This window comes from Protopterus annectens, chromosome 1.part1 (genome assembly GCF_019279795.1).
Source record: "Protopterus annectens isolate FY-2018-M chromosome 1.part1, PAN1.0, whole genome shotgun sequence".
NCBI classification, from domain to species: Eukaryota; Metazoa; Chordata; order Ceratodontiformes; family Protopteridae; genus Protopterus; species Protopterus annectens.
Window position 1 is genome coordinate 784,640,363 of NC_056726.1, and position 144,179 is coordinate 784,784,541.

Here is a 144,179-nt window from a genome sequence, read left to right on the forward strand (position 1 = left end):
AGCGTATTTAATTAAAGTTAGTTTTTGTGGTTTTGTGCATAGCTCCTCCCCTTTCTAGTTGACCACACCCCTTCCACTTGACTCCACCCATTCAGCTGTCTCCTGCAGCCCCCCTGTGATTTGAAGTCACCAGCCGCCACTGCCATTAACAAATATATTTTGTCAGGTAGAAGTAATGGGAAAAGTTAGTCTGTACTTGGCAGGGTGAACAGCACAGACAGAGGTCAGCTGCCTACATCACAGACTGCAGATGTGACATGATATTTTCCTTGGTTTGTAGCACAGGGGTATGATCACATGTAGAATGCTATCAACACAGAATGAGCACTTAAAATACTTGAAGATATTCCCACCTTTCCAATCCCATCGATATAAGTGACTGGATCAATGAACTGGCCCTAATATTAACATTCCTCAAGAGAAAAATCAGCACGCCATAATGTATTCTTCCTCCTTTTCATGAGAGCAGGCCACCAAACCCATTACCCCATCTCTGCTCCACACCAAAAACACGTGTGCACCTGTTGAGTAGCCACAGCTCAGCCAAGTTTGGGCTTTGTTTAAATTTTTAAAGTACTGAATTGCCAAACTAATGTGCTGTCAATATCATATGCAATTGTGAAATATAAAACTTGAGAAAGCGAATCTCAATATTAAATTAAACATAAAAAAATGCATTTTGAAATTTTAAAGGCACAATGTAAGCTGAGACAAACAAAAGTGAATACACATCAGCCAGGCAAGCACAGCACATCATAAACCAAAAAAGCACATGTAATTAACAAAAACTAAAGCAATAACGGCATTGAAAAAGTAATACTGTAATGACACCAATATGAATTTTATTCATGTTTGCCAGAGTTTAGCCAGCACTCCAACCCACAAAAAGCAAGCAAATTCACAGCATACACAATGTAACCAACTGATCTTACTTTTACACTATAATTTCCAGCACAGCAGTATTTTGCAGCAGGCATATCAAGTGTTAGAATGAATGAAAACTCATGCTGCAAACTGATAGTCAAGGAAATGTGATATAAAAGATGAAAGCACTGCAAACAAACAGGAAAAGTTTCCTACTGCCAGCTTTATGTAGTTCTCACTAACATTATAAAAATTAGACTACTCATGTTAGCATCCTTTTACAGTGCACATGGTGTAATTCAGGGCATGCAATCATTTAACTACATTAAAATATTACTACAAAAGACTGATGTCCATTTACCCAAGAGACATGTAAGTAAGTAGCCATAGGCCAGAATGCTGCGGGACAAAGTAGGATATCAATATTAAATATATAGCATTAGTTGCCAAGCCCCACTACAGGTTAATTTCCATATCAGCACACCCCACTATCACAGCCTGTAAGACCCAAATAAATAGCTCAATATACAAAACTTACAGTACAATTACTATGCAACAACACATTGAAGATCTGCAGGAAAATATAAAAGAAGTTGCACCAGAGTAGAACAACACAAGCAAGTTGTCTTAATTATAAATGAACATCCTAGAAATATGCTTGGATTGCACAAATCATATGCAACTCACATGCATTCTGTAAAAAAAGTGCAAGCTGACTTCTACCTGCCCTGCCAAAATCAGGTCCCTCAAGTATCAGGGTGCAGTCCATTTCTGTTCATATATTTCATTCAGTTTACCTGCAGTTCTGCCCATTCCATGACCCAGTGGGGATGGTCAATCTCAAAGTGAACCCAATTGTGCTGCAAGAAGTACAACATCCCCTGGATACTGTACCAAGCCAGAACCACCATCATGGATATTGTTGCTACAGTTTCTACGGTATAACCACTGCAGCCATCTTCCTGTAGGAGCCTAAGATCCTTGCCATTGCTTGACAGCATCATTAAAGGTTGATTACTCTATCATGAACTCATGAATCTTGTTCATTTAGGAGAACTCACTCCTGAGGAAAAAGAAACAATTTGGGAGTGCTGCTAGAGTGCTAAAAGAAATTCAAAGCTCCCATGTCATTCTAAGGGCATCCAGTATCTGTCTGCTTGGGATGACATGGTCAACAGACCATGATGCTTTGCCACAGATGACCTGCACCTGTCGCCCCTGGGATTCCGGATACTGGCTAAGGCTCTTGCTGCCCCTATAGTGCCTTTTTTAGGCAAGGTTAAAATAACAAATTCACCACCGTAACAGGAACAGGCAAACAAAAACTGGTGGTAATGCTACTCAATGCTAGAAGTCTAAATCTCAAAATGCACTCCCTCGAGGCACTCCTTAAAATGGAGAACATTGATATCTGTGCAGTGACTGAGACCTGGTTCAAGGGTCCAGAGAGCACTCCTGCACTACCAGGCTATAACTCATACCACACTTTTTGGCCATGTAACCTGGACCGAAACACCAAAGGCCGAGGTGTGTCCATATTCATTAAGGATATCTACACCTCCAGACTAGTTGCTCAGCATAATGCATCCGAGGTCCAAGTGCAACTAACTCGGGGCAAAACTGCAATCCAAATTGTAGCTTGTTACAGATCCCCCACCATGCCTCAGGATTCCTATTCCACTTTTCTTGATGTACTGGAAAATATTAGGGTTCAACCAAACACCCTAATAATGGGCGACTTCAACTACCCCACCATTAACTGGGAAAACTACTCATGTACCAACTCCTTAGCTCAACGCTTTCTGGAATTCATAAACTCCAATGCCCTGGATCAACTTATCCACACCCCCACCAGGGGCAACAATATCCTAGACCTTGTCATTACCAACATGAGTAACCAGTGTTCCACATCTGAAGTCAACTCCTCCTTGGTCCGATCCAACCATAAGCTAATCACCCTTGATATCCACATTCCGCCCCCACCCTCCATTAAGGAAACCACGGTAAAATATTTCTCCAAAGCCAACTTCATGCTTTTTAAGACAGAAGTGGTGAACTTCATGAAACCCATGTAGATGGACAGTACAGTTACAACTGCTGAATCCTACACAAATGCACTCTATAAGCACTTACACGAGTGCATGGATCGCGCTATCCCAAACAGAACCAAGATGCTATCCTCCAAAAAAAGGAAGCCAATCTGGTGGTCCCCTGACATAAACAAACTGTACAACAGAAGGAAGAAACTGTTGCAAAAGAGAGTAAAATCCCATGAGTGGAGGAGCTCCCTGGTCAGCCTCAGTAAGAAGCTGAGATCCCTTATAAGATCCTCCAAAGCTAGCTATGAAAACAAAATTCCAACTAATTCTAAGGACAACCACAAAGCATTCTATAGCTATGTCAAGAATCTCGATGGCAACACCCAGATCTGCTCTGAGTTAGAGCACAAAGGCTTGAAAATTACAGAACCAACTGATATTGCCTACATCCTGTCAGATAGGTTCAGTGCTAACTTTACCCCCCCACCCCACCCCCTAAAGGGCCCATATCTATACAGGAAGAATGCAGAGTCCTTATAATCACAACTATGCAGGTAAAAGCTGCACTGTCTAAAGCCAAAAACACAGCATCCATGGGACCGGACAACATCCCAGGCTGCGTTTTACATGAACTTCAGAACGAACTGGCTCCCCACTTAAGCACCATGTTCAGTAATAGCCTCACATCAGGCTTTGTGCCCACTGAATGGTGCATAGCAACAGTTATCCCACTCCACAAAGGGGGAGCCACCACTGATCCCAGGAACTATCGACCTATTAACCTGACGAGCCTGGTCTGCAAGGCCATGGAACGTATCATCATGGAACTCATAAACAAAGACATTGGTAACCGCCAAACTCTGGATCTCACCCAGTTCGGGTTTGTGAAAGGCAGATCATGCCTCCTGAACCTGATCGACTTCTTTGAGGCAGTCCCCAACATCGTAGATGAGGGTAAGGTGGTTCACGCAGCCTATCTTGACCTTGCCAAGGCTTTCGACGCCATCCCCCATTTTGGAATTATAGCTAAACTCACTAAACTAGGTATAAATCCCTACATCACAAGATGGGTTGTCAACTGGCTCACTGACAGAACCCACACTGTAAAAGTTGCAGACTCCAAATCTGACCTCAAAGTAGTGACAAGTGGAGTACCACAGAGTTCCATCCTGGGACCACTCCTGTTTGGTATCTACTTCTCTGAAGTACAGGCTAACACAGAAGGCCTCTGGCTAATGAAGTTCACAGATGACTGCAAACTAGGAGCCATAGTCAAGTCCCCAAATGATGTGGACATCCTACAGAAGGGCCTCGCTGAGGCAGATGCCTGGTGTCAGAGCCATGGCCTCAAGCTCAATGCCAAAAAGTGCAGTGTCATCCCCTTTGGTAAAAACTCTGTACCCATGAACTACCACATAGGCAGCAATCTACTTAACACCGAATGTGTGATAAGAGACCTTGGGACCCAGGTGGACAGTAGTCTCTCCTTTGATAGTGACATCGCCACAGTAGTCAGGAAGTCCTTCTACGTGGCACACCTCATCATAAAAGGGTTCTCATCCAGGAAAAAAGAGGTCATTGTTCTCCTCTACTTGACACTCATTAGACCCATTATAGGGTATGATGCCCCTTTTAGAATGTACCTCACAAGACATCTGCAGCAGCTGGAAAGGCCGCAGAAGTACCTCACAAAAAGGAGTTCTGGCCTCAAACAAATGCCCTACACTGACCGCCTCAAAAAACTCCAGCTTTACTCCGTAGCATATCGCCTACTCTGAGGTGATCTCTGCCTAACATATAAAGCTATGTCAAACCCAGAGCTGTTGGACATGCTACACCTAAAGAAATCCCAATCCCTCAGAGCTACATGCGCTAGGGACCTAAACATTGTCACCACAATAAACAGGACATGCTGGAGGGATAGATTCCTGTCCCAGAGACTTCCCATACTCTGGAACAGGCTACCCATCTATGTCAAGCAAAGTTCTTCATTAGCACTCTTCAAGAATAATCTTGATGAGTGAATGGGAAATAGGAAATACAACCCAGGGATCACTTCTGTGTCTGTGCTCAGCAGTGGCACAGGAAAATAACTTTCTTGGGTGACGTAAGCCAGGGAACCTTGTTGGCTAGGCTTACAGAGGCCCTTGGGCCGATAGCCTAGTACCTACTTATGAACCTATGAACCATAGCAAGTTTAATGAGGGCTATACATACCTTAGTGTTCACGGGGATAGGAAGTCCATGAATTTGTCCAATAGCCCTATGAGGGTCATACATACTCACTAAGACCCTTATAATGTCTCTTTCCACTCTGGACCTGTCCAGCATCTCCTGATTATCAATGTTATAATGAGCAATTCTCCATTTATATCTCCTCCTTCTTGGTTAGTATGCTGAGTACAAGCAGTTTTGGCTTGACCAAGACAAGCACCTCAGACCTAGAAATAGCACAGCTAGCAGCAAGTGACAGCATTTTCATGGATTGCAAAGTAGATAGGATTGGTGAGACTCCCCTTTATATAATGTATCTGTGGGTGGCATGGAAAAGAGAGAAAATTCCTCTATGAATCTTAAGCAGATGGGTGAATGCTACATTAAAATATGCTGGGTTATGTCATTCCTCATTCACATTTCATTATGAGTTCAAAGGCTTATACTCATTCATAGCCAATTCATGTTACTGTAAGTGACCTTTATGAATTGCAAATGAGTTGTGTTCATTCACAGACAATGCAGATAGCCTTAACACCCACACAATGACTATGAATGCCACCTTGCTTCTTTATTCCAGTTATTATCAGGCAAAGCCTGGGAATCCAATGCATGACTACCAAGAGTATTGACCATAGCATGTGTGTGTGTCGGGGGGGGGGAGGCTACATCACTACAGTGGTTGAATAAGTAATTTTTGTAATAAAAAAGCCCATGCCATTTGCAGATGACAGTTTGCTTTATATATCTGACTGACTAGGGTTCTTAGCACCCATTAGTGTAAATAATAAGATCATGAAAATTGAGGAATTGGGTACCCTAAGTGTCAATGAAAAGGACATTTGTGAGTTGGTAGTATACTAAAATGCATAGACTTTAAGACATATTATTAAAAAGATAAACAGCAGTCTTTTTTCATGTACTGAAACTGCAGAATAGTGTACCTGCCTGTATTATTATTGATGTTATAGGTTCATAGAATGATAATAGGTTACTGGCCCAGAGGCCCTTATATGCCCAGTAAGGGCTAGGAGGTACTCTGCTTGACATGGAGAGGGAGTCTATATTCTACAGACAGGGGAGTTTTTGGGACACAAATCTATCCTGCCAACAAGTTCTATTAATGTCACAGACCAGGTTAAGGACTTTTGTGCTGGTTGCACGAGTGGAATTTGTCTTATGGATATGCAACAACTCCATCAAGGCTGGGTATGAAATGGCCTTGTATGCCAGACACAGATCACCTCTGAGCAGTCTGTATGAGACTGATTAGAGGGACAGGGCTTTTAGTCTATCTGCATAGGATAGGTGTTTCAGATCCTGGATTTTCCTGGTCAGGAACCTCTGTGGTCTCTCCAGCCACTGCATGTGCTTGACAAGGTGCATGCCGAAGGGGGCATTGTACTAGATAATGGGTCTGATAAGGGAGGAGTATAAGGATGTTATGACCTCCTTGTTCCTGGATGAAATACTCTTATTTATTAGGTGGACTACATAGAAAGCCTTCTGCACAATGGAGGCAATTTGATGGTCAAAAGTCAGGTTGCTATCAACCTGGGTGCCGAAGTCCCTCATGACTGATTGCATGCTTAGCACATTGTTATTAATGTGATAATTAGTGGGGATGACATTTTCCCCAAAGGGGATAATGTTGCATTTCTTGACATTCAGTTTGAGGCCATGCTTCTGGCATTAGTCATTAGTTTGGTTAAGGCCCTCTTGGAGGATGTTCACATCACTAGGGGAATTTAAAACAGCACCCAGTTTGCAGTCATCTGCAAACTTGGTCAGCCAAAGACCACTGGTTTTGGCTTGCACCTCAGAAAAGTATATTCCAAACAGTAGAAGCCCCAAGACCGATCCTTGTGGTACACCTCTCATTACAGGTCTACTACTAGAGGTAGCTTCCCCTACTTTGACTGAGTGGGTTCTTTCAGTGAGCCAGTTAGCTATCCATCTGGTAACATACAGGTTGATGCCTAGCTGGGAGAGTTTATCTATTATGCCTGAGTGGGGAATAGTGTCAAAGGCTTTGGCTAGGTCAAGGTAGGTGGTGTGCACCATCTTCCCCCATCCATGACTTTGGTGACTGTTTCAAAGAAGTTAACCAGGTTTAACAGGCATGATCTCCCTTTGACAAAACCAAACTGTGTGGGATCACGCATTTGGAGGTTGCCAATGTCCTTGTTTATAAGGTCCATGATAATGTATTCCATGGCCTTGCAGATCAGGCTAGTTAGGCTGATGGGCTTATAATTGCCTGGGTCAGTGGATGCTCCACCTTTGTGTAGAGGGATGACAGTGGTTGTCCTCCATTCAGCTGGGATGAAGCTAGTGCTCAGGCTTTGGTTGAATAGGGTGTCTAACAGAGCTGACAACTCATGCCTGAGTTCATGTAGGATACAGCCTGGGATGTTTTCGGGTCCCATGGAGACTGTATTTTTTGCCTTTGAGAGGGCATTAAGGACCTAATCCCTGGTGATGGGGGGGGGGGGTGCAGGTGCTGGGGATGTCCTGGTTTACTGATAGGGGGACGGGGGGGGGATGAAGATTTCACTGAAGCTGTCTGACAGGAGGTTGGTTATATCTATGGCATTTGTGTATGTGGTGTTACTGACCACCAATTCAGAGCAGATTTGGGTGTTGCCTTTGAGAGGGCTGACATATGTGAAGAAGTCCTTGTGATTGTCCTTGGTGGATGTGGCCAATTTTACTCGAAGGTAGCCTTAGAGGATTTCACCAGTGACCTTATTTGCTTGTTCAGACAAAGGAGAGATTGCTTCCAACTTGGCACCTGCTCCTTCTTGGCCATGGACAGCAATTTTTTCCTTCTATTATAGAGTTTGTTTATTGATGATGTCCGCCAGACAGGTTTACTCTTCCTTGAGGAAGATGATTTGGTCCTGTCAGGTATTGCTGAGTCCATACAGCTATGTAGGTGCTCCTATAGTTTTTTAGTGTAGGCTTGGAAATTAGTGCTCGTTCCAACTGAAGGGTTGGTGGCTGTGAAGCTGCTTCTACCTGCTCTGGGGAGATTGAAGTCAGCTTTGGAAAAGTTTTTTCATTTGACCCTGATGGGAAGCGGGTCAAGGGAGATGGTGACTTCAAAAGTGATCACTTTATGGTCGGATCTTACCAAGGAGGATGACACTGTAGGAGTGCTACAGTTGCCATTCATATTTGTTAGCACCTGGTCCAGGATATTTTCACCTCTCATAGGGGTGTTGACCAGCTGATCCAATGCATTGGCACTGACAAAGTTGAGGAATCTCTGAACATTCATGTTTGGGCTAGAACAGGTCTTCCACTCTATGGCTGGGTAGTTAAAGTCACCTAGGATCAGGGTAGATGGTTGAATCTTGATGGATTCAAGTAAGTCCAGATAGGTGGAGTTGGCATCCTGAGTCATGGTTGGGGGGGTTTGTAGCTGGCTATCATTTGAATAGGTGTTTTGTCAACAGTTAACCACACTTAGAGTGTCTCCTGTGCGTCATACCATTTGACTAGCCTGGAGGTGTGCATGTCTTTGATAATTATTGAAACTCCACCTCCTTTGGCTTTGTAGTCCTCTGTTTGGGGTCTGAAAGTATGGTTGGATGAGTAACCAGGTAAGGTTGGCGTGCTCTCCACAGCTTTGAACCAGGTTTCAATGATTGCACAAATGTCAGCATCCTCCAGGGCAAGGAATGCTTGCAATGAGTGCAGTTTCATGCTGAAACTTTAGCAGCATGACCTTTAAATTTCATTTATAAGAATTTTTCATATTGGTGATTTTGTGCTCATGACTTTGCCTAAAAATACACTATCGGGGAGGCAAGAGCCTTTGCCAGAAGCCTAGACCCTGGAGGAGACAGATGAAGGCCATCTCTGGCAAAACATCGTGGTCTGTCAATCATGTCCTCCTAGGCTGTCAGGTACTGGATTCCCTTGGAATTACACCAGAAACTAAGCCAATTGTTAAAGTCAATCATTTTCTGTTTGTATTGAGATATCATTCTGGGTGATTGTAGGATGCTGCTTAAGGCTAGGGACATACCTGCCTGGGACACATATTCAGCGAGCTCCATCATGTCTCACTTCATACAGTCCAGAGATGTACGTCTCAAGTCATTCACACCAACATGGACCATGACACAGTCATAACAGTACCTGTTGTTAAGAGATATGAGTGCGTGCATGATATGGGGAATTCTAGTACATGACAGGTAGCTTGCTATGACTTTCTCCTTATCTAGCCTGGTGAGGGGTAAATTTGTGTGTCTCACAGTAGAATCTCCTATGACTAGTATGTCGGGTTTGTGGTTGGGCCTTAGAGGCTGTGAGACACCAGACGTGTGTACTATGTGTGATGCTTGGTGCTGTGGGTTGTGATGTGCATGTGTGTTTTTGCTTCGGAGGTCTCTTTTGTTTAGGTATGTTTTTGTTGAGAACCCCCACATATGTAGGAGTGTGTTGTACATATGTGGGTGTTGTTAGAGGTGTGGTGTTCATAGTGTTTGTGCAGACAATCTTCTCAGTGCCAGATGTACTGGCTTGTGACTGAGACAGCAAGGATTCTAGGTTCTTAATGTGATTGCATCTCTCACATATTGTGTTCATAGGTGGTAGTAGTAGAGGGTTGTCTGTGTACATAAGTCAGTTGCTACACTGTCTCAGGATGCCCATATCAACCAGACTATCAGGAGAAACCATAGGAAATTGTCCACCCAAAGTTATCAGAATCCGTGGAAGAGAGGTCAGGGATAGTAGAGTGGGTACTATCTGAGGAGAGTAACTATAGGTGTGAGTAGGGCTGGATAAAATCAATAGAGTAGCTGCAGGCGAGGGCCTCACTCACACAGTTATGGGGTGGTAGCACGACCCCAGTCTGTATACTCCACTGGGTACCAAAGAAGAGTTTTTATTATTAAGAAAGCTGCATTTGCAGACTGTAAAGGATGACTTTCCTCGTTCTATGCTCTTCTCATTAAAGTGCTGTTCTTCTGAGACATGGACATCAATGAAGGCTTGGCTAAAGCACTTTTGTAGCTGTTATCAGTGCAGAACATCACTTTGATTGTGGTCTTGTGTCAACACAATGTACTTCCTATTCTCATTACTGGTAAATTTCTTAGTAACGGGGAAAGGTTATGAAACACGTCAGTCTTCTTATCTGAAATTGACCTGCTATGATATGTAAGCTTAAAGCATACTGTACATTTGAAGATCACTTGTAATGATCTTTCCCTTTGTAAGCCAATGTATTGACTGAAAATACATGCAAATTAACACAGAACTCATAGATATACCTCACAAGCAGTTGTGCAGCTAAGTATCAATATACAGTATTAGAAATATGCTTCTCATCATTCTGGGACATGTTGACATGATCATGTGTCAGTTCATTCTGTCCATCTTCCTAAGCATGACTGCACAAAGTTCATTATGGATATTATTGCCATAATAGTATAGCTCATATTTCTCTGCCTGTACTAGTGAGTGCTCCGCCAGGCGAAACAGCTGCTTAATTATCCACTACTCACATACTCCCGAACCAGTTCTTTTAAACTCCTTCCCTCTCTACTCCTTTGACATCAAATACATTTAATGAAAGTATCTATTTTGGCAGGAATCAGGGTCTAAATGATAGGTATAAGACTGTAGGAATGAGTAGAAACCTACCCTTGTTCCACAGCTTCTGTCTGCTTTTATGATTGTTTTTCGTGGCTCTCGCCCTTGCCAAGAACTTAAGCCCCCCCCTTCCAACAATATTGCCACCTCATTCAACAAACACTTCACTGAAACCATACTAGCTTTGGCCAGGCAGCACAACCCCCTCCCCACCCTCCCATCATCAACACCAAATACTCTGCCCACTGTCTTTCTGTCTTTTCATTTACTCCAGTACCTACTTTAAATGTAAACAAAACTTCTGCTAAAACTTAAGCTTACCAACCAAGCTGCTGACAATCTCCCCTGTGAATACCTAAAAATAGCAGCTGAAACCCTAGCCTACCCAGTCTCTATCTTGATTAACCAGGACTGCGTCCCTACACTATGGAAAGTATCCCACATAATACCCTTGCATAAAGGTGGCTCCTCCACTGAGCTCTCCAGCTACCATCCTATAGTCATCCTCTCCCCTCTCTCCAAGATACATGAGAGATGCATCCACTCCCAAGTCCAGGGCTACATCCTAACTAATAACCTCCTGTCAAGCACCCAACATGGCTTCAGGCCATTCCACAGCATTATTTATGCCTTGATCTCTTTCACTAGCACTATCTTTCAACACAAAAATGATGGCCTTTACTCCTTTACCATATTCCTGGATCTAACTAAGGCTTTTGACATGTTCTCTCACAAACAATTAATCTCTGTTCTCACTAACCAATCCTTTTCCCAACCAGCTACAGACTGGCTTAACAGCTATCTGACTGCCAATAATCTGTTATCTGGCTTAATGAACTACCTCCTTGACGTCCCTTCACACTCAGTGTTCTCCAGGGATCCATCCTTGGGCCACTACTATTCTCTCTCTTCAGCAATAATCTCTTCACAGCCAACAAGCAGGCCTCCCTCATTCAATATGCAGATGACTCCATCCCTTGTCTGCTCAGCTCCAACAATACCGGAACTCCATAAGATCATTCAGGAAGGCTTTTCCTCTGTGGAAACTTGGCTATCTGATGGCCAGATAACTCTCAACCCCAACAAGACCAAAATCCTCATCTTCCAACCCACAAAATCTAACCTTCCCAACCCCCACTTAGATATCCTAGCCAATGACAATACCATAATCTTCCCAACAGAATACACCAAACTACTTGGTGTTGAGATTGACAATCATTTCAGATTCAACATTCACATTTCACTAACTATAAAAAAAGTTAACAAAAAAACTAGGACCTTATTTAAAAACAAAGAAATTCCTCTCCAAAACTGCCAGAATTTCTGTGGGCAATTTCCACCTTATCTGCTCTCCACTTGATGATTCTCCTATACTTACCAACCTCAGGCAAACTGACCTACTCAAGCTTGAGGTTTGTTACTACAAAATTGCTAAATTCACCACTGGAGCATCCTATTGCAGACGCCACTGTATCTCACTTAGAGAACTTGACTGGTTCCAACTCCCTCAACTTCTACACCTGAATCAACTCGCTCTAGCCCTCAAGATAGTAAACCATCCTCTCAAAGTCCCATCCCTTCACAATCTTTTCCAGCCCTACTATACCACCAGACCTCTACGCTCCAGCAACAAAAAACAACTTCTTGTTATCAAAGCCAAGAACTCTGCTGGAGAAGCTCTTTTCTCCTGCAAAATAGCCAGGTTATGGACCCCCCCACCATAGCCACACTAACATCATGCACATTCTTCAAAACCACTCTAAAAACCCACCTCAAAGGACACTGGTTACGTCCATGCATTAATCCTGACTAATAATCCCACCTACTGTTCCTCTCCTTTAATTTCCTGTCTTCTAGTCACCCTGCCTTCTACTGTCTGAACATTGCTATCTCTTCTCTGCAGGCACTGGCTTCCCCTCCTCCCTCCCCACCACTACTCTATCTCTCATACCCTCCTCTAGCATTCCCAACTACCAAACCTCATCTCTATTTCTAATACATCTTCAACTACCTCACTCCTACCTACTTTCAGCACCACATCTTCCATCTCCCAGTCACCTCTCTACTCCTACCTTCTTTCATACTAATTTCCTTAGCTCATAGCCAGCTCATTCTACCATCTTATTTAACATCTGCTTTATAACTGTATCAGATTATAGGATTATCTGTCAGCTTGATGAATATATTACTAATCTGATTTAACAGTCTCTAGCTTCTGGCTGGAGTATACCAATCACTACTATGTGCCATTTTATTTGTATACTAAATGTTATTGCTTGTATCATTGGCTATTTATGTTATCAATAGTTCTGCATGTAACTTGTTGTCCATATTTTCCATGTTGTGATTGCTTGAACTATTACAATTATTTGTATTACATTTGTTCTTCATGTACTCTGCTACTATTTCTTGTTGTGGAGCTTTTCTCCCCGGGCTTCCACTGAAAAAGGACCTGTGTCCAAACAGAACTTTCCGGTAAACAAATGTATGTATGTAAATAACTAAATAAACAAATAAATAAATAAATAAATAAATAAATAAATAAATATTCCTCAAAATTGTAGACTTAAAAAAACACATTCTAAATTAATGCTGTCAGCAAAATAACAACAAACAAGCAAGAAACAAACAAAAAAACAAAAAAAAAAACCAAACAAAAAAACAAAGCACAATGACCCCCCCAAAAAAAAACAAAAAACAAAGCACAAAAAAAATCACCCATTGTGAGTGGATTTATCTCTCACCCCTTAATTATACCAACAATGAGGTTTTGTTTGAACAGTCTGCCTTTTCCAAGGTTGCACAGTCTTCGGGTTAGTATAATTAAGAAAGGGAGAGTATGGGGGAGTGAACTCCTTAATTTTGGGAGTTTTAATCAAAAATGTTTGAGAACAGTCATATTTCTTTCTGTTTTGATTGCAGTTTAAGATTGTACCTTTTATACTATTGATATTTTGATTGCAGTTTAAGATTGTACCTTTTATACTACTGATATGTGACCAGTACAAACCTGATCTGACCTTTGCACTTCACAGACATTCTTGTCTAAGTGGCTTATTTATTTATTATCCTTTTTTCTATTGCTTAACTACACAAATTGCTAAAACTGCTTTAAATTGCTTCATTTACTTTCTATTGCATTTTTGAGTACACTGATTAAGTTCAAACTATTTGTACCTGCTTTAGTGACCTTCCTTGTAATTAGATTATTGACTTCTTTTCTGGTAGCAGGAGAAGGTAGTCCAAATTAGTCCCAGGTATGTGCTTGCTCTTGGGTGACTTTCAGTATCTTGCTTTTGGCTGATGTGCTCCAAGGAGCCTTTTCTTGCTGCTTAACGTGTATATTTAAACATGCATTTTGCTACTGCTTTGCATGCTCCTGCACTTAGCACCATGGGATGTCACGGTGCACTACACAGATGTAGGTATTTTGCACTACATCTCTTCTCATATCTTCTCCCAGACACCTTTATTCAGTGTCAGTTGTGATACCTACAAGCACCCACAGACACCCGTAGTTGTTTGACGAGCCTCAGATTGCACCTGGATTGTTGACATGTCCTCCAGGCAACTCATAGGTATGCTGCATTACTTATAACACACAGTTTCTATCCTGTGGCTTCTCTACATTGCACATAGTTCATAGTTGCTATTTTAACCTTCAAGCTCCCATAGTTTTCACTCAGCTCAGCAGTGCAAGACATGATTATCACAAAAATTTAATGTTATTATTTCTTACCATTCAACTACATATAGTTGATTCTATGTAGTCAGTTTGCTTCTCTATATTCTTCCCATTCTATTACATAGTCGGTGTATCCCTCCAAATCTTTGTTTCTATTGCTAGTTATTAACTGCTATTATGATATCCCTCCTTAAATGATCTCATTTGGTTATATATATTTTGTCTTAGTCAATGTACCCCTTCATAAGAAAATCTACATATAGCTACATTCCTCCACAAGAAAGTCTACATAGTTACAGCCCTCCATAAATTAGCCCCATAAACTAACTCATTTAGCTAAATTTAATTATTCTGTGCATTTCTAATTAAATTTCCGAAACCACTGTACTAAAATGAAGGTCAGCCCACTTTTTCCTCTTTTATTTATTTATTTATGTATGTATGTATGTATGTATGTAAGTATGTATGTATGTATGTATGTATGCATGTATGTATGTATGTATTTATGTACTACATTTGATTAGCAGGAAAGTCAGACTGGGTAGGAACCCCTTTTAAGAGGCTCTCAGGGAGAAAAGTACCAGTGAAAAAGTTGTACAATGCAATCAACATAAAAAGTTTTATAGTTACTTTGTCTCCAATATTCATTAGGTAAGAAAGGACAATCAGGAAAATACAATATTGTAATGTTAGAGAAAAAAAGGTTTCTATAGAGATAATATACATTGTAAGAAGTAGAGATTAATGGTAAAATGATTAAGTTATCTCCTTTTTTAATTTCTCCAAGTCTTTTTGGGTTTCTAATACCATGATGGGACTGGACCCCATTCCTAAGTCAAAGTATGATTAAAGTTCATGAAATTAGTATTGTTTCAATTTTTGATGTCAGCCAGGAGTGCTCTTTGCAGCACCTGCAATGTGCCCAGTAATGAGTAATTATCTCCTTAAAGGAATTCACTTTGAGAGAGTCATTGAAGAAAAAGTACAGGAATAATCTAGAGGAAGGCTAAGTGGGAAATATGGAAGAGATTGTTGGTGCTTTTGCCAGCCTCACTGCACTTGGTATCCTCAAACAGTGTAGTAACTGCCTCATGCTGACATGAAAGATACAAACATTTGACTAAGTTTGGTGGTTCACAATCAGAAAAAACATAGACTGTGAGCAACACACACACACACACACACACACACACACACACACACACACACACACACACACACACACACACACACACACGTTTGCTAGGGGGTAATGTTCTACAAGGACATCTACTGGGTGATGCAGGTTATGCACTGGATATGTGGCTAATGATATCCATTAGAAATGCTCACCCACTCACTAAAGAAGGATACAATGATGCACACACTCAAACTAGAAACATCTTATTGCATGTGTGTGGCATGCTGAAGTCACGATTCTAGTGTTTAGATCTATCAGGGGTTGCCCTGCAGTACAACCCAGTCACCTGTGCAGAAATACTCACAGTTTTTTGCCATGCTGCACAATTTCATCTAGATGGAGCCAGCATATGTAGGCGTGCACAATATGCCCTTGCCCTGGCTAAGATGCAAAGTATAGCGCACACACTCACCACCTGAAAGGCAAAGGATATCACACACACTAACCACCTAAAGAATACACATAATAACCTAAGCATATACAAACAATAAGACTGATGCCAGCCAATGTTCACAAACTTTGTTTCCCTATTTAATGGCTATGTACTTATAACATCAGAAAGAAACGAACTCAAAGGACATGAATTATACTGGCAGTAATGTCAGGTTAAGTGTAGAATCTGTAGTATAAAAAGCAAATGTGTAAGAAGGTAAAATTAACTCATATACCTGCATACTCATAATTGTAAATATACTGAAACAAAGCCCGTGAGAGGTGTCCAGCAATTGCATTATTGGCCTATATGACTAATATGTGCAATATACAGCTCTGCATTTTATACAATATCCTGCATTAAGGCAGTCACTTACCCATTGTATATAAACCAATCGATGGACCAATTATATCAACAGTTTCACAAGTACAGCAATAAGCCAGAATGCAGTATCACTGATTTGAATGCATGACTTACTATGCTAACTGCAATAATTGTTCTGAAATGAGGATGTGCAAAAACATCTCAAATTTTCTTATGTAACACATATGCATAAAATCAACACTGTGAGAGACTCACTTAGCTATCTTCTCTGTGCATCAGACATATATGCAATCCTAAGTCAAAACAAAATGAACAAAGGGCATGGCACAATCATCATTATTTGCACAGGGTGGAGGCAGGAGGCAAAAGCTGACACCAAAGTAGGGCGCGTGTGTGAGTAATAATAATCATCATGGACCTCATAAATAAAGATATTGGGGACCTATAGACACTGGATCCTACCCAGTTTGGCTTTGTTAAGGGCAGATCCTGCCTCTTAAACCTGGTTGATTTCTTTGAAACAGTCACCAAGGCCATTGACGAGGGGAAGGTGGTCCACACAGCCTACCTGGACCTCGCAAAAGCCTTCGATACAATACCCCACTCGGGCATTATAGATAAGCTCACCAGCTTAAATATAAACCCCTATGTCACTAGATGGGTTGCAAACTGGCTCAAGGACAGAACCCACATGGTTAGAATTGCTGGAGCCATGTCAGACTCCAAACCAGTTACAAGTGGTGTCCCACAAGGCTCAGTCCTGGGACCTCTCTTGTTCGGTATGTATTTCTCGGCGGTACAGGCCAACACAGAAGGACTGTGGCTGACCAAGTTCGCAGATGACTACAAACTGGGTGCCATAATCAACTCTCCAGCCGACACAAGCATCCTCCAAAAGGGCCTCATAGAAACAGACAACTGGTGCCAGAGCCATGGCCTCAAGCTAAACACCAAAAAGTGTATAGTCATCCCCTTTGGCAAAAACAAAGTGCCCACAAATTACCACATAGGTGGTAATCCATTAAGTACAGAAGAAGTCATTAGGGACCTGGGGACCCAAGTTGATAGTAATCTGTCATTTGACAACCACGTGGCCAAAGTGGTTAGAAAAACATTTTATATAGCCCACCTAATCATGAAGGGATTCACATATAGATCAGGGGAGGTCATCGTACCTCTTTACTCATCCCTCATCAGGCCCATAATTGAGTACAATGTCCCTTTTGGGATGTACCTTACCAGACACCTGCAGCAACTGGAAAGACCCCAAAAGTACCTCACCAAGAGGATCAAAGGGCTCAAACAGATGCCATATGCTGCCCGGTTAAAGAAACTCCAGCTCTACTCAGTGGCATACCGCCTGTTCAGAGGCGATCTGTGCCTGACGTATAAAGCCATGTCCAACCCAGAATTAATGGACATGCTGCACCTCAGAAAATCCAAATCCCATCGAGCTACGCTCCGAGAGACTTGAACCTCAGCACTGAAATAAATAGGACATGCTGGAGGGACAGATTCATAACCCAGAGGCTCCCTTCACTCTGGAATAAAATCCCAGTCCAGGTTAGGCAGAGTCCCACATTGACTCTCTTCAAGAGGAATCTTGATGAGTGGATGGGAGATCGTAGGTTTACCCCGGCTATCACTTCTGTGTCACTGTTAGACAGAGGCACAGTATACTAACCTCAAAAAACGCATAGCAAAATTAATTTAAAATGGGTGGTGAAAGCCAAACACACTCTGGCTAGGCTTATAAATGCCCTAGGGCAGATAGCCTAGTATGAACCTATAAGTAAGAAACACAGACGTTCATTAAAGTAGAACATTTCTCAGGGCCAATAACAGGAGATGCATCACAATCGACATTAAGATTTACTTAGCTTGCATGTGTGTGAGTCAGTATAGGCACTTTTTTGTGAAATGAGTGTATGTGTCTGCATGAACATCAAGCTCTGTGCTAGCACTACGTCCTGGCATGTCAGACAGGTGTGAGCTATGCATGGTAGAGTTGTCATTTCAGTGCTGGTTACTTCCGGCCATGAGAACTGCCTCTGCCAGGAGTTGAACTGCCACTTGTTTCAAAGTTAGTGATGTCTGCTGGATGAACAATCTTCACTATTATGTCCAGGGCCATAACTCTGTGATCTACAATGTCAGGGTGTGCACACCTCAATCACTGATGGAGTAGTGGAAGTAGTGCCACTACAGAAGTGGGATCTGCAGGTTGGCTAATACCAGAGGATACAGTAGCTCTATGGTCACATGGATGCTGACCCTTCCCCAGCAGACATTCCATTGCAGACACTGCCTGATCCGATGTGTCACTCATATTATCCAAAGACTCACCTACATGGTTGAGGCAGTTACACACATCAGAATGAGTAATTTATTATTATTTATTGACATTTGTTAACCAGGAAAGTCCACTGGGCCAATGACCCATTTTCAGTGGAGGACCGGGGAGAAATGCTCCATACAATCACAAAAATTTTTACATAACATCAGCTTAACTTTGAAAGTCAAGAAAGTTTTTACACAATACAAATTAAAGTAGATATACAAGAAAATATATATTTAGAGGTATACAATACAAGAAAAATAAACCCAGTGTGTTAGATTTTTAGTAATTCTGTTTGTATATTCTCATAAGTAAGAATACTGTTTAATTAATTCTGTTTATTCAGCCACAGAAATAAAGAAAGCAAGAGAGATTATAGACAGATAATGTAAATTGCAACTATATTAAGTTAGTAAAAGTATTTGTAGAGTATAGTGGCCAAAACATTTAAGGTGGTTTAATTATATGACAAGAACAGACAAGGTTATTGAGATGGTGTTCTTTTAGTGCAAATTTAAATGTTTCTAAAGAGTCTAGTTGAATAAGAGACAGAGGGAGCGCATTCCAAAGTTTGGCAATAGCATGGGAATAGAGACATTGTCCAGCTCTTTTCTTGGGTTTAGTTATGGTTAAGAGTTGTTTGTTAGAGGACCTAAGATACTGAGTAGGGGTGTGTGTTTGTATTATAGTTTAAAAGGATGGGCAGTAGTTTGGATTATTTAGTAGTTTGTCGGTGAGAGTAAGTTGGGAGTAAAGTAGGTAATGAGGGAACTCAAATCAGTTATAGATTTAATGGCCAGGCAATGATGTGTGCAAGTTGGCATGTTGGAGACAAACATGGCAATTTTATAGTAGCACGACTGCAGTTTGTTCAGGAGAGATGTGTGTAGGTTAGTGAAAATGGGGCAACCATAGAGGAGGGAGGTTAGAAGTAGACTATTAGCTAGTTTCAACTTGGTAGACTTGTCCAAATAGAGTTTATGCCTATAGAGTGTGCCAAGCTTAAAATGGGTCTTTTTGATAGAGTTGAATATATGCTTCTCAAAGGATAGTTTGTCATCAATTGTGATGCCAAGTAGTTTGGCTGTTTTTACATTTCAATTTCCATATTGTTTTGAGAGAATATTTTAAAGTCTAGAGTTAGAGGTTTGGTTGTGAAGAGTAAAAGTTTTTGGGATTAAGTAGCAGGTGAGCTTCATTAAGCCAAGATTCTATGGAAGTAAATGCATTTTGTGTTAACTTTATTATTTGTGTTAACTTTAAGAGATCTGAGATGTTGTTAGAGGATGTAATTATTGTCGAATCGTCCGTGTATTGAATGAGTGTACTTTGCAGGGATGCTTTATGGAGATTATTAATAAATATGTTAAAAAGTAAGGGCCCAAGAACAGACCCTTGGGGAATGCCTGTGTTGTTGAGTAGGTAATCGGATTGCTTACTTTGCCATCTAACAGATTGTTTTCTGTTGTGTAGATAGTTATGGAACCAAGATAGCGTGTGTGGGGAGTAGTTTACCGTCTCAAGTTGTAAAAGTAGTTTTGAGTGGGACACTGTATCAAAAGCTTTTGATAGGTCCAGTAGGATCACTGATGTTAGTAGGCCTGCATCAAGAGCTTTGTATACAGTGTTGGTAAATGACAGTAAGGCTGTTGTTGTGCTGTGTGCTGGCGAAAACCATGTTGAGTCGGTGCGAGTAGGTTATTGTTTGTGAGATGTTTTAGCAATTGAGAATGAATACACTTTTCTAAAATTTTAGAGATGAAAGTATGGAGATGGTCCGGTAGTTAGACAGATCACTGGTGTTACCGCCTTTCTGAAGGGGAGTAATAATTGAGTTTTTCCATAGTTGTGGGACATATGCTTCAGAGATTGATCGGTTAATGAGAATGCTAACTGGAAGAGCTACAGAATCTGCTGCAAGTTTTAGGTACTCAGCTGGAAGGCCATCGGAAGAAGGGGAGCATGGTTTTAGTTTTGAGAGCGGTTTATGAACTAGAGAGGTGGGTACTGGCTGTAATATAAATAGAGGAGTGGATGGGTTTTTGTTGGAATTACAATTGATGTGGGGGAAGTGGTTAGTGAGTGTATTGTTGTTTATGTTGCCAATTATACTTTTGTTAGTTTGTAGAGAGAAATCATTAAAACGTTTTTGGATGGTATCAATAAAATGAGAATTGAAGGCTTGGGCAATTTCTTGAGGGTCTTTGTCAGGAGATGGGGAGGGCTTGTGTTGAGTATCAGGATTTAGGAGAGAGGAAAGAGAGTTCCAGAACAATTTGGGGTTATTTTGTTGTGTAGTGAGTTTAGTGGAGAAACAGCTTTTTTTATCACTGATGACTTCCTTTTTGGCATTGTTACGGAGTTGTTTATATCTGAGTTCAAGTTGTGGGGTTCTGTTTCGATGCCATACCTTCCAAGCTTTATCCCTGGAGGTAAGTAACTGTTTAGTTTGTTTAGTTAGCCATGGGGCAGGGTTAGGCTTTACTCTTTTGGTATGTGTCTAGAATATCTAAAAAGACAAAGAAAAACCGAAACACCTGGAACCACTGTAGGCACAAACTCCAACTTTATTGACACAAAAATGCAAACCAAAAAACTCTTAACTTGTTCCCCACATTTTTCATTAACAATGTAACTTCATCAGCAAATACTACAATAGTGAAAACCAACCCCTTATATAAGAATATAATTAACTAATTAATTAATTATCCTATGCCTATTAAAGCAACTTTACCCAACCTAACCTACAAAGGAAGCTAAAAGATGAATAGTGAATACATGAATTAAAAACTTTAAAACCATATTTAAAACATACAATTTAAAGTGCATTTGTGCTAATACATATTTAAATACATAATATATATATAAAAACACTTCCAATACATAAGCTAATGTATACATAAAATGTATGCTAACTTAAATTAATCATTGTAAAACATATTAAAGAGAGAAAGAAAAAGGAAAAGCACCATCATGTGGCTAAACTTGTAATTGCACTAAACTTTGTACAGATGTATAAAATAAACCGTTTTAAATTTATAAACGATTGATAGAGTCTTTACTTCTCAAACAAGTCAACCTATATATTAATACAATTATTAGTACTGTTTTTTCAAAGTCTTGCTGCCCTCAGCTTTAGCACAGGTACCATGGAAATATGTTTATTCAACCCTGGTATCCTGCACGCCTCCAAAATGAGCTGCCAATATAATTCCCTAACTTCTATCCTATTTTCCCAGTCGCCACCTCTAACATCATGTGGTATCACTTCTAGCACAAAAAAAAATTAGCATCCTTACTTATTGTACTATGCTTATAAAGGGCATTATTGTGATCTTGTTTACGAATATCATACAAGTGTTCGTATATTCTCCTTCTTAATGCCCTTTCTGTTTTACCAACATAAAAAGAGGTGCATTTTTTACACTCAGCAAGATACACAATACCTTTTGTGTCACAGTTGGCATAGTTATTACTTATAAGTAACCTATCTCTACCTAATAGATAATGTTTTTCCTTATTCATAATATATTTACACTGTGTACATCTCCCACACCTAAATGTGCCTTTTTTCCTATTCCCTATCTCATTTTAATATGAATTATTTTCTAACATACTTTTGATATTCCTGTCCTTTCTATAACCAACACAATGGGTTGCTTGAAAATCATATCTAGATCTTAAAATTCAGAAAACATTTTCCAATTTTGATTAACTGTTTAACTAAACCTGTGTTGAAGTTAAAATTCAACATAAATGCGCTACCATCATTTTTCTTCTTTTTCGATCACTTTATTCACTACATTTCTTCTTTCATTACTTGTTGAATTAATTCCTAAAATTGGACCAAACCTATCTCCTCTACCAGTACTAACTTCATCCATAACTTCATTGATTACATTTTCTGGATATTTCCTGACTAAAAACATTTGTTTTAAATTACTGCACTCCTTTAAAAATTCATCTTGTACAGTGGTCATTCTTGATACTCTAATGTATTGCCCCTTAACCAGATTCCACTTCTGCTTATAAGGGTGCACACTTGTGAAAAACAAATATGTGTTCGGAAAAGTCTCTTTTCTATAGATCTTAGACTCCAAACTATTCTTATCAAAATTTTTATAGATAGTAACATCCAAATAGTTTAATTTATCCTTGTCGAGATTGAATGTAAATTTAAGGAAGCTAGTTGTACTATTAATATATTGTATACATTCTGCTAAATTTTCTTCTCCTGCTGTCCAGAAGAAACAAAGATTATGTAGGTACCTCTTAAAGAAGCTCCAATAATTTTTATAAGGGGAGATAAGTAAAAACTTTTTCTCCCAAACACTCAAAACGATGTTCGCAAAACTGGGGGTACAACAGGCCCCCATGGCAACTCCTTGTATTTTCCTAAAAAACTCTCCTTCAAAAATTAGAAAGTTGTTTACTAGAACCAGATCTAATAGTTCCATAATAACTCAATTTTTTCCAATTAAATTTCTTTGTGGCCAATAAAGCTTCTAGGAACCATTCCATCCCTACTTCATGCGGGATGACCGACAAAGGTCCACAAAGTCTACAGTAAGAAAAATTATATCAATATCAAATAACTCTTGCTTCACATCTTGCCATAAGAGAACTTTTGTATGATGAATTAATTGACAAACAAACCTTTGACTTTTTATTAGTTGACAAAACCTGTCATTCCAGTTATTTTTGGTACTGTAAAAGTGCATAAGGATACTCAAAGCCCCTCTATCAGGCCAATTGTTTCAGCCAGGGGTTCAAAAATGTAACACAAGCCCTCGCACGTACGGCTGCCCGGCCAACCAACCTTGGAGAAAACACAAAAAAGCCAGCAAGATAGTTCCACCATTTAATATGAGGCAAAAAGGCGGACAAACATGTCCAAATTCAAATACTCATACTAGTTTCGGCAACAGCCTTCATCAGTGAGTGAAAATAATTCATCAATCCATTACCAACGTCAGTTTAAATACTGTGGTAAACCAATAGGAAAAAAGACATTCACATACGGCTCCTGAGTCTTGTTTAAAGCAACAGGACACAATTAATTCGAATATATATTGCAATACACATGAATTACAGGCAATAGATCATGCTTATTATAAAATGGCCTGAGACAAGTCCCTACATAATGTTTATCAACATAATGGTTAATATACTCTTATATTAGTTATGGAGATAAGTGGCTTGGATACAATATTATGAAATAATGTAATATGTCATTAATCTTCATGTGAATTATAAATGGTCATTGAGACCAGGAGGAAAAAGGGCTCCTAAATGTGTAATCCAGTATCTTTCTTTGTGGCTTAAAATGCCTTGCCATCCTGTCTGGTTTTGCCTGTTACCTGTAATTTTGTCTATGATGGTAAACATGAACTTGGCACTGGGATGTTTGACTGTATGTAAATATAATGCATTAGATGTTTTGTGATTGCGAATATCACTACGATGTTCCCAATTCTGATGCGTAGTGAACGTGAAGTCTTGCCAACATAAAACGACTTACATTGGCATGTAGCCAAATATATAACCCAGCTAGTGGAACAATTGCCAAAAACCTTGATATCATACACTTTACTAGTGTTGGAGCTCGTGAATTGTTTAAGCTGGTTGACTTGAACACAAGATATACAGTGTCCACATCTAAATGTTCCCAGTAACTCATCCCCGATTATGGTAAGTTGTTTGTATTTAGCTGCCCCACTTTCTCTATGTTTATAGTGGGAAAACAAAGTGCCCAACGTTTTGCCACGTCTAAATGAGAATGAGCACTGATTGTCTAAAATGCCCCTCAAAAAGTCATTTGCTAGTAAGATGTTCCAATTTTGATTGACCGCTTGTCTAACTGTTTGATGATTTTTACCTAGTGTGGTAATCAGTCTGATTTTAGAGCTATTAGTATTTAGGCTCTTATCCCTGTATTCCAACAATGTCTTTCTTTCCTGGTTGTCCGAATAGGTCCTGGCTAATTCAATGTCCGAAGTACAATAGCCCCTATCCAAGAATCTTGTTTTTAAATCGGCTTTGGCTGCTGTGTAATCCTGTGGACAGGAATTAATTCTCCGAATTCTCAGATATTGAGATTTAGGGATGTTCCGGATGGTGTGACGTGGGTGCATACTATTAGCATGTAGCAAGGTGTTAAACTGGGGATATTTCCGATGAATTTTGGTATTAAGTGTGTTGTCACTATTACGATATACAGTGACATCCAAAAATGTTATGATCTCTCTATGAAATGTAATGGAAAATTCAATCCCCCAAATATTGTTATTCAAATGTTCCAGAAATTCCTGAAGATAGTCAGTATCCGCACGCCACACCATCCAACAATCATCTAAATATCTCCTCCATATGTCTATTTCCACCAGGTATAAATTGTGTAAAGGATTGTAAATCAGGCATTCCTCAAGGTAGGCCATAAAAAGATCAGCATAAATGGGGGCGAAAGAAGCCCCCATCGCCGTACCTTGTAGTTGCCAGTAACAATCACCTTGGAAATAGAACACATTTTTGGTCAGAACATGTTCTGTTAGACAAATAAGCAAGGTGTTGAAACCCGGAGAATACAGTTCTGCTTTAGCAAGCCAATATTCAACAGCCTGAAGCCCAGCCCAATGCGGAATACTGGTATAGAGAGATTTTACATCCAACGTACACATTATCCAATGGGGCTCTAATTGACAATCCTCGATAATTTGCAAAAATTGTGTGGTGTCCTGGATTCTTGCTCTAACCAGGGGCAATAGTGGTTTGAGAAATTGGGTGAGAAAAGCAGACAATGGTTCTGTAAGGGAACCATGACCAGAGACTATAGGCCTGCCTGGTGGATGTGTAAGGGAATTATGTATTTTTGGTAGTAAATACAAAATTTGTCTATCTGGTTCTCTGACCTGTAAATGTTGAACAGTTTTGGGCGTGATTATACCTTCCTCCAATGCAGATTGTAAAAACAAATCAATCTCTTTTTTGAATTGCATAGTTGGATCAATCTCCATTTTCATATAGCAATGTCTGTCAGATAGTTGTCGTAAATCCTCATTTACATAAAAGTCCATGTTCAGAATCACCACTGCACCCCCCTTGTCGGCTTGTAATATTGCTATATTTTGATTACTCCTAAGTTCCGAAAGGGCCACTCTTTCTGTAGAAGTGATGTTATCCCTACTGGTAGCAACTTCAAAAAGGGGAAAATGTAGGTCCTTTAACACTGCTTGTTGGAAAATAGCTACATTTTTGTTCATAGGCGGCTGAAATGTTGATTTATGAAAGGTGAAATCAGTAGATCTTTGAGCATTGGAACTATCCTGTTCAGAAAAAAACAGTTTAAGACTGAGTCTATGACAAAAATCAATGACATCTAATGAAGTTTGGTATTCATCACAAAAAAAGCTGGGAACAAAGTTTAACCCTTTATTAAGAACTTGTTTTTGTTCTGATGTAAGTACATGGTCCGATAGATTCAAAACATTTTCAAAAACTTGTGTATTTACTTGAGTAGTGCCTGAATAAGTCCCGTCATGGAATCCGTAGATATATTTGTTTCTATGTTTCCTCCCCCCTCTGGATTTCCTACCATGTCTAAAGGGTATTGAGTGTTGGTTTTCTTCTTGAGTGGAGAGTTGACAGTGTTGGCATATTCACTGTCAGTGTTAGATGACTCCTCCCCTGAGGTGCTGGTTTGAAAATGATCCCTGTTTTTTAATATAGATCTGGGCCTTTTTCTGGTCCTGCACCTGCTCATATTAGGGACATTGTCCTGAAACCTCACAGATCGTTGTGCTTTACCCTTTAGAGCCTATAGTCTCTGGTCATGGTTCCCTTACAGAACCATTGTCTGCTTTTCTCACCCAATTTCTCAAACCACTATTGCCCCTGGTTAGAGCAAGAATCCAGGACACCACACAATTTTTGCAAATTATCGAGGATTGTCAATTAGAGCCCCATTGGATAATGTGTACATTGGATGTAAAATCTCTCTATACCAGTATTCCGCATTGGGCTGGGCTTCAGGCTGTTGAATATTGGCTTGCTAAAGCAGAACTGTATTCTCTGGGTTTCAACACCTTGCTTATTTGTCTAACAGAACATGTTCTGACCAAAAATGTGTTCTATTTCCAAGGTGATTGTTACTGGCAACTACAAGGTACGGCGATGGGGGCTTCTTTCACCCCCATTTATGCTGATCTTTTTATGGCCTACCTTGAGGAATGCCTGATTTACAATCCTTTACACAATTTATACCTGGTGGAAATAGACATATGGAGGAGATATTTAGATGATTGTTGGATGGTGTGGCGTGCGGATACTGACTATCTTCAGGAATTTCTGGAACATTTGAATAACAATATTTGGGGGATTGAATTTTCCATTACATTTCATAGAGAGATCATAACATTTTTGGATGTCACTGTATATCGTAATAGTGACAACACACTTAATACCAAAATTCATCGGAAATATCCCCAGTTTAACACCTTGCTACATGCTAATAGTATGCACCCACGTCACACCATCCGGAACATCCCTAAATCTCAATATCTGAGAATTCGGAGAATTCATTCCTGTCCACAGGATTACACAGCAGCCAAAGCCGATTTAAAACAAGATTCTTGGATAGGGGCTATTGTACTTCGGACATTGAATTAGCCAGGACCTATTCGGACAACCAGGAAAGAAAGACATTGTTGGAATACAGGGATAAGAGCCTAAATACTAATAGCTCTAAAATCAGACTGATTACCACACTAGGTAAAAATCATCAAACAGTTAGACAAGCGGTCAATCAAAATTGGAACATCTTACTAGCAAATGACTTTTTGAGGGGCATTTTAGACAATCAGTGCTCATTCTCATTTAGACGTGGCAAAACGTTGGGCACTTTGTTTTCCCACTATAAACATAGAGAAAATGGGGCAGCTAAATACAAACAACTTACCATAATGGGGGATGAGTTACTGGGAACATTTAGATGTGGACACTGTATATCTTGTGTTCAAGTCAACCAGCTTAAACAATTCACGAGCTCCAACACTAGTAAAGTGTATGATATCAAGGTTTTTGGCAATTGTTCCACTAGCTGGGTTATATATTTGGCTACATGCCAATGTAAGTCGTTTTATGTTGGCAAGACTTCACGTTCACTACGCATCAGAATTGGGGAACATCGTAGTGATATTCGCAATCACAAAACATCTAATGCATTATATTTACATACAGTCAAACATCCCAGTGCCAAGTTCATGTTTACCATCATAGACAAAATTACAGGTAACAGGCAAAACCAGACAGGATGGCAAGGCATTTTAAGCCACAAAGAAAGATACTGGATTACACATTTAGGAGCCCTTTTTCCTCCTGGTCTCAATGACCATTTATAATTCACATGAAGATTAATGACATATTACATTATTTCATAATATTGTATCCAAGCCACTTATCTCCATAACTAATATAAGAGTATATTAACCATTATGTTGATAAACATTATGTAGGGACTTGTCTCAGGCCATTTTATAATAAGCATGATCTATTGCCTGTAATTCATGTGTATTGCAATATATATTCGAATTAATTGTGTCCTGTTGCTTTAAACAAGACTCAGGAGCCATATGTGAATGTCTTTTTTCCTATTGGTTTACCACAATATTTAAACTGACGTTGGTAATGGATTGATGAATTATTTTCACTCACTGATGAAGGCTGTTGCCGAAACTAGTATGAGTATTTGAATTTGGACATGTTTGTCCGCCTTTTTGCCTCATATTAAATGGTGGAACTATCTTGCTGGCTTTTTTGTGTTTTGTTCAAAAATGTACCCTCTAGCTAAGTTTATTGATGCTAAAATCAAGAAGGCTTGTGTAGACCAGGAAGGCTTCCTTAAAGACTCTTGGGACTTGTTACGAAATGTGAAGCAAGAGTTATTTGATATTGATTGAATTTTTCTTACTGTAGACATTGTGGACCTTTTTTCGGTCATCCCGCATGAAGTAGGGATGGAATGGTTTCTAGAAGCTTTATTGGCCACAAAGAAATTTAATTGGAAATAATTGAGAGTTATTATGGTACTATTAGATCTGGCTCTAGTAAACAACTTTCTAATTTTTGAAGGAGAGTTTTTTTAGGCAAATACAAGGAGTTGCCATGGGGGCCTGTCATGCCCCCAGTTTTGCGAACATTGTTTTGAGTGTTTGGGAGAAACAGTTTTTACTTATCTCACCTTATAAAAATTATTGGAGCTTCTTTAAGAGGTACCTAGATGATCTTTGTTTCTTCTGGACAGCAGGAGAAGAAAAATTATTAGAATGTATACAATGTATTAATAGTACAACTAGCTTCCTTAAATTGACATTCAGTCTCAACAAGAATAAATTAAACTATTTGGATGTTACTATTTATAAAATTTTTGATAAGAATAGTTTGGAGTCTAAGATCTATACAAAAGAGACTTTTCCGAACACATATTTGTTTTTCACAAGTGCGCACCCTTATAAGCAGAAGAGGAATCTGGTTAAGGGGCAATACATTAGAGTATCAAGAATGACCACTGTACAAGATGAATTTTTAAAGGAGTGTAGTGATTTAAAACAAATGTTTTTAGACAGGAAATATCCAGAAAATTTAATCAATGAAGTTATGGATAAAGTTAGTACTGGTAGAGGAGATAGGTTTGGTCCAATTTTAGGAATTAATTCAAGTAATGAAGGAAGAAATGTAGTGAATAAAGTGATCGAAAAATAAGAAAAACATGATGGTAGTGCATTTATGTTGAATTTTAACTGCAACACAGGTTTAGTTAAACAGATAGTTAATTCAAATTGGAAAATGTTTTCTGAATTTTCAGATCTAGATATAATTTTCAAGCAACCCATTGTGTTGGTTATAGAAAGGACAGGAATATCAAAAGTATGTTAGAAAATAATTCATATAGAAATGAGATAGGGAATAGGAAAAAAGGCACATTTAGGTGTGGGAGATGTACACAGTGTAAATATGTTATGAATAAGGAAAAACATTATCTATTAGGTAGAGATAGGTTACTTATAAGTAATAACTATGCCAACTGTGGCACAAAAGGTATTGTGTATCTTGCTGAGTGTAAAAAATGCACCTCTTTTTATGTTGATAAAACAGAAAGGGCATTAAGAAGGAGAATATACAAACCCTTGTATGATATTCGTAAACAAGATCACAATAATCCCGTTTATAAGCATAGCAGAATATGTAAGGATGCTATTTTTTTGTTTTTTTGTGCTAGAAGTGATACCACATGATGTTAGAGGTGGCGACTGGGAAAATAGGATAGAAGTTACGGAATTATACTGGCAGCTCATTTTGGAGGCGTGCAGGATACCAGGGTTGAATGAACATATTTTCATGGTACCTGTGCTAAAGCTGAGGGCAGCAAGACTGTGAAAAAACAGTACTAATAATAGTATTAATATATAGGTTGACTTGTTTGAGAAGTAAAGACTCTCATCAGTCTATCGTTTATAAATTTAAAACAATTTATTTTATACATCTGTGCAAAGTTTAGTGCAATTACAAGTTTAGCCACATGATGGGGCTTTTCCTTTTTCTTTCTGTCTTTAATATGTTTTACAATTAGTTTAAGTTAGCATACATTTTATGTATACATTAGCTTATGTAATGGAAGTGTTTTTATATATAAATTATGTATTTAAATATGTATTAGCACAAATGCACTTTAAACTGGATGTTTTAAATATGGTTTTAAAGTTTTTAATTCATGCATTCACTATTCAGTCTTTTAGCTTCCTTTGTAGGTTAGGTTGGGTAAAGTTGCTTTAATAGGCATAGGATAATTAATTAATTAGTTAATTATATTCTTATATAAGGGGTTGGTTTTCACTATTGTAGTATTTGCTGATGAAGTTACATTGTTAATGAAAAACGCGGGGAACAATTTAAGTGTTTTTTGGTTTGCTTTTTGTGTCAATAAAGTTGGAGTTCGTGCCTACAGTGGTTCCAGGTGCTTCGGTTTTTCTTTGTATTTGGTATTTTCTGTGAGGCGCCTTTTCCTCATCTTTGGAGTATAATATCTAAAAAGACTTTATTGAAGTAGCTGACTGCTTTATCCAGTGGAAGAAATTTGGTAGAGGACCATTTGTGGGTTTTTAGTGACTCTAAGAATAGTTGTTCATTGAAATGGGTACGATACCTAGTTGTTCTTAGACAATGCAATTTGTCAATTTGAAGTTGAGTTTTATGGGTATAGGCAGGAAGATGGTCACTAAAGGTACTGGGTAGGGTCCCTGCCTTGGTGAATTTTTGATGGTGTGAGGCGAGTATCCAGTCTAGAGTTGATTCTGTTTGTTTTTTACCTTATGAGTGGGGTTAGAGATGAGTTGAGTAAACCTGTGCAAGTTAATACTATTTACTGGGGAGTCAGGGATGAGAGCTTGCCAGTTTATATTTGTGTCGCCAAGAATGATGGTTTCATTTGCTATATTGAGGGTGGTCCAGGATAGGAGATCTTCCAGAGTAGATACATTTTGACCTTGGGGAATATAGTGTACAGCAATACATAATTGTTTTCTGTTGTTGATGTGAAGGTTAACTAGTAATAATGCCATATTTCCAAATGTTGGTATAGGTTTATCATATGGTGTAACAGCTAAGGTGTCTCTGCAGACTAATGCAACACCTCCACCTTTTTTATGTAGCTGGTCATTTCTATGTATATTATATCCTGGAGGGATTATTTCAGTGTTAGCAATATGTGGTTTCAGCCAGGTCTCTGTGAGTGCTACAATATCTGGGGAGAAGTAAGAGAGCCAAGCATGGAATTTGGTGGTTTTGTTACAGATACTATGTACATCAATTGTAGTGAAGCAGAGGTTCTTGGCATTAGAAGAAAGGTTTTGGGCAGAATGATTGATTGGTCCAGGGTTGGGGTGAATGTTGCCACATAGAGAGAAGGCCTGGTAGTGACATATAATTATGGAGGGATGTTGAGTAATGAAGAGAGTCCTATGGTGGGGGTTACAAATTAATTTTAGTTTGATTATGATGACAAAGGATATAATTTTTGTAAGGTGCCAAGTATGTAAGTTGAATAAAGAGGGTGAGATGTCAGAGAAACTACTGGTACTAGTGTGGGGTGCAATGGGTGATGTGGAAAATGTTGAAGTTGGGGAGTAGAACATAGTATGTAGGGAGGTGGTGTGGGATAAGAAAAGAAGAATGGAGGTAAGGGAGATTAAGGTAGTACAAGGTTTTGATGTATAGTATATGTTAGGAAAAGGTTGTGGTACTATAGTTAAGAAGAAGAATGAGAAAGATTCAGGAAGGGAAAATATTAATAAGGAAGATAATTAGGGTGGAGTGAATGGGAAGATACTGGTGCAGGTGTCTGGGTGATTGACTGGGGGTTAGACAGGAAAGGGAAGAGCTTATGGAAGGTATAAATGTAATTGATGTGGGGGTGTATGGGAATGGGGGTAGGATAGGGTAGTGGAGTGAGCCCGAGAGGACTGAGAGAAAACGGAGTGGGCAGAAACCTTGAGGCAGCTTGCCAGACCACAATAGAAACCATTCAGTTAATGTGTGCCTCAAGACAGTGAAGCAGTTAAAAGTAGGCAGTTCTTAGAGGTAAGAAAAACACATGTAGTAGCTCTTGATATTAGCAGTTGCTAAAAAGAGAGAAGAATAGAGGGAGAAGGTTCAGGGGAAGGGATAGGGGGTCCAACACTATTTCACTGAGTTAGTGAGCATGCCACTAGTCAAATAAGCACTAAAGTGTTTCACTACAGAAACTTGCCTAATACAGCAGGAATATTAATGAGACTAATAGTTTCTCTGCAGGTGAGAAGAATGGTTGTATTTCCTGCCATGAGGAAGCTGCCAAGGGGTGGGAGATCCAGTTAAGCAGGATTAGTCGGGTGTGCTCAAATTGCAAACAGCAGCTACTACAGCAGGAAGATTAATGACACTAATAGTTTCTCTGTAGGTGAAAAGAATGCTTGCATTTCTTGCCATGAGAAGCTGCCAAGGTGTGGGAGATCCAGTTAAGCAGAGTTAGTCGGGTGTGCTCAAATTGCAAACAGCAGCTACTACAGCAGGAAAATTAATGACATTAATAATTTCTCTGCAGGTGATTGGCAGTGATTGGTGGAGTATTTGGACCCTGTAGCAAATTTATAGACTTTCTTATAGCAGGTTTCCAGTTTGTTTTTTTAGGCTAAGTTACAGATGAGTAAGTAGAGGGGCACCATACATAAGAGAGGGGAGCAGGTAGGAGGAGGCTAGAGTACGCCTGGTAGAAGTGGTTAGATAGCAATTTTGTCTATACAGCAGACCTAGTTTTTGGTGTGTTTTTTTTTTTGATATTATTTTGGATGTGGATATTGAATTTTAAATGTTCATCAGTGGTGACTCCAAGTAGTTTGGTGTGAGGTACAATGTCAATTATAGTGTTAGTGTGGCTTTTTATTTTAAAGGAGCTTTTGTTTATGATGAATTTTCTTGAAGGAGAGAATATCATGATTTTTGTTTTGTTAGCATTGAGAGTGAGATAGTTGCTTAGCTTTCAGCATTGGAGAAGGCTGTTTGGGTTTTTTGAAGGAGTTCGTGGGGAGAGTTTGCTATACAGATGATTGTGGAATCATCAGCATACTGGATCAGTGTAGCATTATCTATGGATTTTTGAAAGTTATTAATGAAAATATTGAAAAGTAAGGGGTAGAGAATAGAGCCTTGGGGACGCTGGAGGGATTGTTGAGAAAGGATGAAGTGGAAATTTTCCATTTAACAGCTTATTGCCTATTGGAGAGATAGCTTGTAACCAGGCTATGGAGGAAGGAGAGAAACTGAGGGAGGAAAGTTGAGATAAGAGTAGAGGATACGAGACAGTGTTAAAGGTTTGGAGAGATCTAAGTAAAGCGTGGATATGATTTTTCCAGAGTTGCGAGCATGATTAATGGTGTCAAGGAAGGACAGAAGAGCAGTGGTAGTGCTGGGGCCAGGCCTGAAACCATGTTGTGTTGTGGTAAGAAGATGATTGTGTATTAGGTATGGCAAGAGTTGGTGGTAAATGCATTTTTCAAGGATTAGTAGTGTCTGTGCTACTGCCGCCTTTGTGGAGAGGGGTAACAAAAGCCTTCTTCCAGAGTGAGGGGGCATAGGCTTCTTGGATGGACCCGTTGATAAGAATGGAAATGGGGAGGGCAATGCTTTCTGCAGCCATCTTAAGGAAGGATGGAGGCAGATTATCAGGAGCGTAGGAGCAAGGCTTTAGTTACGGAGGATTTTTTATGCTGCTGGTGAGGATAGGTTTAAGACCGAAAGGTGGAGTGTTAGAGGGAAAGCAGTGGATGGGGGACAATGAGAGGGAGAGAAGATGGGAAAGTTTGCGGTTAGTTTGGCTATGCAGTTAACAAAAAAGGTGTTGAAATTAGATGCGATTTCATTGTCTGGGCAGTTTGGGTTAGGGCATGGATTGTCTTTTTTACCAGGGTTTAGAAGGGAGGAAATGCAATTCCAGAACTATTTAAGGTTAGAATTATGTACTGATTTGAGTTTGGAGTAATAAGTCTTATGGTCTTTAGTTATTAGTTTCTTCACTGAGTTGAAAAGTTGTTTGAATTTGATTAGAGAGTTTGTTCATTTAGTTTTTTGGTATTGCTTCCAACATTTGTCTCTGAGGTGCATTAGTTTTCTGGTTTCTGTAGAAAGCCAGGGAATGGTTTTGGCTTTTATTCTTTTTGTTTTAAGAGGGTCTAGGCTGTTTAGTAATTCTAGGAAGGTTTTGTTGAAGTAATTAGTTGCACTGATCAGAGGCAGAGTCTTTAAGGGGGCCCAATTCATTTTTTTTAGACAGTCGGAAAAAGTCTGTGGATTGAAGTTGGTGAGGTTACAAGTTTGGTCACTAAGGGGATCAGGTATAATTCCGCTGTTTGAGATTAGATTAGGATGAATTAGCATGGCATAGATGATGGCACACATCATCACAAAAGGTTTCTCATCCAGAAAAAAGAGGTCATTGCTCCCCTCTTCTCATCACTCATTAGACCCATTATAGAGTACAATGCCCCTTTTGGTATGAACCTCACAAGACATCTACAACAATTGGAATGGCTGCAGAAACACCCCATAAAGAGGATTACTGGCCTCAAACAGATGCCCTACGCAGACCATCTCAAAAAACTCCAGCTTTACTCCGCTGCATATCGCCTACTCAGAGGTGATCTCTGCCTAACATACAAAGCTATGTCAAACCCAGAGCTGTTGGACATGCTCCACTTAAAGAAGTCCCAATCCCACCAAGCTACATGCTTTAGAGACCTAAACCCTGTCACCACAATAAACAGAACATGCCGGAGGGATAGATTTCTGTCTCAGAGACTTCCCATACTCTGGAATAAACTACCTATCTATATCAAACAAAGCTCCTCATTAGTACTCTTCAAGAAAAATCTTGATGATTGGATGGGAAAAAGGAAATTCACCCCGGGATCACTTCTGTGGCTCTGCTCGACAGTGGCACAGGAAAATAATTTCTTGGGTGGCAAAAGCCAGGGTACCTTTTTGGCTGGGCTTGTATAGGCCCTAGGGCCTTTAGCCTAGTACCTACCTATGAACCTATGAATTGCTAAGATCCAATCTAGTATAGTGCCAGAGGAGCCCTCTTTATTAGGTCTGGTAGGGTAGTTTATTAGCTGGGAGAAGTTAAAGAAATTAATTGTTTGGTTCAGAGATTGTGAGGAGATAGTGGCCCAGTTTATGTTTATATCACCAAGGATGAATGTTTCCTTTTTGATTTTGGAAGAGAAACATGAGAGAATGTCTTCAAGGATGGGGATGTTATCACCAGGGGGAATGTGTATGACAGCTATACATAAAGATTTGTGTTTGTTGATTTTTAAGAAGGCTATGGATAGTTCAGCAGGAGAGAATTTAGGAATGGGGTTAGTGTATTTATTTATTTTTATTTATTTAACATTTGTTAACCGGGAAAGTCCAACTTGGAACAAAGCCAATTTTCAGCAGAGGCCCGGGGAGAAATGCCCCAGATGCATGTCTTTGTATGGAATGACTGTTTGAGAAGAGGAGTAAATTTTGGCTACCCCTTCTCCTTTCTTATTAGTTCTGCCATTCCGTATGATTTGGTAGTCAGAGGGAAGAATTTCAGTATCTTTGATATGACGTATTTTTAATATGCTGCTATTTATTTTAGGTGAAGTTGCTAAATAATGACAGACATTTGAGTTTTAGACTAAATTTCCTTAAGAGAAATAAACATTAACACAAATCCTGCTATCCTAGCAATTTTCTAAGCTTGTGAGAGCAATATTTGTAATCTGCTACTATTTATTTTAGGCTTTGTCCAGATTTCTTGCACTAAAAGGCCGAGATGTGTGTGTGTGAAATGCCCTAGATAGGGTTAGCAGGTGGTTAGTAATTTGCTTGGGCTCAAACTCTGTACCTTAGCTACAGAAAACAAGAGCCTGAATCCTCTACCCCTACTACCAAGGTGCATTTTTTAAGGAACTGAGTTTTAGGTGCATTTTTCAAGGAACTTAGTTTCAAGTAAATGTTCAAGGAATTGTGAGCTTCAAGGGAAGATAAGTTTATTGTTGCTCATACTAAGTCTGTTTACAATCTGCAACTGTTTTGTTTAGCAAATTTTATCACATCTTAAAGTAGTGTTAGTAGCACAACAGGTAGTATACTTCTCTCTTGAGGCAGAAGGCTGTGGGTTCTACTCCCACAGCATGTAGAGGGATTGCTGATGTTATGTTGTATTTTAAGGGGTGGGTGCTGCAGTCCTGAATATGTCCTCCTTTGGATGAGATGCCTAATAACTATGAGCTTGTTTCAGTTTGCCATCCATTTCCTTATTACAATGTTACCAGCTTACCATTTTTTAATGTAACATAGACAATTTATTCTTCAAGGGCAGCAGGCACTAAATTTATAGATGAAACACTGAAACATAAAGTTATTTGCTAGCAGCAACCTTTTCATTAGTTATAGATCTCTTTAATGTGGAATTATTCAGATGACTTTTACTTCTGCAGAGATTGTGCATATTGACTGATCTTGGTGGATTGTAATGACAGAAATTTGAGTGGTCTTTTATGGTTAAAATGTTCTGAATTGTTCAGTTTTGTCATTATTGGTTCATATACTTTGTTTCTTTGCTTACTGGAAAAATGTTCAAAAGTATAAATTTAAAACATGCTCTAACAAGGGGTGCTGTATTATACAAGGGTTATATTTTAATTATTATATAGTATAATTTAATACAATCAGGAAGGCAAATCAAATAACATTTGCATGTTTCTAAAAATGTGTGCAAGGGGCCTATGATTTGAAAACAAAGGTAAACTTAATCCACCACTGGCCAGATGCATTTTCTTTCAATGTGGGTTTCAATGCTGTTTCAGTGAATATGAGTTTCAAAGGTAGAGAAGTTTTAATGCTAAGTCTGTTTCATTGTGAGACTGTATTGCTTTGTTTAGCAACTGTCTATCAGTGTTTGTGCTATAGAATTTGAAATAAAACTTTTAAATTACATCCAAATATCTGTAGTCATTGCAGAACTAAAGCAGAAAACAATATGCACACTGAGAGTTTTGAACAGTGTTTATGGCAACGGGGAGAAATGGAGAAACAGCCTAGAAATTGGACAATGGAATGACTGCAGGGGGAGTAACAAAATTACACATATTTTGCTTTCATGCACATGTTCAGAATTTTTGACTTAAAAAGTTGGCAACCATAGATAATTATGATAATTAAATAAAAATGCACTTGCATATCTATGATGGGCACAAGTTAAAATCATTTTGACGCTTCATTTAGTGCTACTATGTATTTACTACAGTATGTTGTGAACTATACATGTATAATACATCATCCTGTATTACTCAGCTCATTAAAGTCTATCCATCTGACATATATATATGCAAACAGTAATACCACCTCTTATATGGGAATGCACTTCCCAGGACTTCTTAAAGTCACACACATACAGGCCTATCTGAAATATATCTCCATTCATAATGAACGCAGTATATCTCTAATGACCATGGCTGAAAAGTAGGTTTCCTGTACCACTGAAAAATTATAACCTAGATTGAAATTTTTGCATTCTTTTTTTCCATAGGCTTGATTCCTACCTTGTACAATTACCATTTTATAGTGTGCAAGCTCCAACAAATTATGTCCCAATCCATCCTATTTACCCTTCCTAAGACCAAGGCTTATAAGCCAAGCCATTAAGCATTTAGTGTTCACAACTGGAAAAAGTGTGAATAGGTTGAGCATCACACTTGACAAGTCTCAATGCCATGTTTCATACCTTTATTGTTGTTTGATGAAATCCTTGTCTCTTCTTCTGGTAATAGATCTCTCTGCTTTCCATTGCAAAAATGCAGTTGGCATGGGTGAGTGTTTTTGTGCACTGGCTGTTAAATGCAAGATTGGAATTTGGTGCAACTTCAGACATAGACTTGTTGCTTGACTTCTGCAGATTTGGCTGGTGAGGGAGATGATGACACTAAATTTAGAGCACACAGGTAGTGTGTTGAGGAGTCCAGGATTTTTGTGGCACTCCTCTACTGTTATACTTCTATGATATGCATACATCTTAGTTTTTATCCCGTTATGACCTTTTAGGAACAGATTTTGAATACCATGGCAAAAAAGCATTTGCAAAGACATGCATGCTTGTAAGGAAGAATTATTAAAATACCCTTATTCTACTCATGTCTTGATCAGGTTTTTCCTCTCCTATACTTTCTTGATCACCATAGTCATCAAGTAATGATACAGAGCATGACAGGTTAATAATAAGGACACACCATAAAGATGTGCACCCATAACATGTCTTTGATATGTCTCTGTCCATCTCTCTGTATCTTCACCCCTGTTCTATCACCTCTTTTTACTGTTGAGTATTCACTAGGCCAATGGATGTAAAGTTCATCTTATGGCATTTTCATATCATCATTAGTTTGCTGAAGGCTAATACCTATTTCTTCCATTGGCTCAGTAGGTCATCACTGTCCCATCAATGGATCTATAGCATTTCAGCGAACGGCCACATTGTCAAATGGCATTGCATTGAAAATGAAGTCCATTGACCCCCCCCTGCCATGTGGAGGGCTGTGCAGCCCCACCCTCGCTATATATATATATATATATATATATATATATATATATGAATAGAAACACCCAACTGCCAAGGAACTGAATCAAAGAAATCACTCTAGGATGGTAATGGTCAGACGTACCATGTAAGTCCATAAGCTGCAAAATATCCACAATACTACAAGCCAAGCAACAGAAGATATATCACAGTTCCAATAAAAACTGGCTATTCAGCCCCGAAGACATAAAAATCTTGTAAAAACTCTTTATTCACTGACAAGTAAGCGCTTTCGCGGAGTGAACCTCTGCTTCTTCAGACAGAGATAAAAAGAATGAACAGTGACTTTATATGATAGATCAAGTTAGGCGTTGCCTAAAAAACAATTAGTTGCTTGGCAACTAATTGAAATGTAAAACACCAAAGCACTGCTTTCTACCATGGGTTACAAAAAATTCAGAGACTCACAGATACAATTTCCTCATTTCATCTAAAACATATAAAATAATAAATATGAACAACAATCATGATGTTAACAATTCACACTAACTCAGTAATGCATCAGGACAAAAATGGCACTACTGAGCTGATGCTATCTTGGTTAATTCATTCATTCATTAAAACATAAAAAATAATATATATAAACAACAATAATGGTGTTGACATTTCACACTAACTCAGCAATGCATCAAGACAAAAACGTCACTACTGAGCTGATACTATCTTAGTTGATACCTCCTTACTTCCCCCAAAATAAAATGCACTAACCATTAATCAAAATACTTTCATCGTGTCATGGACACGACCCAACAATGGTCATCAATAGAATTAAACCAAACAAACTAAAAACCAGCTGCATACATCAAGAGGTCCACTTAACCTTATGCGGCCTAGTATAGCCAATTATACTAAGAAATTTTGTTGCAACAACGTTTATAATAAAAAAACATATAACTAAAATTAAACTTTCAAACCTTATTCACTTCTTTTTTATATAAAATACACACATAACGCCAGTACGTACAACCAAGCGCTGGCTATGAATATTCAATGCATTTAAGTATCAGGAGTTACTGTCAAAAACAAAAATCAGCAGCGAAGTACGTGTCGCAGTTGTGAACCAATTTTAATCTACTCAAGGGCTTATGTTGAAACTAATATAGATATTAACAGAGCCAACTAACATTTACATAAAGGTAAACTAAAAACTAAATGTATGATGTAACGAAGCGCATCGATCAAATTAGTGCTTTATGTGAAGGTAAAGAACAACCACAAATGCCAAGCATTCAAAACCTGGTGGATACTGAATGCAACTGTAGCATTAACAGCGCTATCACATGAATGATCAAGCGTGCTCCTATGCCTGACATCAAGCACAAAAGTACTCATAAACCAATTATTAAAAACATAAAGGCGGTCAAGCCATGCACATAAACAATATGTCAGGGTAATACTAGCAATTATAATATGTCCATGAATGTGCATATACAAACGTATATATGAATACAAATGCATATGCACGTCCACAATAAATGAAATAGTGCATTGAATACTAATAAATATGAGGTCTGACAAAGGACATAAACTCAAGACCCAAAGTTAATATACACATAATAAAATAACACTTACCTATAAAAAATAAAAAGAACTAACGCAACCTCCTACCCTTGAGGTATGGCTTCAAGGAAACTGTCTCGTTCAAACCCTTACCTCTATGAGCTGCCAACCTTAATATCCACTCAAGTTCAGCTTGTTCTGTCAAATTGACTATATTTCCAAGACGTACAGATGGAGTCTGCACGTGTAGAACCTGAAATAAAAAAATGTGAGAGGTTCCCTCATTCATTGTGTGCTTGGCTAATGCACTATAGTCATGACCTTTAACGTAACAATAATAATGATCCCTGATACACTCTCTAAGCGTCCTATTAGTTTTACCTATGTAAAAGGAAAAACATTGGATGCAATGAGCAACGTATACCACATTTTAGTAAGACAGGTAGAGTTATATCTAAGCTCCCAGAGCCTTCCTGTGTCTGGATGTTTAAAGTAGTGTGATTCATCTATGTATTCGCACTGAATGCAATGGCCACATTTTTTGGTGCATCCTGTGTCTGGATGTTTAAAGTAGTGTGATTCATCTATGTATTCGCACTGAATGCAATGGCCACATTTTTTGGTGCATTCAAATCCAGACCCAACCCTGTCAGAAGAATTGCTGTTCCTATTGTGACATGCAATCTGTTTCAAACACTTCATATTGCTGAAAGTAAAGCTGGGGTACACACCTACTATATCCTTGATATGAGCATCAGCTGTCAAAATATTCCAATGCTGTGATATAGCTTGTTTCATGATATGCACATTGTTGCAATAAGGCACGACGAACGCTACCTTATTGTATCTAATATTATTTTTACCAACAATTGATGTGCTATCAGAAAAATACGGTTGGGCTCTAGTAGTTCTAAGACTGCCCATTTTAGAATACACCTTACTAATTTCATATGGTTTGTACCCCCGGGTCAATAAACCCTTTTCCAATGAATTTAACTCTTTCTTAAATTGCTCATCATTACTGGAAAGCCTCGACATCCTCATAGCCTGTCCCTTTATAATGTTCCTGAACACATGCTGACTATGCATACTGTCCCTATGTAGATATGCTGGTCTATAACATTGTTTGCAATGTACTCTAGTGTCTACTCCACTACTAGTTTTGAAAATAGTTACATCTAAATAATCTATACTGGTGAATGAATAATTCCTGGTAAATCTTAAAAATGTGCTCCAAGTATTGAGTCCATTAAAAAATTCCAATAACTTATCAAACGATCCCTGCCACAGAAAAAACAAATCATCTACGAATCTCCTAAAAAATGCTATATGTGGGTTACCTATGATAAACATCTTCTCAAAGGCTACCATGACCAAATTGGCATAGCTGTTGGCACAGCTAGTGCCCATGGCCACCCCTTTCTTTTGCTTATAGCAAATCTCACGATATAAAAAGATGTTGTTTTCTAAGACTAATTCGACAAGAAGACATAAAAAGTCTATTTTGCCTTGTTCCAAGTTAGTATTATCGCCCAAATAGGATTTAACATAACTGATCCCTTCCTCATTAGGAATACAAGTAAATAAAGATACCACATCCATGGTGACAAAGATCATGTTCTTAGATGCATCTATTACCTTAATACTTGCATAAAGTTCCTTAAGAAAATGTTCTGTATCTTTCAATACATATATGTTGGTGTTCAAATATTTTTTCAATTCAAAATCTAAATAAATGGAGATGGGTTCAGTAAGCCACCCTGATCCAGAAACGATAGGTCTAAATTCGGGCTTATATAGATTTTTATGAACTTTAGGTAACCCATTAATGGTAGGTACTAAAGGGCATGGAACCAAAAAATATTGGAAAAGATCATCATTAATAAGATTCATACATTTACATTCATACAGAGTGTTATTAATATTTTGTTGCATTGAACCCACTTTGTCAACTTGTATGACTTCATAATCATCATTATTCAACAATTGTAACATTTTAAAATCATAATAGTCACTGTCCAGGACCACCACCGGGCCCCCTTTGTCTGCTGGACGTATGACTATGGCTGTATTGTCTCTCAGTCCATTCAGAGCTATGATTTCCATGTCCGTTAGGTTTTTATAACTATTGGTACTGCTCAAACTTAGTTCTTGATATAACGTGGTTTCGACTGCCTGGACAAATATTTCCAAATTTGCATTAAAATGAGGTGTGAAACTGCTCCTGTTCTTAAATATGGTTGGACAGGAGCTGGGTTCCGTACCAAACATAAGTTTCAAAGCTATATTACGAGCAAACACTCTGAGTGCTATTAGTGCCTGACTCATGTCCATGCTTGTAGTAGGAATGAATGATACCCCCCTGTTGAGAACACTGGTCTCATACTGAGTAAGAACATGTCTAGAAATGTTCAGAACTAAAGATCCTGATTCCAACAGTTTTGTAATGTCCGCTGTTGCCGCACAATGTATGTGTCCTTCCTTTTCGCTCCTTTGTAGTTGTCCATGTCCAAGGATCTCTTTCTGTTTATACGATTTGGAAGAGGAAACTCCGAAAAATTCTGACTTTCCATTCTATCCAATTGTATTTTCCTTCTACAGAGAGACTACCAGTGGCCTCAGAGATACCACCACTTTCATGTGCCAAATTACGTGTGTTTCCTGATAATGTTTCATTCGGGGTAGTATATACAGATTGTACAGCTCCCGGTGAAGTGACATCAGTGGGGGCTGATGTGTTCTCCATGTTCAACTCCCCATTTTGTTGGATAACAATAGGAGCTTGTCTTATTACACTGTTTTCAGATACTGCTGGTGCTGGACATTTCTTGTTTAGCATCTTACCAACAGGTTCATGCTGAATTGTATTATATCTAGAAAATCCAGAACCAGCTCTCTCGGTGTGGGTGTAAGTAGTGGTACTAGATCTGTTGTTCTCATTCGTATATCTAGGCCATACAAACACATTATTTTTGGCAAAATCATTTAGATCTCTATTCAGTTTTTTTCGCTTGTTATTTAATAAACTATGTTCATAACGTGAGACCCTATCTAACAATTCTTGCATGTAAAGTTCAGTGGAGTCTGTACCACACTGCTCCACTAAATTGTCTTGTAATTTAACTATGCCATCTCTTAGTTCCTTCTCCATAGGATGAAAGAACTCTATTAACAATTTAATATATTCCTTACTTGCATTTAAATTGATTTGTTGCCATCTCTTCAGAAGCGAAGGATATGTATTGCCATAAGTAGGCATTGTAAGGATGCGTAGACCTCTTGGTATTACCCCACTGTTCAAACATGCTTCCATATGATACCACTGTGCTTGTAGCCTTTTAAAGCGATACAAATCATTTTCAATGTCTCTCTTAATACCTCAAACCACTTGCTCATTAACGGGTCTATTTTCAGACAGATCATCAGTCATAATCCCTTGCATGCCCACGAGGGGATTATTACTCTCCTCCAAAAAGTTCACTGACCTTGTACAAGAAAACACAGGTGACGTGACATGTGTTTCTGTAACACTACCAGCTCCTTCCATGGCACCCAATGATGAATATAAACGAACACTGTCCCAACGAAAATGAAATGAATAGAAACACCCAACTGCCAAGGAACTGAATCAAAGAAATCACTCTAGGATGGTAATGGTCAGACGTACCATGTAAGTCCATAGGCTGCAAAATATCCACGATACTACAAGCCAAGCAACAGAAGATATATCACAGTTCCAATAAAAAACTGGCTATTCAGCCCCGAAGACATAAAAATCTTGTAAAAACTCTTTATTCACTGACAAGTAAGCGCTTTCGCGGAGTGAACCTCCGCTTCTTCAGACAGAGATAAAAAGAATGAACAGTGACTTTATATGATAGATCAAGTTAGGCTTTGCCTAAAAAACAATTAGTTGCTTGGCAACTAATTGAAATGTAAAACACCAAAGCACTGCTTTCTACCATGGGTTACAAAAAATTCAGAGACTCACAGATACAATTTCCTCATTTCATCTAAAACATATAAAATAATAAATATGAACAACAATCATGATGTTAACAATTCACACTAACTCAGTAATACATCAGGACAAAAATGTCACTACTGAGCTGATGCTATCTTGGTTAATTCATTCATTCATTAAAACATAAAAAATAATATATATAAACAACAATAATGGTGTTGACATTTCACACTAACTCAGCAATGCATCAAGACAAAAACGTCACTACTGAGCTGATACTATCTTAGTTGATACCTCCTTACTTCCCCCAAAATGAAATGCACTAACCATTAATCAAAATACTTTCGTCGTGTCATGGACACGACCCAGCAATGGTCATCAATAGAATTAAACCAAACAAACTAAAAACCAGCTGCATACATCAAGAGGTCCACTTAACCTTATGCGGCCTAGTATAGCCAATTATACCAAGAACTTTTGTCGCAACAACGTTTATAATAAAAAAACATATAACTAAATTAAACTTTCAAACCTTATTCACTTCTTTTTTATATAAAATATACACATAACGCCAGTACGTACAACCAAGCGCTGGCTATGAATATTCAATGCATTTAAGTATCAGGAGTTACTGTCAAAACCAAAAATCAGCAGCGAAGTACGTGTCGCAGTTGTGAACCAATTTTAATCTACTCAAGGGCTGATGTTGAAACTAATATAGATATTAACAGAGCCAACTAACATTTACATAAAGGTAAACTAAAAACTAAATGTATGATGTAACGAAGCGCATCGATCAAATTAGTGCTTTATGTAAAGGTAAAGAACAACCACAAATGCCAAGCATTCAAAACCTGGTGGATACTGAATGCAACTGTAGCATTAACAGCGCTATCACATGAATGATCAAGCGTGCTCCTATGCCTGACATCGAAGCACAAAAGTACTCATAAACCAATTATTAAATACATAAAGGCGGTCAAGCCATGCACATAAACAATATGTCAGGGTAATACTAGCAATTATAATATGTCCATGAATGTGCATATACAAACGTATATATGAATACAAATGCATATGCACGTCCACAATAAATGAAATAGTGCATTGAATACTAATAAATATGAGGTCTGACAAAGGACATAAACTCAAGACCCAAAGTTAATATACACATAATAAAATAACACTTACCTATAAAAAATAAAAAGAACTAACGCAACCTCCTACCCTTGAGGTATGGCTTCAAGGAAACTGTCTCGTTCAAACCCTTACCTCTATGAGCTGCCAACCTTAATATCCACTCAAGTTCAGCTTGTTCTGTCAAATTGACTATATTTCCAAGACATACAGATGGAGTCTGCACGTGTAGAACCTGAAATAAAAAAATGTGAGAGGTTCCCTCATTCATTGTGTGCTTGGCTAATGCACTATAGTCATGACCTTTAACGTAACAATAATAATGATCCCTGATACACTCTCTAAGCGTCCTATTAGTTTTACCTATGTAAAAGGAAAAACATTGGACGCAATGAGCAACGTATACCACATTTTTAGTAAGACAGGTAGAGTTATATCTAAGCTCCCAGAGCCTTTCTGTGTCTGGATGTTTAAAGTAGTGTGATTCATCTATGTATTCGCACTGAATGCAATGGCCACATTTTTTGGTGCATTCAAATCCAGAACCAACCCTGTCAGAAGAATTGCTGTTCCTATTGTGACATGCAATCTGTTTCAAACACTTAATATTGTTGAAAGTAAAGTTGGGGTACACACCTACTATATCCTTGATATGAGCATCAGCTGTCAAAATATTCCAATGCTGTGATATAGCTTGTTTCATGATATGCACATTGTTTCAATAAGGCACGACGAACGCTACCTTACTGTATCTAATATTATTTTTACCAACAATTGATGTGCTATCAGAAAAATACAGTTGGGCTCTAGTAGTTCTAAGACTGCCCATTTCAGAATACACCTTACTAATTTCATATGGTTTGTACCCCCGGGTCAATAAACCCTTTTCCAATGAATTTAACTCTTTCTTAAATTGCTCATCATTACTGGAAAGCCTCGACATCCTCATAGCCTGTCCCTTTATAATGTTCCTGAACACATGCTGACTATGCATACTGTCCCTATGTAGATATGCTGGTCTATAACATTGTTTGCAATGTACTCTAGTGTCTACTCCACTACTAGTTTTGAAAATAGTTACATCTAAATAATCTATACTGGTGAATGAATAATTCCTGGTAAATCTTAAAAATGTGCTCAAAGTATTGAGTCCATTAAAAAATTCCAATAACTTATCAAAAGATCCCTGCCACAGAAAAAACAAATCATCTACGAATCTCCTAAAAAATGCTATATGTGGGTTACCTATGATAAACATCTTCTCAAAGGCTGCCATGACCAAATTGGCATAGCTGTTGGCACAGCTAGTGCCCATGGCCACCCCTTTCTTTTGCTTATAGCAAATCTCACGATATAAAAAGATGTTGTTTTCTAAGACTAATTCGACAAGAAGACATAAAAAGTCTATTTTGCCTTGTTCCAAGTTAGTATTATCGCCCAAATAGGATTTAACATAACTGATCCCTTCCTCATTAGGAATACAAGTAAATAAAGATACCACATCCATGGTGACAAAGATCATGTTCTTAGATGCATCTATTACCTTAATACTTGCATAAAGATCCTTAAGAAAATGTTCTGTATCTTTCAATACATATATGTTGGTGTTCAAATATTTTTTCAATTCAAAATCTAAATAAATGGAGATGGGTTCAGTAAGCCACCCTGATCCAGAAACGATAGGTCTAAATTCGGGCTTATATAGATTTTTTATGAACTTTAGGTAACCCATTAATGGTAGGTACTAAAGGGCATGGAACCAAAAAATATTGGAAAAGATCATCATTAATAAGATTCATACATTTACATTCATACAAAGTGTTATTAATATTTTGTTGCATTGAACCCACTTTGTCAACTTGTATGACTTCATAATCATCATTATTCAACAATTGTAACATTTTAAAATCATAATAGTCACTGTCCAGGACCACCACCAGGCCCCCTTTGTCTGCTGGACGTATGACTATGGCTGTATTGTCTCTCAGTCCATTCAGAGCTATGATTTCCATGTCCGTTAGGTTTTTATAACTATTGGTACTGCTCAAACTCAGTTCTTGATATAACGTGGTTTCGACTGCCTGGACAAATATTTCCAAATTTGCATTTAAATGAGGTGTGAAACTGCTCCTGTTCTTAAATATGGTTGGACAGGAGCTGGGTTCCGTACCAAACATAAGTTTCAAAGCTATATTACGAGCAAACACTCTGAGTGCTATTAGTGCCTGACTCATGTCCATGCTTGTAGTAGGAATGAATGATACCCCCCTGTTGAGAACACTGGTCTCATACTGAGTAAGAACATGTCTAGAAATGTTCAGAACTAAAGATCCTGATTCCAACAGTTTTGTAATGTCCGCTGTTGCTGCACAATGGATGTGTCCTTCCTTTTCGCTCCTTTGTAGTTGTCCATGTCCAAGGATCTCTTTCTGTTTATACGAATTGGAAGAGGAAACTCCGAAAAATTCTGACTTTCCATTCTATCCAATGGTATTTTCCTTCTAACAACTCCAGAGAGACTACCAGTGGCCTCAGAGATACCACCACTTTCATGTGCCAAATTACGTGTGTTTCCTGATAATGTTTCATTCGGGTTAGTATATACAGATTGTACAGCTCCCGGTGAAGTGACATCAGTGGGGGCTGATGTGTTCTCCATGTTCAACTCCCCATTTTGTTGGATAACAGTAGGAGCTTGTCTTATTACACTGTTTTCAGATACTGCTGGTCCTGGACATTTCTTGTTTAGCATCTTACCAACAGGTTCATGCTGAATTGTATTATATCTAGAAAATCCAGAACCAGCTCTCTCGGTGTGGGTGTAAGTAGTGGTACTAGATCTGTTGTTCTCATTCGTATATCTAGGCCATACAAACACATTTTTTTTGGCAAAATCATTTAGATCTCTATTCAGTTTTTTTCGCTTGTTATTTAATAAACTATGTTCATAACGTGAGACCCTATCTAACAATTCTTGCATGTAAAGTTCAGTGGAGTCTGTACCACACTGCTCCACTAAATTGTCTTGTAATTTAACTATGCAATCTCTTAGTTCCTTCTCCATAGGATGAAAGAACTCTATTAACAATTTAATATATTCCTTACTTGCATTTAAATTGATTTGTTGCCATCTCTTCAGAAGCGAAGGATATGTATTGCCATAAGTAGGCATTGTAAGGATGCGTAGACCTCTTGGTATTACCCCACTGTTCAAACATGCTTCCATATGATACTGCTGTGCTTGTAGCCTACTAAAGCGATACAAATCATTTTCAATGTCTCTCTTAATACCTCGAACCACTTGCTCATTAATGGGTCTATTTTCAGACAGATCATCAGTCATAATCCCTTGCATGCCCATGAGGGGATTATTACTCTCCTCCAAAAAGTTCACCAACCTTGTACAAGAAAACACAGGCGACGTGACATGTGTTTCTGTAACACTACCAGCTCCTTCCATGGCACCCAATGATGAATATAAACGAACACTGTCCCAACGAAAATGAAATGAATAGAAACACCCAACTGCCAAGGAACTGAATCAAAGAAATCACTCTAGGATGGTAATGGTCAGACGTACCATGTAAGTCCATAGGCTGCAAAATATCCACGATACTACAAGCCAAGCAACAGAAGATATATCACAGTTCCAATAAAAAACTGGCTATTCAGCCCCGAAGACATAAAAATCTTGTAAAAACTCTTTATTCACTGACAATTAAAGCTTTGGAGTGAACCTCCGCTTCTTCAGACAGAGATAAAAAGAATGAACAGTGACTTTATATGATAGATCAAGTTAGGCTTTGCCTAAAAAACAATTAGTTGCTTGGCAACTAATTGAAATGTAAAACACCAGAGCACTGCTTTCTACCATGGGTTACAAAAAATTCAGAGACTCACAGATACAATTTCCTTATTTCATCTAAAACATATAAAATAATAAATATGAACAACAATCATGATGTTAACAATTCACACTAACTCAGTAATATCAGGACAAAAATGTCACTACTGAGCTGATGCTATCTTGGTTAATTCATTCATTCATTAAAACATAAAAAATAATATATATAAACAACAATAATGGTGTTGACATTTCACACTAACTCAGCAATGCATCAAGACAAAAACGTCACTACTGAGCTGATACTATCTTAGTTGATACCTCCTTACTTCCCCCAAAATGAAATGCACTAACCATTAATCAAAATACTTTCGTCGTGTCATGGACACGACCCAACAATTGTCATCAATAGAATTAAACCAAAGAAACTAAAAACCAGCTGCATACATCAAGAGGTCCACTTAACCTTATGCGGCCTAGTATAGCCAATTATACCAAGAAATTTTGTTGCAACAACGTTTATAATAAAAAACCATATAACTAAATTAAACTTTCAAACCTTATTCACTTCTTTTTTATATAAAATACACACATAACCCCAGTACGTACAACCAAGCGCTGGCTATGAATATTCAATGCATTTAAGTATCAGGAATTACTGTCAAAACCAAAAATCAGCAGTGAAGTGCGTGTCGCAGTTGTGAACCAATTTTAATCTACTCAAGGGCTGATGTTGAAACTAATATAGATATTAACAGAGCCAACTAACATTTACATAAAGGTAAACTAAAAACTAAATGAGCGTATCAGGGATCATTATTATTGTTACGTTAAAGGTCATGACTGTAGTGCATTAGCCAAGCACACAATGAATGAGGGAACCTCTCACATTTTTTTATTTCAGGTTCTACACGTGCAGACTCCATCTGTACGTCTTGGAAATATAGTCAATTTGACAGAACAAGCTGAACTTGAGTGGATATTAAGGTTGGCAGCTCATAGAGGTAAGGGTTTGAACGAGACAGTTTCCTTGAAGCCATACCTCAAGGGTAGGAGGTTGCGTTAGTTCTTTTTATTTTTTATAGGTAAGTGTTATTTTATTATGTGTATATTAACTTTGGGTCTTGAGTTTATGTCCTTTGTCAGACCTCATATTTATTAGTATTCAATGCACTATTTCATTTATTGTGGACGTGCATATGCATTTGTATTCATATATACGTTTGTATATGCACATTCATGGACATATTATAATTGCTAGTATTACCCTGACATATTGTTTATGTGCATGGCTTGACCGCCTTTATGTTTTTAATAATTGGTTTATGAGTACTTTTTGTGCTTCGATGTCAGGCATAGGAGCACGCTTGATCATTCATGTGATAGCGCTGTTAATGCTACAGTTGCATTCAGTATCCACCAGGTTTTGAATGCTTGGCATTTGTGGTTGTTCTTTACCTTTACATAAAGCACTAATTTGATCGATGCGCTTCGTTACATCATACATTTAGTTTTTAGTTTACCTTTATGTAAATGTTAGTTGGCTCTGTTAATATCTATATTAGTTTCAACATCAGCCCTTGAGTAGATTAAAATTGGTTCACAACTGCGACACGCACTTCACTGCTGATTTTTGGTTTTGACAGTAACTCCTGATACTTAAATGCATTGAATATTCATAGCCAGCGCTTGGTTGTACGTACTGGCGTTATGTGTGTATTTTATATAAAAAATAAGTGAATAAGGTTTGAAAGTTTAATTTAGTTATATGGTTTTTTATTATAAACGTTGTTGCAACAAAATTTCTTGGTATAATTGGCTATACTAGGCGCATAAGGTTAAGTGGACATTTTGATGTATGCAGCTGGTTTTTAGTTTGTTTGGTTTAATTCTATTGACCATTGTAGGGTCGTGTCCATGACACGATGAAAGTATTTTGATTAATGGTTAGTGCATTTCATTTTGGGGGAAGTAAGGAGGTATCAACTAAGATAGTATCAGCTCAGTAGTGACGTTTTTGTCTTGATGCATTGCTGAGTTAGTGTGAAATGTCAACACCATTATTGTTGTTTATATATATTATTTTTTATGTTTTAATGAATGAATGAATTAACCAAGATAGCATCAGCTCAGTAGTGACATTTTTGTCCTGATGCATTACTGAGTTAGTGTGAATTGCTAACATCATGATTGTTGTTCATATTTATTATTTTATATGTTTTAGATGAAATGAGGAAATTGTATCTGTGAGTCTCTGAATTTTTTGTAACCCATGGTAGAAAGCAGTGCTTTGGTGTTTTACATTTCAATTAGTTGCCAAGCAATTAATTGTTTTTTAGGCAACGCCTAACTTGATCTATCATATAAAGTCACTGTTCATTCTTTTTATCTCTGTCTGAAGAAGCGGAGGTTCACTCCACAAAGCTACTTGTCAGTGAATAAAGAGTTTTTACAAGATTTTTATGTCTTCGGGGCTGAATAGCCAGTTTTTTATTGGAACTGTGATATATCTTCTGTTGCTTGGCTTGTAGTATTGTGGATATTTTGCAGCCTATGGACTTACATGGTACGTCTGACCATTACCATCCTAGAGTGATTTCTTTGATTCAGTTCCTTGGCAGTTGGGTGTTTCTATTCATTTCATTTTCGTTGGGACAGTGTTCGTTTATATATATATATATATATATATATATATATATATATATATATATATATATATATATATATATATATATATATATATATATATATATATATATAAAACAGCAAATTTCCTGATGCCACTGTAATACGATCTCAGTCAGAATGGTTTGATGGACTACATTTTTAATGTAATGCCATTTGACAATGTGGCTGTTTGCTGAAATTATATGGACTCCCCCTTCAATTTTATGATTTTTAGATTTGTAGAGTAGGATTGCCTTTGTGATGTGATCTGATAATAAGTGACTCTATTAACTTAATTTTGAATCCAGCAGGAGGTGAAACCCTTACTGTCTGTTTTTATAAGTCTCTTTCACATGTATGTGTTGCTTATGCATCTGCCTACCCCCCTTCTGTTTTATCAGTTGAAGTCCTCGGTATTTGTGTGAGGTCTTCAACAAGCAATTGTACTATGTAATGCTAAATAGCATTTGAAGTGTTATTGAGAAATGTGGTGATTTTTTTGCCTTAGGCCGCATTGGCATGGTTAGCTTAGCACAAATACCAATACACTCGCTACACTTAAACAAACTTAAGGTAATAAACTGTGATACAGTTACTCTTCCATATCTATCAGGCTGCTGGACATCACGTAAAGTGTAAGGGAGGCTACAACAAATATAAGTATAAGGAATACTGCTGTCTGTCTAATGCTTTTACTGAACATATTGTGAGTATCTCTTACAATGTGTGATTGAAAGTTATTACAGCAGATGAAGCTGTAAAGTTTTATTTTTACTGCCAAAGGTTTGATCCTGACATATGTTATACAATAATGTAAGAGCTGCGGTGGTGCAGCGGTTAGCGTTGTCACCTCACATCAAGAGGTTCTCCAGTTCGATTCTCGGCTGGAGTGCCTTCTTTGCGGAGTCTGCATGTCCTCCCTGGGGTCGAGTGACATTTAAATTCATGCAGATTGGTGTGTGCATGAATGGGTGTGCCTTCTTTGAAGGTTGGGTGTTGGGCTGGCAACTCGGCACCATAAAAAAATCCACTGCCAATCATTAGCGGACCGGAGTTTCACTGTGGCGACCCCTAACCGGGAAAAGACTTTAGTTTATATATAATACAATAATGAAAATGTTCTCCGTATTAATATTATTTATGTAAGTGTGTGCTACATCTGTTATCAACAAACCACCATCTTCTTGTCACCAACATGTTTTCAATTTCCTTCACTTTCTTCAAACAGATGTATGCGGATGTATTGGTTATTATCACTCCTACACCTTCGTTATCCCTATATAAATCACTTCATGGCAGAGAGCAGGACACATTCTGAATGAGGAAACACCTAACACACTGACAGCATAGACATGTTCATAAATGTGCCATAACACAAACTCTTATGTGTTTCTCCATCTGTGTCCCTCATCACCTCTTCTGTCTCATCACATTATACTGTAACATATTTAGTAGGCTGGTGTATGAAATGTTCATCTTACATCATTTGGCTACTTACTGTTAGGAAACATAATGCCCACACTTCACAAGACATCCTGCCGTACACACGTAGTTGTCATATGTGCTGAGTCATAATCTTCTTCTTCTTCTTCTTCTTCTTTTGGCTTTTTCCCGGTTAGGGGTCGCCACAGCGGATCACCTTGTCCGCACATTGAATGGCAGTGGAGTTTTATGGTGTCGAGTTGCCAGCCCGGCGCCCAACCTTCCACAGAAGGAACACTCACACGCACACCTAGGGCCAATTTAGAGTGTCCAATCCACCTGCAGCATGTCTTTGGGACGTGGGAGGAAACCGGAGCACCCGGAGGAAACCCACGCGACCACAGGGAGGACATGCAGACTCCGCACAGAAGGCACCCTAGCCGAGGATGTGCTGAGTCATAATAATTTTTCAAAATAAATTCCATCCTTGTCATGTTTAACAAATTGTGCACCCAATTAACTTGTGATTTTCCTTGAAGCATGGCCGATATATAGAAAGTATAAAAGTTTCTTTCGGTAGGCATTACTGACACAATTTGGGCAATCAACACATTTAGGATTGTCATTCCTAGGTATTGTTGCAGTCATGATCAAAATTACTTATAATAATCACTCTCTGACAGTCTTTGTAAAATTATCTGCATATGCACACAAATCTCCAAGCCACCATAAACACTATAATTCCATTATATCCTTTATTTCCTGTCCTCCACTAAGCAACTCTTCAAATTACTGTGATTCATTTCCCTTTTTTCATCTAACATATCCTATTCTTGTTACTGTCTCCTAGAACATTTCAAGTTCATCTTAATATATTTCAAATGAAATGTGTATCTTGAATATATCTATAATGTACTTTGATTATTTCATATATTGATCTACTACACTGTTTATACTAACATCCTTTTGCAAATGATTATTTACCATTTACTCTTTGTCATTTGTTGAGAGTACTCTAAAATATATTTGTGGAGCTTTTCTCCCTGGGCCACAACTGAAAATTGTTTTCTGACTCAGTGGACTCTCCTGGTCAACAAATGTCAATAAATAAATAAATAAACATGGGACGCAAACCCTGCTTCAACTTTGTTTTTTCATTTACCTCACTGTGCTTACAACTTATGGCACAGAGAATGCTAGGTAAGACATGGATTTTCTCCACTAAGTAGTAGCCAGATTGCTGATGGCCCCACATTGCTGCTAAGCCTGTTTGCTCTCCAGAAGGCTGACCAAATGAAAGTTTTCACATTTTCCTTAAGCAGTGAACCCTGTTTGCCCACGAGCTAACATTGTGGAAATGGTGAAGGCAATGACAGCAATTTATTTCTGAATAAAACTTTCGGATGGTGCAGTGGTACAGCAGTTTGCGTTGTCCCGTCACAGTGAGAGATTCTTGGCTAGGGTGCCTTCTCTGTGGAGTCTGCATGTCCTCCTTATGTTCATGTGGGTTTTCTCCCACATTACAAAGACATGCATCTGGAGTGTTTCTCACTGGGCTTCTGCAGACAATTGGCTTGTTCCAAGTTGGACTTTCCTCGTAAACAAATGTTAAATAAATATATTTTGCCCTAACATGTCAAAGGTAGAGTACAACATGCAAAGTGTATATCTGCAAAGAACTGAGCAAGTACTGCCATGACAAATGTTGACATCATGACACATTAAACATTAACATAAAACAGATCTATTCTACATTTCATCACAATCAGACCATTGTCTTTCTGCTCCTTAATTGTGCAAAGGTCGGCAGGGAGCACCACTGAACACTGCTACTTCACATTCTAAGTTCAACACTTAATATTAGAATCATTCATGCACTAATACTTTGCCAACATCTGCACCAATGAGTTTCTCAGCACTGCATTTTATGAAGAGATTTTGAACAATGGTAAGAATTGTTCCTGCATGTTATTACTTCATTACATGGAAATGGCTTAATGTACTCAAGTGAACTGCAGTGAACTGTGTGGTTGACTGACCACTTCATTCTGGACAGTTAGCTCTGGACTGCAGCACTTACTCTTGCAGATAATACACGACCACACAGAGCCTTGGCACACATACACTTCATCATTACTTATCCCTACTACATTGGAACATTTAGCATTGTTTTGTATTGACAGTGCACATCGCCTATGCGTGAGCAAATACCACTGATAAAAACAGTAGCATTCAATACTGTTTACATGCCATATCTTAACCTGATGAGCCATGAATATTTCATTGTCCATCCTGTATTTAAGAAGTATCATATAAAACAGGTATATGTCAGTCTCAATTCTGCAATATGCATTAATGACAGCATAGCTGACCTAAGACAGCAGTATGCATTTATTACTGATCAGAAGATTGCACTCACTCCTTCATATCAACAAACATGGCTTTGCACAAAAAACTTCAACAGCACAATATCTTCTCTGACACAGAATGAGAACCTAATGCTATGTGCACTGCACGCTCAGACTATAGAAGTCAGACTTCTACAGTGGTGGCTTGCTTTAACTACTATGCCTTCTAGATTGTATCCCTAGTTAAGGGGGGGTTCTAATCTCACAGCAGTCAACTTGCGTGTGTGATGGGCTGTGTATAGTGTCATGCAAGTATGACCTTGCATACTGCCAGCTTCATTCATCTGGCAGTATGAAGAAAGTCTTGCACTGGAGGGTCAGCCCACATCAATGTTATACCCTTCTCCCAACATCATCTTCTGTACAACACAGCAATGATGTCATCCTCTATAAAGTACATTGTCACAGTATAAAAGTAAGACTTCTTCAGTGGCACTTGCATTAACTACTGTGTCTTTTAGATTGTGTAACTGGATAGGTAGGGGGTTCCAGTCTCACAGCACTCAACCTGAGTATACAAGAGCCTGTGTCCAGAGTTCAGTGGTATTTGTGTTAAATACTGTACCCTCTAGATTGTGTAACTGGATAGGTAGGGGGTTCTAATCTCACAGCACTCAACTTGAGGTAAAAGGAGTTGTGTCCAGAGTCAGATAAATATGACTTTGTGTACTGCTAGCCACATTCAACTAGCAGTCTTGTGAAACTTGGAGGGTAAGTCCACATCAGTGTCAGCCCCTTCTTCCAACATCATCTTCTGTGAAATGCAATGATGTTGTCATCCTATATAAAATACACTGTTGGTGGGTAGAAGTCAGACTTCTTCAGTAGTGTGTTTGTTAAGTACTGTGTCCTCTAGATTGTGTAAATAAATAGGTAGAGGGGTTCTAAACTCACAGCAGTCAATGTGTGATGGTGGGGGCCATAGCATCACTGGAAGATTAATTAAACAGCTGTGCTCATTACATGGACAGATGAATCCAACATCCCCTTTTCTCTATGTCCAGAAACATATACTGTCTGCAACACACTGATGAGGTAATTGTTTCAAAAATGCACTCTCACACTGCTAAAGTCAGACCTCTCCTGTGGAACGTGCATATAATACACTTGTATGTAGATTGTATATTTAGATAAGTAGGGAGTTTAAATAGAGCAGTGAGAACTTTATGACTGTGTGTGTGTATGTGTGAATGTAAATGGATCCAGGAGTGTCTTACACATATTCATTTTATTCTGATACATGTCTGTAAAAGTCAGTTCTGCAAACACATCTCCTTTGTAAGACACAGCTGATGACATCCCTTCAAAGATGCAGTCTGGCTCACGTAAAGTCAGACTTCTTCTGTGGTGTGTGCATATAATACACTTGCACATAGAGTGTATCAATAGATAGGTAGGGAGTTCAAATACAGAGCTGACTGTCTTCTGTGAGTGTGTCTTTCTTCCTGTTACTGTGCAGAACAGGTTGCAAATACATATATGATATATATCTATACAATGGGTTTGCGCTGTGTCATCATTTTTAGTGGAAACATCAATGTAATACACAATGGTGTTGCTATCCATTGAAATGTGCATTTTCAATAAATCTTGAGTGGTGCTTGTGTTTCAGCAAACCTTTGGTAGCTTGTGATGTTAGGTATATAGTTCATATCCCAACATCATAGCTTACACTCAGTGTACATGGGTTGTCAACCACATGCACTATGTTTATGTGTAGATGTTGTTCCCTCTTACAAGAGTTTATTCTAATTTTCATTTTGAAATGCTGCATCGAAGACTGATGCTGTCATTTGATTAGATTTCCCATCCAAACCATATGTAGTAAGATGCCTCCTCAGTGGAATGTGGCCATGAGATGATGTAATGTGTGTTTTTGCCTAACTATAGCATGTGTTCCAATACATAATTCTTGTTCTGCTGTCACAGTGAAAAAAGCAGGAGGCTACATATGTGTTTGGGTATACCTAGCATTAGCAAATGTCTGACATACAGCAAGATTATTTCTAAGTAATGACAAGGACAAATACATATTCCTTGGTTCATTAACATGATGTAGTGCTTTCACATAACCAGATATATCATAATTAGCAATACACTTATACTGTGGCACATTCACTGATCCCACAGTTGTATTGATTTTTTCAGCACTTAGTCAAATGTTCCAAGGTGGCACTGAGTGGCTGTAAGCATTTGTGTCCTTAAGTGTTCTGTAGGAATGGCATCCCGACAAGTTGTAATGTGTCCATATAGAGTGATAGAAGCCTCCCCACCTATTTTATCAGATAAAACTTATTGTCAAATAAAGTACATCTGATATAATGACTTCACATAGGTGGAATTCAACAGCTGTGATGACAGTTCCACTGTGCACATGTGATTCATAGTCATATTGTTAGCTGGATGAGTTGTACAGCTTGATGTTCAGTTCTAGCTTAGGGAAATAATTTGTGTGACTGAACAGATGACACACAACAACCATTACATCACATCAGTATTATCCCTTGATATGTTGCACAAACACATGTGAATGCATGTTTCGATTTCACAGCAGTAGAAAATTTGCTGTGCCAATATCATGGTGACAGTGCTCCTGTAGTACATGCATTGCATAGTCTGTTGCACATGAGTATGTCCCAGTTCTTGGGTGGTATGTGCAAAATATTACAGGGAAACCTTCCTTGACCAAGGACCATTGATATAGAACTGATCATAGTCAATTAACTGCCGTCAGTCTGACACGCTGATATGACATTCATCATCAGGGATCCTTTCTTAATTAATGCATTTATTTCAGTTATTTGTGACAGTATTCTCTTGTAGCAGATGCAAATAATGCAAAGCTCTGTGGAATAAATCACATCATAGTATGGTGTTTGCATCTGTTATTATCTGTCTGCTCAATAACTGTGTCAGACAAGAGTGCCTTAGGCAAGGGTATTATGGCACATTCTTCTACCACATTTGTAAGGCCACACACACCCACATATAGGCTTCATACCCATTGTAATATTAAAGTGCATAATTCCCTTCAAGAGTGATTCTTCTCATACATGTGTTATATCTATTTCTGTGACATACACAGTTACTACACAGCTCAGTGGTAACATTGATGGCATGGGTTAGATTCTTGCAACAGGATATTGTGACTTTTGAGCCATTCATATTTTCTAACATGTTATATTGATAAACTGCAGGCTATGCAAATATCCCTTAATGTATGTACTGCCCTTGCTGTCATCTCAACTCAGCACGTTAATCACATTTATGTCTCATCTACTCCCCTCTGTTACAATGTTACTTTGTGTAACTCTCACATCCTATACTATCATGTCTATTTTTATTTACCTATATTTGTTCAGGAAGTGTGACCAGCATTAATTATTATGACATACATATTGCATAATTTTATTATTACAAAATTGTCTTTGAAAAATAAGTATATTTGAATAAATCAGTACAATCTGAACATTTACTCTCCCCTCTTAATTATTTCTGAATTCATAACTTTTATTTCTGTGCACATTGCCTTTAGTACAGTTTCCTCTGCCTGTTATTGCTTTTGTTGTAGTTGTCCTCCATTAGTGTGGCTGCTGTCCATGCAAGCATGCAAAACATGGTTTGCTTGCTTATTTACTGTAGATGCCCGCACGGCTCAGCACATTTTCATGGCTGCCATCACTGCTGCTGGCCACATTAGCGATTAGCACTGCTGCTCATCCTAACACGTAAACGTAGTGTAGATTTCATGCAAAGCCTACAGGATTGTTAATGAATCTCAGGGTATATCGCTACAAAAATCCAGCACCTCATCTCCTTCAGGCATGACTTCATCAAGGAGTCACCACGAGCCACATCACCGCAAGTCTAGTACACTACACACAACACTTCACTAATAAAAGTGTTCTAGTGGCCAGTGACTCTATAGTTAGGCACACATATTCTCCACTCACTAAGATAGACTAACACAGAGCAGTAGTGAGCAGTCCTTCAGGTGCCAGAATCTCTGATATCTCAATGGCTTTTAAGACCCTTTTACCTGATAAATAACTTGAACATGATGACAGTCCCTGTGAGAGAGAGAATGAATTAGGATGCATATCCTGAGGGTCATGCAGAGAGACATGTCAAAGCTCTCCATTCATGCTACAGTACAGGCAATGTATTGGTCCTGAGTAGAGTTCTTCCTTCTCCAAAATGATGCATAGGTGCAAAAATAAGATAACTGGCTTCAACAATTGGCTAAATAGTTGGTGTCATTTCAGAAGATCCCCTATGGATCAACATGAGATGACCTGCTCGACCTCCTACTTGCTTTGCAAAGAATAACCTGCACCTCTCATTCCAAGGTTTCCACATGCTGTCTAAAGCCTTTGCAGTCTGCATAGAGCCTTGTTTAGCCAGAGTTCAACTAATGGACATCCCAAAGAAAATAACTTATCAAAGCCTAAACAGAATTACATTAAGGTGTCTATGCTCAATGCCAGAAGTCCCAAAACAAATCACCCAGCCTTGAGGCTCTTCTGCATTTGGAACACATCCATGTTTTATACATGTTTTATAATTAGTGGAACTTGGTTTTGTGGATACCATGCTTTCAGGTCCAATGGCAACTGTGGTGGCATCTCCATATTCATTACAAACCATATGACTTCCAGACAGATTCTCGGAGACCCACAAACTGACCTCTTCAGACTCTAAATCACACTAAATTAGACCAACTATCAACTTATAGCCTGCTGCAGGACATTCTCTATGCCCCTCAGAAATTATGTAAGGTTTTAAATGTACTTAGTATACTACCTATTAACAACTACAACTCCATTATTTTGAGAGGCTTAACTGCCCATCTGATCCAGAGTCTACTATTCAGGTGGAGGATAAACTAGAAATATTGTGTGAAAATAGTGAATGATGTCATCAGAATTAGTGATAGATTCATGGCAATCAAACTCCAATAAAATGATAAGGCAGTATTGATAACCTAAGCCTATGCCCCACAGCTGGGATGTGATGCCAATGAAAGAGTGCATTCAATGCAGTTGCAGGACCTAGTAGATAAATCAGGGCAACATGACTTGGTGTCAGTAATGGGAGACCTGAATGTTCATATCAGGACAGATAGAACAAGATATGAGGACTGTCTGGGTCCACATGGGGTGGGGCAACAGAAATAAAGAAGGTGAGGCTATTCTAGACTTTCTTTGACAAATGGTTTGATGACTGGTAATACATGATTCAGTAAGTGAGACAGTCACAATATCACATACAAGAGGGGTCAATGTGCAACTCATGTAGACTTTTCCTAATAAGGAAGTGACACTGAGATAGAGTCACAGATTGCAAAGTCATCCCCAGTGAAACAAGCATCCCAGAGCATAAACTACTGTTGGCCCCAATCAGCTGCAAGCAATGGTCAGAGAAGGCTCTTCATCAACAGAAATTAGGTTGACCTGAAAGTTTACTGGAGTGAAAGCATAAGTGTTCAAGAGAATACTCAAGGCTCTAGCAACTCAAGGAGAAGAGGAAATAGGTGGAGTTGAAGAAGAATGGCAGTGCCTTAAAGCAACTTGTGTGAGGACTACAGATCAGGTATGTGGCTGAGCCAGGTATGGAAATAAAGTGCATAAGGAAAGCTGGTGATGGAATGTTGAAATCCTGGAAGTCATCAAAACAAAGAAGGAGAGCAGGAAAAATTGACGGGTAGAAAAAACAGATTGGGCCACGAAGGAATACTGACTGGCTAACAAACAGGCTAAGAAAGCAGTTGCAGTAGCAAAGAACAAGGCATCACAGACACTCAGCAGGCTTCTGGAAAGTGACTCAGCAGATGGCACAAAGAAACTCTATCAGATTACAAGACAAAGGCAGAAAGCTAAAGAAGTTGGTCATCAGACACCTTTCGTAAGGGACACCAGCATCAAAATGCTCACCAGTCTACAGGGCATCAAAGTCATATGGAGTATTTCCAGCAGCTTCTGAATGAAGAAAACCCCAAAGACACTGTACTACCACAGATGCATCCTACAATGAAAGCGGTAGAAGACCCCACCCTAGAAGAAGTATAAACAACACTAAGCAAAATGAAGTAAAGGAAAACAGCAGGCTAGATAAGGTCATGGCAGATACAATAAAGGTATTAGGTGAATTAGGGAGAAATTATGGAGAGAAAGTCATATGCCAGGTGGCTGGAGAATAATCATTCTAGTGCCAGTGTGCAAGACCAAAGGGGACATTCACAACTGTGGTTAGTATAGAAGTATCAGTGTCTGTCACAGTGCATGAAAATGCTGGAAATGTTGACTAAATGAATACACAGAGCGGTAGGAAGCAGGATGGGAGATGAGCAGTTGGGATTCTGATAAGTATTCAACACAACCAACTAGATGCTTGCAGTGAGACATGTAGTTGAGAAGAAGCTAGAGATAAGGAAAGAGTCCAACTGGGTATTATTAGACTTGGAGAAAGCATATGACAAGGTCCCAAGAAGGCTGATTTGGACAGTCCTGCCATGGTTCAAAGTCTCAGAAACAATGGTAGAATTAGTGTAGGCTATGTACAAGGACCCAATGACAAAAGTATAAACAGTATTCAGACTTGAGGGGGGAAGGTTGTGCATCAGGGTTCAGCTCTGAGCCCGCTACCATTCATAATGGTGATGGACTACATTAAAAAACAGATGAGAAGAGACAGATCAACAAAGCTGTAATCATGAATGGCAACACTTACACTCAGCCTGAAACTATAGCAAACCTGCTGGCTGATAGGTTCAGCTCAAACTTCTCCCCTCCATCACCTCCTAGCACACCCAAAGAAATACCGGCAACCATCCCCCTACCAGTCATTACAAGGGAACAGGTCTTTACTCCACTCTCTAAAAAAGCCTCCATGGGTCATGACAACATTCCAGGATGCATCGTAAATAGCTTAAAACAGAATCTACCAGGGCCACTAAAAAAAAACTTTAACCACAGCCTTAAAATGGGCTTTGTCCCAGAGGAATGGATGACTGAACGGGGGGGGGGGGTCTGTCAACTGACCCAGGGAACTATAGACCCATAAGCTTGACCAGTATTATCTGCAAGGCCATGGAGAGAATTATCATGGATCTGATGAATAATGACATAGGAATTCTCCAAAACCTGGACCAGACCCAATCGGCTTTGTCAAATTGAAGTCTTGCCTGCTGAATCCGGTGGACTTCTTCAAGAAAGTCACCAGGGCTATGAATGGGGTAAAACATTACACACTGCTTATCTAGACCTGGCCAAAGCCTTCAACACAATACTCCACTTAGGGATCATAGATAAACTTACTGAGTTAGGCATAAACCCTTACATGATCAGACGGATAGCCAAGTGGCTCACTGACAGGACACATGTTCTCCAGACATGTGAATCCTCTTCCGATAAGAAACTTGTTACTAATGGTGTCCCACAGGGCTCAGTGTTGGGATGCCTCCTGTTTATTATATACTTCTCTGAAGTGAAGGCCAATGTTGTGGGCCTCTGGTTCACCAAGTTCACTGATGACTGTAAACTGGGATCAATCATTGATTCCCCAAATGATGTTGACATCTGACATCCTACAAACAGGCCTAAAATGACAATTGACTAGTGCCAAACCCATGGTGTGAGACTAAATGCTAAAAAATGCATAACTATACCCTTCTGTAAATCAGATATCCCTGCAAATTATAATATTGATAACACACCCCTAAAAGTAGACCCAGTGGTGAGGGACCTAGGAACTTAGATAATAATCTAAAGTTTGATCACAGGATGGCTACAGTAGTGAGAAAATCCTTCTGAGTGTCTCAACTTATAAGTAAAGGAATGGCATCAAGATCAAAGGAAGTCATAGTGCGATTGTACTCGGTCCTCATGAGGCCCATAATTGAGTACACTGCTCTCTTCTGCATGTACCTAACCAGGCACTTACACCAACTGGAGTGGCCCAGAGATTTCTCACTAAAAAAATAAAAAGTGTAAAACACATGTCTTATTCAGACAGACTAAAGGCCTTATCCCTTTACTCTGTCTCATATTGTTTATTGAGAGGAGACTTATGCCTGACCTACAAGGCATTCTCTTATCCAGTCCTGAGGAAAATGTTACATATTTGCAAGAAAAATTATACAAAAGTAATGGGTTCCATGGACATAAACTGTATTTGTGACTAACAGAATTTGCTGGAGAGACAGATTCATATCCCAAAGGCTAGCTCCTCTATGGAATAACTTCTCATCTTCATAAAACAGAGTGTCACTTACTCTCAGAAAGAATCTGGAAAAACAGAGGAGGAACTGTAAATTCACTTGTGGGGTACTGCCCATGTTCCTTATGGATAGAAGCAGTCTGTAAAATGACTCATGGCTCCAACACCCAAAGACCCACTACCCTGATACTACCCCGTTACATATCTGGGGAATTCAATCATAATATTGTCCTATCCTGGGTATTATTGGTTGGGCTGGTAATGGCTCTTGTGCTATTAGTCTAGTAATCACCTAGGAAACTATGAACCTATGTAGATGGTGTGGTATTACATGTAGACTCTGAACAAGAACTTCAGCAAATGACAGGAGAATGGAATGCAAAACCAAAGGCACATGGGATGAAAGTGAGTACAGCCAAGATGGTAGGCATGGCAGCAAATGGTTAAATCAGAAGAAGTTAAAAACTGAGAAAGAAGGGAAAATAGTGGACCAAGCTAAGAGCTTCAAGTATATGGAAGGGGTTGCTGAGGAGAAGAAAAGTCTGAATGAGGTTAAACCTAGAACCAGAGGGGCTGCAGCCAACTGCTACATATTTTTAGGGGAAGTGGGTGAAAGAAGAATGCTAAAGAAGTTGAAAGGTAAGGTATACAAGTAGTGATGTAATCAATACCATTGTATGGGCACAGAAACCTAGGCAATGAAGAATGGCAGTTGAAGAAAACAAAGATAATGGGCCTATAGTGTCTGTGATGGGTGGTAGATTGCACACTGTGGGATAGACAAAAAATGAGAACATCAGAGCAGAAGGCAAAATAGTCTGAATTACAGAGAAAGTCAAAGAGAACAGATTATGCTGATATGAAATCATGTGCAGGAAAGCAGAAGACCATTTGGTGATGAGGAACTGGGACAGGAAGCAGGAAAGAGGCAACAAGAGTGTCCAGCAAACAGATGGATGAATGGATTGCATAAGAAAAGACCTGCGACAGTCAAGCATGTACATCAAAGAAGGTAAGAGAGGCACTGATTATTTGAGATTTATGGTGACAAGTGACACAATACTACGACCCCATGCAGAAAATGGTTAAAGGGAGTGGTTGATGATGATGATGATGATTTAGCTACCCCTTAACAAATTACAACACCTATACCTCCAATGTAAGATATGCCCTTGTGTTCTTTGATTTAATAAACAAAAACTCCATGGACCAGATTATTATCAAATTGACTAGAGGAAGCAATATCTTTGACCTGATCCTTACAAATGAAGGTCCTTCATGTATTATTACCTTGGTATCTCCTCCCCAAGTTAAACTAGTGATATTTACCTACAAAATGTCATTCAGGGATTTCAAATGGAATAACTTCATCAAATTCTATGCTGAAGTTTCAAAATTCACTAATGGCAACATCATCCCCAAAGTTCACAAGTAGATAACTTCACAAATGAGCTGTACACCCTCAGAGATAAATGCATAGCAATGACAGTCCCAATCAGATCAGACTATAATTGGAAATTCAAAACAAAACCTCCTTGGTTGTCCACCAACATAAACAAAATTTGCAATAAAAGAAAAAACAAATTAAATTATACAGCAGACCAATATCCCTCATATCAACAACAATATCAGAAATATTACTAAAAACCTAAAAAGTACTATTAGGTCTTCTAAAGCAGTCTGTGAACATAAGATTACATTTGAAGCAAACAACACTTATAAATCCTTCTGCAGGTATGTTATAAAACCTAAGGAATAACACCCAACATTGTTTTGAACTTATTCAAAATTGCATGAAGTATTTGACTATTTTTTAATTTCTCCAAGTCTTTCGAGTTTCTAATACCATGACAGGAATGGAACCCATTCCTAAGTCAAAGTATGATTAAAGTTCATGAAATTAGTATTGTTTCAATCTTGGATGTTAGCCAGAAGTGCTCTTTGCAGCACCTGCAATGTGCCCAGTAATGACCCCTTCTGCAATTCATATGGAGTTACATGTATTGGTAACATATCTGAGTACGACTGTAAATTCTTTTTTATAAGACCCATTGCTCCTACGGCTATTGGAATTGTCTGAGTATCTTTCTGCCTGCAAATCCTGGCATTTTATGATTTTGTGTCTCTCTGTACATAAGGCACTGTAGTCAGTGGGTGTAGCAGATTCAATGATCAGTGCTACTTTTGTCTTCTTTTCATGGACTACTATATCTGATTTTCTTACATCTGTTTTTTTGAACTGTTGTTAATGGGTGATCCCATGTGATATAAACTTCATCATTTTCTATGATGCTTTGTGGTTCATCTTTCCAGTGTTTTTTTCAGCTACTTCAATATTATAATGTTTGCACAATCCCCAATACAACAATCTTGCCACATTATTATGCTTTTCAGTATGCAGTCCTTCTGCCATTAGTATATAACAACCAGCAACAAAATATGTGACTGTCTCCAATTCTGTTTTAAAAACATACATTTGTCTGTTTCTCCCACATGTTCAGTGGAGTTTGTAAACCATTGTGTACATAGCTCACTATCTTGGGCCCCTAATATCTTTTTGTTTAAATTCACCTCTTCTTAACCATTCCTGCATTTGATCCGGATCAACATAAATTTGTTCCAAGAGTTTTCTGCACCTGCAACTATATCTATGCATTTGCCACATTTCTTGCATCCTCACATGATCCTTCATCTTATATTCTTTCTTTTGTCTTTTGGCGCATACAGTTGCTACCTGATTTTTGTCTACTTCTGGTTTGCTTTACATTCCCACTTGACACTGGTATGCTTCTGCTAAACTAAGTAGGGAAGTCATCTTAGACTTATTCTACTCATGTTTCAAAACTTTCACTATGTTTTGGTCTTGTGAGGTCAGCAAACATGTATGCAGTCCCACGATTGCAGATCTATGCATGCAATCAATTTCGAGGAGGCTTATACCTCCTTCAGAACGGGAAATATATACTCTTGGTATGCAATGATTTTTATAAATCGAAAAATGATGGAATCAACTCTCCTCAACCAAGAAAAACTATAAAAAGTCACCAGCCAAGGATATAATAAAAACTTGAATCGAAGGTTTAATGCTTTAATGCTTTAAGCTACTGCAAGCTTTTCATCAGTGTAAATATGCCAACTTCTTCAGAGAAAACAGAAACAACGTCACCATGCCTTTTCCCTTTAAATATCGTAAATATTTAACAATTTGACAATTAACATTTGGCAATTAGCCTCGGTTGCTAGTAAAAAAACCTAATAAAATGGTGATTGGTGAAATTGCAAAAAAACGAAATAGCCTACCTGACAATTTAAACCTACCACAAGTAAAACATGAATTTACAAAAAGTTTATACAATAAATAAAAAAGTATGATTAGAAGTTTATTAAAATACATTGATGTTACTATTGTTCAAAAAGCTACGAGTTTCTAAAGCAATCATACTAAATGCTTACTTAAATGTCTGTTAAAAATGCTTTCATACTAAATTGTATATACTCAGATTATCCTTCCGTGAGTTCACCAGGTAGAAAAAACACTCAAATCCAATAAAATCCTGCTCTCCGTATACCCCCATTACCATGGACCAGGAATACTAACTGGAATTATAAATATATCAATTATAAAGAAATAATATATGAAAATAATAAAGATAAAATGAAATTAGTGAAAATAATATTAAAAAAGGGGGTAGCATAGACAGTAAAATTAATGTTGACTGAGTACAGAACTGCACGGTGGAGCCGATTTACAATATATAACCAAAGAAAACTTAATATGTAAAACTTAGTATGGAAAGACTCGATACAAAACTCGATACAAAACTCGATAAAAAAATTGATAAAATCGAGGTGGGGCTGATTCCCTTATGCTTGAAGTTAGGGAATTGATTTGACAGCTGAGACTAGATGCGTGTCACCACCCGGGTATGAATGGTAAATTATCTATCACATGTATGTTGAGATTGAGGAGTCTAAACAGATAATATTACAGTTTTTTTCCTATGGAATTCTTTTATCAATTTTTTTATCGAGTTTTGTACCGAGTTATTGTTCCATCATGCTGTGACATAACCTGTGTTAGACTTTCTACACTAAATCCTTCACTTCACAGGCATTCCATAACCTCAGTTTCTATTTCTTTAACTTCTCCTTCACTAATCCTCTTTTCTACTTTTCCTCTTTGTAATCTTATTTTTTTATTGTGAAATTTTCCATATCTGGATGCCTTTGCCTATATTTCTCTTTGAATATCTTTGGGGCTGCCTTTTTTGTATTGATTAATTTGTCTTTCTCCTTTGCATAAATATTGCACCATATCAGATCTCCCTTTCTTTCCAATCTCCATTTTTCTTTTTTATACCTTTCAAAAGTCTCTAGATTTTGTTCTTTATATTTTCGTACTTTCTTAGTCTCTTCTTTTTCTAAACGGCCCAAGGTTTCTTGGTCTATATAATGCTTTTCATAAATCTGTTGTATTAATGAACACAAATTTTTATTTGAAACTTCTGGTAGTTTTTCTTGTGGAAGTATTTTTCTTTTCTCTAATTTCTCCCTTAATCTTTTTTAATATCTTCTGTCTTAAAACTCCAGGCTTCTGGCATAATAGTAACAACACATTGTTTCTTTTCCTCAATAATCCACTCTATAATCTTTATGGCTGCTTTTTGGCCGGTCAGTTTTTGTGATTTTTGTGGGCTGCTACTTCCTTCTACAACAGGGGGACCATCCTCCCCCTGGGCCAGGCCTAGCTCCATTGCATGAATGTTTCCATGTCTTGAGGATTCTACATTGCCATTTTTCTAGCCCTAGCACCAGTGCGCCTACCAGGACTGGGCACTTTTTTATCCTGGGCCAATGTACTAGCAGACAAATGCAGCACAAATTTAACCCATATACTTCCATTTAATGTTTATAAATCCCAGAATCCCTCAGTCCTCACATCATCACTAAGAAACATCTACTGAGAGTGCTTTCTAAGACCAAAACTACTTCTGCAATGAGGCCTAACAATATACCTAGTTGTTAAATAAATAGTACTAAGCATGCCATGGAAGAGACACTCCTCACACTGTTTAATCTAAGTTTAGCTACAGGCTTTGTCCCTGTGGTTTTGTGCACCACTGCAGTACTAGACTTGCAGCAGTTTGGCTTTGGAAGGGCAGACCCTGTCTAATGAATTTGGTTACCTTTTTTGAGAGAGTAACACATGCTGTTGAAAGGAGTACCTTGAACTGACCAAGGCATTTGACACCATCTCCCATGCTAGCATAGTTTGCAAGTGTGAAGTTTTAAAAATAGATCCATATAGGGTAAGATGGATAAAAATCTGGCTTAAAGACAGAATCCCCAGAGTGCATGTGGCAGGTGCCTCATCAGAAAGCATGGAGGTATTCAGTGGTGTTCCCTGGTCTCAGTTTTGGGACCTCACCTCTTTAGCATTTATTTTTCTGATCTCATGACAATGAACCAAGACCTCTAGCTAGGTCTGCAGTTGAGTGCAAAGCAGGAGTTATAGTCAAGTCCTGCTTTGACTCCCAAAACCTTCTTCAAGAACTCATACTCTTAAACACCTGGTTTACTAAACAGGAACACAAAGTAAATGCAGAATATTGTCACATTTGATAATCAAACCCTTCCCTCAGTATACAGCATAGATGATACCCCACTTCAAAATGAGAATGTTTTAGGGACTTTGGAACTTGGATTGACAATTCTCTCTTTTGATCACCATTTGAAGATAGTGGACAGGAAATCTTTCTAATTAGAGCAGCTAATTGCCAAAGGTATATAATCCAGAACAAAAGAAGTCATTGCTGTCTTATATTTAGCATTGATTAGGCCAGTTATTGAGTCTAACACCCTTTTTGGAATGTATGTAACTAGACTTACCAAATGACTAGAAAGACCACAAAGTTTTCCTGGACGAACATGAAAACCATAAATAACCAGCAGAGACTGGAAGCATTGTCCCTTTATTTAAAACCATAAATAACAAGCAGAGACTGGAAGCACTGTCCCTTTATTCAATATCTTAAAGACAACAGAGGAGACATATGTGCCTTGATGTTTTGCTGTTAAGGACCCAGTATCTTAGATCTCTGGTATCTCCACAAGAAATTCTGTTCCACTAATAGCACCACAAGTGACCTGAATCTTCACCAGCATATAAAAACACATTGGATAGATAGGTTTGTCATCTGCCTCCCCTGCATCCAGAACTTGCTGCCTCTGCTGATTAACAGCGTGATACACTATCATTCTTCAAACTTGACCTAGATGGTTGGATAGATGCCCACAGATTCACCACAGGCTTGAATTGTATATCCTTTCTTGGGAAATTCCTATTCCAAATACCCACTTACGTCAGTTCAATTTTGAGGGAGGCAGGAATGTATTCTGGCACTCACTGAACACAAGGCAGATTAACTAATCCTGAATGAGGGGTCTATATTATATATTCAAAGTTTCAAAACTTCGAATCCCATATGTTCGACAACACATGATCGAAGTTTGAAACTTCGAATATACAATAAAACATAAAAAAAAAATAAAACTTACCTTAATGCTCCGAGCAGGGGGGCAAGCCCACCTGCACCTCCCACCCCCCCCTACTTTAATATACCAACTCTGAGATTGCACTTCAGTGCAGAAAAGGGAAATTATCCCATTCTGCACCATACGGCACCATTACATTTACCCTTTGAACTTTTCAAAGTTCGATCATATGGTGTCGACCATATGACATTCAAACTTTGAAAAGTTTGTTCATGTAATAGGAACCTTTAATGAGGTACGAGCCCACTGCAGAATACAATCCTGCACTCATTTACAGATTGGCACGTACACCTATGGTCAGTTTGGAGGGATAAAACAAGAAAAATGCACACTATTAACCTTTTACTAATCAATTTAGCATTTTTGCTTCAACTTCACCAGAGACTTCTTTAGAAGCATCCATTAAATGAAATGATTGGCTAGAAATAAAATGCAATCATGTGACATTGAATGATGCCATCACTGAAACCACCAATAATATGTCTTATTAAGCATACTAAAATGATGTTAAAGATATACACACACACACACACATACACACACACACACATATATATATCATTTAGATGCTGACCACCCTGTCAGACTGAATAATCATACTAACATCAAAAGCATTTTGAAATGTTGAAAAATATGATAGATAATAGCTTATGTTTACACACACACACACACACACACACACATATATATATATATATATATATATATATATATATATATATATATATATATATATATGGGTCTACTACCGTAGATCGAAATTACACTATTTTGAAATATGATAGTAGTGTCCCACTAATGCGAAAGTGCACTTCAACGAAAGTGCATTTTTACGAAAGTTGCTAAGTCGACCGGGACATTTCCTGCACTGTGGTGTGGTAGTGATGGACCTTAGGGTTAGGGCTTGGGTTAAGGATAGTGGATAGCTAGTAGGGCCATCCACTATCCTTAACCCAAGCCCTAACCCTAAGATCCTTGACTACCGCACCACAGTACAGGAAATAGGTCTGTAACTACTGCTCAGTGGAGGAAATACAATTTCCTGCACTGTGGTGTGGTAGTCATGGACCTTAGGGTTAGGGCTTGGGTTAAGGATAGTGGATAGCCCTACTAGCTATCCACTATCCATTACCGAAGCCCTAACCCTTCATTCATTTTAGTGACTTTCGCGAAAGTGCACTTTCGTTGAAGTGCACTTTCGCGTTAGTGGGACACTACTATCATATTTTGAAATAGTGTCATTTCAATCTACGGTAGTAGACCCATATATATATATATATATATATATATATATATATATATGTGTGTGTGTGTGTGTGTGTGTGTGTGTGTGTGTGTGTGTAAACATAAGCTATTATCTATCATATTTTTCAACATTTTAAAATGCTTTTGATGTTAGTATGATTATTCAGTCTGACAGGGTGGTCAGCATCTAAATGAATTGCCAACTCAATTCTTTATATTTTAATAACAACTCATAATAGCCACTTCCTGGAGCAATGCTTATGTGACCAAACACTGCAAAACAGGTGCTTATACAAAGTATTACTTACATTCTTATTTAAGTGTGGTACTAATGTTTATAAATATAATTGGTTATCTCCTGGTGGTCTTCCCTATGTCAGAAGTGCCACAAGTTGTGCAGATACTGATGCAAACTACTCCATTACTCTTAGAGTTAAAAACACCGGTCACCATGCTGCTTCTGTCAAAGTGTAGTAAAGAAGTCCTTGGCTCTTCATTGATAAATTACACTGAGCACTAATTCCACAGTTGTACGTGTCATTTCAATGAAGCGACTATTCTGAGAATAAACTGACACACTGAAGTTCAGGCTGCTTTATTTGCAGAACAGGGTTCTTTTCCTATTATATGTATTGGTGAGTCATATCCCCCTCCCAAAACTTTCCAATTATGTGCATTGTGCAATAATTTTCTTGATGCCTAGACTGCCACAACTATGGGTTATCACCATGTTTGTAATTGGAAATTTTTATCTTATTGTATACATTTTAGCATATAAAATAGGAGTATAACATTCACTTCTTATTTTGTGCTGACTTTGGTTATAATATTGTCCTTCTCTTTGTACCTTCTTTCCATAAACATTTTTAATATTAACATATTCATCTTGAAATAAGTTTTCACTAGTTATAAGTCTAGCAGGGACACTGATTTTCATTTTTTTTTCTGGAAAAAATACTGGTAAATACTATTTTTTTGACTGTCTGAGAATTGAAAAATCATGGCATTTTCACAAAATTTGGCAATGGAGACCAGAGAACCAATTCACTACAAGATGTATTTGTGCTCATATTTATTATTTATAATATTGACAGCTTCAATTACTGAGTGTTCTGTGCCTAGACTCTGTTTTAATTTGCAATATATATATATATATATATATATATATATATATATATATATATATATATATATTGATACAATTGAAAGTTATAATGAAATCACAGTAATGACCAACATTGCATTTAACAAGTCATGGGTATAATTCCCAGATTTCATTGCATGAAAATGAAACTTTGTTTTTTTAACTGAAAATCAGTGTCCCTATTTATAAAATTTTCTTAATCGATATTCTTGTTGATATAATAAAGGTGGTTACTGTCAGGGTGTAAATAACTTTAATTTAAATTTAATGCAAAATATACTAGATTTGGATGCCTTTTCTTTCTTATGAAGTGTAATTGCAACATCCAGAAAAAAAAATACTGTTATATGAAGTCACAAAAGTGAATATTCAAATGTCAGTGTTGTGAAAAAATCTGCAAATTCTGTGAATGACTGTTTGCCCTCCTGCCACAAAAAAATGTCTGTAAATCAAACATAAAATAATATTTTAAGTATGATCCAAATATACAGCGCATTGTTTCCCATTCCAAATAATATTAGCAAATTTAGGCACAACTAATACTATTCCCATAGCCACTTCAGTCTCTAGTTGGTAATACTTGTCAAGAAAATAAAAAAAGTTGTTCTTCAAAATCATCAAAATAATTTCTAACAATGTAGAAATTGTATTTATATTTGTATTGGCAAACTCTGTACTTTTTACTAAAATATTCATAACATAATCAGGCCTTCCATCTTTTGCAATACATGTATGTAATGACACTATGACAACTGTAGGTAGTAATAAGACCTCAGACACTGAGTGAAGATCCATGCTAAAAGATTTTCCAAAAAGTTGAAAGAGTCTACTATAGGAGCTTTCATGACTAAAACTTATTGGACATGGGTTCAGTCTTTGATCCTGCCACAGAAACTATAGGTCAAAATGACAGATTAATCCTACTTTTATCTATTTTAGGTATTCCAGAAAGAAGACCTATTCTTGGATTGGAGATTGCAATTCCAAAACAATACTGTTCTGTTCAAACCTATCTAGAAGACTTGAATCAATACATTTATATGCTTTATTGATAAACATTAGGCTTACAGCCCATTAGTTAATAACCTCATTGGTTAATAACATTATCATGTATTTTATGTAATCAGTAGTCCTCATAACAACTAATGACCTCCCCCAACCTTTGTTGGCCTTCATGTAGTATTTATAACTGTTGCCTGATCTTAATTTATTCAATGCTTTTCTTTCTAATGGAGTTAAATTATATAAAAAAATGATCAACTGCCTTTTTGAGTCACTGTCTAATTTTCTGATAACACACATTTTCAAAAGCCACCAAGAGTAGGAAAAGTGGGGTTTAAAATAATTTCATTTTTTTTAAATAGGTACAGCCAACCTACACTCATTTGAGTAAAAATAAACTGTAAGTTTATCCTCTGGGTATTATTAACATATTAGTGAAACGGGCTCTCGCAGCAGGCACAAATGGACAGTTCAGCATCTGAAAAAGTCTTATCAGTAAAGCTAATAATGTCCAATTTTTGTAGGTACTTAAATAGTAAATATATCATCATTCAGTTCCTTATACTATATAACATCCTTCCTTTGCTTTGTCCACAATTTGCAGGTCACCACCACAGGCTGTATGCATGCCTGTTTATGCCATTAGGTAAATTGTTCTGAAATCTCTGCTGAAATTGTGAAAAAAGTGCTAAATTAGTTATTAAAAAACGTGGGTTCCATTTATACTGCATGTTTTTTTTTGTTTGTTTGCTTGTTTGTTTGTTTATTTTGGCCAGTGTTTTTACATACCTGAAAATGTCATAGTAGTCAATTTGTTGTTCATATGTTTGTAGGTGGTTACTGGGCTATTAACCCGAAGGTCTTTATAAGTCTAGCCTTCTGTACTCAATATAATACTAGAGAAACCCAATGTAAATCTTGCCTAAGCTCAAGAGCTTAGCAACGACTGCCCATATCTAGGAGGGTCATAGCTGAAATCACCGGGAGGAATTTATGGTTTCCCATCCAGTCATCCAGACTACACTTAAACAGGGTCATAGAAGGGCTTTGTTTGATGTGAATTGGTAACTTATTCCAGAGGAGTGGTAACCTCTGAGAGACATTTCTGTCTCTCCAGCAGGTCATATTTATGTTGCAGGCTAGGTTAAGGTCCCAGGAGCAGGTGACACTTGTCTCATTTGACTTGGGAATGTGCAGCATTTCCATTAGGCTTGGATCCAAGACTGCTCTGTAGACCAGGCACAAGTTTCCTCTAAGTAGACTTTATCCTACTGAGTACAGTGACAGTAACTTCAGTCTGTCAATGTATGGCATGTGCTGGAGACCCTGAACTTTTCTGGTTAGAAATCTGTGAGGTCTCTCAAGTTGCTGTAGGATTCCTGATAAGGTACATACCAAAGGGAGCACTGTACTGAATTACTGGCGTGATGAGGGTCAAGTACACGGGAGTTATGGCCTCTTTCTCTCTTGAGGCAATGCCTTTGCTAATGAGGTGTACAGTGTAGAATGCCTTCCCTACCACAGTAGGTACATGCTATTCAAAGTTTAGGCCTCAGTCAACTTGCATTCCCAAGTCTCTCACTACTGAGTCATTACTTAGGTTATTATTATTTATATGATAGTCTGCAGGGATATTGTTTTTACTGAAGGGAAAAATAGTGCATTTTATTAGCACTGAGTTTGAGTCCATGGCTTTGGCACAAATCACTGGTTTGTGTAAGTCCCTCTTGAAGTATATTGACATTGTCTGGGGATTCAGTGATTGCACCTAATTTGCAGCCATCAGCAAACTTAGACACAGCCCATCTGTTTTGGCATGAACATCTGAGGACTATATTCCAAACAACAGGGGGCCCAGCACTGATTCCTGTGGAACCTCACTGGTGACAGGTCTGCTGGTTAAGGTAAAGTCCCCAACTTTGACTGATCTGTCAGTGAGTCAGTTAGCAACCCACATGACAACATAAGGGTTGATATTCAACTGGGAGAGTTTATCAATGATGCCTGAATGTGGGATTGTGTTGAAGGCCTTGGCTAGGTCAAGATGGGCTGTATGCACAGATTTACCTTTGTCTTTGGCTCTGATGATGTTTTCAAAGAAGTCCACCAGGTTTAACAGGCATGACCTGCCTTTGACAAAACCAAACTGTGTTGGATCAAGGGCTTGGAGATCATCTATATCCTTATTTATAAGATCCATGATTATTTCTTCCATGTCTTTACAGATAAGGCTGATTAAGCTAATGGGTCTGTAGTTCCCAGGGTTTGTTGCTGTACCCCCCTTTATGAAGGGGGATAATGGTTGCTGGTTTCCATTCGGCAGGGACAAAACCAGTACTCAGGCTGTGGTTGAAGAGAGTATCTAATGGAGTTGATAACTCATGTTTTAGACCATTTAAAATGCAATCTGGGATGCCATCCAGTCCCATAGAGGCTGTGTTTTGGCCTTGGAGAGAGCATTAATGACTTACTCTTTGGAGATGCAAGGTGGGGGAGATGTAGAGGGAATGCTTTGTGGAATGTTTGGAGGGTACAGGGGGGTAACATTTTTGCCATACCTGTCAGCTATTAGGTTAGCTGTTTTAGCAAGATCATTGTGTGTGATGCCATCCACAGCTAGTTCAGCACATGTATGGGTCTTACCTTTTAGGTTATGGATATAGCTGAAGAATGCCTTATGGTTATCCTTAGCTATGGTTGCTATTTTTTTTTTCAAAGTTGCCCTTAGAGGATTTTACAAGTTGTCTTATTTGTTTGTTCAAGCAGAGGAGGGTTCCAGTGCTGGGACCTTTCTTTTTTATTCTTAGACAGCAATGTCTTCCTCTTGTTGTATAACTTATTAATGCTAGATGTCCACCAGAGAGGCCTGTTTTTTTTGAGGATCTTGTTTTGATCCTAACAGGTACAACTGTGTTAATACATCTGTGTAAATGTTTGTACAGGACATTTGTGTATACCTAAGTATCGTTGTCAATGCCATCTGTGGAAACAGGAGCTTGGAAATTATGTATACCATCCCTTAAGAGGGTATACTTAGCTTTGTTGACATATTTTTAGCTTGAGTTCACCTAAGAGGGGTTCAGGTGTTACAGCTACTGCAAATGTGGCTGATTTGTGATCATATTTAACTAGTGATGGTCCTATACTTGTGGTGGTGCAATGGTCACCCATGTTGGTGAGGACCACAAGGACAATATTTGAGCACTGTGTGGGGTTGACAACTATCTGTTCCAGGGCATTAGTGTCAACAAATTCCAGGAACCTTTGTGTTAGCATGTTGGTACTCATATAAGTTTACCAGTCAGTGGAGGGATAGTTAAAATCTCATATGACTGGAATGTTTGGTTGTAATTTGATTGACTCAAGTAGGTCCAAATAAGCAGTGTGGGTATCTTGGTTCATTGAAGGGCCATTAGCTAACAATGACTCGAAGAGGGGTCTTACCCACAGTTAGTTGAACTTGGTGTAACTTCATGGAGGGAGTTGGGCCTATCTAATCAGTCTAGAGGTGTTTTTATCTTTGAAGAAGATAGATAATTCTCCTCCTTTGGTTCTCACATTCATTTTTGCAGTCTGAAAGTATGGAAGGCATTGTAGCCTAGTAAAGTCGAGGTACTCTCTACTGCCCTGAACCAAGTTTCTGTGACTGCACAGACATCAACATCCTCCAGGGAGAGGAATACTTCCAGAGAGTGCTGTTTCTGTTCTAAAATTTTTAAAATAAAGTTAAGAATTTATATATCTTATTACTATTTAAAACTTCGTGGTGGTAGTGCTGCTGAAGGTTGTGCATCAGGGCTGGTAACTCGGCACGTAAAAATCAACTACCAATCATTAGCAGACCGGAGTTCCGCTGTGGCGACCCCTAACCGGGAAAAGCCGAAAGACACAACATTACTATTTAAAACTTGTTCATTGGAGATTTTCTCCCCGGGCCTCCACTGAAAAAGGGCGCAAGCTCAGACAGACTAACCCGGCCAACAAATGTCAAATAAAATAAATAAATAAATAATAAATAAACTCCTAGAGTTTAGCAGCATAACCTTTAATTTATTTGTGAGTGATATTTTCACGTCAGAAATGTTGTTCTTGAGACCTTGCCTAAAAAAAGGCACTATGGGGGAGGAAAGTGCCTTAGCCAGTAACCAAAAGCCTAGAGGTGGCAGATGAAGACCGTCTCTGGCAAAGCAACATGGTCTATCAAATGTCATCCCAGACTGACAGGAACTGGATCCCCTTAGAATGACACAAGAAACTAAGCCAATTGTTGAGTCAATCATTTTTTGTTTATATTATGGTATCATCCTAGGTGAGGGTAGAATGCTGCTCAAGGCTAGGGACACATATTCCTAGAGCTCAGTCATGTCACTCTTCATATAGTGCAGTGAGGTATGTCTCAAGTCATTCACACCAACATGAACTATGATGGAGTCGTAACGGTACTTGTTGTTGAAAGACTTGAGTGCATGTGTGATCTGACGGATCCTGGCACCTGATAGACAGCTGACTATAACCTTCTCCTTGTCCAGCCTGGTAAGTGGGACATCTGTGTGTCTCACAATGGAGTCACCTATCACTGAAAAATTTGGTTTAGATCTGTTTTATCTTAGGGGAGTTATTCGTGAGACACTGGTACTTATGATTTTATATGTATTGAGTGCTATAGGTGCTGTATTAGGTGTAGCATGTTTGTGTTTGGAAGGTCTCTGGTGTTTAGGTAGGTTTCTGGTGAGTACCTCCATGTATTATGGTTTATGTGTTGAGTGCATGGTTTGCGTAGCAAGTTGTATGTGAGCTGATAACCTGTTTAGTGTTACTGTTCTGTGTGCGAGAGAGCAAAGATTCCAGGTTCTTAGTGTAGCTGCATCTCTACCAGCCTGATCGACATGGGTAACCTAAGGCAGTGTAGCAACTGCCTCATGCACACTGACAACCCTCTACTCCTAAATTACCCAAGTACAACTAGCAGGAAACTTACCATCCATAATGCTAGGTTATACCCTGTTTTCACAATGAGGAGAGAAACTGGAGGGGTGTGCTATAAGCTGGGTGCTCTAAACAGAGTCTATAGTAATGGAGTGCTCTATAAAGGGTCTATACAAACATGGGCTCTCTAAATGGTATAAGTCTATTGTACAGTCAGTGGATATGGAACTGTTTAAGGGACAAAAGAACAGCTGAGGTGCTCTCTGTTAGCTAATCACAATTTAAGGACTTCTCAGCCAGATTATGGGCAGCTACTAAAGGAAAATTTATCTACTGAAGTTTTTGCATCTATAACCACTAATGGTTACCCCCACTGGGCAGTACTGTGCGATGGTGCACAGAGGTGTAAACAGATGAATACAGCAGAGCAGTGGCTGGTCACCTAACTCTGTGGAGCTGTGTTAAAACAAGCACAAACCCGCACAAATGTGGGGCTTATGTAGCAACAGTGAACAAAATGAATTAAACAATTTAACTAATAAAAAAGCTCAAAAGTGATCCCTGTGCAAGCAACCTTCAATCAGATGAGTCTTAACTGCACTCTCCTGCCACAAGTGTGTGTGTGGGGGGGCATGTCCAACAAAAGATAGCCTGGTTTAGTGCTCAATTTAACAAACAGAACCAGAGTCAGCCGGTCTGAATCTAGTCTATGCTACAACAGACAAAAACTGCAACAAATCATCAAGAACAGTTTTAAAAACTCAGCAATATAGCATAAATACAGTTTAAAAGTGCAATTGTACTTATAGTTAGCAGAATGCAACAGATTCCTTGGATTGCACAGATGAATATAGGACAACAGTGGCTGGTCGCCTAACTGCCATGGAGCTGTGTTAAAACAGTGAGCAAACTGAATTAAACAATTTAACCAATAAAAAAGCTCAAAACTGAGCCCTGTGCCAGCAACCTTCAGCCAGATGAGTCCTAACTGCACTCTCCTGCCACAAAGGTGAAGGGGACCCCTCTCCAACATAATATAGCTTGGTTTAGTGCTCAGTGTAACTAACAGAATCAGATTCAGCAGGTCTGAATCTAGTTTATGCTATAGCAGAAAACAATGCAACAAATCAGCAAGAACAGGTTTTAAAAAAATGGCAATATAGCAAAAATACAGTTTAAAAGTACAAAATACAGTATAAAATTGTACCTATGGTTAGCAGAATGCAGCAGATTTCTTGGATTGCACAGATGAATACAATAGAGCAGTAGCTGGTCACCTAACTCAGTAGAGCTGTGTTAAAACAGTGTTTGTTAGTTTGTTTTCTCTGTTTGGAGGAATGCCAGTTCATCTGTGGAATGTGGTTAAAATGTGGGAGGAAAACAGAGTACCCTGCAGAAATTCACATGTGCAGAGTCCACACAGGATACGCTGCAGCTGAGAACCAAACTTGAGAATCAGGTGGTGTTGTAAGGCAACAGCACTAACCACAGCTCCATCATGCTGCCCTGTTTGTAGTTTTACTGAAACATTGTGGAACACCATTTGTTGTAACAACATCCTGGTTAACCCAACTTAAAACATCAGTAATAGTGTTAATTTTAAAACTGAATCAACGTCCATCCAAGTAATGGTGTAGTTTAAAGCTAGCAGGTCTTATAGACTCTCACTTACAGGAATTAATAATTGAGAGAAAGATTGTTAATATGTGCTGTCTTGATTCAAAGATTCAAAGAAACGTTATTGTCATTTAGGAAACACAGGTGCTACCTAAATGAAATTTCAAGTGTCAGCTCTTTTACAGAAGAAAACAAACACAAGAAGGCAGACATGATAGCTGTTAAAGAATAAATAATAACTATAGTACAAAAGTAAATATCTAGGTAGCTGATGTACATGCTTGTACACTATTTATATACACTGGACAACACTGACTACTCGATGACTGACACATGAAATGAAAAGTACACTATACACAGAGGTGAGATTGGATGATAATGCACATAAGGAAGTGATTGGAATTACACTTGAATGAGAATATATTAATTTCAGTATGCAATAAATAAATAGAACTCTTAGCTGCGGTGGTGCAGCGGTTAGCATTGTCGCCTCACAGCAAGAGGTTCTCCCGTTTGATTCTTGGCTGGAGCACCCTCTGTGTGGAGTCTGCATGTTCTCCCCGCAGTCGCGTGACATTAAAGACATGCAGGTAGGTGCGAGCGTGAATGGGCGTGCCTTTGTTGAAGGTTGGGCGTCGGGCTGGCAACTCAACACCATAAAAATCCACTGCCAATCATGAGCGGACCAGAGTTCCGCTGTGGCGACCCCTAAGCGAGAAAAGCTGAAAGTCTTTAATAAATAAAAAGAACTACTGTATGGAAAAAAGGGAAAAGAATGAGAGCATGACAATCTGTTATCATTTTGATACATCCAGATTTACGCCTGCATTAACGAGTCTTACTGCAGCTGGATAAAAACTGTTTTTGAAGAATTTATTTTAATGCGTTAACTTAGAATTTCTATGTGGGAAGTTCCATTTTCAGTGGAGTTGGGGGAATTATGTTCTAAGACATACTATAAGACAGAATGCAAGAAATAGAAAGTATATAATATATGAAAAGAATAAATAGTAATAAAGATAACAATGGTGAAGATGTTTTCATATCAATGAATGTAAATTAAATTTAACTAATGACATTTGGTAAAGAGGAACAGAACAATAAAGATAACAATAAGAAGCATAGCAAATAACGTTTTCTAGTGAAAGATGATGTACTATGGATTACTAATTACCTGGTTTGTAACTTTTTTGTCCTGGCGAGAGTTGAGGTGGTAGCATTTTAAGAAAAGCAGATGCGATTTCACTGTTCCCTTCCTTTCATATTTTAATCAGCAAGAACAGTTAGGTCCCTTCACCATGAAGGAAGTGCCCCACCTAACATATTGTGCTTCTCATGCAGTATTGCTTTTTAAAGGTAAACATGCCACTTTAGGGAACCATGTCTACGAGTGTACTTTATTGGAAATTACTTAAAAGCACTCTATAGAAGAAAATGCAGAAAGAGACAATGTGGCAAGGAAATGTAGAATCACATTAAGGAAGGGGGAATGCATACAACATGATACAGCTAACCATTCAATATGGTAAATAATTCATAAAATGTGCAGAGTATCACTCAAAGTATAGTTATATAATAATGGTAATACTTTGTTATAATGTTTAAAAAATGAATCAGTTATACTGTCCTGTGTAAAGACTACAAATCTAACTTCCTTATATTTGTTAATGCATTAACAGTTAAGGGGCATTGTACGTACAACTGATTAACTAACTTGACCTTTGCAGAAATAACTGATTGTAAGAGTTCAGCAAAACAAAAGGGGAAGAAATGGGAGTAGAAAAGGGTAATTGTATTTGTAGTGTATGTTGCACATTTACTCAACAGTGCTGTAGCTGGCTGTAAAATGACACTGATAGTATGGAATAAAGTTCAGAACAGCAAACAGGGAAACAGTGTGGTACATTCTCAGAGGTCTGGCTCAATTTCACAGAAATCTTATTTCCATACTGTTGTTTTCTACACACGTTGTATAAAATTTTCAGTATTCTAGGGAAAGGTAGAATTGTGAATATCTTATAGCATAATTCAAGAGTTCTAGCTTATGAGTTATGAAATGCAAACAGAATTCCCGATAGCTGAGTATGAAAATATCAATAACAATGCCTTCACCTGTTGTGTGTTTCATGTACTGTGGTTGAGATGTTGAGGATGTGTCGATCAGGCAAGATACTCACTTTAAGGTATCTTGGGTATGTGAGTACATGAAATACTTATTTATTTATTTGCGTTAGTTTACCAGGATGGTCCACTGGGCCAAAAAGTGTCCATTTTCAGTGGAGGCCCAGGGAGAAAAGCTCCACATACAAAAGAAATTTAAATACAATCACATTTTCTACATGCATAGAAAGATAACTTATAAAGTAGACATACAATCTTATCATAAATTTCTAGCTAGAATAACAAAGGTAGTATGCATTATATACAAAATATACAAAGTACAATATATCATCTGCTTTGGATACTGTAGAGTAAAGACAGCAAGAGATAGTTGCATAACTGATAAGCAGAGGGGAGAAAAAATGTAATGAGATCAGGTGGGGGAAGATGCTCACATACTTACATTTGATAACTGGGTAAACATATTGGTCTGAAAACTCTTTTCTGACATGACCCAGGCCTTCAAGGCATACATCACAAACAAGGCATTAATGTACAATATCAGACCCACAGGTAAAGAAAATGCACTTCAAATTAAAAAGAATCTGTACATTTAACAAGTAACAGTGGACTGCAATGCAAGATTAGTAATAAATGCAACATACTGCAGAGAGCCCATGCTTATGCTCCAGTCTCAGGAAAAAAAAGACAATCTAGTTAAGCACTTCAGTACTACCAGACCCGATCTTAACAAATGTTAGGCCCCCCAAAGTGCTGTTAAGATCAAGTCTCGCACTAGACACTAAAAAGTTACAGTGTCAGACAGCAAACGAAAGCAGCAGAAGTCAAACTAACTTCATTTCTGCCTGCTGTCTGTGCTTACAGTCTCTCCCTCATTTAGTTGCTGTTTGACGGTGCTTGTCAAGTGTTTTACATTCTTTGCAAGCCAGCAAAACACTTTGCACTTTTTGTCTTTTTTTCTGTAACTTATAGTACATGGAACAGATAAATCTCCATGCACTACAAAGAATTATGGGTGATCCACATGCATACCTCCCAGGGCAGTTTGCGCAGATGTGGGCATGCCGTAGCTGTGTTTACCCTTTTCCTCAATGTAGTGCAATCTTGGAGTTGGTATATTTAATTTGCAGGGTGTGTGGGTCACGGACTGTTGGCTGGTGGGCATGATCTAGGTGGCCCTTGCTATTGCGCACCCAGGGAGGTACGCATGGACAGCATAACCAAATTATGTTCAGGTCTGTGATCATAATCTAGTATTATGTGTTCTTGACATGGATGCTAAGAGTCACCTCTCAGAAACAAATTTCTTGACATTCACATCTCAAACACATTAAAACACGGTTACGGTTGGAGAATCTACCCTAAAAAGTATACACATTCAACATTATCCATAACCCGCAACAGGCAAGTATTGTGTAATTAATGTGAAGTAGGGGTAAACAGGAGAACAACGGTGATAAGGAATACTGAGATAAGGGGAAGGAGAGTGAAAATGAGGAAGGCAGGGCTAACAGGGAAATATTGGTGGCAGAATTAACAACATGTGGGTAAAGGTGAAGTGGAGTATAGAAAATCTATGGCGATTTCAGAATAGGAAGCAATGTTAGTATTATGCTGAAAGATAAGTAGATGGGAGAAATATCTATAAATCAGAGAAAAGCAGAGTGGGCTCAGTTAAGAATAGTGAGTATTTATAATTAGTTAATGAGTTCAGGGCACTAGAAGCAAGGAGAAAGATTCCAGCCATGAGGTTTTAAATAATGTGCTAGGACATAAGAGAGATGAGGCTAGAAGGAGGAATACTTAACTGTTATCCAAAACTCATAGGACTTTGTATATCTGAAAGAGCCTAAATAAAACTGGATACAGTTAGTAGGCTGCTATCAGAAACAGATAAAATGATTGCTGACATACCACACAGGTCAAAAACGAATGAGTCTTTTCATCACCTAAGAATTTCATTTACATGGAGTTATACTAGACAAGGACAAGAGACTGAAAATATCACAGAGATCCTGACCTACCACATCAGAATATTAATTACTAATGTAAACTTTACTAGTATGTTTAACAACTGGATAGATTAAGTAGTAATAATGGAATAAAAATAATATGAAATAATATAAACATGAATTAAAAATAACACTCAAGACAACATAAAAATGTAAGAGTAATGAATATCAATGTCTAGAACTTGGTCATAAACTACATGAACAGCAGACTTTGATGAACTCTGGTGGCAAAGCAATGCTCTGAAAATATGATGAAAAATGAATTACTGCAAATGGAGAAATGTGACATAAACATAACAGGAATCACAGTTCATAGGGGTCAGTCAGGTAGGATATAACTGAAGGAGGTGTTTCATAAGTGAATTAATCAAACCAAGAGAAGAAGCGTGCAAAATAAGAAGGAGATAAAGCATTGTGGGTTACAGTGAGGACTGAAATTGGCAGCACAGTGCATAGGGCTGTATAAGAACTCTTACTCACAGGAATAAAACAAATTAGAAAATGGCAGACAAAAAGCATTGTTAGTAACATCCCCCCATCTGTACCATAACGGATAATACAAAGATGAATAACAACCAGGATTCATTATAACAAATAACAGCCAAAAGAATCAGATTACTTAGTACCGAGTTATAAAGTCTGCATATCTTTCGTTATAGGGAAAGGAACTGGAAGGAATATTAATTTAAAGGACTCATGTCTGTTATTGCATTAAATCACTGTATTCTTCCCCTTATAAGACCAGTACACTATATTATATGTTTATAACATACAGGCCTTGCTAAGTGTTATTGTTTCATAAGATATGTGGAAGGGAGGTGGTCTTTCTCTAGTAAACTTCCTAATTTCAGGATAACACGATCTTGTATACCTGTCTGAGCCTACATTTCATCACATTACTGTTTGGTATGTCCCATTCAAGGGACTGCAGAACACCACCACAGATGTTCTCTCTGGTCTCAGTGACAATACCCACACTCACAGGTGGAACACATCTCTTCTCTTGGCACCTAATGCAGTGTCATATCAGTACATTTGAGGAAAAAGCATTCTCTGCTTCCTTTCCAAACTCTGGTCAACATGCGTTGTTACATTTCTCAAGTCATTCGTTCCAAAGCATTCAGTTTCAGTGTAATTTATTCACTGCAGCTTAAGTCCGCTTTTATGTATGATAGAAACCATTCAGTTTTGAATACAAATCTATAAAGACCAGAAATACTTTTGCAAGAAACAGGCTAACAAAATAAATCAGATTTTTTCCTACTGTTTTTCTGGGTATTCACATAGATTTGTGGAGCAGTATCAGGACATTTCCTTTGTTCTTGAAGCATATTTTCCCTAGTTAACACATTTTCCATATTAGAATCCGTCTTTGACCATTACATTTAACATGTTTTAATATCTTTCCTGCAGATGATATAAAGATGTAACTGTAATAGCACAACATTTTTTAGCCTTCAGTGGCATTAGACCCTGTCAATGATTCCTCACAAGATAACAACCATCTTGTACATTAATCTAATCTTTTCTGGATACGAAAGGTGTAAGGTCAGGATCTCTACAGTGTACAAAACCTTTTTATGTATTCTTGAATTCTTGACATTAGTGGATGTTTACTTTAGCATGTTGTAATTTGCATATAATTTACTGGAACAATATTGTAATTATCCAATGTCATTACTTTTTATCTTCAGAAGGAGCACAATTAGCATCTTGAAAGAGGGTCATTTTGATTAAAACATGCATTATCAAATTCTATGCCCAAAATGTAAAGCATTTTAAAATCATATGCTCTTAACATTCCAGTCCATTACAAAATTTTTGAGGATAACACTTGCAGTATGGCCTTCTCATTGAATAGCAATTTGTGTGACTTATGATCATAACTATCGAGACAAACCTTTCATGCAACAAAAATCAGTGTAACATCTTCTTTGCCTGACACAGATATATTTTTTCTGCAGTTAGCTGGGATATGGACATAAGATCAATACGTTTATCTGATACATATCATGTGAATGCATTGCACCAGTATGACAGTGTGATGTATCATACAACAATATTAACGGACTGTTGCTATCATAACGTTTATGTACATCAGTGGATTCATGAACTTTCAGAACCTTCAAAAGTTCTGTCTTGATCTGGATCTGTGCCAGTCTATATATTTACATTTCAAAATATTTAATAGATCTTGCAAAAGATTGTTTCATTCTGCTTCGACTTTAATTTTCGAAGCATTGAAGATGATCCTGGTCTGTCTGTGGCTCAACAGATAGCTAACTCACCTTTAATGCTAGAAGACCAGAAAGCTGTTGGCTCTATTCCTACTGCAGATGACTAGATTGATTTTCAAATTCTTGACACTGCAGTACAGCAGTTGGGGGTGTGTCACTTCTGAACATGCCATCCTTTGGATGCGACATTAAACTGAGATTCTATCTGCATGAGTTGGTAGTAGCCCAGGTGGTTGTAAAAGGCATGTATAAAAAGAGTAGGGGTTTTATTTAATTTTATTGCATTAAATATCAACAATTACATGGCATTAGTCTAAGTGTTGTTATGCAAAATATAGATTTTCTGACCAAGTATGTTCTATATCCCATATTTTTATAGGACACCTTAGCATATCTGGCACACTGAATTCTCCAAAAGATATACATAAATGTAAATGTTTCAGACAAAGTAAACTGTTTAGCTGCTATAGTGCCATAACAAACTTAATTGCTAGTTAAAACATTAACAGAAACTTTCAACTAATGTTCATATTTACTAAAAATATTCTAATATTCTTAACTCTATTACTTTCAAGAAAAAATATGGTCAATGGTTTCTAATACACCACAAAGCAATATACTTCATTAATACTTTAGTATAATAATGATGATTTAACTAGCAATTTATTCATACTCTGGCCTGTGCCCTCCTCAGTGCCTATAGCATCAGAAACAAGTTGGGCGACAGAATCCTGGGTTAAACAAGACTCCCCAACTTCCAACACTTTCTAACCTCCTACAAGTATGTCAGTGATGCCAGACCAGGCAAATGATTAGGTGGAGGCTCTCTGATTATGTACAGAAATAACCTAAACCCAAAAGTCATTGCTCAAGGAAACACCTCCTCAAACTCCAGTCCTAATAGGAATATCCAAAATTTCCATCTCACAAAGACCAACCAATGATTACAACACCCTATTTAGCACCCCCTTCTTCCATAAGTAAATTCAAATCACTCATCACTAACATCCTTAATAACTGTCCCAAAAATAATAACACAATCTTTCTAGGTAAATTCAGTTTTAATTATCTTGGCCCTCTTTCATCTGACATGGGTACTTTCCTAGCGACCTAGGTCTCCAGACCCTAACCACATATACTTCAAACACTACACACTTGACCTAATTTATTTTATTTTACATTTGTTTACCGGGTAGGGTCCAACTGGGCTGGTGGCCCATTTTCAGTGGAGACAGGGGAAGAAAAGCTCCAGAAAAAAATACAATACAGATAAATATATGTATGCGTCTTTCGGCTTTTCTCGGTTAGGGGTCACCACAGTGGAACTCCGGTCCACTAATGATTGGCAGTTGATTTTTACGTGCCAAATCACCAGCTCTGATGCACAACCTTCAACGAAGGCACACCCATTCACGCATGTCTCCACACAGAAGACGCTCTAGCTGAGAGTCGAACCAGACAGCGTCTTACTGTGAGGCGACAACGCTACCACAGCACCACCACTGCGGCACAATACAGATAAGATATACACAAATACATTACTAAGAAATAAATAAGAAAAACTAATTACGATAATTACAGATTTTTTTGCAAACAAAGATTAGAATAATATTCTTCATATAGTTACAACAATTATAAATATAAATATCACAGGGTCTGGATAAGTAAGTAAAAACTGATTAAAAGGCAGTGAGCAGATCTACGCTGATGAGACATGGCAACAATGTTAAGAAAGTAAAACATTTACTTTTGGATTGTATAAAATAAGTACAGGCCAAAGGCTGTGCAAAAGAAATACTAGCCGTTTGAACTGTAGTAGTGGAAAGGAGTATGTGAGAGAAGAAAATGAGCATAGGAGAAAGAACTGATTGTTACAAACATACTAAACTCTGTCTCCAAAATAAACATTTTGCAACCACTACCTCACCACCTTTGCAGTTGTCAGTGATCCTATAAAAATACCACTAATATTAAAAGCCTTCAGAAATCAGAGGATAGCTAATATTGAAAAATGTAGAAACTTTATCACAGTCCAAAATTGGAATCATATACTCTCCTTACATGATCGTAATACAGCAGCTGCAAGCATAACCAACTTTTTACTCCAGCTGCAAGGCAAATTCTTCCCATTTATCCACAGGTTTTATAACTTGCCAAAACTGGATGGCTATGCACTGAGCTCAAACATATTTTAACTGTAAGTAATGAAGCCTTCAAAAATAAAAATAAATCACAACTAACTGTACATCCTTTATAGCTGCACATAACCTAGCCAAGAAGTCCAGAAGGCACAAAGACATATCCAAACAATGAAACAAATTACCCTCTTACATTCCCCCAAACAGTTATGAAAGAAGTTAAACTTAGAAGAAGAAACGCCCCTCATTGCACCATGCTAACTGTGATGACCCTCCACTAGACCAGTAATCAAGAAGCCTCAGTCACCAAATAAAATAAATATGCAAGTACTCTCAAAACTTAAATATCTCTACACAGATCAGCCACAATGAAAGGTTTAAAGATATTTAATAATAAATAATAAAAGAACAAGACAATACTAAATATATATTCACAGTGACATCAGAGTTCAAAATCACAGAAAATATTAAAAACAACATTGAAGGACAGTCTCAAATAAATAAAGAAAAATAATATCTAAATTAAGCTTCACTATATCCTGACTGTCTTTAACAGAATTACTATGCCCTAAGACTTACTAATAGAGCAAGGCAGATGTGGTGAATGGTTATTATTGTTGTCAGGTCCAAGACAGAATGCAGAATGCACTGTCTCACTCAGAGACTTCTCAAAATAATATATAAAATATTTAAACACAGCACTTTTACAAATATCTTTTCAACACAAACATCTGTACAGAGCAGTTTGATATACACATGACATACAAGTCTAATACATTTGTAACACAAGCATCTTAATTTGGAACACAAGCATCTTATATAAATTAGTTTGATATTCACAAATGACATATAATCATTTACAAAATTCCAGCTAGCTGTGCTGACAGTACCTCCTTTTGTCACACTTCTTCCCCCCTTCAAAGACTCAAGCTAGTTTTCAAGTGACCCTTGAGAAACGTTGCTTGAGAGGGATGAGCCTATCTGGGAATACATTACCCCATACCCTGTTGTGAGATTTCAACTGCCTTTGCATTGCTGATCCCATTACAATGTTGCACTGTCATATCATATGCCTGCAACCCTCGTCTCCACCATACTAACTTGGGATTTTGCTGGCTGGCTCTATGTAGCCATGTTAAGGGATTGTGGTCTGTAACTACAGTGAATTTCCTTCCATACAGATAAGGCTGTAGTTTCTGCAGTGCCCACACTATGGCTAGATATTCCTTTTCTACAGCTGCATAGCATTCCTCCCTGGGTTGAAGCCTATGGCTGAGATATACCACTAGATGCTCTTCTTCCTATGAGGAGACCTGGTTGAGTACAGCCCCCTCCCCATAGTTTGAAGCATCCACCTACACCACAAATTCTTTGCAGTAATCTAAACTGGCTAAAACAGGGGGGGTCCTCCCAAAGCTCTTTAAGCTTGTGAAATGCCTGCTCACATGCTGGGGTTCACACTACCTTATTTGGCCTGTTTTTCCTTGTCAGGTCTGTGAGGGAGAGCTGCTATGGAACTATAATTGGACACAGCCTTTTTTTAGTTCCCTGTTGTTCCTAAGAATGCCCTCACCTGCTTTTTGGTAACAGGGGCAGGCCATGCCTGAATGGCTTCCACATTGGCAGGTTCTGGTCTGATTTTACCACACCCCACTGTATGTCATAGGTAGCAGAATTTTGCCATACCCACCTGACACTTACTGGGCTTAATGGTCAACCTTGCCCTCTGTAGTCTGCCCAGCAACTCCCTGATATGCTGAAGGTACTCTTGCCGGGAATGACTGTAGATGGCGATATCATCCAGGTAAACAAGGGCAAAATCTCCCGCTCCTGCTTGGATATGATTTTCCAGCCTCTGGAAAGTCACTGGGGCATTTTTCATCCCAAAGGGTATGCTTGTGAACTCATATAAGTTGAAAGGAGTCACAAAGGCTGAACTCTCTCTAGCGTTGGGAGTCAAGGGCATGTGCCAGTAACCCTTAATAAGATCAATGGTTGTAAGATACTTAGCCCCACCCAGCTGCTCTAGGGCTTCATCTGTCCTAGGCATGGAGTAAGTATCTGACATTGTGTGACTATTTACTTTCCTGTAGTCCACACAGAACATGGTGTTGCCATCTTTCATTGGTACCAGCACCACTGTGGAGGTCCAGGGACTGCTGGACTCTTGGATTAGCCCCAGTTCCAATATTTCCTGTATCTTTTCCCTCAGAATCTGACTCTATCAGGCACCCTATAAGGGACCTGCTTAATAGGCCTTTGGGGTCCTGTATCCACATGGTGCTGCACCAAGTGGTTACACCCTGGTTTCCCGGTGAACATGCCCCCAAACTCCTGTAACACTGCTTAGATTTCTTGAACCTAGGTAGAGGACAGCTGCTGGGACATTGCTACCCCTTCCACTGAGGTGTCACTATGAGCCTCACTGAGGAGATCATTCACCAGATCCCTTTCCAGCTCCTCCTGCCGTCTACTGCAAATACTTAGCATCAGGGCATCCCTATCATGGTAAGGTTTTATCATGTTAGCATGGTATAGTTTGTACCCCTGCCTCCTGCCAAGCATTTCTACCATGTAGTTAACATCACTGACCTTACTTAAAACTTTGAAGGGTCCCTCACAAGCTGCCTGCTGCTTCTTGTGGTTGACAGGAATGAGAACTATAACCTGGTGTCCTGGGTCTACTTCACTTACCCCACATCCCACATAACCAACACGCAAAACACTGAGCCGACAACACTGACATTGCACAACACAGACACCGCATATACCCTACAAACACAACACCGACACGTCAAAACCCTGACACATCTCTGTAAAACATACACACAACAACACACACAAACAACATACAAAACAAAAAACACAACACTCGATATAAAACTACCTAGTTCCCCTCACTCACACCCTGCCCACCATCTACATTAAACTAAACCCTTACCACTAAAATAAAACATACACTACAAATAAAAATTTTAAAACACTTACCTTCACATTTCATGTTCTTGCAGGGGGGGCTATGCCCCCCTGCAACCCTCATGGGGAGCTTCACCCCCCATACCCCCCGTAACTTAAATATACCAACTCCGAGCTCACACTATAATGTCCACAAGAGCGGATTTCTTGTTCTGCTCAAGTTGGACTGTCGACCATTTGGAAGTCAGCATTCTGACCTGTCAGTCATCTGACACGTCGAGCTTTTTGGCTCAGTGTTTCAAGTGTCGGTCTACTGAGATTTTGGTAATCTCAAGTAGACCTGCTGTCCCACAACATACTCTCTGGCTGAAGCATTCTTGTCATAGCAGGTCTTTTTCTGCTGTTGAGCTTTTGCTAGGTTTTCCTGGGCCAAGCCCATGAGTTCCCTGAGCCTTGTCCTGAGGTTTAGGGTATATGCCACAACAGACTCCTTGTAGGATTCACACTCACCCTCCCATTCATCTTGAATCAAATCTAGAGGCCCCCTCAGCCTATGCCCATACAGCAACTCAAAGGGTGAAAAACATGTGAATTTCTGGGGCACCTCTCTGCAAGCAGATGGGGAAAATATTTGTACCACTTCCTCTTAAACTGGTCTGCAAATACCCATAGCTTGGTTTTTAGTGTAGAGATTAACCTCTCCACCAGACCATTAGTCTTGGGGTGGTAGGGGTGGTCTTTAGATGCTTCATTCCACAGCACTCCCACATACAAGCCAGCAGGTCTGACATGAAATTGGCACCTCTGTCAGTATTTCTTTTGGGAAATCTACCTTGCTGAAAATCTCTAACAAAGCATTTGCCATTTTTTCTACCTCAATGGAGAACAGAGCCACCACCTCAGGGTATCTGGTAGCATAATCTACAACCACTAGGATATGCTTCTTCCCTGGGGAACATGGGGTACTTAGAGGCCCCACAATATCCATAACTACCCTCTGAAATGGCTCCTCAATCACAGGCAAAGGCATCAAAGGAGCTTTGACCTTGTCCCCTGCCTTGCCCACTTTTTTGCACTGCTCACAAGTCCTGCAGTATCCTGTTACATCCCTAGAAATCCCAAGGTAATAAAGGTTCTGCATAATACACCTCTTGGTATGCTTTATGCCCATACGGCCTGCAAAGGGAATGTCATGGGCTACGGCTAGAAGTGCCAGATGGCAGGCTCTGGGCACTATCAACTGCTGTATCACCTCACCCTCTAGTCTTCCTTCAGGGGTCCACTCTCCATACAGTAACCCTTTGTCCCAGTATACAGATGCCCTTTTTCCTTGAGAATTAGGTGCCTCCCTGGCTACCTACCTCAAGCCTTGTAATGTAAAGTCTGAGAGCTGAGCCATTCTCAACTGTCTCTTTGTAATGCTTCCCGGCTCCCCTTCTGCAGTAAATCTGGTATTGTCTGACAGAGGTGGCTCACTGTCAGCCTGGGTACTACTACTCAGCTCTGCACTTGCAGTCACTCTGTCCACCAGCAGCTGTGGCTCACCTCAGTCTCACTGCTACAGGGTAGCTCCCTCTCTGAAGTAACCCCCTCACCAGTCCTGCCTTCAAGTGTGCGGTCTATCTGGGTCCCCTCCAGGCTACCAGACATACATGCCTGTCTTCAAGCCTGACTGCATGTAACTGCATGCACACAAAGTACTGCATTATCAAAATGATTCCCTATCTGGACATCTGCAGGGATATCCTCAAATGCACCTACTTTCTTCTTTCCTTTTTCTTCCTCCCAGTCAAGGTGAACTCTAGCCAAAGTTATTTTGGAATGGAGTCCCTCCTGAAGCTTTGACTGGAGTAGACTGTCCAAGCAAGTAGTGTTCCTCTTTAACTATTGCAGACTTCACAATGGTTAGGTCAGAGGCTGTGACTCTCTTAGCAGTGGCCTGTTTCCCATCTACTAATATGGGATATAACCTCTTGTGGTAGTTTAGTACCCTTGTTGTCTCCAGGCAACATATCTCTGGCATTCTGTCATTCTCACTTGCTGGCTCCCCTACCTTTTGTTCCCCACCTTGCATCCATGGACATTTATATGCTACATCGCCCCACTGGTTGCATTTAAAACATGTAACCCTTGATCCTGGCTATGTACCTGAACTAGTGCCTTCCCCTGTTACTGGCGGACTCTGTTGGGGTGGTTTAGGCTGCTCACCATGGGTTCTCTTAGACCCATGTACAGCACTGGGTATCCCTTTTCTGTGCAGTGGTGCCCTGCTTGCTAAGTATAGGTCTCCTTTTTCCCCAAGTCATCTGTGGTGTTGCATTCTCTATTTGTAAACAAGATCCTCACATTCTCAGGCAAAGTGCTAAGGGCTTGTTCCCTCACCAAAAAGTCTGCCAACCCTTCAAAAGTGGACACCTGACACCCACTCACCCACCTATGAAAATAAGTGCTTAACTCAGCAACATAATCACACACACACTTTTATCTGCCTTGTGTCTATGCTCACAAAACGTTTTCTATAAGCTTCAGGTGTTAACTTAAAACACTCTAATAAATGATTTTTAACTGTATTATAATTTAAGCAATCAGTATCAGACAATTTAGAGAATGCAGTTACAGCTTTACCCTGGATTAAGGGAGTCAGGAACATTGTGGAAGAAATTTATTGACATTTATTTCTTCTGGGGTCTGTTTTATCCCTTTCCAATTACCTCCATGACCCTGGCAAAGAGTCAGTATCTCCTTTTCATGTTGCCTCTGCCTTTCATTTTCTTCAGCTTCCAGACATTTCAGTCTCTCTTGTGATTCTAATTCCAAATGCCATAGTCCCTCTGCTAATTCTGCTTCAACCTCCAAATGCTGCAGTCTCTCTGCTGATTCTAGTTCCACATGTTTGGCCTCCAGTTCAAGTCTCTAAATCCAGACTGATTTTTAAGTCCTCTGATGAAAAGATAGACTGTCCATTTTATGAGAGTTGTACATCCTCAAGGCCAGTCTGTCTGTCTTCCTGGTTGCTGGTCTGTGATGCAGCTGTGAATAAGGCTGCAATGATTTCCCCTTTAGTCAGGTTGGCTTGCACCAGTCCTTTGGCTTGGCACATCTCAGCCAACTGGCTCCTTGTCATCTTGTCATAATCCTCTGCTGACATCCTTGCCTGTTCTCCCTGACTAACTAAGCTAGCAAAAAATACATAAAACTATTGTGATATAAAACTCTGAATGTCTACCATGCGGCTGCTTGGGAGTACAAGCACCTTCTTTAGTGAACACTGTTTACAGGCTACAGGAGTTCAGTATCCACACCACTCAATCTCAGTATGTGATGTGGTGATCCTACCACTGTCAACCAAATATGGCACCCCCCCCACTGGATCAGTAATCAAGGAGTCCGAGTCTTCACCACTGGCACCTGTGGGGGATGTTTACTGGGAGGATAACAGTTACACACACAGTATTTCCAGATGAAGCTCTCTGCATCAAGTGTAATTTCCCTTAAGGGCACACAGAGACCACAGTAAGTCCAGGACCAGTTTATTCCTCTTTCTCCATATCCCTAATGACTCCCCACTGGCACAGCTGTAGAGTTGAGATCTCAGCTGAGGGACCAAGCCAAAACCTCCAACACTCTCTCTGTCCAACCAGTGTTTTGTGTCTCTGCACAAGTAGCTGACACACACAGTCTTTGAGGTTTGATTCACACATACACAAACACATACATACACACACACACACACACACACACACACACACACACACACACACACACACACACACACACACACACACACACACACACACACACACACACACACACACACACACACACACACACACACACACACACACACACACACACACCTGGGAAAGGCTGGAACAGGTTTACTAGCTATGCCCCCTTCTGCCGAGACTATAAGGTAGTTTTCACTGTCACCAGTCACTCCTGCCAGCTACTTTAAGGGTCTTCCAAGGGTATCCAGTATACTGATTGATGTTAATACTAATACAAATGATAGTTTACCAAGAGCAAGGTTATTAGGAATGTCTCACACAGTGTAACCAAGTAAATATGCAAGTACTCTGAAAACTTAAATATCTCTATACAGGTCAGCCACAATGAAAGGTTTAAATATATTTAATAATAATAAATAAAAGAACAAGACAATACTAAATATATATTCACAGTGACATCAGAGTTAAAAATCACAGGAAATATTTAAACCACCATTGAAGAACAGTCTTAAATAAATAAAGAAAAATAATATCTAAATAAAGCTTCACTATATTCCTGACTATCTCTAAGAGAATTACTATACCCTAATAGTCACTAATAGAGCAAGGTAGATGTGGTGAGTAGCTCTTATTGTTGTTGTCAGGTCCAAGTCAGAGTGCAGAATGCACTGTCTCACTCAGAGACATCTCAAAGTAATATCTAAAATATTACTGCTGTGATAGCTTGCAGAATGACATAATTTCTGGTCATCTGACTTCTAGTTCTCATGCAAGCCCCCATTGCTGAAGCTGGCAGTATTTAGCATCTACCTGTAAAAATTATCATACAAGAGCTTTTGCTCAGATGTTTGACAGATGCAGGAAGTCATAAAACAATTACATTCCTTCATGCTTCCAATGTAGCAATTAGTTCACCCTAAAAACAGTACAGAGAACTTCCTAGTACAGACTTTGTTTCTCTAGCTGCATTGAAACATCTTTATGGCATAGCCTATAAAGTAATTTAATTTCAGATATTTTTCTAATATTTGATGGACTGAGGTTAATCTCCTGTATTCCAGTTTCCACTGTTAAAAAATATACATTTAAACAGTTATGCATGTACATGTATGTTCTCTTGCAGTAGGGCATAATGTGGATACATTTTAAACACAGCACTTTTACAAATACCTTTTCAATACAGACATCTGTACAGAACAGTTTGATATACACATGACATACAGTTCTAATACATTTGTAACACAATATCTTATAGTAATTAGTCTGATATTCACAAATGACATATAATTATTTACAAAAGTTCCGCTAGCTGTGCTGGCAGTACATCCTTTCATCACACTTACTAACACTATTCAGTGTGGTACAGCAAAACTTTCTCCAGAAGATTTTCTTAAAGAAATTATTAATCTCCCATCAATAAAGTCCACACCTGCCACAGATCATGCATTGCCTACTCCACAATCATTTATCACCTCTTCCACTTCAAATGCATACATCACAAAGAAGTCTCTATTCTACTTGAAAATATTTCCAACAAGAATAACATAGCCAAGCATGTTTTGGCCTTTTTGTGACCTTATCAGCACAACATAAGTGGACTGTTTGGTTATATTTTAGAAACACAGGGTCTTTAAACCCAGCTGAAGCTCATAACCATTAAAGTGTCTATAAAATATCTCAACTACAAGAAAAACCTAGCCAAGCTACAGTTTTCACTGTGTGATACCTTAAACCTCCTGTAATAGAGGCCCATGGGATATATGCAAATAACCCCTTAAGGACATCAAGTGTTTCATCTTCTGAATGTACATGACTTTTTACTTTCTCTTTTTAAGCTTTTATGGATACAATCAGGCCAATAATGCCAAACCCCACTAGCTGTGGACATGCATGTTATGGGCCTCTTTTACAGGAGGTTTAAGTTATCACATGTTGAAAACTCTAGCCTGGCTAGGTTTTTATTATAGTTTTTACTAACTGGTTTGTCTGTGTGACTTTTTTACTCTTTGGTTTGGATATTAGTTGGGATATTTTGCAGACACCTTAATAGTTATGGACATAAGCTCGTTTTAAAGGTTTAAAGACCCTGTGTTTCTAAAGTATAGCCAAACATTCCACTTATGCTGTGCTGAAGAGGTCATAAGAAGGCTGAAACATCATAGGATTATAGGAGATTACTATACTATTGACCCAGAGGTCATTTTAAGCCTAGCTGTTTCATCCCAATGCAATTCCATAGAAATGCTAGTCCATACCAAAGATTGCATTTAGTGATGACTGCACATGTACAGGAGGGTTGTGGGTACTATCCCTGGTAAAAATTTATGATGCCCCATCCACTCATCCAGGTTCCTCTTGAACAGTGTTATAGGGGTGCTCTGCTTCACATGAATTGGCAGCCTGTTCCAAAGATGCAGCAGATGCGGGGAGCTACATCTGTCTCTCCAGCATGTCCTATTTAAGTCACAGGCCATATTTATGTCCCTGGAATGGGTAGCCCTAGTCCCATTTGATTTATGGATATGCAGCAAGTTCATTAGGTTTGGGTCTTGGTTTGCTCTGTAGGCCAGGCGTAAGTCTCCCCTAAAAAGTCTATATGATATGGAGTAGAGTGACAGGGACTTTAGTCGGTCTGTGTAAGGCACATGCTGGAGCCCCTTGATCTTCTTTATTAGAAACCTCTGAGGTCTCTCTATTTGCTGCAAGTGCTTAGCATGGTATATGCCAAATGGGGTGTTGTACTCAATTATGGGCAGGATAAGTGTTGAGTATAGGGGGTTATAACTTCTTTTGCTCTCGAGGTGGTCGAAGTTAAGGTCGCAGTCAACTTGTGATCCCTGGTCCCTTACCACTTCGTGGGTATTTAGGGTACTGTTGTTTATTTGATAGTGTGAAGGGACATTGTTTGTGCTGAAGGGAATAATGATGCATTTCTTTGCATTCAGTTTGAGACCGTGACTAATACACCAGTTGTTGGTCTGCATGAGACCCTCCTGGAGTATACTGACATCATTTGGGGATTCAGTGATTGCACCCAATTTGCAGTCATCTGCAAACTTGGTCAGGCACAGCCCCTTAGTTTTGACCTGAACTTCTAAGAAGTATATACCAAACAGTAGGAGGCTGAGCACTGACCCCTGTGGCAACCTGCTGGTAACAGGTCTGCTGGCTGACATGGATTCACCCACTTTGATAGAGTGTGTCTGGTTTGTGAGCTAGCTGGCAACCCATCTTACAACAAGGGGTTTACATTCAGTTTGCTAAGTTTATCGGTAATGCCTGAGTGTGGGATTTTGGTGAAAGCCTTTGCCATGTTGAGGTATGCTTTGTGCACAAATTTGCCCTCATCAATGGCCATGGTCACACTTTCAAAGAAATCCACCAGATTTAGCAGGCAAGATCTGCCCTTCATGAAGCCGAGTTGGGTAGGATCCAAGGTTGGAGGTCACCTATGTCTTTATTTATGAAGTCCATAATTAAACATTCCATAGCCTTACAGATGAGGCTGGTCAGGCTTATGGGTCTGTAATTCCCTGGGTCTGTTACTAGGCCACCTTTGTGTGTGTGTGTGTGGGGGGGGATAACTGTGGCTGTTTTCCATTCTGCAGGAACAAAGCCTGTGGTTAGGCTATGACTGAAAAGGGTACTTAGTGGTGATGGTAGTTCATTTTTTACCCAGTTTAGAAGACAGCCTGGGATATCATCTAGTCCTGTAGAGGCTGTGTTTTTTGCCTTGGACAGGGCTTTGAGGACCTGCTCTTCAGATATGTAGGGTGGGGGGTGTTTGGAGGAAGGTTTGTTGTAAGTTAAAAGGGGATAAGGTAGTCAAATTTTCACCAAACCTATCCACTAGTAGGTTTGCTATCTCTGTGGGGTCAGTATGTGTGATACCATTGGCCAATAGTTCTGCACATGCTTGGGTCCTACCCTGTAGATTATGTACGTAGCTGTAAAAGGCCTTATGGTTATCCTTGTCTGTACTTGCTACATTTGCCTCAAAAGCGTCCTTAGAGAATTTGACAAGTTGTGTTATTTGCCTGTTGAGGATGAGGATGGTGCTTTTCCATTGTTGGGGCCTTGCCTTTGTTTTCTTGGACAGCAACTTTGTGTGTTTATTGTAAATTTTGTTGATGCTGGATGTCCACCATGGCAGCTTGTTTTTTATTGGGTCTCTGGTTTTGATTCTTTCTGTTATAGCTGAGTTTATACACTTATGCAAGTGATTGTACAGAGCTTTAGTGTAAGCTTTGGTGTAGTTACCACTTCCAGCTTGGGGTGGGGCTTGGAATGCATTTATACTTTCACCTAGGAGGGTACAGTTTTCCTTGGTGAAACATTTTAGGCTGATTTCACACTTTGTGAGTTCTGGTGTTAGTGTCAGCTCAAAGGTGACTGATCTGTGGTCAGTTTAAACTAATGAGGGTCTGACAGTTGTATAATGCCTCCTTGCTGCCCTTCAGCAGCTGTCTTGGTATTCTGCGGCAGTTCTGATGTACTGCACATGCGTATGCCTACGCAGTACATCAGAACTGTGGGCAAAAGCAACGGAGAAAGCAAGATCTCCGTTGCTTTTTACAAACTGTCTCGCTATGTTAAACTTGTTTAACATAGCGAAACAGTGAGAAAAAAGAGTTATAGTAATGGAAAAAGTCCGGGCGACTGGACCTTTTCCATTACTATAACTCTGATTTACAATGTGCACGCTGACCAATCAGCATGCACGTTTTTGAATATTAATGGACGGGAGTTGTATAATAATGCATTGTATGCCTCTCCGTTTATTATGTTACATAATTATATCACTATAACAGTTCATAGTACATAAATATGTATGTTACGCATGAGTAAATCTTGCCATTCATTATAAAAATAATTTATAGCATAAATAAAATCTACTAGTATAAAAACAATTGACTGTATTACAATATGTGTAAAAAACACAATTTGTATAAAATATTCACAAATAATACATCTATCTTGCTTGTTTATGGTCATGTCAAACTGCATCAAAACCCCTATATTTATTGAATAAAAATATATATTTGTTTTATTTTTATTTTTGTTTTTACATGTTGACCCTTTATGTTATCCATCTTATTTAACAGCCAAAATAGGTTTGCTAGAAATATGGTCATTAAGACCTGGCAGTGTGGCGGCATCCAAAAATAGTTGCCACCACACTTCTTTGAACCCCAATAGGGTTTTAAAATCCCCTCCCCTGGGGTCCATCCTGATGGTTTCTAATACAGAAAACCTAAATTCATGTGATTCACCTAACTTCTCTATGTGTCTATATAGGGCATTGTTAGTATCCTTCCTTCTAATGCAGTATGTATGATCATAAATACGTTTTCTAAAACATCTCTCTGTTTTTCCTATGTAAAAACAAGCACATTTAGTACACTTAGCTATACATATATATATATATATATATATATATATATATATATATATATATATATATATATAAGCATTTTAGTGCTGCAGTTACCATATTTGAACCTATTAATAGTTTCCTTTTCTAATATGTATACACATTGGTTGCAAGACCCACATTTATTAGTGTATTTACTATTCTTGTTATTAACTCTCACTCCTTCTAATACTTGGTTATGTTGTTCCAAATAACCCTTGATGTTCCTGCCCATCTTATAGACAAAACTGGGATTCTCTCTTAAGATGTCAGAAAGAGTCTGGTCCACCAATATTAAGTTCCAGTATTTAATTAATATACTTTTCACTTGTCCAACCTCTGGACAATACCTGAGAATACATGATCGTTGGTGTTGGACTCTATCTTGATCATCCCTTTATCCCATAATTTGGATGGAGCTACTAACATTCAGTGACCCTAATAAAGGTTTATAGTTAGATCCCCATTCCTGTATAACATACTGCCTGACATTATTCATAATTTCTATCTTATAACCCCTCTCCTTAAACAAATTCTATTTCTTCTATCATGTCTTCATAATGGGAAGTCATGCATGCAGCACATATACATTGCCCTTTAAAAATATTATATTTTACCTTTTCAGGATGACAGCTGGTATATTCAAGATAATCATTGGAAAATGTGTTTTTACGATAAATACGTGATTTGAAACCCTTGTCTTGACTAAAAATGTAGATGTCCAAATATGCTATACCTTCATGACTGGATGAGTATGTAAATTTAAGATACTCACTACTATTGTTTAAAAAGTTAATAAACTTCTCAGATTTTTCAGTACTGTCATCCCAAAGAATGTATATGTCATCCAGAAATCTAGAATAGTGCTTGACACTGTTGAAATACTCACTGGGAAAAAGAACGGTATCTTCCCAGTCCAACATAACCAAATTTGCAAAAATGGGAGCACAAGCTGCCCCCATAGCGACCCCTCTTGTTTGACTGAAATGTTCTCCCTCAAAGTATATGAAATTGTTGTCAAGTACTATTGACATGCATTCCATGATCAGACATGTAGTGTCCCCAATCCAAAATTGTATGTTTTCTTATACTATTACATAAAGCATCCAACCCAGCTTGTTTTGGAAGGCAAGAAAACAGATCCATAGCTTCAGTGGTCACAACAATGAGCCCCTCTTTCCATCCATCTATAGGATATTTACTTAAAAATTTCCAGGAGTCCTTAACCATATGTGGTATCTTACCATATAAATGTTTTAACTACACATCAATAGCTTGTCCTATAGGGAAAGTTTTAGAATGACTCCCAGACACAATTGGTCAAAACAGAGGGTCAATTACATTCTTATGAATCTTGGGTATACCCACCAAGGTGGGTAACCTGGGGAACCTAACTTTAAAGTAATTATATATGTCAACTGTAATCCTCCCATCTATATAAAATTCTTCTATAAAAGAAACTATCTGCTGGTATGCAATATTAATTTCATTAATAGAGAAAGATTCATAATTTCCTGATAAATGAAGAATATCATACATTTTTTAGTATATTCTATAGTGTCATAAATTACTACACCTCCCCCTTTGACCGGCTTCATCACTCAGATATTAGCATCCTGTTTGAGAGCCTTGAGAGTGTTGAATTCAACTTCCTTTAAATTACCAACTGCTTTCTTAGTTCTCGTTTTGTTGTATAACTTATCTACTTCCCTCATAACTGTTTTTTCATATAAATCCACAAAGGGATGAATAGGGGGTATAAAAGTGTTTTTTTTCTTTAATTTAGTCACTTTTTTTAAGCACGGAGTATTTCGATTCACTTATTGGTGACATCTAGGCGTCTGAAAACCATTCAGTAAAAATACATGTGAATTCCAGAAACATATTTTGCTGTACTTTTCTTGAAGAAGGATACAGTACATTTGTTTTGATATATGTTTGTTTCCCAGTTTTCAAAGGAGGTTTCTAAAATGTGAAAACAGCCATAGAACAGCTGTGATATGTTGGATCCATGTTACAATAGACTTACATATTCCTTTCTTCTGTCTCTGAATGCCAAAGAGCCAAAACTTTCTATCCTGGTTTTCTGGTAGTTGCAATCTGGTGGCTGCCCTCATTGCTTCTGTCACCTGGTCCCAAAGATATTGTACTATTCTACATTGCCATATTATGGGAAGGTATTCTTCTTTAGTGTCTCCACATCTCCAAAACTTATCACCTGTTGATCACCCTCTTTCCTTCAACTGTGTTGGGTTTAAATGCCATCTATATTTTTTCTTAAAGTAATTACATGTTTTATTTTCAGTAGCCATGTGTAATAACCCCACCAATTCCTATCCTCCATAAAGTTCCCTATCTTTGTTTCCCAGACTGTTTCTAATTCTAAGAGCTGATCTCCTGTTTTGTCCATAGATAATGAATATAATTATCTTATTGATGGATTCAGAATTAGCATACTATTACATTCCTTAATGTGATTTCAAATTATATATTTTCCTTTCATTAACCACATTTTTCTATTGCCAGCACAGAATTTTAACATTCATCTTCTGAGATAACTCTTAGAGAGATATTAAGTGCTCTGTATCAATCCTTTTATGTGGTAGATACCCTTGTCTGCTTCATCTTGCCAGCAGAGTATCTTGTTTTCCACCATATACTCTATTCCCCACATTCTCAATCTAATCATCCATCACTTTAATTGTAGCCCTTTCTTTAGCCCACTTTGTACATACCAGTTTTCTATCCTACTTGGGTCCAAGTTATTGTGTCTTGAGCTTTGTCTGAGCAATCTTAGAATTTTACTTGTATCTCCAAAGTGTGCCAACTAGGATAGTTTTCTCACCACCTGCCATATTGCCATCCTATTGCCACTACTGACTAGGCTATCATATCCAGTTCTGATGAAGTCCTGATGTAAGACAAAAGCGCTTGACTGCTGTTTTTGCTGAATAAATCTTTGGTTGTTGCTACTAACTGTGTGGTTTATACTGGACGTGTGCTCCCTGGACCTCCATCAGTTTTTCCTTGTTTGGCCCCTTAAATGTTACTCATACTAACCAAAACCAGAAATCTCTAAACATTTATAGAAAAAGGCTTGTGTCCACCATTGCTATGCATTGCTGATTGTCAGAGCCACATAAAACCAATAGTCATGCAAACATGTGATTATCTCATGTCCTCCTCTCTTAACTGATGCAACACTATTTTTACCACAATTCTTCACTTCTCAGGTGACCAAGCAGGGATGTCATTTACTCTGTCTTCACTTTCTTTCCCCACCCCCAACTTTTCTTCAGTTTACAGCACATCCTTGATGGTGTTTGCTGGTTTTGCAAAGTATCTTTCTCTTTCCTTCTCTGATGCCCTTGGTGATGCTGGGGGTGTGAATCTGTTAGATGTGTCTATACTCTTTTGAAAAGAGAGTTGTGGTCTCTGCATACCACCACTGCCATGTGACCCTCTCTCATGTACTGTGCCTTGCCTCTTTCCTATTGTCCTCTTTGGAGATTTAACTACTGAGGACGTTATTGGCCTGTTACTCTTTCTTTGGTTACCACTTCTCTGATTCCTTATTGTTGCTCACATTTGCAAGGAAGTTTCCCCTTCCCTAATGGTGGAACATGTGGACTCTGCCCCACCCTTAAAAAGATGCAACACTGCTGGTTATCTCAATTGTACATTCTATTCTTCATTAAGGGTACAAAAGCCTTCCTCTGTTGCAACAGTGCATTACTGTAATCTGGTGTGATCTTACTCTCTGCCCTGCAGTTTTAGTGTTAGCACCCAGTGCCTTGGCTTTCCTGAGTATGGCTTCTCTGTCATTGTAGTCAAGGAGTTTTATAATTAAATGTCTAGGGTTGTTGCTAATTACTGCCCTGGCATTTATTCTATGTGCTTTCTCTATTACTAGAGTCCCATCTGTACCTAAACGTCAGTGAAGCTCCTTCTTAATAAACAAGATTGCATCTACTCCTTCCACCTTTCTGGAAGATAAATTATTCTGAGGTTTTTCCTTCTGGCCCTATTCAGTATATCATCTAACTATGCATCTACATTTGGAGACATATCTTTAACTTCTGCAGTCCTTGTGAATGAGTAGCCACTATTTTTCATTGTTCCTCCAGTTCTCTTTTCTGTCCACTAATTGCCGTGGGTAGCTGCTGCAGGGAGTTCTTGTGCTTGGTTGATGCAGCTTTGATTTCCATCAGACTCATTCACCATCTGTATCAGGGCTGATAACACCTACACTGATGCTCTGATAGCTTTAACATCATTAGAGATGTTATTTGCCTCTGCTGCCATTTACATCCATTCCTCCTTTGGTTTCAATAGCAGAAAACACACACTAGCATTTTTGACAAGTGACTTATTAGAACGTGTGCGGTTGACTATTCTACCAAGTATGAGGGTGATTGCTAATTTGAATTTATAAAAATTTTAAAAACATCCCAAAAATTGGGCACCCTCTACAGGCATAAACACTTCCTCAATGGCACTACAAAGCACACCATTGCCTCAACCTTTCTCCTACCTTCTCTGCTGTATGGTGCTCGTCTCCTCACCAATATCCACTCCACCCTAAAAACCAAGCTCGCATCCGGTTACAACAAGGTTGCCAAATTCATAACCAATGCAAAATACTCCTCCCATCACAGTATCTCTCTCTACAACAGCTTAACTGGCTTGAACTTCCACATTATCTACCCCACGTACAACTACTCACTGCACACAAAATTATTTACAAATCCACAGACTGCCCAGCCCTCTCATGTCTTAACTCACTATCATCGAAACAGGCCACTTAGATCCAAAAATCAACTTTTCTTGCAAGTAGACAAACCAAAACTTCCGGCAGGTGACACACCCTATTACTTTTCTTTTGCCAAGCTATGGAATTCTCTCCCAATATCTATTAGAACCTCTAGAAAAATTGCCTCCTTTAAAAAATCTCTGCCGCAGCACCTCTTCACCCAATGGCAATGCAGCTGCCTCAATTCTCAACCCTACATAACCTGATTCCTCACTCCCTAAGACATATTCACCTCTTCTGCCTCCTCACCCCTTCCACTCTTCCTGATCATTACTTTTTCACATCTACTCTATCTAGATATTCCTGTCTATCACATAATTAACTTAATCTATTCACTCTGCCTCACACTACTTATCGTACTGGACACTGTAAATATCTCTGTATGACCGTGTTATTTCCTATCTGGTTTGCATTTCAAACCATATTAACCTGTACATATCACTTGACTTGATCTATCATATACTGATTTTTGTATACTACCTTTTGTCTTTGTATAATTGCATTGTACACACATATTATATGTTAACAGGCATTCTTATTTTGTGTCTGTATAATACCTCTTAAAAATAAAAAATACTGGAAAGACACCAAATGAAAATACAAAAGTCCAGTATAAGTTGAGCGCTTTCTTTTGTTTTAACTCAACAAACTTCTTCCGAACTAATGACGATACTTCACAACCCATCCTTATATACATCAAGTTCATTATGCAATCAATCAATTACATATACAAATAACAATACTTTTCTCAATAGAAAATATATACTATTTAGAAGAAGAATAATAGAAAAACAATAAATAAAAAAGCAAAATTGCATATAAATCAATAATAGCATTTGTCTTTTAAAAGACATTTGATGTTTAAAATGCCATTTAAACCTGGAAGTCTCTCAGCATTTAAAAATACCTGCCATTTCAGTTCTTTAACCTCTAAAGCCATGTTGCATTCTGTAACAAAAGGCACCTGATTAATCATGTCTAAAACATGAAATAGAAATTTCGTAAAATCTTTGCATTCACTAGCATGTTTGGCCAAGGCATTATTAAAATCTCTTTTTTTAATAGCTAACCTATGCTCATAAATCCTTTTATATAAGGCTCTGGTGTTTTTTTCCCATGTAGAAACAGCTATAATTGGTACAGGTAGCTAAATAAACAATTCCACAACTTTTACAGTTGTACCTACTCTTACTGTAAATAGTCCTTTTAATACGTGGAAAAAAACATACTACTAGTTGAATCAATAAACCTGCACTGTTTGCAGTTATGACAAGGGTATGTGCCTCTAGGGCCTCGACTAAAACTTGCGCCAAAAGAAACTTGCACTTCAAGTATAGAGTTAATACTAACTACTTTTTTATATATAAAACAGGGGTGATCCCCCAAAACTCTGACCAAGTCACTGATTCCCAAAATAACCTTCTAGTTATTAATGAATACTTGTTTAACTTCATTAGAATTCAAACAAATAGGTATATGGAAGGCACAATTTAAAGCTGTCAAATTGTTCTGTTTATGTTTTTTAGCTTTAAATCATTAAGTCATTAGTTCTGAAGACGTTCATTGAATTAAAATAAAAGAAAGCGCTCAACTTATACTGGACTTTTGTATTTTCATTTGCTGTCTTTCCGGTATTTTTTATTTTTAATAGGTTTAGCTGGATGCTGGTTTGGTGGTTTAGTTTTTTATGTATAATACCTCTGGCTTTATTAGAATATCACATGTATCTAACAATTGTTTTGAGTTTTTATATACCACTATACTAACTTACTTGTGGAGCTTTTCTCCCCGGGCCTCCACTAAAAATGGGCTGTTTTGGACCAGTGGACTTTCCCGGTAAACAGATGTCAATAAATAAATCAATAAATAATTAATATAAAACTGTGGTGTTTTGAATCAGGTTATATTTAAAATGGCTTTTTGTGCCTGGTTGGGTTGAGAGTATAGTTTAGTATGCTATTCCTACTTCAGTGCCTGTGTATTGTTTTATATTTGTATATATTTCAAATCAGCATTTTATGCATGCTTTCTATTATCATACTTTGAAAACTGTCACTTCTAAGAAACGATTGGGTGTCTACAGAGGAAGGCGTTGTAGTACTGATGCTGGGCATTTGCTGTTAACTTCTTCATTTAGAATATGCTTACTTAAAATGAACAGCAAAGTTAGGCATTTTTTGTTGGATTGCTTTTCTAGATCAGATTGCACAGTGTTAAAATATTCTGCATTCTTTACTGACACCAGTAGAGTGTCATTAGGAATTGTAACAAGTACAGCAATAATGAAATTATTTTACATCAGAACTTGTGAGTGAAGGGAGCGCCGGAATCCTTAGATAATTTAAATAGTGTATTAGCTGTTAGCAGGAACTGTGTGACTGATGATAGAAGCAAACACAGAGATACAGGGAAACGTGCTGCAGCAGGTAACTGAGATGACAGAACTGTGTTTGATGGATTTTGTGCACACAGAACAAGATAGGCAATACAAAATGAAACAGACCAGTGCAATGTAGAACAAACAGCAGAAGTTAGAAAGAGGAAAATAAAAGGAAAAGAGGAAGAGACCTTGAGAGATTTGGCAGGGGGCTGTTTAGTGCATTTAGTGCTCTGATGTACCCAAAACCATGCTTGTGGGAGTGGTATTGCATGTTGAAGGACTTGCTTTGTCATCAGAACATGGGTGTTTCCCTTTTAAACACAAATGATGCTCTTGGGCTATTGCTCTGTTGCTGTATAAGTGTGTCAAGTTTAAAAATAGCTAAAAAGTTAGAAAAGGCACTAGTAAACATTTCCATTTTGCACATTTAATGAATGAATATTGACATCAGTGAACATTGACATTGCTATGGCTTCAACTTCTATACTTTGACTAAGATCAGCATTTTGTGAAAAACTTTCCTTGCAAATATGTGATGCATTTATAGTCTGTTTTTCCTGTTATGTTTGTTTTCACTATTTCATTTTATTTTTAGTTTATAATTATTTTTAAAAAGCAAAGCTATAACAAAATCAAGACTACATAAGAGAAATTGACAATATTGAGCAATGTGATGTAAACGTATTTAGACTGGAACCTTCTTGGGGGTGCAAAGATATCTTTTGTCTCCAAAGATTTGGCATTTAAATTATTTTAAATTACTTATATACTTACATGAACAGAAAGTCAAATAATAACAATGATAATAATAATAATACATTCACCAGTAACAGCAAGACCATTATGGGTTTAATATATATATATATATATATATATATATATGTGTGTGTGTGTGTGTGTGTGTGTGTGTGTGTGTGTGTATTTTGTTCTTGAATGCATCTGCAGTAATGACATGAATAATTAGACCATCTCAGCAAGAGTACAAGTGTAAATTTAAGATGACGAAAGATTATGGGGATGCATGGGTGGAAAAAAGAATAGAAGTGTACATGTTTGCGATGCTGAAGAATAGAATATACATTTTTGTGAGGTGTAATATGCATCTGTATCTTGTAAATACAGTTTGTATGTTTCTACCTAACTGCAATTACAAGTCAGGCAGACAAACGATGGTTTTGCAATGCACTCAAGACATCCTTCAGTATATGACTAAATGTTTTGTATAAATTCTGATACACCATAAAACAGAAACATTGTTTGAACTGACAAGTGAGCTAGTACATGTTCAGGAAAAGGGCATGGAAAACAGCATTTTCTGTACTTGATAAAAAACTATGAAACATTGCGTTTATTAATCTGGTAACAAGAGAAGAGCACATGACAAGATGTTTTAGGACACTCCTTAATGAATGGACAAATATTTTATTTGTCTTATATTATAAATATTTTATATTAGTCATAGGTTAGCCGGGCCTTATGCTGTACTATAATGCATTACATTCTTGTTTCTAGTTGAGATGATGTGACCTTTTCCCCTATCTATAAATAACAGATATGAAGTTAAAGGATTTGTATAGGTTCATAGCTTCACAGGTAGGTACTAGGCTATCGGCCCTAGGGCCCATACAAGCCTAGCCAAAAAATGTACCCTGGCTTTCGCCACCCAAGAAAATTATTTTCCTGTGCCCCTGTCGAGCAGAGCCACAGAAGTGATGCCCGAGGTGAATTTCCCATTTCCCATCCAATCATCAAGATTTTTCTTGAAGAGTGCTAATGAGGAGCTCTGTTTGACATAGATAGGTAGTCTGTTCCAGAGTATGGGAAGTCCCTGGGACAGAAACCTATCCCTCCAGCATGTTCTGTTTATTGTGGTGACAATGTTTAGGTCCCTAGAGCATGTAGCTCGGAGGGATTGGAATTTCTTTAAGTGGAGCATGTCCAACAGCTCTGGGTTTGACATAGCTTTGTATGTTAGGCAGAGACCATGATATCAGCACAGCCCAGGCCTTCCACTTCAAGATGGACCTACACCACACCTAACCCATGAGCCCCCTACACCATCCAGTCATACTTTTGAACAACTGTTCAAGGGCCATGTCAAATAAATACAGCCCAGGACATTGTGATGCAGCTAAACACTGAGGGGGGGATTTGATTTTTTTTTTTACCCAGGCAGCTGGACTTGAACAACACCTTGTCCAACCTCTTTTCCCCCCTCCCTGGTTGCAAAATTTGCAACTCATCCACTGCCGACTGCTCTCCCATGTAGACTTCCACCCCCTGCAACCCCACCATTCTTTAACATTTGGTTCCCCCTGTCCAGCTGTTGCACCTCTTTCCTGGCTGCAGACAGGCACTCTTCACTTAACCTTGGCTTATCCCAGGGCTACCATTACTGGTTTAACATTCACCATCCTAACCAAGGGACGCACGAGCATCCAACCAGCCACACTTGGATAACTGTCCGGGGGTACTGGCAAATGAATAGACTCCAAAGCACCACCAACCATCTGGCCAACTATGGAAAGACCTTACTCAAGCAGCTGGGCTTCCAGGGCAAAAGCTCCTCCATATCTCGCTCCAGCTATGGCACTTCAACCTGGCTACCACCCATAAATCTCTTCCTGAGGAGTTAAAGCACCTCAATCTCCCAATTCCTAACACCCTGCCCTCTCAGCACGTCTATGGCACTCCTTTATCAGGCTGAAGTGTTCTTCATCCCGGAAACTTTCATGACCCTGTCTGCCTCAAAAATGCTTCCACACAAGGCCAGATTCCCTAGACCCACACTTTCAGATAATTGCACAGGGGTTCTGATAATTAAATAAATACTTAGACCACAAGCACCATCACTCAGCTAAGTACTGGGATGGTACTCAAATTTTCCTAAGCTGGTGCACTTCCAGGGCAAGGGCCCATTACCACCTAGTCTCATTAACTGTTGTACCACTCCATATGCACCTACTTACCTCTACTCTCAACACCTGCATCTTCTAGCAGCCAAGCCTCCAACAGCCAGCAACTTACACTTCAACTTTCACTCATAGGACAGTAGATACAATAACAGTATCAAGCAGTATCACTCTGCAGGCCACACATGCTGCCTAACACAAGACCACTTTGCGTACCCCACAAGTACTGTGTCTGCATCCACATATACATTAGACAAAACCTGTGGCATGTGTGCTAAGTGCTTTGAGCTGTAGTGTGTACTACTAGATATGTAGGGGTTCTAATCTCATATCATCCAACTTGTGTGTGTATAAATTTATCCCCTTACAGCACTATGGACATGCCCATATGGCTATCTCTGTGCAATGGTTTGCATTTTATGGCCCTGTGACTGGCTGCTGGCCTCTAAATTGCTCTCCTTTACAAGGCCTGCTGATGTCATCCACCTTAAGAGCACTGTCTGACAGTCTAATAACAGATAAGCTCCATGGCACGTGCAATAAGTACTGTGAACTGTAATGTGTAACAGTAGATAGGTAGAGGTTCTAATCTCACATCATCCAATGTGTGTAGGTATGCAAATAGACTCCCTGGTGGCACTACAGACATGCCCATCTAGCCTATCATTGTACAATGGTTATGCATTTTAAGGTCCTGTGATTAGCTGCTGGCCATTACATTGGCCTCTTTTACAAGGCCTGCTGATGTCATCCACCATAAAGATGCTGGCTGACAGTCTAATGTCAGAGAAACTCTGTGGCACATGCGACAAGTATTGCAAACTGCAACATATAATAGTTGATAGGTAGAAGTTCTAATCTCACATCATCCAATGTGTGTGTGTAAATATGTCCCCTTACAGCACTATGGACATGCAGTGGTTATGCATTTTATGGGCATGTGACTAGCTGCTGGCCTCTACATTGCCCTCCTCCACATAAACATAACCGGTGTCCACCACCTTCTAGATTTGTATGTCCAGAAAACCCAGTTGACACATACTGACAATAGCAGACCTTGTCACAAAGTATGAGTGCATGATTATGGTGATGGCCCCCATTGTCCCTGATACACTGTTATACACATATGCACCCAGGGAGCCATGCAAGTATACTGCCTTACCCTGCTGACAACAGATGTCTGCTGTGCTGCCATGCCATCCTGTGTCACTGTATTGTCTCCATGTGTCCATTATTTAACCCCTCAGTCACCTAAAATGGACAAATACACAGGTCCATGACACACCTGTCATTCTGTAACTATACTGCCAGTCTAACAACATGCAACAAAGTTACACAAAGTTTAATGTGTCATCATGACACATGCCAGTGTACAATACTTGTAGTGGGCCACAACAAGTGCCATGGCAAACCAATATTGCACTACACAAGTACATGTAAGGTAATATAGTCACCCTGTGCATCAGACACATATTTGCATTTCCCTGCATCATTGTCACTGATGTCAGGGATTTGGCACAGGTATCACATGCACAGGGTGTGGTGTCTGGGTAGCAGAGGGCTAGGCTGTGAGAAGAAAGTGACAGCACATGTGTTAATCAGGAAGAGGTGCAGATTAGATGGACAATGGAGAGGTCCTGTGTGTGTCTGTTGATGCCCTGCATATAATAGTGGTATATGAATGTGTGCATGCACACAGTCAAGCCCAGTGCTACCCCTACATGTGTGTATGTTGGACAGCTGTGGACTGTACATGACAGAGTGGACAGTTCACCATCTCTGGCCATGAACACGTGAAATGGTTCTGCCCAGAGTAGCACTAGCGCCATCATGCTCAAGGTCCGATGCAGTGCCTGACAGTGACTGCAAAATGCTGGGGCTGTGTCCCACATGAGATCAGCCAGGACCATGTGCTCATGGCCTTCCACATCATGGTGTGGACAGCACACTTCCCTCTGTAGCACTGTAGGTACTGCCAGAACAGGAGCATGACTGTCCATGGCCATGTGGACTCCCAGCAGATGGTGTTGCTGACCTTCATCCATGTGTCCAATGCCCAACTCCAACCAGATGTTCCAGTACAGACATCATGCAGTCAAAGGCAGACACTGTCTCAGCCCACCATCTATCCACGACAGCAGGGAACCAATCCAGGGTGTCCCCAATGTGGGGGAGGCAGTCAAGGATGTCAGACTGTGCTGCATCCATAACCAAAGCATCCATGTGGTGTTGCATTCAGAACATGTCTGTGCCTCTATGATGGACCAAAACATGTGGTGAGTGATACGTGATGTGACACCTGCAACAGGTGGTGGATGGACAGCAGTCCTCCTACAAATACCCTGTCAATCTGCTTGGATGGGACCTTGCTAGCTGTCTAGCTATGGCTAGTGTCTACACTCACTAAGCCATACTTATCACACTGCCCTGTTCAATGTCACCACACTCTGACTGTCCACTATTTGTGATTTTTGGAGACTGGGTATGTGTGGGCATACTGACTGTGTGTGGTGGCAATAGGGGCGGAAGAGGGATGTCAACTGCTGGGACAGATTCAGCCACTGACAACCCCGCCTGTGCCTCACTATAGCTGCCATCATTGGTAGCATCCGATGAGACACTGACGTCAGGTTGTGAGGGGGACGGACTCCAACCCCCCAGGTCACCTGTGAGAAACAAAACAACAATAGTGCATTACTACTTGCACTAAAATGCATGGTAATCCACACAGATTCATATAGATGAGGATCTACAATGGCATTACAAGTCCCACATCTTCACATCTCTGCTCCCATGCACAACAGACAAACTCATACACAGACAAGTCAGGCCCATTATAAGATGCACATCAGCTACATCCAGTTAACGTTGCTGGTACAATACACCTGTAAGGTATGCAATATGACAGTGTATGTGATAGACCTAAACATAACACCCAGTACACCTATATTGAAAATGATATGCCAGTAGTACTATCATTGCCTCAGGTATGTACCATGAGTTAGGGTCTTTGCCACCCCCATTAATGATGGCTTTGTACTGAGTTCTTGCTGTAGGAGGTTGACAAGTATGTTAGTCATAGCTCTCAACCAAACAGGGACAAATGTCAACAGACACAGGGACTTAGCCACATACATCAGGGACATTCAGGGTCAGTTTTAAAATGTTAGAACTAATTATGAGAGACATGGACAGAATGAGAGGAGGTGAATTATTGTACATATTTTGACATTACAGGGGTGTACATCCTCCCTTATTGTCACTATGTACTATATGTCCAGCTTTACTCCATAGAATATCACTTACTCAGAGGTGATCTCTGCCTAACATGTAAAGCTATGTCAAACCCAGAGCTGTTGGACATGCTACACCTAAAGAAATCCCAATCCCTCCAAGTTACACGCTCTAGGGACCTAAACCTTGTCACCACAATAAACAGGACATGCTGGATGGATAGATTCCTATCCCAGAGACTTCCCATACTCTGGAACAGGCTACCCATCTATGTCAAGCAAAGTTCTTCATTAGCACTCTTCAAGAAAAATCTTGATGAGTGGATGGGAAATAGGAATTACACCCCGAGGATCACTTCTGTGTCTCTGCTTGTCAGTGGCACAGGAAAATAACTTTCTTGGGTGGCGTAAGACAGGGAACCTTGTTGGCTAGGCTTGCATAGGCCCTTGGGCCTTTAGCCTAGTACCTACCTATGAACCTATATGTGATCCACTAGCTTTCCTACAACATCTGAACATTGTAGGAGGGATTGGCAGGGACAGAGCTGAGATGTGATTGCAATCAGGGACAGTTGAGAGGCATGCGAGTAGGACAGCAGAGTATCAATGACATGTCATTACCATACATCTAAGACAGGATTACTGCTGTACTCCCTATTCCCCATACCCCCATCCTCCCATCTGCATCCTGTTAGATGTAGAAATCTATTACATATCTGGTGGAGTGCAGTACTCCTTTGTTGAACTTTGCTTCAAGGAATCTTTTGAAAATACACTCTTTGTGTGTGTTAAGTCTCATACAGACATGCTCCCCATAAGAAGCTGCTTGCCTTTCCTTGTAAGGTACTGCTCATTAGCAGGTAATTGCCCCTGCACCACTCTGTGGCTCAGAATTGCTAATTGCAGCCAAAACAGTGTATTGCACTACCATTAGCCAATGACATGCCATGACAGTGCAATATATAAGGCCTTCATATAGGCCTTGGGTCCTGTCATAGTTTATAAGATGGACATTATTGAGTTGTGAAGACTACAGCATCACAGAGGGTAGGTACAAACACAGTCCACTGTAGAGATTTATGATGTATGTTCACAGTTTTGCACTACTCTAGCAGACTGTCCCAGATGGCTGGAGAATAAACATACTTGTGCCAGTGTACAAGAACAAAGGGGACATCCACAACTGTAGGCAGTACAGAGGCATCAAACTCCTACCACATTGCATGAAAGTTCTGGAGAGGGTGATTGATAAACCAATATGCAGAGTAGTAGAATGTAAGATGAGCAGTTTGGATTCAGATCATAGGTTCATAGGTTAGTACTAGGCTATCGGCCCTAGGGCCTATACAAGCCTAACCATAGCTATTTCTTCCCACAGTATTTACTTCCCTGAATCCCTGTCTAGCAGGGCGATTGATGTGATCCCCAGGGTAAGTTTCCTATCTCCCATCCAATCATAAAGGTTCCTTTTGAAGAGGCCAAAGAGGCGCTCTGCTTGACATGTATGGGCAGTCGTTTCTAGAGTCTGGGGAGTCTCTGGGTCAGGAACCTATCCCTTCAGCATGTTTTGTTTATTGTTATGACAAGGTTTAGATCCCTGGAGTGTGTGTCTCTGAGGGATTGGGATTTCTTTAAGTGTAGCATGTCCATCAGTTCCAGGTTTGACATGGCTATGTATGTTAAGCAGAGATCGCCTCTGAGTAGACGATATGTGACAGAGTATAGGTGTAGTTTTTTTAGATGGTCAGCATAGGGCATCTGCTTTAGGCCTGTGATTATTTTAGTGAGGTATTTCTGTGGCCTTTCCAATTGTTGCAGATGTCTTGAAAGGTACATACCAAACGGGACGTTGTATTCTATAATGGGTCTAATGAGGGATGAGTACAGTGGGACAATGACCTCCTTTTTTCTAGATGAAAAGCCCTTAGTGATGAGGTGTGCCACATAGAAGGATTTCCTGACTCTTGTGGCGATGTGGTTATCGAAGGAGAGACCACTGTCCACCTGTGTCCCTAAGTCTCTTATCACACTTTCGGTGTTTATTGTACTGCCACCTATATGGTAATTCACGGGTACATGTTTTTTCCCAAAGGTGATAACTGCATTTCTTGGCATTGAGCTTGAGCCCATGGCTCTGGCACCAAGCATCTGTTTCTGTAAGGCCATTTTCTAGAATATCCACATCATTTGGGAATTCAGTAATGGCTCCCAGTTTGCAGTCATCTGCGAACTTTGTTAGTCAGAGTCCCTTAGTGTTGGCCTGTACTTCAGAGAAGTAGATGCCAAACAAGAGCGGTCCCAGGACTGAACCCTGAGGTACTCCACTTGTCAGTTGTCATGATGCAGCACAATTGACTTGATGTTTGCATTGAGACAGCTACTTGAGAAGAAACTAGAGATGAGGAGAGAGTCCAACTGGGTATTCCTAGACTTGGTCCAAAGAAAGCTGATCTGGCCAGTAAGGTGGTAGTTTGAAGTCCCAGAAACATTGGTAGAATTAGTGCAGGCTATGTACAAAATCCAGTGACTCAAGTATGAACAGTGTTCAGCCACACAGAGGGGTTCCCCAGTTTGGAGTGGGTTACAGCAGGGTTCAGCTCTGAGCTCACAGCTGTTCAAACTGGTGATGGACTACATTAGCAAACAGGATGAAGGGGAAAGATCAACAAAGCTGCTTTATGCAGACAATGTGGCAGCACAGGCAGACTCTGAGCTAGAACTTTGGCAAAGGATAGGAGAATGGAATGAAAATCTGAAGGCACATGGGATGAAACTAAGCACAGATAAGACGGTGTTAATGGCAGCAATTTGGGGAAATCAGAAGAAGTTGAGAATAGAGATAGAAGGGAAGATAGTGGAACAGGTAAACAGCTTCAAGTATCTGGCAGGGGTGGTTGAGGAGAAGAGTAGTCTGAATGAAGAGGTCAAAGCTAGAATCAGAGGGGTTGCAGCCAACTGGCATAGAGCATCAGGTGTAGTCTATGACAGAAAAATGCCAAAGAAGCTGAAAAGTAATGTGAACAAGACAGTGGTTCAACCAGTATTACTGTATGGTACAGAAACCTGGGCAGTAAAGGCAGAACAGTTGAAGAAGCTAGAGGTGATGGAAATGAAGTGCCTGAGAAAGACGGTAGGATGCACACTGTGGGACAGACGAAGAAATGAGGGTATAAGAGCAGAAGCCAAAGTAGCTCCAATTGCAGAAAAGATCAAAGAGAACAGATTACGGCGGTTTGGGCACATGTGTAGAAAAGCAGAAGACAATCAGGTGAGGAAGATTTGGGACAGACAGGAAGAAGGTAAGAGGAAGTGAGAATGTCCAGAAAAGAGGTGGACGGAATGTCTGAAGGAAGATCTGTGACAGTCAGACATGAGTGCTGAAGAAGGCAGGAGTGTGGCACTGAATCGAGAGAATTGGTGACAGTTAACACGATACCCTGACCCCATGTAGAAAAAATTGGAAAAAGGGGGCTGATGATGATGATGATGATGATATCCAGAGTTTTGCCTCATATGTGTGGTCAGTGTCCCATACCATTGTGGTCATCTGGCAGTGCATTGGCAATCATTGTGGGCTGAGGTCAGTAAGGGAAGACACACGTGTGTGTCACACTGCATACCTGTCAGACTATGCATGCTACTGCAATAGCTGTTATTCTATCAACTTACTATTTTTGTAGGGGCAAACTGCTACACATGTCCCTATCTATGGCCTTTGCCCCCCCCCCCCCCCCATTAAGTATATCTGTGTCCGGATCCCTTGTTCTAGGGGGTTGGGAGGTATGATAGGTTTGTAGCAGCTACCTTTACATACAGCTGTGTAAGCTACAGGTTGCAGCTGCTGCTGCAGCCTACAACACATAGGGGGAAGTGTGAACACTTTGGTAGACAGCAAGCTGTACATGTAACTGTGTCAGCTGTGTCAGGCCTGTCATTACAGCAGAGCCAGGGCAAGGATAGTTTATACAGTGCAATCGGGGCACATGCTTAAGGTATATGTCTGTTATGCAACAGTACAACTAACAGAGTAGTAGACAACATATAGATATGTGCATTGTCTCTGCCTGCAGGCCTTTGTCTTGCAAAACTGGGTAGCAGTTAATTAAGTAGCAGTAACCTGTGGGGAATAAGACTGCATGACTCAGTCATTACTTGCTGTCTTCACAATAATGCAATTGAAGTGCAATACAACACTGGATTCAAACTCAGGACTGTGTGTGGCAAAATGTACTGTATGCAAGGCATTTAACAGATTGAGCTACTGAGACTCTGCAAGACCATCTATATTTGCAAGGTATATGTGTACATATGCAGGCTGTGAGAAACATTTCCACATCCATGAGTATGTGTGTGGCTTTATATGGTTATATTTCTGCACCAGATTCCCAGTTGTACATGTACTTTGCCATTGCTGCCTTAGTAGGTGTCTTCACACAAGTTGCTAATAAAAGGGCACATATACCTGCTATCACAGGCCTCACTTACATCCATTAGTATGTCCTCCTTATTATTTATTATTGCACCAGAGTCCAGGGTACACTCCCAGTTTTCACATTAGTTTTTTTTATTTCAGTTACATGCATAATGTCTGTAAGTAGCAAGCAGTATATTTTGCTGGGAACAGCTGTTTAACCTAAAGCCTGTGTAGTGTGGTGGGTTAATGCAGTGTGAGCTGAGTTAAGCAAAGCAGCATGGTGCACCACACCACTTCAAGCAAACCCGCCCTAAAAAATGAAAAGAAAAAGGGGGTGATAGGAAAGTGGTGAAATGGGGCAAGCAGGGGGAAAAACAATGTGAAAGGCAGGTAGGGATGTGCAGGATGGGTGGAGGGAAGAGCAATTGCTACTCATTTCTTGTACAGCAATAGCCAGAACAGTGGAAATAACCCAATTACATGTCAATGCATATTATGTGAAACACAACAATACATGCCAGAACAGTCAGTATGGTTTTGTAGATGAATTTGGACTCTCAAACCCCAGAGAGAAGGGTGAGGACAACATAAATGTGTTGTCAAGCCAATTGGACCGAATTAGTTGTGTCCAGTGGACAAGTGTGCGATATGGAGAGCTATATATGGAGTGATTTTTTTTTTGTGGAATATTAGGAGAAAGGACATAGGTATGTGTGGGGACGTAAGTTGGGTAGGAGAGGATGCAATAGTAGAGAGACAAGACAGACAAGACAGCAGACAGGAGAGGTGTGTGACACATGTGGGGGTTAAACACCTTGGACGGGGAGGGTGCTGTGAAATCGAATTCGCATGTGTCTCCAGACTGCAGCAGCATGACTGACATCCCCACTCTTGGGCAGTTGATACTGCTCCTTCACTGCCCAAAAGGTGGCTATGCTTGAGGCTGAGTGCCAAGGCAAGACTGCCCCACTGGGTTGGCCAGTGTACCCTAAGTCTAGCACAGCAGACTTTCACAGATCTGAAGAACAATCCTGCACACCATGACCAGCATTTCCTGTTGGGTGACTGAAGCCCCTCTGCCACTGTTCCCAGGGGAAGGCCAAGCACCTTCTGCCTGGGGTGGTACCACCCGATGCCACATGTGGTGCAGGGGCAGTGGAGGGGGCTACCACCAGCCTGAGTCCCAGACATGCTAGGACCCAGTGCCATGACCAGTTGAGGCAAGGTAGGCAGATCACCAGGAAATGGCCTAACCTGACTTGTTCTGGTGATAGAGGTATAGCAATAAGTATAGCTTAGTTATGAACAAAACATAATTAGTAATAACAGTATGCCAGAACAGTGGAAATAACCCAATTACATGTTAATGCATATTATGTGAAACACAGCAATACATGCCAGAACAGTCAGTATGTTAACATCATGCCGGTAATAGTTATAGTATAATGCCAACAAAATGGGTAATTCAAAAAGATATGTTAACATGCAACCATTATAATACATAATACATCTTTAGCTATGTTAAGAATCTAAGTGGCAACTCACAGATATGCACTGAACTAGTGCAAAATAGCACAAAATATACTGAACTTACTGATATTGTCAACATCCTGGCAGATATATTCAGTGCAAACTTCACCCCCCTCTCACCTCCAAAAGGGCCCACAACAATACCAGAAAAGTGTAGTGTCCCAAAAATCACAGATGCACAGGTGAAAACAGCCCTTTCAAAAGCCAAAAACACAGTGTCAGTGGGACCAGATGGTGTCCCAGGCTGCATCTTGCACGAACTACAGAATGAACTAGCCCCCCACCTAAACATGCTGTTCAACCTCAGCCTCTCCACAGGCTATGTACCCATAGTATGGCGCACAGTAATGGTTATTCCTCTCCACAAAGGAGGGGCCACAACTGACCCTGGTAACTATCGCCCTATAAGCCTGACTAGCCTGGTCTGCAAGGCTATGGAGCACATTATCATGGAACTCATTAACAAAGACATTGGGAACCTTCAAACACTTGACCCAACCCAGTTTGGCTTTGTTAAGGACAGATCATGCCTACTAAACCTGGTTGACTTCTTTGAGACAGTCACCAAGGCCATAGACAAGGGAAAGATGGTTCACACAGCCTACCTTGACCTCGCCAAGGCTTTTGACACCATTCCCCACTCGGGTATTACAGAAAAACTCACCAGCCTGAACATAAACCCCTACGTCATGAGATGGGTTGCCAAATGGCTTACAGACAGAACTCACATGGTAAGAATAGCAGGCTCCAGGTCCGACTCTAAACCAGTCACAAGTGGTGTCCTGCAAGGCTCAGTCCTGGGACCCCTACTGTTCAGCATATACTTCTCAGAAGTGCAGACAAACACAGGAGGACTATGGCTAACCAAGTTCGCAGATGACTGCAAACTGGGAGCCATAATTGACTCTCCAGCTGACACGGACATCCTCCAAAAGGGCCTTACTGAGATGGACACCTGGTGTCAAAGTCATGGCCTCAAGCTAAATGCCCCCTTAATACAGAAGAGGTAATAAGAGATCTGGGGACCCAGGTAGATAGTAATCTCTCCTTTGACAATCATATTGCCAAAGTAGTTAGGAAATCCTTCTATGTGGCTCATCTAATTACTAAAGGGTTTGCATCTAGAAATAAAGAGGTTATAGTGCCCCTCTGCTCATCACTCATTAGACCCATCATAGAGTACAATGCCCCATTTGGGATGTACCTCACAAGATACTTCCAACAGCTGGAAAGACCACAAAAGTACCTCACCAAGAGCATTACTGGCCTCAAACATATGTCCTATGCAGCCCAACTGAAAAAATGCCGGCTGTACTCAGTGGCATATTGCTTACTCAGAGGTGATCTCTGCCTGACTTACAAAGCCATGTCCAACTCAGAATTGATGGACATGCTCCACCTAAAGAAATCCAAGTCACTGCGAGCCACGCGCTCTAGTGAGCTAAACCTCACCACAACAATAAATAGAACATGCTGGAGGGATAGATTCCTGTCACAGAGACTCCCCATGCTTTGGAACAAAATTCCAAATTATACCAATACCACAGAAGAATGACTCCAATGCACGTCTGGATAAATATTTAATCCACTTAAAGTCTTAAGCAAAATACAAATGAATAATATAATCTCTAGCGCCTTGGCAAAACTTGCCTTTACAGAGTAAAACTTCAGCAATACCTAGCACCTAACCTTAAATACATTTAACAAGACACTCCCATTCAATCAATTAAACAATTAAACAATTAAATTCATCACATTAAACATACTTTGAAAAACTATATGCATATATATTTAAAAAAACATAATATACATTATATAAGAATAAAAATAAACTTATTAAATTTATAATAAACTTTTCCAAGAACAGTCATGGTTAAGACCATTAGGACTTAATGTATTAAATTTTAATATAAGGCATAATTCCTTTCTCCTTAATATTTGTTTTATATGCTGTTCACTAGAATAAGATTCATTATAAACATTGTCCAATACTGTAACTTTTAAATTATCAGGTTTACCATTATGATATTTATAAAGTGTATAGCTAAAGGACTGCTTTCTTTCTGATTTTTTATGTCTCTGACATGTTCTTTTATCCTACAAGACAAGGTTCTTTTTGTTTCTCCAATATAAAACTTCCACAAGGACATTCTATACCATAAATAACCTGTAATGAATTACAATTAAAAACACCCTTAGTTTCAAACAAAATTCCATTAATAGTTTTAAACTGTGGAACTACATACCTACAAATAGTGCACTTCCCACACTTTTTTGTACCCTGATATTTCACTTGTTTATACATCTGCATGTTAGGTAACTTAAAACGACTATGTACTATAAAATCCTGGATATTTCTACCTCTTTTATATGAAAAGCTAATTATATTATTTTTTAAAAAATCCATTTCTTTCTTAAGTAAATTCCAACTAAAAATTACTTGTCGCTTAACATGTTCAGACAATAATAGTGACAGATATTGTAGTAAAAATAGAGAACTTAAAGATATTATATATTTTGTTTCAACTTTTTCTTTATTGTCTGAACATGTTAAGCGACAAGTAATTTTTAGTTGGAATTTACTTAAGAAAGAAATGGATTTTTTAAAAAATAATATAATTAGCTTTTCATATAAAAGAGGTAAAAATATCCAGGATTTTATAGTACATAGTCGTTTTAAGTTACCTAACATGCAGATGTATAAACAAGTGAAATATCAGGGTACAAAAAAGTGTGGGAAGTGCACTATTTGTAGGTATGTAGTTCCACAGTTTAAAAGTATTAATGGAATTTTGTTTGAAACTAAGGGTGTTTTTAATTGTAATTCATTACAGGTTATTTATGGTATAGAATGTCCTTGTGGGAAGTTTTATATTGGAGAAACAAAAAGAACCTTGTCTTGTAGGATAAAAGAACATGTCAGAGACATAAAAAATCAGAAAGAAAGCAGTCCTTTAGCTATACACTTTTATAAATATCATAATGGTAAACCTGATAATTTAAAAGTTACAGTATTGGACAATGTTTATAATGAATCTTATTCTAGTGAACAGCATATAAAACAAATATTAAGGAGAAAGGAATTATGCCTTATATTAAAATTTAATACATTAAGTCCTAATGGTCTTAACCATGACTGTTCTTGGAAAAGTTTATTATAAATTTAATAAGTTTATTTTTATTCTTATATAATGTATATTATGTTTTTTTAAATATATATGCATATAGTTTTTCAAAGTATGTTTAATGTGATGAATTTAATTGTTTAATTGTTTAATTGATTGAATGGGAGTGTCTTGTTAAATGTATTTAAGGTTAGGTGTTAGGTATTGCTGAAGTTTTACTCTGTAAAGGCAAGTTTTGCCGAGGCGCTAGAGATTATATTATTCATTTGTATTTTGCTTAAGACTTTAAGTGGATTAAATATTTATCCAGACGTGCATTGGAGTCATTCTTCTGTGGTATTGGTATATCAAGTGTTCTGGACTTTTTTTGGTGGTTTACTGCAAAATTCCAAATTACATCAGGCAGAGCCCCTCACTAACACTCTTCAAGAGAAACCTTGACGAGTGGATGGGTAACAGAAAATACACCCCTGGGATCACTTTATTGGCTTTGTTTGACAGAGGATCAGTTAATTAATCAATGGGGCAGCGAAAGCCGACACACTCTGGCTAGGCTTATAAATGCCCTTGGGCAGATAGCCTAGCTCCTACCTATGAACCTATAATAACAAAAATAATACACATGCTCAAAATACAGGTATGTTAACAACATATGTGAATAGTAAACCATAAGCAATGGATAACAATAACAATGAAATGAAGATAAGGGGTGGGGAGAGAGAGAGAGAGAGAAAAACAGTCCATTAGTACCATTATAGGTGATTTACTAGACAACAGTACTACTATCTACTCCATGGTTCTGTCCTTTATTTATGTGTACAAATAGCTGCTGTAGCACATGCATACCTCTCAAGCTATTCGTATGGGACAGTATGGGCCAAGCAGGAACACCTGTGAGTATACTACTACACAGAACAGTGGCACATCAGGTGAGTCTATATAACTACCAAGGTGTACTGTGGGCTAATGTAGTGATACTTTGCAATTTAGGTAATCATGCCAATGGTAATCCTGTGACAGACGGATTACACACTGCTAATTACATTACGTGATAGCATGAGACTTGAGAGACATGTATGTGTACACTACAGAACCTAAACAACTATCATGCCTTGCTTGACAGGCATGGGGATAGAACCCAATAGCAGTGACTACAGAGGGCATCTGCATGGAATGTATGAACTGGCTGCAGAAACTTTGAGCAGACACTCCAGGCATACAGCCATACCGAGATTACACATGGTGTTTATTTCATTATATTTTATAATTATTATTTTTATTTCCTTTATGTTATGCTGTACTTTCACATTCTTGCTAATGATTTTAATAGTCTGTGACACCTAAACATACAATAATTTACTCATAATATGGGCTGCCTCACCCATTTACCTGTAGTTCCTGTGGAGAGAGAATCTATAAACATTACGTGACTGATACTGTAATATTTAGTGCTATATAGCACTGGATTTGAACCCTGGTCTGTGTGTGGCAAAATGTACTACAGACAGAGCATTTAACAAACAGAGCTACTAAGTCAGTGCCGAGTACTGATTGACTGATATTTGCCTAGAGCTCAGCTGAAACCGATATATGACCTGGTAGTACTACTACAGTTGTATACTAGACTGCACTGACAGTAGAAAACATATGCATGAAATACAAGCATGACAGAGATAGTAGGTAATCTATACATTAGTATACAGAATGCAGGTGTACACAATATATTGTTATTGGTTTGAAATATCTGTGAAGTCAAAGAACAACATCAGATCATGGAGTGGGCTACCTCACCCATATACCTTGATTACCTGCTACTTGTGGATGACAGAGCATTATGTGGACAATAAGATTCAAATCATTTTAGTAATTTTACATTTTTGAAGGGCTGTGTTTTAGAGCATGTGGGTGATGTTTTAGCAGACTCTGTAGCAATAAAAGAAAAGCTGTTGTATAAAGAAGCGCTTTTCATTTTGAAATTTAACACTTTAATTCCTAAAGGCCTTAACACTGAACTCAACTGGAAGTATTTAATTTAATTAATGGTTTTATTGGCTGAGAGAGAGAGAGCGAAGAGAGAGAAAGCGAGAGACAGAGACAGAGAGACAGAGAGAGAAAGAAGTGAATAAACTATTTTCTGTTTGAAGAGTGGTGGCCTTTCTTTCTGTGGTTTTACAATATATCTTGCCTGGTTTTCGTATAATGGTTGATTGCCTATTTTTATGTCAAAGTCTGCTTTCAGAGACTTGACTAGTTCCCTGGTTCACTTTAGACTAATGAGTGTCTTACACATTCCCTCTAACTTCTCAACATGATTTTCTTTTGTTTGTTGTAACTATTAAAATCAAGGATCCACCAGGGTGGCTTGTTTTTGTGGTATGACCTGGATTTATTTTAGTCTGGTACTTTGGTTTTGATGCAATTGTTTATATGGTCATACAGGGCTTTTGAGTACAGCTTTGCATAGGTTTCTGTGTTTTCTGGATTTGGGAAAGCTTGGAAAGTAGTTATACTGTTCCTTAATAGGGGGTAATTTACCATAGAGAAGTTCTTAACATTTTTGTGGTTAGATGGGGGACTAGTTTTACCTTTATTTCAAGGGAGACCACTTTGTGATCTGATCTTACCAGTGAGGACATCATACTATAGTGCAGTGCTCTTCCATATTTGTTAGTATCAGATCTGGGATATCTGTTCCCCCAGTGGGAGTGCAGACTAGCTGCTCCAGGGCGTTTTAATTTACAAAGTCAAGAAATCTTTGAGTCTGCATGTTAGTAGTACTGTATGACTCACAATTAATGGAGGAGTAGTTAAAATCACCCACTGAGTATGGTATTAGGCTGGATGGTGAGTGATTCTAGTAACTTCAGGCATGATGTATGGGTTTCCTGGTTCTTGGTGGGGGACCTGTAGCTAGCAAGAGTATGGTAATAGATTTTTCCCATGGTTAGTTGGACATGGAGTAGCTTAAGCATGTCATATTGTTTGACCAACATTGAGGTGTGCTTATCCTTTATGTACATAGATACACCTACGCCTTTTGCTCTTTCATGTTCAGTGGGTGGTCTGAAAGTATGAAAGGAATTATAGCCATGCACTGTTGGAGTGCTTTCCATGGCTTTGAATCATGTTTCATTAACTGCACATATCTCAGCATTCTGCTGGCTGAGGAGAGCTTATATTGAGTGCAGTTTCTTCTTCAGACCCCTAGCATTGAGCAGTAACACCTTTATATTTTTTGTTATGTTGGAAGTTTTGTCTGTTTGGCAATACTTAAAAAACACTATGGGATGGATAATGTTTTGGCCACTATCTGAAAGCCTAGAGGTGACTGGTGAAGACCATCCTTTGTAAATCAGCGTGACCTGTCAACCATGTCCACTCAAGCTGAAAAATATTGGACCCCTTAGGAATGACACCAGTATATAAGCCACTTGTTAAGGTTGATCATTTTCTGCTGGTATTGTGGCATAATTCTTGGAGCTGGTAGAATGGTGCTTAATGCAAGGCTCATACCTGCCTGTGTCACATATTCTGAGAGCTCAAACATGCCTTTCTTTATATAGTCCAAGGAGGTACATCTCAGGTCATCCATGCCCACATGGACAGTGATTGAGTCATACATGGACTTAGGGGTAAATGACTTGAATGCTTGCATGATCTGGTGGATTCTGGTCCCTGACAGGCAGCTAACTGTAACTTTTTCCTTATTCAGGCTGGTAAGAGGGACATCACAATGGAGTCTCCTGTGACGACAATATTGGTTGTGGATTATAATGCCTTACAGGTTTGGTAGTTAAGACACAACAGGATGTGGCTTTATGTGTTGTGATGGGAACTGTCTTGTTTGTGTGCATGCAGAGTTTCTAAGGACTGCTCCTGAGAGGCTTTTGAGGTTTGGATAAGTTACGTGTGAGCACCTCCACATATGTGAGTTTATGTGTGTGGTCCTTTGTGGGTGTGGTGAATAGTGTGTGTGTGTGTGTGTGTGTGTGTGTGTGTGTGTGTGTGTGTGTGTGTGTGTGTGTGAGTGTGTGTGTGTGTGTGTGTGTGTGTGTGTGTGTGTGTGTGTGTGTGTGTGTGTGTGTGTGTGTGTGCATGTGTGAGTGTGTGCGTGTGTGCGTGTGTGTGTGTGTGTGTGTGTGTGTCAGTGACAACCTGTTTGCTGCTTTTTACGTCTGTACGTGAGAATCTAGCCTCTTGTGTTAATGTGTAACTATATCTCTCAGATACTGTATTTATCTGTTTGAGAATTAAGTGGTTGTCAGTGTACAGAAGGCAATTCTTAAATTGCCTCAGGATGACCCTGTCCACCAAGCTGGATGCAGAGATAGCAGGAAAGTGCCCATCCATGATTATAGGTCCTAATGCGTACTTGCAAGGGATAGGAGTGGAGAATGTTTGTAACCAGATGATGGAAACATGCTTACTTGGTGTCATCTGCAGTTAACGTAACCAGCAATGTTGTCCCAGTGCGCAAACCGAGCAGTGATAGCCATCAGTACTATAACAAGGTAAGGCAGACTTAAAATAATCCTAACTAAATAAGTAAATGCTGCTCAGCACAGAAACTAGTTGCTCTATATGTAATGCGGGACTGAAGTAAAGTCCTGAGGTGGTTTTTATAGGGAAATTTCAACTTCTGGTGATTATGTACATACAAGGCACCAGTAATTGCTGCTGCATGAATTGCAGCGTTGGGCAAAAACAAGGCTTATATATGATCAGAAAAAGCAAGTTTTACACTAGCTATGCCCGAAGGCCAATCAGGTAAGCACACAATAAGCTTTCCACCAGCAATTCCCAGCTCATATAGATGAAATCATCCCTCTCCTGCCACAAGAGTGCAGACTTCGATGCTCTTAATGTAAATGACTGGTTTGGAGCCCAAGTGTTAAGGAACCACATATAGATGCCTAATACAAACTAAGACACACTAGATACAATGTATTTCAATGCAGAATAGCAGCTCTTACAGCAGTTTGAAAATGCAACCTTAAACTTTAAAGAAGTACAAAAAAATCAATAAATAGCACTGTAAACTTTCACAGTATAATGAAAATAAGTAATGAAAGGGAAAAATGAGCAAAAAACAGCAGAAGCAGGTTAAAGGCATCCAGCAGAAAAATAAAACAATCCAGTAACAAAACTTCAAGATGCCACCACAGCAAATGTGATACTTAACAAAGTATCAATACGATTGATACATAATAATAAAATGTCACCTTAGGTTCTGATGTAAATGGCAGTATACCCAAAATTTCACCACAATAATAATGTGCTGTTGAGCACTTCAGCTCCAAAGTTAAAAACAATGTGTCAGCATATCTATAAATGCTTAACAGCTGTAAGCTAGGACATCAGCACAGCAAAAACGATGTTAAAAACCACCTTCAGTTTATAGTATAAATGGCAATGCGACCAAGTATCACCACGCACAATGCTATATCATTAAACTCTTTAATCCATCACAGAATAAAAAACAGAAGCTTCTTGTAAGCACTTTCGAGTTACAACAAACCCTTCATCAGACAAACAGTCATCATTCATAATGCCAGCATTTAAATAGTAGAAATTGGCGCCAAAAATTCGCCTTAAAGAAATACTAGCCATATTATAAATATCATTAACGCTTAGATAGCCCATATCATTTAATGTCATAAAACGTTATATTCAACACATTGTTTTTAACTTTGGAATTGAAGTGCTCAACAGCACACTATTATCGTGGTGAAAGTTTGGGTATATTTCCATTTACATCAGAACCTAAGGTGACATTTTATTATTATTACTTTGTTGTTTGGGTATACTGCCATTTACATCAGAACCTAAGGTGACATTTCATTATTATGTATCAATTGTATTGATACTTTGTTAAGTATCACATTTGCTGTGGTGGCGTCTTGAAGTTTTGTTACTGGAAAGGGAAAAATGATACAAAATTTTTTCGGTCTTGCCAACGATGGCTTCAGATGTTAGCAAAATCTCTCAAATTCTCTGGTGGTGTCACCAAGCAATGAGCAGCTGGGAATAAATCATCCAAGACTCTCACAAATGCAAAGCTTATATATGATCAGAAAAAAGCAAGTTGTACACAAACTATGCCTAAGGTTAATCAGGGAAGCACATAATGAGCTTTCCAACAGCAATTCCAAGCTCACATAGGTGAAATCAGCCTTCTCCTGCCACAAGAGTGCAGACTTTCAACCTCTTAATGTAAAATGACTGATTTGAAGCTCAAGTATTAAGGAACCAAGAACAAATGCCTACTACATCACAAGTTATAATTCACTAAAGGTTAAAAAAACAGATGCCTAAAACAAAGAAACACTAGATACAATGTATTTTAATGCAGAACAGCAGCCTTTACAACAGTTTGAAAATGCATATTAAAAAAAAAAAGAATGAATAACACAGTCAACTTTCACAGTATAAGGAAAATAAGCAATGTTTCTAGATGTCTACATCTGTACAGGACTCTGGTATGGTGAGTAGCTCTGTGCAAATATGCAGATTTATACCAGCACTGGAAATACGGAGAATTGACGACTGACCTCTCTGGCCAGTAAAACAACTACACTTAGAGCCCTTTTGTGTGCTTCCCAAGTCAGATAGACCAGACAAACACCAGCTGCCACTAGATGAATAATCCCAGTCCTCCTAATGTAAAAGCACAGTAAAAGAGTGTCTGGAGTGAAATGCTATCACAGACAAACTTAAGAAAAGTCAACAAGTAATTCAAGATAACAGCAGTGTATGTTAAACAGCTTATGAAAGTGTGATTATTCAACAAAAGAACTTTGCTTGGTACTATGGCCAATAAAACAAATCCATGCGAGAATCTCTAGTGGGTTTCATAAACTTGTTCAGACCATGCTACCACCTGTTGCCACTAGATGGAACATTCTCTGTCCTCTTCTTGTAAAAACAGAGAAAATACCTTGCTAGAGTGTGAAAATACATTAATTTATCCAACAGCTTGCTAGATAATGAATTTGGAGCAAATAAACTAGTGGAACAGACAATGAGAGGCAAAATGCACTTTTTTTTCAAAATAAACAAATAGAAAGGTAAATAAATAATTCAAGATATCAACAGTAGTAAAGAAAGGGAGGAGCTTATGAAACTCAATTTACAGTAAGGGTGGGCATCTTAAAAATCACCATGTTTGAAATGTGGATCAAGGAATTGGAGGATGGGTGGGAAAAAGAACCAGCAGGGAGTAACCAACAGTGCTTGCAGTTTTTGCAGGCCTTGAGTTTTATCAGAAAATACAAGGCCACAGATATAATCTGTGTTTTTAGGTATCAGTCAAGAAAAAAAATAAACCAATGAAAAAAGCATGTGAAATGTGCAGCCTGTGTAATTTAAGTGTCTATCTGCCACATACAAAAAAAAAAAAAAAAAAAAAACAGGCCCTAGGCCAAGCATATTTCTCAAAACAGAACACAAAATGGAACAGGTAAAACAGAAAGCAGATCTATCAGTTTAAACATCTCCAGACAAAAAATAGATTACTTTCCTCACCAGCAGATAGTCATCAACAGAAAAGATAAGGCCACAGATATACTCTGTGTATTTAAGTATCACTCAAGAAACATATTAATCAATGAAGAAAGCATGTAAAATCTGCAGCCTGAGCAATTTAAGAGCATATCTGCCACATAGAACAAAACACCAGGCCACGCAGATTTTTAAAAACAGAAAACAAAATGGAACAAGTAAAACAGAAAGCAGCTCTATCATTTTAAGAAACTCAAAGACAAAAAAGAGCCCCCTTGTACCCCCCAGACACCCTGCTAATTATATATACAAATTCTGAGACCGCACTACAGTGGAGAAAGGAGCAAAACCCCAATTCAAATGTATTAGGATCCTGCACAGTCAAGGTCTTTGTTGTTTGACCTTCTGGGTTTTTGATGTTCCTGGTTCGGTCTTTTGACATTTGCTCTTGTGAGCTTTTGTCCTTCTGATAGTGACTCAAAAGGTACATAATGAAAGCTGGTGGTGGAATACAAAAGTCCAAGAAGTCATTAAAATAAAGAAACACAGGAAAATGTTGGAGATAGAAAAGATGGACTAGGCTAAGAAGGAATACTGTTGGTTAACAAAGAGGCCAAGAGAGCAGTTGCATTAACAAAGAACAAGGCATCAGAGGCACTTTGCCAGCTTCTAGGTAACTCAGCAGATAGGACAAATAAACTCAGGTTGCAATGCAGAGACATAGTCAGAAAATACCCTTCATAAGGATGCCAGCAACAACCTGCTTACCAGTCCACAGAACATCAAATTCTAATGGAAGAAGTACTTCCAGCAGCTTGTGAATGAAGAAAACCCCACAGAAGGTGTACTGCCTTAGACACAGTCTAAAACAGATGGGATAAAAGTAAGTACAGACAAGACACTAGTCATGGCAGCAAAAAGCTGAATTAAAGATAGAAGGGAAAGTAGTGGAACAGGAAGGTGTGGCTGAAGAAAAGGAAAGTCCGAATAAGTCAAAGCTAGAATTTGACATATTGTTGCCAAGATGTACAAAGTGTCAGGCATAGGGAATGAAAGAAGAATTCTAAAAAAACTGGTGAGTAAACTGGTGTGCCCAGTGCTTTTGTAGGGCACAGAAACCTGGGCAGTGAAGACAAAGCAGCAGAGGAAGCTTGAGGGGATGGAGATGAAGTACCTGAGATAGGTAGTTGTTACACTTTGTGAGAGAGACAAAGAAATGAGGGCATTGAGTAGAAGCCAAAATAGCTCCAATTATAGAGAAAATCAAAGAGAACAGATTATGGTGTCTGGGTTGCATGTGCACAAAAGCACATGTCAATGACAATGTCATATTCATACTTTGTATGAGGGATAAAGGGTACCATATTGATATGGCAGATTTTAGAATCTGAGAAACACTTGTTACCCAGTCTTTGTTCATCCATGTAAGAGGTGCATCGGTGTGCTGAACTCTGAAATCTCCTATAACAAGTAAACTACCATGATGAATGCATTGCTATTGTAGCCTGAAAGGCTTGGCCAAACAACACTGCTGACTCTTATTTGTAGTAATGGTGAAGGCTTGCTGCAATTGCCATAACAGCTTAACTGTTGGTATATAGATTCAATAGAATATTCAAGTAAGTTACCAACAATAACAATGGCTTTTGTATACTGGCCAAAACATTCTCTAGCCATATAATACTGTTTTTAGGCAATGTAAGTCTACTCAGGCCACCAATTTACTAAATACACATTTAAATATGTCAAATATCTCTCTAGCACTGCTCAGTTTTAGGAGCCTAGACAAGAAAATGCCTCTCTTGACAGCATTCCCTATGTACCTGGCTTTTCTGTCTACCACGCATTAGGTCCTTAAATGTAGATGGCTGTAATGCTGGTGGTGGTGTCTCTGTCTTAATTTGATACACCATCACCTCTAGACTAATTACCAATAACAATGACTTTGATTTCCTGTAAAACAAAACAGGTCATTATCTGGTCATTTTAGTATAGACTTTAAAGTATTATTTAAGGGTCCTCAGCACTAGCACGAATCTCCCTAGGCTTACCCAAATAAAAAATCCAAGCTTGTTTGCAAATACTCCACTTAAACTACAGAACACACTCTAAAACTAAGGCAAACAGCTATAAAATTTTAAAAACAAGCTCCCAAAGCATAGGAATTGAACCTGATGTTTGTTTAGACGAGATTACTCACCTGCAAGTTAATTATTCAGGAGTTACATCTTGAAACCTGGGCTCTAGTGGCTTAGTGTAAACTCCCACCCCCATTCTATCCCTGTTACAAAGGTTTGAAATAACCCTTGTCTGGTGCCTTTAATTTCAAATCCCTAGTGCTGTAGGACCGTGCTACCGGCCTCTACCTCCTGAGGTATGTATTAAGCTGTTATTCATTGTTCCTAATAGACTGTTAAATGTATTTAAGTTGAATTGTGTGATTTAATAGTAACTGACGTAACTCTTTTTTGCTACATAGTTACATAATGCACTATTGAATGGCATGAATATTGTAGCTACTTGTTTCTTTAAAGCTAAGTTGTGTCTCTAAAGCTAAATGTGTTTGGTAACCAGACTTTAGTATGACAAGCTCTTTGCAGGGCTGTTCATTAGAGTGAAAATTGAGAGCCTTCTGTATATTTTTTGAGAAGCAGGATATTCAACATTCAACATTCTTTGACTCTCAGTCATAAGGCACTGTTGCAGTAAAATGCTAATGTGTTATAATGATTTATGCTATATGTAAAGATATGTAAAGATTTTACTAACATAGTTTAGAGTTTCCTCGGGTAGTCTAATGTTGTTTAAGCTACACAGCTGCTTCTGACTGCCTCTGAAATCAAGCTCTCTCTCTATCCCTCCCAGGTCTTCCCCTGCACAGCGTGAGGCAGAAAAGAACTTCGCCCTTTTCGAGCGACTACTCTACTATTGCCCACAACCTGTAAAACAAAACAGGTCATTCTTCTTCTTCTTCTTCTTCTTTCGGCTTTTTCCCGGTTAGGGGTCGCCACAGCGGATCACCTTGTCCGCACAGTGAATGGCAGTGGAGTTTTACGGTGTCGAGTTGCCAGCCCGGCGCCCAACCTTCCACAGAAGGCACACTCACATGCACACCTAGGGCCAATTTAGAGTGTCCAATCCACCTGCAGCATGTCTTTGGGATGTGGGAGGAAACCGGAGCACCCGGAGGAAACCCACGCGACCACAGGGAGGACATGCAGGCTCCGCACAGAAGGCACCCCAGCCGAGGATCAAACCAGAGAACCTCTTGCTGTGAGGCAGCAATGCTAACCACTGCACCACCGTGGCCGCCCAAAACAAAACAGGTCATTATCTGGTCATTTTAGTATAGACTTTAAAGTAGAGTATTATTTAAGGGTCCTCAGCACTAGCACAAATCTCCCTAGGCTTACCCAAACAAAAAATCCAAGCTTGTTTGCAAATACTCCACTTAAACTACAAAACACACTCTAAAACTAAGGCAAACAGCTATCAAATTTTAAAAACAAGCTCCCAAAGCATAGGAATTGAACCTGATGTTTGTTTAGACGAGATTACTCACCTGCAAGTTAATTATTCAGGAGTTACATCTTGAAACCTGGGCTCTAGTGGCTTACTGTAAACCCCGCTCCGTGAGCACTCGCTTCGCTCGTGCTCGCTCCGCTCCCCGCCCTGCCCCCTATTCCCACCCGCCCCCAGTACTCGTACTTTTATAACCTCAAACCACTCCCCTACTGTCCACTAACTTCCTGTACCTCACTACCGCCCTCTAAGATCAAACGGAATATGACACCACCCAGGAAGCTTATCATACTAACTCTTTTCCCCTCCTACTAGTCCCTTACCTAGCTACCCTATATGAAACCTGGTCTTACATAGGCTTCCACCACCCCGGCTACCAAACCAACCCCTCCACCATAATTAACAACAGAGGCCATGACTCAACTCCTACTCACCCTCCTTGTTAGAACTCGAACGCTATGTAATTATCAAACCTACCAATATTAGGCCAAATGATAAACATTACTACAAACTTCTACTCAAAGCCCTCAAATTCATTACCACTCTGAATCACAGACTAGCCACAGATGGTGATATCCACCCCAACCCTGGCCCTTCCCCTACACTCAATTCTAATTCCACCCTATCCTCACCTCCACTTCTCAATCTAAACTCTAGACCCTTTAACTCTCTTCTGACCTGTCATCTAAACATCAGAAGTGTAAACAATAAGATTCACAACCTACATGCCCTTTTAGCTACTTGTTCCCCAGACCTACTATGTCTCACAGAAACCTGGCTTAAACCAAGTACGAAAGACACACAGATAATCCCACCAGGGTATGATATACTAAGAGCAGACCGAATAACTCGTAAAGGTGGCGGTGTAGCCATACTCTACAAAAATACATTACAAATCTCCCTTGCCTCTCCACAACCCCTCCTAACAAACAATGCCGAAATTCTACTTGTAAAACTTCAACCAAACAAACATAAAAGCATAAATATAGCATGTATTTACATCCCCCCATGCAACAATAATAACAAAACCTTAGAGGACTTTCTCCACTGGTTAACTCAAACTCACCCCCAGGAATCCATAGTGTTAGGTGACTTCAACATCGATTGGAATTCCTTCTCATCTAGCTCCCCATCTAGCAGCATAAATCTACATGGCTTTTTTCAGCTTATATCCACTCCTACCAGACTAGGTAAACCCCAAAACAAAGACAGCATCCTGGACTGGATCCTTACTAATAAAGATCCTGACCAGTACTCAGCAGGTACTCACCCAGAGGACATGAGTGATCACTTACTCACCTATGTTATCAAATTCAAGAAAATCACCCCTTCTTACAACCATAAAAAAATCAGGAACAATAATAAATTCAACGCCTCCATTTTTCAAACTGAACTTAAAGCCCACAACTGGACAATACTCAAGTCTCTTCCTCTTGAAGAGGCAGTTATCTACTTCAACACCACCTTCCTCAAGATTCTAGATTCCCATGCTCCAATACGGTCCATTAGAACTAAAACCAAAACCGCACCATGGCTCTCTAAGGAAACAAAATCCAAAATCCTATCTAGAAGCAAGATGTGGGTCACATGGCGTACCTCTAAAGACCCACACTCCCACCAAACCTTCCGGCAACTTAGAAATGAAACTAAAAGCATGATCTTAAATGATAAAAAAACTTCTTCCTCCACCTCCAACACAAACACCTTAATAATCCACAAAAATTCTGGGCAGGCTTAAACAAGCTCCTGCACCCAGGCCAGGCAACCACCCCTCTCCAACAACTTGCAAACAACAGTGCCCTGTAAACATTGCTAACACATTCAATAGTTTCTTCACAGAAACTATACAATCCCTGGCCACACAATTCAAACAAACAACCAGCCCACTCCACTACCCATGCCAGCAGAATACTACAACTACATCAGATCATCTATTTACCTTTGATCCAGTACCCATATCCTCTATAACATCTCTTCTTAAAAAACTAAAACCCACTAAGCTAGCAGCTGACCTTCTCCCAGCTGAGTTTCTGCAAAAAGCAGCTGAGGCCATTTCCTATCCCGTCTCCATAATCATAAACCGTACCTTGTCAGAAGCCTTCATCCCCTCCATATGGAAAATGTCCCACGTTATTCCTATCCATAAAGGTGGTAGCTCACTAGAGCTAACCAACTACAGACCTATAGCTATACTGTCACCCCTGGCCAAAATTATGGAAAAGTGTGTCCACAAACAACTGATGGAACACTTCACCAAAAATAAAATTCTAGCCAACTCCCAACATGGCTTCAGGCCAAATCACAGTACCACATCAGCCCTACTATCCTTTTCTAATACCATCAATAACTTCAGAAACAATAATAAACTATCATCTGCTCTTTTCTTAGACCTCTCCAAGGCCTTTGATATAGTGAACCACATTCAACTCCTCCATACATTAAAAAAACTATCACTTAGCAATCCCACGCTGAAATGGTTCCAATCCTACTTGTCCAATAGGCAACAGGCTGTTCTATGGCAGGACAAATTATCCACATGCCTACCTGTTACACTTGGAGTTCCCCAAGGATCTATTCTTGGCCCTCTTCTCTTCACCACCATCTTTGTTAATGACCTGCCCACAATCACCCCCCATGCCACATGCATTCAATATGCAGATGATTCGACTATCATCAGCACCGCCTCCAACCTGGCAGACCTCACTGCTTCAACCGAAGACACCTTCAACCTAATAGAAAAATGGTTCTCAAGTCGTCAACTAGTTCTCAACCCCAACAAAACAAAACTACTTACTTTCTCACCCACTTACAAGACTCTTCCCCCCACCTTCTCTATTACATCCTCCAATGGAATCACTATATCACCAGAAGCTCACACAAAGCTATTAGGTGTTACCATTGATAACTCCCTTAAATTTGACACCCATTTCAATCTAACCATCAAAACCGTCAATAAAAAGCTTGGCTCTCTCTATAAAGTAAAACACTTTCTCACTCCTCACGCTAAAATTACAATTGCCAGCACACACCTACTATCTACTCTTTTCTATGCCTCCCCCCTTTTTACATACCTAAACAAGACAACCCTTAACAAACTTGCTTCTTGTTACAATCACATAGCTAGATTTGCCACAAATTCCACCTTTAGAACGCACCACTGCACTAACTTGAAACAACTAGGGTGGTTAGAGTTTTCCAGCCAACTCCATTTCAACCAACTCAAAACGGCTCACCAGATACTGTATCACCCAGAGAAAACACCAGCTCTGGAAAACATCATTCACCCCTATATTAACCTGCAATCTTTACGCTCCTCCAATAAGATCTTAGCTCAAACTACCAAAGCCAATAATTCTGCTGGGGATTCTCTATTCTCAAACTTTGTAGGTAAAATGTGGAACTCCCTACCAACCATGCTCACCTCAGAACCTTCACTCCTACAATTCAAAAAAAAGCTTAAACCCCATCTCAATACTCTCTGGCAATGTCCCTGTTCCAAACCTGATTAACCACTATCATTTACCCTTCTCTTACCTCACTATCCTTAATCGCTTTTTAACAAGGCGCCTTTGTAACTGACCTATGTTTTTTTTTTATATGCTGCTGTTATTTTTTTCCCAAGATGTGATGTATCTTTTTATTGTATTTAGAACTCAACTATCTTCCTTTTTTGCATTAACAATGTTCATATGTCTGTTATGTACCTGGAGCTTTTCTCCCCGGGCCTCCGCTGAAAATGGACATGTATTCAGTCGGACTCTCCCGGTTAACAAATGTAAAATAAATAAAATAAATAAAATAAATATCCTAATGTCAGTAAACAAGACCTCATAAAATATTCTGGTCAACTTCAAAACTCCATCCATTATACCTGCAAATCAAGAAACATATCTTAATAAATTTGAGTTGCTTTCCATTAATCCAAACACCATTTTTCTAGAGGACTTTAACTACACCTCCATAAACTGAAAACTCCTGCAGGGGAAGGATTGGCATAATGATTAAGGTCTTAACTTCCGAAAAACAAGATACAAGGTTTGATTCTGACCTCTAGTTATTGACTAACCTTATGCAAGGCTAGGCTTAAAAAGGCCCATGTGGTTATTAGCCTAATAAACACCTATGACGCTATGAACCTCTACAAATAAATATGTTCAGAGATTCCTTAACTTTATCAATGCAAACTTTCTTAATGATGCAATACCCTAGCATATCTACAGACACTGGTGTGCTTGACCTTGTCCTAACCAATGCAGCCCCTGTCTGGTCCTCACTATTTTCTTAGCCTTACTGTCCAAATCATATTACTGTTCTGTTTTATTTATCATATGGTATAGGTCAACAACCAGCCTAAACATCTTTAGGGATGTCTCCAAGGCCAATTTCCTTGATCTCAGTGATGACTTGAGATGGCTAACAGTCACCTATTCCTTCATGACCCTATAGAAAATATGGCACATATACCAAAGGTTTCTGCTCACTTCTTATTTTTTGGATGGAGGTTCATGTTCCTATTTGCCTCAAATAAAATATCAACTTTAGATGCAACCCCCCCTCTGGTGGAAATCAACTTAAACACTATAATAATATAAAAAAATGCATAGCCCTAAAGAATAGAAAAAAAACTTGGTTTATTATAAACAAACTCAAAAATGATTAACAAAGAACTCAGGAGTAAGGTGAAAACTTAGAGTTAATTCTTAACTTAAAATTGCTACATTAGCAAAGAATATCCAAATGTCATTCTTTAATTATGTAAAGAACCTCAGAAATAATACCTAGCTTTGCATCAGTCTTATCTCTCATGACATCACCTTTACAAGCACTGTGGATATAGCTAATACCCTTACAGATAGATTCAGTTTTAGTTTCTCCCTTCTTTGATCTCCAAATGTCCCAACACAAAGTAACCAGTACATATAATCCCCTTCTGCATAGATTCTAAAAAGGTTCTCCAGGACCAAAAGAGACAGCTGTATGGGTTCTGAAAACATATCTGGTTGCTTCCTGGTCACTATGAAACAGCCCTATCAGACCTCCTCCTCCTTACTGTATTCAACCATAGCCTGCTCACTGTAAATGTACCAGAAGCTTGTAGATTCAGTATTGTAGTTCCCCTCACATGGCAGGTCACAGCACAGATTCTGGCAAATGAAGATCTATTTGTCATGTCAGCATCACTTGCAAGGTGATGGAACAAATCATCAATGACCTCACAAACAGAGACATAGAAAACTTACAATCCTCATGTTCTAGCCTATTTGGCTTTGTAAAATGGGTATCATGCTTATTAAACATAAATGACTGCTTTTCAGTTCACAGAGACACTAGATAAGGGTATCTGCTTTGGCTAAAGGTTTGACACCCAACATCTCAACTCTATCAAAAACAAATTGGCTGCATTCAGTATAAATCCTTATGTAATCTGTTGGATTTCCAACTGGTTCACTGGAAGACACCACTTTACAAGAGTCAATGGCATACTACCATCAGAGACTTGTCACCAGTGGTGTATCACTGAGCTCTGTTTTGGGGCAACTTTGTTTAGTATACTTCTCTGATAGCAAATCTGACAGAAGGCCTTTGGCAGACCAAGTTTGTGGATAAATTGCAAGATTGTAGCCATCATCGTCCCCCATGAAGGCACTCAGATCATCTAAAATAACTTAATCCAGACAAACTTGTGATGTCAGAAGCATAGTCAAAAACTGACCTTTAAAATGGTAACCATTTCAAATGTCAGCACCTGCTAGAGTGAGTCCCAAGCCCCCCCCCCCCCCAAACACAAAAAGACATTTAAAGGAAAAGAGAGTTTCTTGAAATTTGCTCTTTTTCTGTGTTTTCTTTTTTTTTCTGCTTGTTGGCACTTGGCATTTCAAGTGTTGACATTTCATTAGGTAGCCCACTAAAACATATAGCATTTTACATTTTGAGAAACAGGAACTCTCACACACCTACCATATAAATGACAAACCCTTAATACTGTAGTTACCGACCAAGGAACCTTTGTGGATAACAATCTTTCTTTTGTCCCCTTACATACCAATTGTCATTAGGAAAGCCGTCTACCTCATCTAGCTAATTATTAAAGACATCTTCTCTTATCAAGCCCATAGTAGAACACAATATACCCTTCTGTATTCACCAGTCCAAACATTTCAAGCCAGCTTAAAAAATTTCAACAAATTCCTCACCAAATGAACGTTTGTCATGAGGTCCCCCTGTTATCCCGAACATGTAAAAGCTCTCTTCAATGTCTTCTACAGAGTCCTGCATGCTGATCTTTGCCTGGTGTACAAAGCTGTAAATGACATGAATCCTAAAGCAAAGAACATCCCTCACTATCTTTAAATCTAACTTAGATGAATGAATGGGAAAAGCAAACTTACTCCAAGGCTAGCCCCCTATCTTTTATGCACATTAGCCTTGGCATAATATCTAAATACATAGGTATTGAAAGATGGTTTTGGCTTCAGCCTTAAGGTAAATGTGACTAATCTGTGGTATGATTTGACCAAAGAGGAAGTTCCAATTGGTGGGGAGCAAGATCTGGTTGGGATGCAGACTAGGTGGAACACAGAGTTTGTATTGATGAAGTCCAGTAATATCTGAGCATACATTTTTGAGAATGTATAAATCTCCTAGTTTATGGAAGGATAGCTAAAGTCTTCTACAAGAATAGTGTTTCGCTTAATAAAGAGCACGTCCATACTGGTTAGGTAGGAGGTATGAGCTGAGGTGGACACAGAGGGGTATTGTAGTTAGTTATGCAATGATAATAGGTTTTGTTAATAGTAAGTTGCATATGGAGGAGTTTCGGGTCATTATCTTGTCTAATAAGTCTAAAGGTGAAATGGCTTTTTAAGAATACGGAGAGACTATTGCCTTTAGTGCTATAATCTAATGGGGTGAGCCTGAATGTGTGGTGCACTTTAAAATCCTGCACTAATGTAGTGCTCTCATTGGTCTTGTGATGATGTAAATACCGACGTGAATAAAAATTCAGGATGTGGAGTTTTATGTTAAGGGTCACATCCTTGAGCATCAATACTGTTATGTTATCTAGATTATGTTTTTGCTATGCTGAAAGCTTTAGAAGACTGAAATTGCCTAAAAAAGGCACTATTGAGGTGGACAAGGATTTAGTCATTATACAAAAGCCTTGAAGGACAGGTGCAGGCCATTCCTGGCAAAGCAAATTGGATGGTTTATGATCTCCTATCAGACTGACATATTTTGTACCTGCTTAGAATGACACCAGAAGCTAAGCCCCCTGTTTAAGTACATTATCTTTATTTGTATTGTGGCATCATTTTTAGTGATGGCAGAATGCTGCTGAAGGCTAGGTTTATACCTGCCTCAGACACATATTCTGAGAGCTACAATATGTCTTTCTTCATATCATGCAAGGAGTTGCATCTCAAGTCATTTTACACCTATGTGTACTATGACTGTGTCATATTTGTAAATGTGGTGTTCGGACTGGAGTGCATGCATGATGAGGTGAATCCTGACACCTGATAGGGAACTGACTGTGACCCTCTCCTTGTGCAGCCTAGTGAGTGAGTGGTGCATAACTGTGTCTTACAATGGAGTCAGCTATGACTATTTGAAAGTGTGGAGGTTTGCTTTATGGGCTTTTGAAATGAATCAATGTAATTCTTACATGTATGTTTCATGGTGGGTGCTGTGTGTCTTGTGCATTTGTATGTGAGGGTACTTGTTTCTTAGGTTATATTGAGGAGGCCTTTGTGGTTTCGGCAGGTTACTCTTAAGAGTCTCGGTATATGTAGTTCTATGTGTTTGGTCTGAGCTGTGTGTGATTCGTTTAGTGAAGTGTTTGTTATACTGACAATCAGCATGTTATTTGTTGTGGCTTTTTGTGAGGGTTTTACCTAATATCACATTATATAACTACATTTTTCACAAACTGTCAGTATGTTTAAGTACTACATTTTTCTCAGCACTCCCATTTCAACCAAGCTTGCTAAAGGCAGTTTGAAAGCTAAAATCCATATTTCCAGTTACATACTAATGTGGGCTGAGGGCTGAGTAGCACTTACGATGTTTGGCGTTGATTACTGGTGGTGGTGTGTCTCACCACAGCCTCACACAGTTAAGAATCAATTATGCTTTGCTCATTCTCTCACAAGAAGGAAAACAGTGGCCCCAGTCTGCTTTCTGAGACATGCCTTTAACCCATATGTGGATGGGTTCATTGCTCCTGCTATTGTCTTCTCATAGTAGATAACCTGGATAGAACCTAAAGCAGCTCGATGCAACAAAAAGCCAAGTGCAAAGCTCAGAATAGGTTCTCATCAAAACTGCAACCCAAACACACAGTGAAGTCCTAGACACACCACCCAGAGACCAGCAGGAACCAATACCCATCTGTTCCTTCTTTCATCAGGAGCACAGCAGTAACATTAATCCCTAACTGGCTCCTAAGAAGCAATTTTTAGGTTTTTCAGTGATTGATAATCTCTATGAAGGTTCGAAAATAATGTCAATCAACTTCTCTCACCAGGAGCAAAACCGATGCAATAATAGCAAACTAATTCCTGAGAAGCAGTTCCAAGGCTCACTAGTGATTGATAATCTAGTCCCAGATTTTTAAAAGGAGGATGGGAAAAAGGATTAATACCCTGAACATTACAGAGTGCACTGAGTGAGTGGGATGATAAGAAAGAGATGTTAACTCAAGCTTTAAGAGTCTAAGGTGGTGGCCTTACAAGCTGATCTTTCAGTCCCCACTGGAATGAGCAGATGATATGAGGCTGGGAAGAACTTGCAAAATCAAATTTACAGAAGGGGTAGGCAGCTCAAAAGCTACTAAGTTTGAAAGCACAACAGGTACAGGACAGCTGGGTGGAAAAAAAACAATGCAGTCAGGCATTAGCATTAGTCTCACAGGACTTGCAGTTACATAAGAAATCCTAGTTGACAGCTCCTCCCTCTAATTAGCTAGGTTTTATTCTTTTTCAGTCAGTGAATGGAAAATGGTTTTCCCCTTATTCACCCTTACCATGAATTTTTAAAATTCCAAGAAGAAAATTGGGATAAAACATAATTTTAAATAAAGCAAGCTATAATGTCACAACAGCAAATAAATAGATAACTAAAATATAATTATGATAGTATCCAAATCACAAATGAATTAATTCAATCCAAAATCAAGTGCAGTCACCAGGAGTCTCACAGCACGTTTTGCTAACAATACTAAAAGTAAATAGTTTCTGCCTTGTACAGTATACTTCCTTACCGAGAACTATTCATTTCATGCACCCTGTCACTTTGCAGCTAAATAATCGCACAATTTAATATAATTGCATACTATTCTCTAGTCTCTACTGTTTTCTTGTTAAAAAGCTGCTTACTTATAATGTCAAATGTTAGTTGAAAACTGTACTGCTTGTATGGTTTGTCTATATTTATTAATTTTTCCAGCATGACTCTGTGAAGTTATCATTTATGTCACATGCATTTTACTTTTCTTTGTTAACAACTTTACTTTCTATAACCAGCTAATTTATTTATTTTTTATTTATTTATCATTTGTTGACCGGGAAAGTCCGACTAGGTTCCCCAGAGCCTGTTTTCAGCGGAGGCCCGGGGAGAAATGCTCCAGATGCATGTTTTTGGAATGACTAATGACTAAT